This window comes from Adiantum capillus-veneris, chromosome 6, assembly GCF_014529385.1.
Source record: "Adiantum capillus-veneris isolate H3 chromosome 6, ASM1452938v2, whole genome shotgun sequence".
Classification (NCBI taxonomy): domain Eukaryota; kingdom Viridiplantae; phylum Streptophyta; class Polypodiopsida; order Polypodiales; family Pteridaceae; genus Adiantum; species Adiantum capillus-veneris.
This window is the reverse complement of record NC_140936.1, coordinates 110,543,250-110,687,428: the sequence shown is the minus strand read 5'-3', so window position 1 is coordinate 110,687,428 and position 144,179 is coordinate 110,543,250. Positions and strand designations below refer to the sequence as shown.

The 144,179-nt window shown below is 41.9% G+C and overlaps 1 protein-coding gene and 3 pseudogenes across 5 annotated transcripts; 3 read left to right on the top strand and 1 right to left on the bottom strand.

Annotated features, from left to right (window-relative positions):
• Positions 1-74,485: 74,485 nt before the first annotated feature.
• On the top strand, positions 74,486-114,241 carry LOC147456082 (aluminum-activated malate transporter 14-like). 5 transcript variants are annotated; one of them, XM_086515397.1, is made up of 8 exons: positions 74,486-75,319; positions 75,605-75,711; positions 75,989-76,219; positions 76,874-77,014; positions 77,702-77,974; positions 78,437-78,576; positions 78,675-78,818; positions 113,263-114,241. In XM_086515397.1, the coding sequence occupies exons 2-8, from the start codon at positions 75,633-75,635 to the stop codon at positions 113,980-113,982; spliced, it is 1,728 nt and encodes a 575-aa protein (XP_086371523.1). In that variant the 5' UTR covers positions 74,486-75,319; positions 75,605-75,632; the 3' UTR covers positions 113,983-114,241. The 5 variants fall into 5 exon arrangements, with proteins under 5 accessions (XP_086371523.1, XP_086371524.1, XP_086371522.1 ...); XM_086515398.1 differs by lacking the exon at positions 75,605-75,711; XM_086515396.1 differs by having other exon boundaries at positions 74,487-75,711.
• A 7,566-nt stretch (positions 114,242-121,807) lies between these two features.
• On the top strand, positions 121,808-122,534 carry LOC147456081 (uncharacterized; annotated as a pseudogene).
• A 12,092-nt stretch (positions 122,535-134,626) lies between these two features.
• LOC147456080 (large ribosomal subunit protein eL43z pseudogene) lies at positions 134,627-134,906 on the bottom strand (annotated as a pseudogene).
• A 6,185-nt stretch (positions 134,907-141,091) lies between these two features.
• LOC147456079 (uncharacterized) lies at positions 141,092-141,816 on the top strand (annotated as a pseudogene).
• Positions 141,817-144,179: the final 2,363 nt, after the last annotated feature.

Genomic DNA, 144,179 nt, shown 5'->3' with positions numbered 1-144,179 from the left:
AATTTGAGACCATTCTAGGGGTTCGAGCTTCTCTTCAGGAAAAGGTTCTCGTATATAGGCATCGTCTTCCAAGACCCTCTCCAGTGTCCTTTCATTGTTTTCAAATTCACTACATTGAGATGCCCCGCACATCCATATCTCCTTTTTCTTACAAAGCCACGCTGGGACTTCTGATCCACTAATGGTGGCTGAGTCAAATTCTTCCACAGGGGTTCTCGTGACATCATCGTAGCTATGATTTTTCATGTTTATGCGTGTAGTAGTTTCAGCATGTCTTAGATACAAATAATCATACCCCCAGTCCTGCACCATTTTGAGTTGCCTCATGAACGGCCTACCAAGGATAATTTCATAGTTGTTCTTCTTGCCGAAATCTACTATGGCAAAGGTATGTTTGTACTCTATGCCACAGGAAGATACCACAATTGCCTCAAGCAATCCTATAGGCCTTTCTATGTGCCCATCCGCTAGTTGCAATTTCATTCTAGTTGTTCGTATTGCTGGTTTTCCCCATTTTTCCCATAGCATTTTGGTCGCAATGGCAATGCCAGCTCCACTATCAAGTATTGCCTTAGTCTCTATGCCGTTATACTCAACTGGTAGGGTTGTGTTGCCGTCTTCACCTTCACAATACTCTCCTACCTTGTTGAGTGGCACTGGTCTAGTGTTCACTTTCTTCGGTTCTGTGTCATTAAGCTCGGTTTCGAAGAACTTAAGAGGCGTCCTTATGCCAAATTTTTCAAGACATTTGCCCACTTCCGTCCACATGCTTGGCCTAATTTTTAACAATTCTGCCAATGTGATTGTACACTTGACTGGAGTGGTCAACAAGTCTGTCAGGATTTTAGTGTCCAATTGATTTGACCCGCCTATTCTTTGAGAAGGTACTCTTCGAATTTCTGACCTTGCTTCATAGTCCCCCATATATGATGGCAAAGTTCTGAGTGATTGTGGTCTGCTATCTTCGGATGCAACTGAACCATTATCCCCTTGAAATGATTTAACGTCTAAATCCCATGGAGGCTTATTCAAGTTCAACTCCGAGAAAGGCGCTGACTTGACTGTTTTTGTCTCATATTTTTCTTGAGCTTTTCGCGCTGTTTCCCATAGCTCTTCAGGCCAATTTTCTTCCACAATAGGGGAATATGGTGGAAAATCTTTCAGTGATTCATAAGTGCTATTAGGTACGTCTTTTGAATCCTCTACATCCGGCAAGGATTTAATGTTTTCTATCTTGTCGGGTATCCTTTGTTCGGTTTTGTGAGGTGTTTCATTGTTTGGTGGTTTGATTACTCTATCTCCTGCTTCCATAGGTGGAGGCTCCAGTAAAGCTTGTGCAGTTTCAATCAGCTGTTTCACATCTCTAGTCTCTGTTTTTCTATCTCTGGATATGGATATGTCATCCATCTTTACTCTAGAGTCTGTCTGTTCTTCAATCTTGCTTCATATGCTTGCAAGATTGCATCTAAGGGTTCATTGATCTTATCTACCAATACCGACCCTCCTGAGCTTGCACTTCTTGGTCCTTCCGTTGATTTTAGAGAGTCGGACTCTCTTTGCTGTTTAAGTTGCTCTCGAGCTATCGTTAGCTCAGCTTCTACATCTTTTTGTTTTCGCTCACGTCTAGCTTTCATTTTCGCTCTTCGTTCTTTCCAAGGATTATCACGACTGACGCTAGACTTGTCAGTCTTGATTTCTTCTTGATTTTCATCGTTACTCTTGGGATGATTGTCATTTTTCCTTGCTTGGGCTCTCGTGAGGACCTTAACAGGAATCGGAGTTTTGTTTTCTGACCCTCCAGTGGAAGGTAGCGCTCCTAGCATATTCAAGGTAGTTTTTGCTCCTTTGCTCGGGTTTTTAGGGCAATCAGGGATCAAGTGAGTAATTCCACACTCCGTGCAATATGCGTTGACCCTAATGATTTCGTCATGAGGGCAGTCCCTCAGACAATGGTCTCCACCACACTTGTAGCATGGTCCTTTAGGCTGTTGAGGTGCTCCTGGAGCTCCTCTTTGTTGGTGTGCAATTCTTTGCCCGCTCATGCCTCCATTGGCTATGAACAACAGTGTTCTTTCATCCAGGCTATATCGTCCTTTCCCCACTGCCTGTGCAACAGTTGGTGGTCCTGTATTTCCTATCATGCTCCATGGTTCTGGTGTAGAGGGTTCGTCCGGTGGATAATAGACAGAGTTTTCCGCATATCCATTGGGCTCGTCGTAGTATGCATGCATAGGTACCAAAGCCTTCTCATCCGACTCAGTTACTGTGGGTGTGTATCTTATGCCGACTGGTCGTAATGCTGGTAGGGGTGGTTGTTGTCCCAACACTGGTTGTGGTCTTTCTGCACCTCCAGGTCCTGGTAGATTGCCAGTCTGATATCTAGGCATCGGTGGGATTTAAGGAGATGTCGCCTGAGCTTGCGGAGCATATGGTCGTTCTCTCACATATCCCTTGTTATAATAACACTCCTCCGTCCCATGGTTTGTGCATTTTTGTTCAATCGCACACCATTTTGGTTGTTTAGCTTGTAGTTTTGGAATACAAGTTAATCTTTTTAAGCACTTCCTCTACAAGCTTCTCTTGGCTTACCGCTACTTCTCCTTTCAGTGTTGTCTTAGCAGATTTGCTTCCGCTCTGTTGCGAGGAAGAATCATCATCAAGATCCTTGAACTCACCCTCTTTGTAGACCGCACAATTGTCCACAAGGTATAGAGCTTCCTTGGTTAAATCATTCAACGTCGTGCTCCTTTTCATATGTAAGTCTTTTTGAAGATCTGCATTCCTTAGTCCTTGGATAAATATAAGCATAAGTCTCGACTGAGTTGGCAGTTCTTCCACGGGGCAGAACTTAACATATCTTTTTAATCGGAGGGCTTCCTTTTGCACAGACTCTCCATCTTTTTGTTTGAATTTATGGATTTGCGAGACTATATTATGAGCTATCCCCCTTCGTGAGAATTCCTCGATAAACTCGTCAAACACTTCCTCCATAGACTCAAAGTCTCTTCGCTCCATCGAGTCAAACCATGTAGCAGCATCATCCTCTAAGGTTAAACCGAATCCTGCAAATTGGGTAGGAAAGTCTAACACCTCTTTAGCTCTAATTACACGCACAAAGGTTGCTACATGATCTCTTGGATCCCTGCTTCCCGTATATTTCTTGTTTACCCATTTTTGCACTTGAGAAGGTCTAATTCTACGATGGTCTACAAATCTCATTATGGGATCTCCCCGTCCTAGTCGATATACCTCCTCTGGTCTTCTGTAGTGGCCAGGTTCCTCTCGCAGTGGTGCTCCTAATCCATAATTTCTAACAGTTCTCGTGAGAGATAGTTCATCTCTCCGAACTCGTTCTCAGGGTGTTCTTCCAAGCTCAGTTGACCCCTGAGTCTTTGGCTTACTCTCTCCTTGATATTGTGCATAGAGTGGTGGTTCTTGTAGATCCCTTAATCCTCGTGCGGTTTGATAACCCTCTCGAGTTCGGTCTTGTTCTAATGTAGCACTCTGTCAAAGCCATGCCTGCAATGATGGCTGAGTAGCTGGTTGGTCCTGATAGTTGGACGTCAGTGGTCGGGTAGAATGTGAGGTAGCTTCATACTCTTCTGAAAAGGGATTAGTCGACTTGCTAGGGGTGTAGGTGGCTCTTGGTACTTCGTTGGGGCCATAGGTCGATGCTCCTAGAACTGTTGCCCTTTCAACCTCTTCTGAGAGAATACGTTTGTATTCTCGCCCGTATCTATCAACAAAAACAACATCATTCCCCATAGCAGTTTCATAAGAAAATAAGTAAAGAACCTTGTCTTTGCTTAATTCATTTGGGTAGGGTTCCTTGCATCGAAAGTAAGAGACTATTCCCTCGCTTTCATGCTTGTAAATCCCTACATTCTCATTATAGGTTGGGACCCTGGTTGTTTTCTTATCATACATAAAAAGCGCTCCAGGTCGATCGATGTTAGGAGGCGGTTCTTGGGTTTCTGAAACCATTTTCCCTTTTGCCACGTTATCCCCATATCTGTTGTAATCCTCAGGGTTACTCACTATCAGATCGTGGTTCCCCTTTTCGTCTCGGAATCTGTCACCATCATCATAGACTCGAATAACAATTTCCTTGGTCTATCGCGATAGACTAGGCACTTTCTCCAATTTTAGCATTTTTCTCAAGTTTTCACCACAGTTGGTTCAGCCTCCCCTTGTGTAGTGCATTGACCAATTTTGGCACTGTTTGGACATTTGGTCAAAGACTTCTTGCCCTTGTCTCTGAATTCAGACTCTAAACACCAGTTTTGAAGTTTTGTGGTCAAAATGGTGTTCAAATTCACTCAATTTTTGTGAGTACCCTTGTATTGATGTGTTAAACCTGTGGTGTAAAGGTTTTTTGCTTGTTGCTAGTCAATCACCACCTTCATCAGTCTATCGCGATAGACCAGGCAGAGAGCAAAGGGGATTTAATTTTTTGTCTGTTTTTGCATAGTCTTGTTCCCTGTGCCCATATAAATCTATCCCCCAAGTTTTATGAAGTTTGGACTTATTTTGACCTTAAACTCAAGCATTTCACAAATTCTCACTTTTCTCTTACAATTCACAACTCCATTGCACTTGAAGTGATGCAAATTTGATGACACTTCATCTTAAACTTGTGAACATCAGTCATACCCCATGACACAGTCAGTTTACCCTTGGCTAATGGTTATATCTCTTCTTGGCCTCTTTAGGTTCACTTAGTGTTTCCTTATGACAATCACCTGTTTCTTTTTTTGTTGGTTTTGGTTGCAGTTTTAATGTTTTCTCGAGTGTTGGATCATAAATTTCAATGTCGACTCTTTTCACCCCTTTCAAGGGTATATGGGGTGGGTTTTGCTTTCAAGGCAAGAAACTGCCTTATTGTTTCTTCTTTTTGTTTGTTTTTTGCGGTTTTACAGCGTTTTTCTACTCTATTTCTTCACAAGTATAACAAGCACTCAAAACCAAAAACCATAACTCCACATTATCCTACTTAACTAAATCTAACTAGTCGCAGACCCTCGGCAAGACACAGGCTTCCTGGCTATTCACTAGACCTCAGAATACTCTATCCTGGATCTTGTTCTAAAAGTTCAAGCTCTCTCTAGTCAAAACTAAAGTAAGCTAACCATCACACGAGTGACGTAGATCTCCCTACTTAAGGTCTTGTGTCCCCGGTAACGGCGCCAATGTTTTAGGGCAAAACTACTCCCCTGTTCATACTCACGAGCACGAACAGACAACATACTTATCATCCGATGACACGACTAACCCGTAGGTGCACGTAGGCAATCTCGTTAGCTTGTCAGGCTGAGACCAATCTACACATACGCACTTTTATGATGCATCAATCACTAACCCTGGTAGAATGCAACCCACTGTATCCCTAAACGCTCACAACATAGTTTACACGTCCAATGAACTCGGAATCGCATCAAACTTACTTGGCACCATCCTCTCACTAGGATATACTTACCTATAAGTCTAATCTCACCAGATTTGAACCTAGTTATCTCAAATACAGTCGCGATAGACTAACATGTCATAATCCAAAAGTGGGCGAAACTTAAGTTTATGAGTATCTATGTGTAGCTAATCTCTTTCTCATTCCATAAATCACTTGATTATTGAAAACAGACACCGTTTGTGCTACTTACAAGCAAAACAAGCTCGAGGACGGATCGATCGCGATCAACTCGAAACGGTGAATGCGTAGCGTGGGCGCGTAGCTCTCGGAGAGACTACCACGATGGTGTGGTCACGTCGTGAATCCGGTGAGGGAGAAGCACGTAGCGAAGAGGATAAGACACACTCACTCTTTCTCTCTCTCTCCCTCTCAGACTCGTACGACACAGGATTAATATTCAAATGTTATTCAAAAATGGTTCTAAGGTGACTTTTATACTTTAGTCACTTTAGCTGAAAATGTACATGGGGTTCTCTTACTCATTATTACAAAGTGGGAACAAATCTGAGTCCTGACTAACTGATTAATCTTTACATAACCCAGACGAATGGATCAAAATGATAAGACGTCTTTGACATAAAATGGGAATTTGATATGCTTCACAAGATGGGCTCATTACAACAGTTGGACCAATGGGGCTCCAACAGTGCAGGTCCAGCTAGCCAAAGGGTTGACAGCCTGGCAGGTGGAAGAGCAATGTCATGTGGTTCTGTAGGTCAAACTACGGGCAATACTCAAGGAAACAAAACAAGGGGCTTCAACCTGCAGCAAAGAGACTTTGTGAGGATAGTTGGGCACTTCAGCGGGTTGTAGATGGTGGGCGAGGATGACTTAAAATGTTGCAGCCAAAATTGCCAGGCCGAATTGCATCCATCAAGCGGATGATAACATGGCCTGCTAGGTTTGAGAGGCTTGGCCATGGTGGCCATGGGTAGAATGAGCAAGAGCAGGGCAAACAAGCTAGCAAATATTGGGTGCATTTCCAGTTGCGTAATCAAAGCAAAGGAGTGCGCTCATTAGGGATAGGCCTTTGTCCTTCGGGTAGTGCGTAGCTAGGATGAGTTGGCAGCTAGTGAGGACCTGCTTTCTTATGCACCATAATTTTCCCCTCTCTAAAGTTCGCCTCACGCAAAATTGGGGATGACCCTTGTGGTCTTTGACCTCCTTTTGAGTGTGGTCCCACCACTTAAACACACACAAACAAGACTCTTAACACCTAAAAATAGGGGGGCAATTAAAAGAAGTTAATGGTCTTGATTTTTAGAAATTGTGTCATAAAATCTAATATCTAACCAACCCAAATGATTTTCTCATATTAAACTGATCATTTAATGTGGGATAATAAACGAGAACAAGGGTTAGAATATAGACATGTGCTTACAGATCTATCTCAACACGGGGCCAATGGTAAAGGGGTCCAAATGAGAGATGGTCTGTCAAAGAGCAAGGCTAGCTAATGGAGCTTAAAAGAACTTAGGGTTAGCTTCATTAAAGACCTCCAATGGTTAGTGTTAAAAGTCCTTTGACCTTAGGCAAGCTAGGGCTGAGCTTGAGGTGGGAACCCGACCTAAGCTTGAGGTGCTTGTCGTGCTTTCTGACTAAGGTGCTTGTCGTGCTTGCTGATTAAGGTGCTTGAGGTGCTTGTCGTGCTTGATGACTAAGGTGCTTGAGGTGCTTGTCATGCTTGATGAGGAAGGTGCTTGAGAAGCTTCCCATGCATGGGGGGTAAGGTGCTTGAGTAAAAAAGAGACCCTACAAAGGAGGGGGAAAGCCCCAAAGTTAGGGGAATCTTTGACTTAACCTCCCACTCACCCAAAGGGCACCCCCTTTCTCAAGGGGCACATAGAAACATGTCAAACTCTCCCTATGCTTAGCCACATGGTGTGCTTGAATCCTATTGGCTCGGCTAAAGAGGGGTTTAATGAGCTTCTAGTTCAATTCAACAAATATCTATATATTTTCAAGCTCTCTCTCTCAAAGGTGTAAGGAGGACACTTGTCCAAGGACTACCCATGTTCTTGACATGCATGGTGCATGTGATTGGATAGGGGGAGAGGGGTCTAATAAGCTTCAAGCTTGAGGAAAAAGGGGGGACTCTCCCAAAGCAAGCAAGGGGTATGCTTGGGGGGTATACACCTCTCACACACTCATTTTTTTAAAGAAGCTCACAATGATCTATCTTCTATGATAGATGCTTATGCTATTGACTCTGACTTTAAAGCGATAATGTCAGCCCTTGCATTGGGGAAAAAAGAGAAACCATTCACCTTGCAGGATGGTTATCTTCTCCATGACAATAGGCTATGTGTTACCCACTCCCTTTGTGAGAAAGTCATGTACAAATCCCATGCTCCTCCCTATGCGGGACATAGAGGCATTCAACCTAATCTTTGAGGAGTAGAGACATACTTTTATTGGCCTACCATGAAAGCACACATACAAAAGTATGTTTCAAAATGTGTGGTATGCCAAAAGACTAAGTATGATAGAGGGAAGCAACTTGGATTACTCCAACCATTCCCAATCCCTAATTCATCACCATGGGAGAGTATATCCATGGATTTTATCTTTGGATTACCCAAGTCTATCCATGGAAATATGGGAATATAGACAATAGTCGACAGGTTTAGCAAGCAAGCAGTTTATTCCTATCAAAATGGACTATTAAGGCACACCAAATGGAAACTCTCTTCATATCCCAGATTTTCAAACACCATGGATTGCCAACATCCATTGTGTCAGATAGAGATCCTAGAATGACTAGTAATTTTTGGAAAGGTCTCTTTGAAAATGTAAATACAAGATTGAATTTCTCTTCGGCCTATCACCCACAAATGGATGGCCAAAGTGAGATAGCCAATCTTATGGTTCTTGATCTACTAAAGACCTACCTTATAGAAGTAGATCAACGCTCACAATGGGAAAAGTACTTGCCTCTTGTAGAGCATGCATAGAATAATATTGTCCATACTTCTGTGGGAAAAGCATCTTTTGAAATCATGGAGGGAAGAACTAAAAGTACCTTGCTACTTAAAGTACATGGGAAGATCTTTGCTGCTGATGAGTATAGCCGTGACCTACAAGAATCTTTTCAGAAGATTAAGGAGGCTATATCCATCTCTCAACAAAGGAAGACAGTTGGTGCTGCTGACAAGCACAAAAGGGCCTTAACATTCAAAGAAAATAGTTGGGTCTTACTTAAGTTTCCCAAGGCTCGATTGAGGCAAATGACGGGAAAAAATCCTACGGGACATTAAAAGCATTATGCTAAACTAGCAAAAAGATACTATGGTCCTTTTCAAATTTTGAAGCAAATCAATGAGGTGCTTATCAACTCAAGCTGCCCAACCATTGGCTCATACACAATGCTTTTCATGTGAGCCTACTTAAGCCCTACAAAGGACAACCACCAAGTGAACCAATTATTGAAGACCCTCCCGAAATCTAAGACCAAGAAGAGGTGCTACAACTTGAAGCTATCCTTTGGCATGAAGACAAGGTACTACGACATGGTAAGATTATCTGACGATATCTTATTATTTGAAGATACTAGATGGATGCAAGGAATCCAGCTTAAGGATAGTATGAACCTTGTCAATGCTTACACTGCTACATTAGAGTAAGCAAAGGTACTTGTTTCTTTTAAATGATCAATGTTTTTGTCTTATAAGACTAATTCTCTTTTTATTGTGCACAAATTTAAGTAGTATGCATACTTAGAATCATGTTTGTGATGAGGATAGCTCTCAAACACGAAGTAGAATCTGTCACTCTATTTGGGAGAATGAAATTGACTAAAGAGCAGACATGCTTGTGGAAGCTATGTCTCCAAAGCACCAAATGGATTAGTCATCCATCTTGGAATGATGTCATAGGGTAAAAAGGTATCCTCTATCCACTAAGAAAAATTGATCGATGATTAAGGCTTTATATGTTCTACCTCATCGTCGAGTATGACTATGATTTCAAGAGAAAGGTAATGTCATAAAATCTAATCTCTAACAAACCCAAATAAGTTTCTTATATTAAACTGATCATTGAATGTGGGATAGTAAACGAGAACAAGGGTTAGAATATAGACATGTGCTTATGGATCTATCTCAACACGGGGCCAATGTTAAAGGGGTCCAAATAAGAGAAGGTCTGTCAAAGAGCAAGGCTAGCTAATGGAGCTTAAAAGACCTTAGGGTTAGCTTCATTAAAGACCTCCAAGGGTTAGTGTTAAAAGTCCTTTGATTTTAGGTAAGCTAGGGATTAGCTTGAGGTGGGAACCTGACCTAAGCTTGAGGTGCTTGTCATGCTTTCTCACTAAGGTGCTTGAGATGATTGTTGTGCTTGCTAACTAAGGTGCTTGAGGTGCTTGTCGTGCTTGATGACTAGAGTGCTTGTCATGCTTGATGAAGAAGGTGCTTGAGAAGATTCCCATGCATGGGGGGTAAGGTGCTTCATTAAAAAAGAGACCCTACAAAGGAAGGGGAAAGCCTCAAAGTTAGGGGAATCTTTGACTTATCCTCCCACTCACCCAAAGGGAACCCCCTTTCTCAAGGGGCACATGGACACATGTCAGACTCTCCGTATGCCTAGCCACATGGTGTGCTTGAATCCTATTGGCTGGGCTAAAGAGGGATCCAATGAGCTTCTAGGTCAATTCAACAAATATCTAGATATTTTCAAGCTCTCTCTCTCAAAGGGGTAAGGAGGACACTTGTCCAAAGACTACCCATGTGCTTGAAATTCATGGTGCATGTGATTGGCTAGGGGGAGAGGGGTCCAATAAGCTTCAAGATTGAGCAAAAAGGGGTGCTTGCCCAAAGCAAGCAAGGGGTATGCTTGGGGGGTATACACCTCTCACACACTCATTTTTTTCAAGTATTCTCACTTGGTGAAAGTAGAGGAACTCCACCTCCTTCTCCAAGGTTGTTGAGAAATTGAGTGCCTACACCAACACTCTTTGCTATGGAATGAAAATCTAAGCAAGATCCATGCTTCAATGCTTAAGCTTGCCATCTTCTCCACTTTTATTACTATGCTATTATGTATGCTAGCAAGAAGAGTGATCATAAGTGAGGAACTATTTCTTTCTGCTATGGAATGTTTCTTCTTCCTCTTCCCTACCCTCATCCCCGCTAGATCTCTCCACCTTCGAAGGTGTTTGAGGCCTTGAGACTGAGGCTTGGGATAGTTAATGCTTTCTATAAAGTTTATGTTATGCTTGTGATGCATGAAACTTTCCATCTTCATTGCATCACCTAGGTCACAAGGAACACAAAGATTGTATTGTACCAAGTCTCTCTTGATGAAGAAACTATAATACAAATGCCTATTGGAGGGGGGACCGACTCCGCATGAATCCTATCCTCAACTGTTGTCATGTTCTCTAAACTCTGTCTCTTACAAAAGTATTGTTCATGCCAGGTTTACTAAATACCATGTTTATGTTTCTACTATCAATTAAGCTCACCCGCTATGCTTACAAAGTAATGTCACAAAAGTACTTTATCTAATTTCCTAATTTCGCTACGCTGAAAGTTCATAAGCCATTTCGATTACAAATTGAGCAGTCTGTAGAAGGTTGAAAAAAGAAGGGATTGTGAGAGCTTAATAGAATAGCAAAACGTGGTGCAATTGAAGCATGAGACAGCTCTACTGGTGGAGTCGATGAGCACTTTCCACACACATAAATTGCAATAGCCAATGATGGCTCTAACGAGAGAATATTTTCAATGAAGTAAGCTAAAAACGAGCACAAAAACACACAGAAAAGAATAAGATATTAATCCTCTCCCTAATCAAGCCTACCTAGCCATGGAGGGTAGCTGCCTCTTGGGTGTGCCAAGGACATGACCACACATAGCTAGATTAGGGCTTAATGAGTGATAGATGCAACTAGTTACAGAGAATGTGAATCACTAATACAAAAAATGCATAACAAACCTAGCTAGCAAACCATGGTGCTATGATACCACTTGATGGGAATGGATCATGCTAGCTATGGTGGATGAAAGGGAAAAATCATACAAAATAGAGTTCTGTTGATTCATTCATGAAATGAGCTTTAAGTAGCTCTACAACCTTGCACCACTGCATGTGTGATATATCCACCTTTCCTTTTCTTGACTCATACTCTAGGACACTAGAGTATGAGTCAAGTTTCTTTAGTGTCTCTAGACACTAGAGACACTTTAAGTAGCTCTACAACCTTGCACCACTGCATGTGGGATAAATCCACCTTTCCTCTTCTTGAGTCATACTCTAGGGCACTGGGACAAAGCTCACACTTTACAATGATCACAATGGAGAGAGAGACATAGCCTTGCGACCAACAACACCTCCCTGAACACCCGCTTCTTCTCATCTTTGTCACATCACCTGCTTCACGGAGTCCTCCAAGCTACACCATGTAGCTATGATCAATGGTGGGCTAGCCTTTGTGGAAACGACAAAGCACCAAAGACATGGAAAACTCTACTAGTTTCCATCATGAAGCAATTCCGTGCAAGCGATGCAAAGGACAAAGTGCTCACCAAATGGTGTAGTTTGAAGCTTCTCTCTCATGACTCTATCCACAAATACGTAGACAAGTTTTATGACTTACATCTCAAGGCTATTGTCTTCCAAAAGATAGACTTTGCTGAGCAAAAGCAACAGTTTTGTGCAGGATTACCCAAAGAGATGGCAGAGTATGCCAACTCTCAATGGCCTAGTTCTATCACCAAAGTAATCCACCACACCATGATTGATTCGTGCATCAATTTCCAACAAGGGGCTAGACGGAATGTCAAGCCTATGGAAAATAAAGACAAAAGTGATGTCAAGGGGAAAACCAATGCCCAAAATTCTCCCCAAGGCCATTCCAACAACAACAACAAAAATCGGTCCAAGGAGAAGGGAGTTTACAAAGGGAAAAAAAACTCTCATGAAGAGCTTAAAGCTTTTTGCAAGGACCATAAGTGTTTTAAGTGTGAAGAGCAAGGACATGGCTATCGTTCTTGCCCCAAGAGAAATGCCCGCAATGAGACTCCTAGAGCTTCCACCATCAAAGCTCCAAAAGAGGATGCTCATTGCAAAGGATCACCTCTCTCCTATGCTTGCGTAAAGGTGAGGGAGCATGATGCCTTCATTTTGTTTGACCCTGGCTCTACTCACAATTTCATATCAATGGAGTTAGCCACCAAGTTGGGCATTCAAACTTTTGAGATGGGAGATACTGTAACGGCCGACACATCTTTCAAGGGACAAAGCCTCCATTACTTCATTAATTGGGAATTTGAGGCTTCATATCCAAAGCTATGTCGACAAAGAAGACTTCTTTATCTGTCCTCTCCAACATGAGGATGCTATCCTAGGGGCACCATGGTTCAATCCCATGGCTGCCAACATGAAGTTTCCTGAAAGTAGAATCTACTTCACCTACAGGGGGAAAGAATATGTATATAGATGCTAGTGATTCTGGTCATTCTATACCACTTGTAAATCCTCTTGCTCTTGATAAATCAATGAAGAGCTACATGATTTTGTCAAAGAGTGCCTAAAAGGTCCCAATGTGTCATCAAATGTAAATGGTAGGAATCAGGAAGAGTTAGACTTGTCTAATTTTATAAAAGGATTCCAAGATGTGTTCATCAATAATATCCCTATGGACTTACCTTCAAAAAACGAGGCGATGATGACCATCAAATTGAGCTCCTACCGGGAAGCTCACCACCTAACAAGCCTCCTTATTGAGTTTCTCAAGCTCAACAAGAGGAGATCATGAGGCAAGTACAACAATTGGTAGACAAAGGGATGGTGAGACCTAGCTCCTCTCCCTTTTGTTCTCCAGTCCTTTTAATGCAAAAGAAAGATGGAACATACCGTATGTGTGTGGACTATTGAGCATTAAACCATATCACTATCAAAAACAAATTTCTTGTGCCTCGAGTAGAAGATCTATTTGATAAGCTACAAGGATCTACCTACTTCAGTAGGATTGACCTTAAAAGTGGCTATCATCAAATAAGGATATTGAATGAAGATATCCTAAAGACCATGTTTTGTACAACGTTCAGCCTTTATGAATATCTAGTCATGCCTTTTGGCTTGACTAATGCACCAGCCACATTCAATTGATTAATGGAGAAAATTTTTAGACCCTACCACAAATTCACTGGATTCACTGGTGATAATATCATTATCTACTCCAAGTCCTTGGAGAAACACAAGCAACATCTCCGAGTGTTGTTTCAAGCATTCAGGGAGAACAAGCTTTTTTTCAATCAAAAGAAAAGCAATTTTTTCCTTCAAGAGATTCAATATTTAGGCTATATTATCTCTCAAGATGGTATCCATATGGATCCATCAAAGCTAGAGGTAATAAAAGCATGGTCTAATCCAAGGAATCTACATGAGCTAAGAAGATTTATTGGTATGTGTGCATACTATAGACGCTTCATAGCAAAATTCTCTTAAATAGTAAGACCATTACATGACATAACAAAGAAGAACATAAACTATTCATGGACTACTAAGGAGCAAAATGCTTTTGACAAGCTCAAAGAGAAGCTCACCTCCCAACTAGTCCTAATGCTTTTGGATCTCTCAAGGCCATTTGGGGTCCAATGTGATGCTTGTGGTGATTGCCTTGGGGCAGTCTTGCTTCAAAAAGGGCATGCCATAGCATATGAGAGCTGAAGGATCAATATGGATGAACGGACCTTGGACATTTATAAGAAAGAGCTTTTAGACGTTCTATATGCCCTAGACACATGGAAGCACTATCTATTGGGGACTCGATTCATCTTGTGAACTGACCACCAAATTCTCAAGTACTTCCTGATGCAAACCAAGCTTTCTGACAAACAAATGAGGTGGGAAAATTTTCTTTCACAATTTTACTTTGATATTGCTCACATTGCTGGTGAGCACAATCAAGTGGCCGATGCACTTTCACAATGAACAAAAGTTGATGCCATGTCTATAGCAACTCAATGATCTATCTTCTATTATAGATGTGTATGCTTATGACCCTCACTTTAAAGATATAATGTCAGCCCTTGCATCGGGGAAAAATGAGAAACCATTCACGTTGCAGGATGGTTATCTTCTCCATGGAAATAGGCTATGTGTTACTCACTCCCTTCGTGAGAAAGTCATGTACAAATCCCACGCTCCTCCCTATATGGGGCATAGAGGCATTCAAATTACTCTTTGAGGAGTAGAGACATACTTTTTTATTGGCCTACCATGAAAGCGGACATACAAGAGTATGTTTCAAAATGTGTGGTATGCCAAAAGACTAAGTATGATAGAGGGAAGCAACCTGGATTACTCCAACCATTGCCAATCCCTAATTCACCACCATGGGAGAGTATATCCATGGATTTTATCTTTGGATTACCCAAGTCTATCCATGGGAATACGGGAATATGGACAATAGTCTACAAGTTTAGCAAGCAAGCACATTTTATTCCTATCAAAATGAACTATTAAGGCACACCAAATGGAAACTCTCTTCATATTCCTTTTAAAATTTTGAAGCGAATCAATGAGGTGGCTTATCCACTCAAGTTGCCCAACCATTGGCTCATACACAATGATTTTCATGTGAGCCTACTTAAGCACTACAAAGGAGAACCACCAAGTGAACCAACTATTGAAGACCCTCCCGAAATCTAAGACCAACAAGAGGTGATACAACTCGAAGCTATCCTTTGGCATGAAGACAAGGTACTACGACATGGTAAGATTATCTGATGATATCTTATTATTTGAAGATGCTAGATGGATGCAAGGAATCCAGCTTAAGGATAGTATGAACCTTGTCAATGTTTACACTGCTACATTAGAGTTAGCAAATGTACATGTTTCTTTTAAATGATCAATGTTTTTGTCTTATAAGACTATTTCTCTTTTTATTGTGCTCAAATTTAAGTAGTATGCATACTTAGAATCATGTTTGTGATGACAACGTCTGTCAAAAACCAAGAAAAATTTGTCACTCTATTTGGGAGAATGAAATGGACTAAAGAGTAGGCATGCTTGTGGCAGCTATGTCTCCCAAGCACCATATGGATTAGTCATCTATCTTGGAATGATGTCTTAGGGTAAAAAGGGATTCTCTACTTGCTAAGAAAAATTGACGAATGATTAAGGCTTTATCTGTTCTACCTCATAGTCGAGGATGACTATGATTTCAAGAGAGAGAGGTAATGTCATAAAATCTAATATCTAACCAACCCAAATGATTTTCTCATATTAAACTGATCATTAAATGTGGGATACTAAATGGGAACAAGGGTTAGAATATAGACATGTGCTTATGTATCTATCTCAACACGGGGCCAATGGTAAAGGGGTCCAAATGAGAGATGGTCTGTCAAAGAGAAAGGCTAGCTAATAGAGCTTAAAAGACCTTAGGGTTAGCTTCATTAAAGACCTCTAATGGTTAGTGTTAAAAGTCCTTTGACCTTAGGCAAGCTAGGGCTGAGCTTGAGGTGGGAACCGACCTAAGCTTGAGGTGCTTGTCGTGCTCGCTCACTAAGGTGCTTGAGGTGATTGGCGTTTGCTGACTAAGGTGTTTGAGGTGCTTATCGCTCTTGATGAGTGTGTTTGAGGTGTATACTCTCCCTAATCAAGCCTACCTAGCCATGGAGGGTAGCTGCCTCTTGGGTGTGCCAAGGACATGACCACACATAGCTAGATTAGGGCTTAATTAGTGAGTGATGCAATAAGTTACGGAGAATGTAAATCACTAATACAAAAAATGCATAACAAACCTAGCTAGCAAACCATGGTGCTATGATACCACTTGATGGGAATGGATTGTTCTAGCTATGGTGGATGAAAGAGAAAAATCATACACACAAGTGAGTGTGTGTTGGGTAGATTATCACTCAAGTGAATTAGGTTCCAAAACCAATTAAGTGGGACTCATAAACACGATCTTGAGTTGCTGCTAAGACATCATAAGCTCACCATAAACAAGAGAGATGTAATGCAAAATAGACTTCTGTTTATTCATTCATGAAATGAGCTTTAAGTAGCTCTACAACCTTGCACCACTGCATCTGGGATTAATCCACCTTTCCTCTTCTTGAGTTATACTCTAGGACACTAGGAAAAAGCTCACACTTTACAATGATCACAATGGAGAGAGAGACATAGCCTCGCGACCAAAAACACCTCCCTGAACACCTGCTTCTTCTTATCTTCATTATCACCCTCTCTGCTCTTGTCTCTTTGTTACAAAGTCTTAGAGGATCAATTTGCCCACTCTTGTGTGGTCCTTCCTCCTCTCTGCTTCATGCCGTCCCAGTACTCCCCTACGCTTCTTCGCATGTGTGTGCTTCTCTCTGTATCCACCAATACACTCAAATATGCCTCCTTTTAGCTTGTTTGTTGATTATTTCTCACCCAATGCACAAAGAGATGCAACACACTTTTGTTGCCCATCCCCCCCTTCACCCCCCCCATGGGTTGCTCCATGCCCATGCCTCTACCCTCTTGATTTCTATTGACGCTGGTTTTGCTGCCAGCAAAGAGACGTTGTGATGTGTTTTGGCGGAATGGTGTAGGCCACCCAAATAATTTGAGAAGTGGTTTTTTGTGCTTTTGGGACACTTGGATGTAAATAAATCATTCTTGTACAAAGTGTACAAAGGCGGTGCATGCCATCTATCTCTAGTATGCGGGCCAGTTGTGTGGGGTACATAGTTTTTCTGTTTTTGTACATGGAAGTGTCGTGACTTTAAAGAGTGAGTAAGTGCTTTAATAATATGAAGAAAAAATTAACTTTTATCGGCTTGGGTTTGTGAGTGGCTTGGGGTTTTCAACTATGAAGAAGAAAGCCTCTGTTACTGCAGTCTATTGTGGTGCATGGGAGGAGTTGTGTAGTCGAGGTGCCCATGTGTGTGTGCAAGGGCCTGGAGCCTTGATTGGAGAGTGTGTCTCTCATCAAGAAGGCCATGAACATGGGTGTTGACCCCTCTTCTATTTTTTTGGTGATGGAAGCTGCATGAAGCGGGGCTCTCTTGAATGCGTGTGCCTGCTACTCAGGTTTGGTACTGAAAGCCCCTTGTTATTGTTGTGAATGGGAGGGTTTTTCCCCATGTTTTCCATGATTTTCTCTAAGTTTTTTGGCTGAACATCATGAGTTTTTTTATAGCTCATGATTGATATGGTTTTGATCGGTTTGTATGCATGGTTGAGAGCGATTATGGAGCTCCATCTCGCATATGCAAGGGCTGTTGAGATGGTGTGATAATATGGTGTTTATGAACAAAAGTTCAGAGAATTTCCTTGGTTTTTTGTTGGTCATTTCCCCAAAATTTATTGGTTTTTTTTCTTCCTTTAGTGCAATGCAATTGATCATAGCTGGGGCTATGGCAATGTAGAGGGAAGCTAGTCGAGTGTAGGCAGGGTTTTGTGTGTGCAAGGGTGAGTGAATTTGTGGATGGATATTGGATCCTGTCCTCTTTTGAGAGCTACTTTACTTTTCCTCATATATCTTGTGAAAATGGAGGTGTTATAGAGGCCACCCCTGAATCCTTCACATGTTTTGGTGCCCCCTTACTACTGAGGATCTATTTTGGCTCTCCAGTTGCCTAGAGTCTTTCCTAGAGTCAAGCTCAACCTTCTACTTGTAAGTTATTCTCATGAATTATGCAAGGTTTACATGTGAAGATGGCAAGGACCCAAGAAGGTTCTTGAGACAAGTACAATAGCTTATAGTGTAGATTAGAATGGCATGATTGCAAAACAAGATATAATTATTTCTTAAAAAAAGGTAAATCAAGCTCTACAATACAATTCATAATGCTTGTGGCTTTGAAAAAGAAGACAAATTGCTTACATAAATGTAAGAATGAATTTCAAATTTATATCTCATTACTCCAAGCTTCAAAATTGATATCTTGTTTGGGTGCTCACGTTACATGATGTTTCTTATTAGAATTGATCACTCTAACCTTGATGCATAGATAACAAAGAGTGCCCCCATTTGTGAAGCACTCAAAAAGCAAGGACCAGGGTCCAAGAGCACAAATTGCATTGATCAGGAGGACCTCACACAACTTGTCATGATTTTTCCCTTCAAGTTGAAGTTTTAGATTACATCCTTCATAGAAATATAAGGAAAGACATTTTGAATGCACATACGAACTTTTAATTTTTAATGCTTTTTATTTATAAACTTTTTAGACCAAAGTGGACACAATTATGAAGTACACAATCTTCTACATGATGTTGCCTACATATTTATCTCGTCAGGGCATTTTCAAGGTTTTCCCTTCATAGTGAAGTCTTATTTTTATTGTACCTGTCCAATGGGAAGGGACCTCTATCCACCTTGCCCTTTGCAGGGAAGGCCAACCAAAAAAAATCCATGCATATGCAGGGCTAGACCCCTAAGGAAGGGCGAGAAGGGTTGCAACTTTCAGCACTACGCGAGGAACAACAATCAATAGCCTAACCACTACAAACAATCTCCTTCATTGATTTCAGAGTTAAAAAGAAACATCTCGATTCCTCTCTGGCTACATGCAATGTGAAAAGAGCCTAAGCTCTAATAGTATAAAAAAAGGCACACTTAAAACTTTTTCCATTTTTAAGTCATTTTTTGAGGCATTTTCTAGTATCTCGCTATTATTTATGCTAAAACTTCTACAATTTTGATGGTTTTCTTCAAGGCAAGCCAGGATTTTGCAATTTTAACTTGTTAAAAATACATTAGTATGCGTACATTTCGCAATAGTTTTAGACTCATTTGTTTTAAGTGGAATCTTTGGTAGATCCCTTCAAGCATAAAATAAGAAAAAGGGAAAGGCATGCACGCAGCTTTTCATACGCAAATGGGAAGGTCAGATGAGTTTCTTGCCATCAAGGTGTTGTGGCAAAAGAGAGCAAGGCAAGGGGTGCATGGACAGTTGGAAAGATGTACATGGTGCTTGTGGATGCCAAGCAGAGTATAGGATGAGATGCACACAAAATGTGATGGCTACTACCACCAATAGCCATCAATGCACGACTCCTTTTTGTTTTTTATTTTAAGGGCAACGCATGGCACAATGAAGTGTTGTTGTTTGAGTGGATTATGTGAAGCATCCTATAGAAAAATTGTGTGGGTTTGATTCCTAAACTTGCAATCATGTTGTGCTGCAAATTTTTAAGCTTTCTAAACAAGGAAAGGAATCTCACAAGGGTATCTCATGAGATTGTGGTTAACACCCCCTATTTTTAAGGTGTGCCTTCATCTATACTCTATATAAGGGAGAAGGGAACATTCCAATAGCCCCCTCCCCCCATGTTGGCGCAACTAAAGTGGGTATGTGCTAGAAAGGCCACAATGTAGAATCTTTTAAGCTAATTAAATTTCTAGCTTGCTTGCATCCTCATGTTCAAGAGAAATTGGATTATGAAGATCCAAAAAGTTACAATGAAGCTGTCAGAATCAACAAAGCAAATAGTCAAAAAATGAAGAATAAAATGAAGACGAGATTGTTGCAATCTATAATTTTGATTGGTGTATATAAGCCAAAATAGATAGACTAGTTCTAAGAGGTAAAGGCTTTTAATGTGCATTTGATAAAAGCTGGTAGAATTGATGCCAGGCCAAAGGAGATGCACCATGTTCCTATGAGGTCTCAAAAAGTGGAGAGGGGCATGTTCAAGGTGCCACCCAATTTACTTGCGCAAGAGGATGAGATGGTGAAAGATCTTGAAGAGAAAATATATGTTCCAGAACAGGCAACGAAGAAGGTAGCCAAGATGCCATCATCGATGAGTTCAAAGGAGGAAGCTGAAAGATTGTCAAGATTCAACGGTGATTTAAACACAAATGTCACATGGGATGCACAATCCATGTCCTCAAGGTATGATACTTATGATGTTTTGCATGTGGATGAAGTAGTAAAAGGCGTATGCAAGTTGCATGTAAGCCGATGGAAGGTCAAAGAGGATCATAATGCAGATGCAGAGCTTGGGGGGTTCACCCCTTATACATGTAAGTTACCACATGAGTTCAAATGAATGGGTTTTTTAATTACCAAAATTTTAAAATTTTAACAGGATTATATTAACATAAGGGGTTTTTAAATTAATTCTAGGGAAAAGCCCGTAGGTTTTTGAAGAAAAAGTAGTCATTAAAAAAAAACCCCTTTGAACGCATGTTATATGAATAGTTTCTTAAAGGTGCCCCCCCCCCCCCCCCCCCCCCCCCCCCCCCAAAGATGTAGAGGTACCTTGTGTGAACCAGTCGATTGAGAAACCCTCTCTTGTGTCTTGTGATGGTGATTCCCTGCTAGAATAAGAGATATGGTTTGTTGTACATTTGACTTGATTGAAGAACAGGTTCTTGAGAATGATATGCAAGAGCTAGAGACAATAACAGAGGTATGTCAAAGTGGTTTGCCTATGCAGGGGGTTGGGAAACCTTGCCTTGATGAGTTGGTGTGTGGCCATGGAGAAGTGGCTCTAGCAGTTGACTCTATGGAGACTGGTATAGGTGCAACCTATGAGAGCGAGGATACCTGCAAAGAAGAAGGTGCTACCAAACTTATAGGTGATGAAGTATTTGGTCAGTTTTTTTCTTGCTTATCCAATGATGTGGTGATTACGTAGGTATTTGAAGAGCATGTAGAGGTGGAGTGTGAGAGTAAAGAAGCACTTACAGTGCTGGTAGTTGAGTGGCTTAATCTAGTCTGTAATGAATAGTTTGAAGTACTAGTAGGTCATACTCTTGGGGCTAAAGAGTTGGGTATGGGGTCATTTTTTGAGCTAGTTATATACCTTTTGGATAGAGGTTTGGAGGGAGAGTGTCTGCTTGGCTATGCAGCCAATTGAGACAAAATGGAAAGATACTATAGATCTATGCTATGCTATTGATAGATATTTTATTGAAGGTTGCTTTACTTGAAACTCTATGCTGGAGGCTTTCTTGAAGTGGACTATGCTATGGAGTTCTCTCTAGCAGGTGGTAGGACAATTGCTTATGGTGTAGGTGCTTCAAGTGATAGTATACATGCTCACAATGTTTATGAAAGTTTATGGATGCATGGTGGTAAAAAGCTATGCTATGAAGAGCTACTAGGGTGGCCTATTTTTGGGTTGCAGAAGCAAGTAGAGGATTGAATATGCATGCTTTGCAAGTGGATGGTTATGGTTAGTGATCTTGGAGATGGTGGCTATTAGCTATGGAGAGCGGATCTCCTTTAGCTTCCCGGTCTCCTTGATGAGTTCTTGTAGCCTAGCCCCCAGGTCTATAATTCTTGCTTCTTTTTGAGTGGCAGAGTCCCTCCTTGGTGCACTTGTTGCCACCAAAAGAAAGCTCCTGCTTGTGCAAGAGATTGGAGTACCATTCGACATCCCGACTGTGTGATCAAAGTCTAAGGACCCCTTAAAATTGACCTACCCTTGCCACTAACATAGATTTCTCTCATGAAGATGCTGTGACAGAGTCGTTGATGAATGGACTACATTTGTATTGGCCACCGATTGAGAGCAACTGAGACTTGACCTCACCACTGACGCAACCCTAAATGCTGCCAATAGAGTGTACTGGTGGAGTTGTAAAGGGAACCGTTGCAGGGTGCCTACGTATTGTGTTGTTGTCTGAGCGCAAACTACCCTATTGAGAGCACTGGTAAGCGCCAACTGCTGAGTTGCAAGCCGTTGGATGTGAGCACGAGTTGCTAAGTGCTCGAGTATGAAATGCACTAATGTTGCAGGGCATATCTTAGATATTAACACCTCCCCACAGGCTGCCCATCACCCGGGGGAGACCCCCCCCCCCCCCCCCCCCCCCCACACACACACACACACATAGAGAGAGAGAGAGAGAGAGAGAGAGAGAGAGAGAGAGAGAGAGAGAGAGAGAGAGAGAGAGAGAGAGAGAGAGAGAGAGAGAGAGAGAGAGAGAGAGTGGGAAGGAGAGAGAGGATAGAGAGTGATATATATATATATATAGTGTGTGTGAGAGAGAGACAGAGAGCGAGAGAGAGAGAGAGAGAGAGAGAGAGAGAGAGAGAGAGAGAGAGAGAGAGAGAGATAGATAGATAGATAGATAGATAGTTCTATTATCGTCCTGGGAGGTCAAATATGACCTATGGGACCAAATGAACATGTCACGTGGTGTGAGTGGAGTTCATAAGTGACTCTCGATGCTCAAAAATGGCTGAAATGAGCGTCGCAATAGAGAGTCCACATCGTGGTTGGGAGAGGAAGGTATGTAGGGAGAGCTCATGGCTGAATATATGGGGAAAAGAGGACCTAATGTGGTCAAAAGCTGAGCACTCAAGTAGTGTGTGGTACTCACTCTCTCGCACTTGACGAGGGCATAAGGTGCAAAGTCGATGACACTCCTCGCCAGTGCCCCAACGTCCTGTCTCGCAGCGTAGAGAATGGGAGCTAAGACGAATGGAGGCAATGGTGCGGATCGCACTCAACGGGATGGGCTCAAGGATGTAGGAATGGGTTCGGTTACCTCGTTCCGAGAAGAAGAGAGATTTGTAGTTTGGGGCAACGTGTGTGGTGTAATGGCTGAAGCGAGAACCTCCAGATTTCTCCCAAGCCATGATACATTGGCGTTGTAAGAAGGCCTCATTAACTTGGGAGTCGATCGACGCATCCTTGACCAAGTGACATGCATCCCATCTTCCAAACCATTTCTTGATATCAAGCATCCACCCCGAACTTAGTATTTTGCTCTTGCATGTCTTTTGAACCTTTTGACTTGCTTCATATGCGATTCTAGGAAGTCGATGCAAAGGGCTACGTTGTGTCTTACGCATGTACTCCACAACCCTTTCCATGCCCAAGACCTCAATGGGAAGCGATCCGGACTCAAGAAGTAAGAGCATGTAGGGTGTTTGTGTCTTGACTTGGAGAAAGTTGGTGAGAAAACGCTTTTGGACATTCTCAAACTCTTTCCAAGTAGACTTCCCGATGCTTCCACCCCACACCTCCACTCCATAAAGAAGCACCGGTGTCACCAATGTGTCAAAGAGGTACTTTTTGAGAGCCCAACACTTGATCTCTCCTGCATTGCACATGTTCTCAAATGCATAATAAGCCCTCTTTCCGGCTTCCAAGCGACGCATTGCACAATCCTTCCATTTATGATTGGATGGAACCTCAAGGCCAAGGTACTTGAAGTGATCTACCACTTCAAGTTTCTCATTGTTGTATACAATGCATGGATTTTCGTCATTGAGGGTCTTTACAAGCATAACCTTGGTTTTGGATCCATTCACGATCAGCCCGCTATGTAGGCAAAAGCGTTCCAAGACACTCATAAGCTTTTGTGCATAGAGAGAGAGAGAGAGAGAGAGAGAGAGAGAGAGAGAGAGAGAGAGAGAGAGAGAGAGAGAGAGAGAGAGATTGAATTATCACCCATGGAGGTCAAATATAACCCATGGGACCAAAAACAAAACATAACAATCGCTCCAAGTATGTGAGGGCGTTTGATACATATCAATTAAGGACTGAGGGTCCATCAAAAGGGTAGAGAAAAATAACAAAAATCTAAGGGGGGTCAGGTGAAGAGATAGCTGGTTTGGGAGTTTTGAATTCTTGGATGATGGTTTTACCACCTTGATAGACTACCCATTTACCTTGCTTGCGTACTTCGTGCATCCTCTTGAGTTCGTTTGATTTCATCTTGAGTTGCGTCGCGGTTAATTCTTCAACAATCCAAAGCTTTGTTCCCTTTAAGAGTCAGGATTGGCGTAGCAACTTGATGCACTCCTATTTGTCCTTGAAAGTGAGAATACAATGCTTGGGTGGCACATGCTTATATGTGTCGTTGATCCAAGAAACGATTTCTGTTTTGATCTGAACTGGTTGAAGAATGTCATTAAGTTTGGTGATTTCTTCTTTGAGGGTGTCCACGTCAGTGCACCATGTTGGGTTGAGCCCCCCAATTCTAACCTTGAGGCTAAGAGATTCTTGTAGTCGGCACTCTTGTAGGGCCGATTGTATCTTTGTATCAATCTTTTTATGTGTTGCCTCTTGAGCTTTCGTTTGGACCACCATGACACTCTCGGCAAGGGAGGATTTGACTTCCTGTGCTTTTGCAAGCAAAGCCTTGCTCTCTACTTCTTTCCCATCCATTAGTTTTTTGTTCTCCTCAATGAGTTCTTGAACCTTAGCCTCTAGATCTATAATCCTTGCTTCTAATCGAATGATGGGGTTTTTCCTTGGCGCAAATGGCATCGCAAGAAAACTCTTGCGTGTGCGAGAGATTGGAGTACCAAAAGACACGCTCGGCACCACATTGGCCTTGACTTCTGTGTAAACACAATCTAAGAAAGACCTAAATCTCAAAAATAAATGTTGAAGCCAACTTCAACCTTAGCCTTCACCTTTGCTCTGTTGAAACGTACAACCTGATACCGACAGCTCTCTGTTCGCACCACTGTCAATAGATTCACAAAGGCAATAGACTTGATTTGGGAGAAAGGCCAACTGGGAGGCCAAATGTGCTGCCAAATAAAGGCTACTACTGTGAGTAACGGTGCTGCACAGCAGATAGGACTATCAACCAATGGAGCCGCTACTGATGAAGGTTAATGGGCTTGCTGACAGACGAATGATGCGTGTGTACTAAGCTTGAGCGCAAACTACTGAATGCCTACTGACTTTTGTGGGATGTTGTCAGCGTGAGCTATTGAACACTGTTGTAGTAGGGCATAACTTAGGTACTAATGCCCCCATAGGCTGCCCATCGCCTGGGGGAGACTTTGGATCTAGGGTTTGCAAAACGAAAGAGAGAGAGAGAGAGAGAGAGAGAGAGAGAGAGAGAGAGAGAGAGAGAGAGAGAGAGAGATACCGGGGCGTCCACTAGAAAATATGTAAGATAACACGTGCAAACAAAATAAAATATTTATAATTAGGTACATTTACATAGAAATGTACTTACATATAGGGTTTTTTAATTGAGAAAGTGAAAATTTTCATACATAAGGGCTAGTTTTTTTACAAAAAATTCTAAGGAGTATATACATGTAAGGGATTATTTAAATACCTCTTGTTCGCATGTGCTACATGCAATTTTAACATAGTGGAGAGAGGGAGAGAGAGAGAGAGAGAGAGAGAGAGAGAGAGAGAGAGAGAGAGGTGTGGAAGGAAGAGATAGAGAGAGAATAGGGGTTAGAGAGAGAGGGAGAGAGGTATGGATTGGTATTGATATATATAAAACATATCATCCGCATACAACAAAAACATGATTACCACATTGCAAATAGTGACCTCTTCAATGACTTCTTCTTGAATAAATTCAAGTACCATTTGTTTCAATTGATCAATGCATAGACTAAAGAGAGTTGATGACAACGGACATCCTTGTTTAAGCTCAATAGTGCTTACAAAAATTTCTGAAATTCCTCTTCCCATGCGCAATTGACACATCACCTTCCCATAGATTTGAGAAATTGCAAGCATAAACTCACTTGGCACTTGGAGTTCTTCCATCCTTCTTCCCAAATTGTTACGTGGAATCATATCAAAGGCTTTCTTAAAGTCCACAAAACAACAATACAATCGCTTGCCTTTCAACCAACTTTCCTCCATGAGAACATGAAGAGTGACAAGATGATCAATGGTGCTATGGCATCGACAAAAACCCGCTTGTCCTTTTGCACGCTTGTCATTCTCTTCATCCCAATCACTCAATTTCATCTCCATTATGCATGCAAACAACTTCTTCATAAGGGACCCAATCATTATAGTCCGGTAGTTGTTTACATTCTTCACATCCCCTCCTTTATACAAAGGCTTGACCCAATTAGTGTAATCATAAGACATACCATATTGAAGTGCAAGGTTGAACATATCACACAACATGGGTAAAATCTCCCATCCATTTGATCATCTCCAGCTTTATACCTTGAAGATCTCCCGCTTTGCAAGTGGCCAACTTTTCAGGTCCACCGCATACATCCTCAATAGTAAAAAAAGAGGGCATACATGGGAGTGAACCATAAAATGACATTTTTTCATTCTTTGGTTTCTCATATATTTGCCTACAAAGTGTGTATATATCTACAAGACTCAAGTTACCAAAATTCTCAACCTGCTTGCCCCTCAAGTTTCTCCAAAATCTTCCACATGCACGTGTCGTTTCTTGGACTTGAAAAAGCTGCTTTACTTTCCATCTTCTTCTCTTGGAATCAATGTCTTGTATGTATGCAAATGACTTTGATAGTTGTCTTTGTCCATAGTTGCAAGCTAAGTTGCATTGTACGCTATACAGTGTACGTAGAATACACTTTAAATGGGCGTATTATATGACACCTATTTCTATTTGGCCGTATTATACGGTGCCACATCAGCAAAAACACCGTATCATAAAACTTCTTAGAATTTTTATCAAAATATTATTTTGATTGAAATATAACCCTATATATACCGTGGAAACGGACCGTTTTTCTTATTGTATTGATCTCTCTTCCCCTTTTTCTCATATATAGGTGAGCTTTACAATGTCAAAAAAAACATAAAAAAACCATTTTAAATTTATTTATATAATCTTTTTAGTAAAAATTGAGAGCTTGGGATAAAAAGTTACATTAGTTAAATGTAGTTTTTTTTAGGCTTTGGAGTTTTGAGTTTAGTCTTTATCTGCTCTGTGTGAAGTATATCTTACACTTGGAGGTAAATTAAGTAAAGTAGTTAGTGATTACTTGCCTTGTGTAGAGGAAACTCACACTTGGAAGTGATTTAAGATAGTTAAAGTTAGCAGTTATTTGCTTTGTGTTGAACTATTTCACACTTAGAAGTAACTTAAGTTAGATAGTTAAAGTTAGGAGTTACTTGTTGTGTGTTGAACTATGTTCACACCTGGAACTTACTTAAGTTAGATTTATCTAATGATTGTCTGTCATGTGTAGAGTAATACTCACACTACAGAAAATTTAGATAGATTAAATAATAATCTCTTGCTTTGTGTAGAGGTATTCTTACACCTAGAAGAGATTTAGGTAAGTAGTGAATTTTGATTGCTTGCCATGTGCTGAGTTACACTTGGAGGTAATTTAGGTAGGTTTTTTAAAGATATCTTGCTTTATGTAAGTTTACTCACACTTGGAAGTTATTGAGATAGATCAAGTAATTTATTTATCATGATTCAGGTATAGAGTAAAAGCTCACACTTGAATTTTTTTTTGGTATTTATAATTTAAAGAGGTTAAAAATTTATGGTTTTTTTTTAAAACATTGACGGATAAAGTAATTTAAATGGTATTAGAGTTTGATTTTAGATGTGTATTTAGTAATTAGTCCCGTTTGAGTTTGCAGATCTTAAGAAGATGGTGAAAGGATATGAGTGGAACTACGTAGATGAATTGGTCAGTGGAAAGACTACATCAAAGTTGAGGTGTAAGACCTGCGGCCATAATTTTAGCGGAAATTCTCACAGGATAAAATAACATGTGTTCAAAATTCTTGGAAACGTGACAACTTGCAAAACCCCCCCAAGAGGTATTGAAGCAAAATTTCTTGAGTGGGCGCTTAGGGCAAAGAGAGTACATCTTGAGGGAAAAAAAAGGGAGGTCCCAAAATGATGGCTCCATCTATGGCTAGGGACATGGAGATGACACTTGAGAATGATCAAAACCCTTCCTCGACCCCTGCTCAAGGTCAAGGAGGGTGTCATTCATCCTTTGTTGGGGCTTGTAGCTCTAATCCTACCGCAAGATCTGATAACATAAGCCGAAGTAAGGTATGCATTGGAGGAGTACCTGCACCAAGTGGTCCTACTTTGCATCAGGCATTTGATAAACAATGGCTGCTTGAACTCCATCTTAAGTGGATGCAAGCATTTGTTGCATGTGGAATTCCTTTTAATGTCATTCAAAATCCTATCTTCAAAAATGCTTTAATGAGCACAACGAAGAAGGGTTTTGTGGTACCTAATTATAATAAGATGCATACAGAATATTTAGATAAAGTAAAAACTACATCAGAGAATATTTTAAAGCACACAACTCTTGATCATGTGCCACAAAATGGATGCACAATTGCTCTAGATGGTTGGAAAAATTGTCAAAAGAAACCATTCATTAATGTGACATTGATTTGTACAAGAGGTTCTATCTTTCTTGAAGCGATCAACACATCCCTGAAAGAGAAAACTAGTGGATATCTTGCTGGTGTATATAAATGTTCGATCAGAAGAGCAGGGGGACCTAAAAATGTGACATCCATTGTCACAGATAATGTATCTAACTACAAAGCAGCTGGAAGAGCAATTGAAGCAAAGTATCCAGAGATTACATGGGTTCCATGTGCTGCTTACACTTTGAATCTGCTCTTAAAGGACTTTGGAAAAGTTCCTTCTATTAAGAAAAATCTTATAGATGCAAACCACTTGGTGAAGTTTATAAGAGAGCATTCATTTTCTTACGCTTTGTTTAGAACAAAGTCCCCAACAAAAAATTTACAGATTTTTTGTGTGACCCATTTTGCAACAGCATATTACGTTCTCTCTACACTGCAGCAGCAGGTTAAAGTAGCCCTTGTTGAAATAGTGGCACATGGAAGATGGGACATTTGGCTTGATAAATATCCCAAGTATGAACCTGCTGCTTCCAAATGCTATTAGCTTGTAAACTCTCCTGTTTTTTGGAGAAATGTAGACAAAATTGTTACTGTCACAGAACCCTTCACTCATCTGATACGATTAGTAGACAAAGAAGCCTCTATCTTTGGACGGGTTTACTGGTACATGCATGAGGACTCTTGCAACTTAAAAGACTGTACATCTTATGCAGGAAAAGAGAAAGCCATGATGATGTCGCTTGTCAAAAGACGATGGGAGTAGCTGCATACTCCTTTACATGGAGCGGGGTTTGTCTTAGATCCCAAGTTCCAAATGCACGAGCAATCTTCAAACAATGAAGTGATCAATGATTTCAAGAAAGTGTGTGCCCAACTATTAGGCAATGTGGATGGACAATTGGCATACACACAAAAGACGGCATATACTAGCGGAGAAGGAATGTTTGGGGATCCTTGGAATATAGATGCTATCAAGATGATGAGCGCACCAATTTGGTGGAAAGAGTACGTGGAGAAAAAGTGAAACTTCAATATGTGGCTGTGAGAGTATTTTCTGTTGCCGCCTCAAGTGGTAGCTGTGAAAGAAATTGGTTTTTGTTTGCTTTCGTGCATACTAAAAACGAAATCGATTAAATCTTAAACGAGCTACGGACTTGGTGTATGTATTTTGTAACATGCGACTTATGCATAAGCCAACAAAGTTAGCCACACGTGCCACAGAAGAAAGCAAGAAATCTTCGGGCACTATGTACAAAGTGATTTGGGCATAGTTGTCTGTATTGCCTGTAATTCAGTGGCTCCCCTTGAAGTTCTAATTCGCCTTCTGGGGACGTAGCCAAAGCGCTAAGATCTCCTTGAGCCACCCGAATCTCTTTCTCTTTGTATTTTGTTGTGCCAATGCATGATTAAGCAAAGGATCATTAGAATGCTGTGCATTCTGGTCGAGAGGAATATCTTCCATACCTGAAGTGCAAAACAATAAGCTTTAATGAGACAAGTCTTAGAACTTAGAAAAGAGAGATGGTTTAGAGGATTTCAATGATCCAACTTGAAATACTTTAAAACCTTAACTTGAAGAACTTTAAAGACATAACTAAAAATATGATTAAAGATCTAGTTTGAAATATTACAACACATTGCACACCATTAATGACAAAAAATATTCTTACTGGTCTAATCATCAACATGCCTCAAGCCAGATTCAGTTACAACATGATAGCCAACATTATGGGCTCCATTCAAACAAAGGCTTAAATCCCATATTTTAGGCCTATTTAAGGGTTTGGAGAATTTTCCATTGGCAAAATATTTGTTTACATGTTGCAAAAGTTTGCGCTTGAGAACCTCAGAGGGCTCTAGAATACACAGAGCCACGCGTCTAAGAATATATAAGAGACTATATATATCAGATGCTTTGGTGAAAGGAGGAGGATTGGTGCTGATAATTTCAGGGGCAGTCCATGGATAATCTCTGTGTGCATATGTCGCACGTGTCAATGCAAGGAACTTGCCGATACACCACGTGCGAGCCACAAATGGCTCCAAGCACACAACAAGCCTAAACTAGTAAGCTCAAAGATGGCGATGGTGTGTCACTCACCGCTTTACTCTTGCTTTCATGGAGGATTCCTCACCGCGAAGAAGAGGGAGACGCCGCTACACTGCGCTCAACCGCCTCGCCGCCGTCGTGCCGCTGCAATGCTTGATCGCACTCTCTCTCTCTCTCTCACGCATACACACATACACAAGGAGATGAACAAGAAGAAGATGGAGATGGAGCAAGAGCACTCTTCAATTGCACAAATGAGAGAATAAATGAATTTTAGGTTTAGTTGACTTTTATATGAGCTTGTCCCATTCACACTTGGGCGCCCATGCTTAGCCAACTAATCCCTTGAATGGTCCAGTTAGAGTGCGCCTCTCATTGGCGATCACTCTTACCCTTTTCCTATTGGACCGACAAGCCCGGTACCCGACTCTACCAAATAAGTAATACAATGTCCGTCGTAGGTGATAGGAATGTGCGTGAGGGTTAACATGCCCCCCTTCCTGATGTAGATTCCATCCTCGGAAGCTATTGAGTTGAAGCTCGTTCATCGAGGTGGAAGATATTTTGAGATGAATGTCCTTAGCCTCCTTCAGTTACTACAAAATCAAACAACATTGGCACAATAATTGCATTCTCATAAGCAATTAAAAAGCATATGCAGTTGTAGGCAGACAATTTGATTGGTAACATAATTTTAAACCATTTGCATTGGCACAATGATTGCATTCTCATAAGCAATTAAAAAGCATATGCAGTTGTAGGCAGACAATTTGATTGGTAACATAATTTTAAACCATTTGTCAGCAATAAATATTAAATTGCAATATAATCAAACACATAAACAGTTTGTAAAGATAAAAAATTAAACAAGTCCGGAGTCGCTAATTTAACGAAGATAGAAAGGCACGACAGATTGACTATTAATACCATGGATAAGCTTCTTAATTTTCTCTGGTCAATTAAGTTGTTTAATCGCGAGAGCCAAGTATTTCATGTTCGAGGGCTGACTAGAGGCTATACCTAGAAGACCTTGTAGTTAAGCTATGATAAAAGGAGTTTCTCATGAAATCATCGCCTGACTGATTACTTTTTCTTTGACCCCCCAAAGTCTTTTCACAGTGATTCAATTTTGATGTGTGTGCTTATTTTGTATGCCTTGGGGTTTTTGCTTTTCAAGGAAAAGCGCCCACACTGGGAACCTCTAGGGCTCTAGTACCATAGGCGATACATGTGAGGAAGTACCACATCAAGCTGGGATTTCTCTTCCAGCTTAAGATTTTACATTGTGGCACTTTGATTTTTTTTTTGGTTCGTTTTCAGCATTTTAATTTTGTAACTTTGGGGGGTCATATAACACTGTTACACCTCCCCAGGCTCAACACACTAGTAAACTCCCTTTATAATACTTAAGCTAAAGGTCAATAGGGACTAAGCCCACTAGAAAGCCCTAGTACATTTCACACAATGCTGCCTAAGTCGGATTAAGAACCTAACTAGCCACCATTGATTATTAGGAAGGCATTCCCCATGGTATTAAGAGAAGATCTCTAACACCTAGCTTGGTCAAACTAGCTTAGTCGGACTGCTTGATTTTTAAACCTAGACAAGTGATTATGACAAAAAATTACATTGAATTTAATGTTTTATACTAAGCAAATGTGTTGGATATTATGCTACCAATCACAATTAAACCAGACAAACATGGATGAAAAAAGATAAGGGGAAATGCTAATGGACAAGAAACACCTATTTGTGTTGATGGTTGCGCTTGATGTGAAGTGTGAATGAGAGAAAGATTCCATGAAGGTCCAGATCTTAACAACATCAACACGCTCATGTACACACTAGGAAACACAAAGAATACCTCTACAAGGCACATCAGTGGAAAAAGGTACCAACACTTATTGAACACAATTAAAAAACATAAGGAACCCTACCTAATTATTTGCACTCCCCCTAGAGAGTCAAGGGAATAGGATATTGTAGAGATTGGGGGAAAACCCTAAGGCTAAACCCCTATCCTTGTTGTCGAGATAAACAAAGTCATCATCCATGAGACCATATGTGCCATCCGTGTAGTCATGTAAATCATCTTCTTCATCATAGGTACCCATGTTTACTAATAAGGTCACTAGACGCCTATAGTCATCTTGGTCAAAAGGGTAGGCTTGTGCAATGGGAGAAACGCTCTCTACTAAGTATGGGTCAGTCGTGGTCAAGAGACATATTAGCCATTCTAACTTCTCGAAATTCCTCTCACATGCTAGCGTACCTACCAAATCCCATTCACATGCAAGCACCGGAAAGACCATGTGAAACATTTGTGAAAAGTAACGAGCGTACCTCTCACCCAAGGCAGGAGTGGATGACTCTAGCGTACTAGCCATATCTGTACATGCAAATAGATGATGGTTAGAGTGCAAATATTACAAGGGTTGTGTTCTTGTGCATAATGTGTTTTTATGATTTTGTGTTATGGCTCTTGCTCTTTTACTTTTTTATCTTGTTTTTGTGGGTATAAGCCTTTATATATACATTCCCTAAGATTGGAGATTGAGAGGTTAAGGAGGAAGGTTGAAAGGGAAGCAAGTGAATGATGGATGTCAGCATTCCTTGGGTAGATCACACCTTTTGGAATGATGTCGTCACCCTTTGAAACCAATTGTTCCAAGTTGTTATAGGTGAAGGCTTTAACCAATAGTTTTCGATCGCCCTATGCATTTCATCTAGTTGCAAGGGTGGTAAGGTACTCTCCCATGATTTTATTTGCAACATTGTTGTAGGTGGTGAATTTACAACGGGAGGTGCAAACTCTTTCTTGCTTGTATGGATATGTACAATGGTAGGTGGAGGTTGTGTCGAAGCTTCTATTTCCGTATAGGAACTACATGAAGAGCAAGAAGCTTCATTTGATTTCGATGTCCTTGAGCTAGGTGGAACAAATCATTCTTTCTTTGGTACCCAAACTAGCTCGGGAGCAGGTGTGTAACATTCCGTGAGTTTTTTCTTTCCGCGATCTTCAATTTGTTTTGTAACCACAGGATTGAGCTCACATGGGCCCGATGACAAGTAAAAGCACAATTTACGTTTTGGCACCCAGATTTGAGCATTTCCTTCATAGTAGCCTTGGGCTTCCAATAGTTTTTTAGGAATCCAATGCAACGTTTCGTTACATTTCTTGGGGCGAATGGGACGTCTCTTACTAGGCACCTGTCTTTTAGCACTGGCTATGGTTGCTAAAGAAGCTTTGGGGACCCACTTGTATGTTTTCTTTGTTATATTGGGATGGGTTTTCTGTGTCTCAAGCTTTATTTCAACTACATCAGTTGAAGTTCTAGAGAGTTGGGTTACGGGAAGATATGGTTCAACCTCTTGGACATGCAATGTTTTGGGTTTTATTTCCTTAAAAGGCAATATCTCAGGGACTATGGCTTGCATGGCAGGGCTAAGAGTTGGTTTCTGTGTTGTGACACCCCCTGTCCCCCAATCAATAGTGCATTTGGTCGCTATCATCCACGTGCGTCCTAGATTTATATTACCCTCCATAGTTCCAACAGGCATGACCAAAAAATCTTGAGCTACAACCGCATTGTCATAACTGACAGAAGTGTGTCAGATTCCAAAAACCGAAGTTTTTTTCTTGTTGACACCCTTGACTTGGATAATACTCTCAGATAGAGGTGGCTTCCCTAACTGACACCACACCCCATATGATAGCAGATTATATTTAGCACCCGTGTCCAATAAGGTGTTATATAGGACTTTTCCATAAGTGCTGTTTAGCTCAATAGGGTATCGTAGAGGTGTGTCAGAGTCCAACCAATCCTCGTCGGTTTCAACGTGGAATGCATGTGTGACTCCAAGGTTAGCCTCTTGTTTTCGTCTTATGCGTTGTTGTCGCTCCTTAGCCTCAGCTTGAGCTTGTATCTTCTTCAATTCTATTTGTGCCTTGGCTGCCTTTTTTGTATGGATGGCACATAGCTCCTCTTGGCTTAAAGGATCATAGTATCTTTTAAATTTTCTCCCATTGAGGAATCCAATGGTTTCAACTCCATCAAGAGTCTCCACACGAATGGTTCCTTGTGGGGTGATCTCACATACTCTATATGGTCCTTTTCCCGCATATTTCAACTTTTTCTTTTCGTTATGAACTCCATACATAAGGACTTTATCACCAACATTGATATCTTTGTTCTTTAGATGACGGTCAAACCATTTCTTCCTCCTATCTTTCTCCACAAGTGCATTTTGCACAGCTAATTGCCTCTCTTCATCTAGCCTTTCAAGGATATATAATCGCTCAACTAAGGGGTTACCATCCCAACCTTCTTGAGAAGCTACTCGAAGACTAGGAACGACAAACTCCCATGGCATAACCGCTTCTTGGCCATACACCATCTTGAATGGTGTGCAGATAATGGCAACTTTGTACGCAGTACGATAAGCCCATAGAGCTGATGTAAGCTTTAAATCCCAATCTGTGCGATGAGCTTCCACCGTTTTGGTTAAGATAGAGATTTAAGGTCTTATTGGTGCTCTCAGCTTGGCCATTTGCTTGTGGATAATAAGGTGTGGACTTATGGTGAGCTATCATAAATTTGGTAGTGAGTTCTTTTATTACTCCATTTATAAAATGAGTACCATTGTCACTAATAATCTCAAAGGGACAACCAAATCTTGTAATAATGTTCTCAAAGAGAAACTTGGCAGTTGATTTTACATCGGCCTTACGTGTCGCCGTGGCTTCCGCCCACTTTGTCACATAGTCAGTGGCAACGATAATATATCGAGATTGAGTGCTACGAGCTGCCGTAATAATTGGGCCTACAAAGTCCAAACCCCATTTTTCAAATGGTTGAGTCACTTTAATAGGATGTAAGGGCATCCTATCCTTTCATTGTGTAATCTTGTAACGTTGGCATTCATCACATCCTTTTGCAAAAAGTGATGCATCCTTGAATAAGGTAGGCCACCAATAGCCTAATTGCAACACCTTTCTAGCTGTTAGTTACCCTGAGAAATTCCCTCCGGCTATACCCATGTGGGCTTCTTGCAGTATGTATAAATACTCATCCTCACGGGCACAATGTCTAAGAATATCATCCTTCCCTAGCCTGTAGAGAGTTCCTGCAATGAGAGAGTAAGGTTCACATTCTTTTAACAGTTTTCGAGCTTTGTCTTTACGAAGCTCTTTGGGTGAAAAACCATTAACTAGAAAGTTCACAATATTCTCACTCCATTCAGGTATGGTTTTGACTAGGAATAGAGAAGTATCGGGCAACTCATCATCGACTCCAGTAGGGGCTTCACCATTGGGTATGCAAGACAAATGATCAGCCATGACATGTCTTTTACCAGGTCTCACCACAATGGTAAAATCAAACTCAAGGAGAATTAACAACCATCGTGTAATCCTTCCCGTGGAACAAGGTTTATTTACTAGATACAACAAGGCTTGATGATCAACATAGAACACAAACTTGTTGGCCAGAAAGTAGTAGCGAAATTTCTTCACTGCATAAATTATACCTAAACCTTCTCGCTCTGTAGTGGTGTAGTTTCTCTCGGCATCATTCAACTGACGGCTTGCAAAGCTAATGGGGTAGTCCAATTTATGTTCTCCTGGTTGAGCTAAAACACACCCAATAGCAAAGTTCGATGCATCAATATGCACATGAAAAATTACATTCCAATCGGGCACTCATAGAATAGGAGCGCTAGTCAAGGTCTTTTTCAATGACTCATAAGCAAAGTCACACTCCGCAGTCCATTGGAACTCAATAAGAAGCTTGTACAAAGGACGAGCTATCTCGGCAAAGTTCAAAATAAACCGTCGGTAATAACCAACATGGCCCATGAACCTTTGAACTCCTTTATAGTTTGTAGGTGGTGGAAATTCTGCAATGGCTTTAATTTTGCTCTCATCTGTGGAAATCCCATTTTTGGACACTATATGCCCTAAAATGACTCCATGTTTAACCCAAAATTGGCATTTGAAAGGGTTTAAGGAGATGCGATACAATCTACACTTCTCAAACACTTTTCGTAATTATGATAGATGTTCTTTCCAAGAGGAATAAACAAAAGGGTCATCTAAGAAAGCTTCACAAAACTCCCTCAAATATTCTCTAAAAGCAGTGTTTATTAATCTTTGAAAGGTAGCAGGGGCATTGGTTAAGCCAAAAGCCATAACACAAAAGGCAAACACTCCAAATTCGGTTATAAAGGCTGTTTTAGCTTGGTCCTCCAACGCAATTGTGATTTGATTGTAGCCAGAGTACCCATCTAAAAAGCTATAAGCTTCCTTTACTGCAACTCTTTCAAGCACATGTTCTGAATATGGCAAGGGGTAATGGTCCCTCCTAGAGGTGGCATTCACCTTCTTGAGATCCACGCACACTCTGAGTTTCCCATTCTTCTTTGGCACAATCACTATTGGAGACACCCATTCTGAGTGCTCAATAGGGTATACGAATCCGCATTCCACAAGCTTTTCAATCTCTTCTTGAATGATTTTTGCATATTTAGGATTCATTGGGTAGGGTTGTTGCTGAACTGGTTTAGCCATGCTATTCATGGGGATTGTGTGTTGTACCACGGAAGGTGGAACACCTTTCATATCATGATATGTCCAGGAAAATATATCCCTGAATTCCTTGAGAAGTTCTTTAAGTACACACTCCTCAGTCTCTATCAAATCTTGGGCAATGAAAACAGGTTTGGACTCTTCTCCTGGGTCTGCTAACTCTATTTCCTTAACTATCGATGGACCGTCATAGACTCCATTGCTCCCATCGATAGGTTTTCTTTGAGCCTTTGTATACACAACCTTACATTCCTCTGTGGTATAGGATTTGAAATGTTCAGGTGCCGGGTGTAAGTCTGTGGAGTCCTGTTGTTCTGTGGACTGTGATTTCACTTCCGATTCCTTTTGTTGTTGAGCTAACTCTCGATTTTGTCGTCTCCTTACAGTATGGCTCAACTTTGGCTTCTCTGTAGCCTCTAGTTGTGCGATGTCAATGGGTCGTGGGCTACACCACATAACGCTTTGAAGGTATTCACCCCAGTTATCTACCAACTTCCGATGAGCATCACATGTCCCTATATAATCAAGCCATTCTACGATAGATTTCTTTTCATTTATTGTAGCACGCACATTTGGTCGATATGTCGCCTCTTATATCTCTTACTCTTCTTGTTTAATTCTTGATTACGGCCGATCTCTAGTGAAGAGTCACGAGATGAATCGCTTCTTGTGTCTTCTGCTCCCTTGGATAGATTGTCATCTGGGGTACCACTGGCCCCTGAATGTTTTGCCCCACATTTTCACTAATATTTAACTCAGATTCTTCGTCCTCAAAGTCAATTTCAATTGATGATTCTGACCCCAAATCGTGTGGGCTATAGTCTTGTGAGGCGCTACTGGTTCCAATGCCAGTCAAACTATCATCTTGTAGATCATTAGAAGCTATATGCATTGCTCTAGCATATTTAAGGGTACAAGTGGTGGTATTTCATCCCTCTCAGGTGTTACCTAGGTTGTCCTCCGATTTCCCCAAGTGTCTATGGTTGCTGCTAGGTGGACCCAATCCACATTGTCCGACTCAGTCATCCCAGGTAGTACATCCATATAAGGAGAATCTTCCCCAACATCAGTGTCTGCTTTACACGTGTAACAATACTGTAATGGGGCCGAGTGACTTGTTGTGTCAGATCTATGATCAATTATAAACCTGTTTCCTAGAGGATGTGCTCGACCAGTTACAAGATCCACTCAAATGACAGAATCTTGGAACTCCAAGTAAACATGGTTTTTAGACCAGTCATGCACCATTTTTGCTTCCCTCATGAAAGGACATCCTAAGATCATCTCAGATGCCATAGTGTGTTTGGAGAAATCCATAACAATGAAGGTAATCCTTATTTTATGTCCAAAGACCTTGATCTTGAGATCTTCTAGCATCCCAATAGGTTTAACAATAGACCCATTGGCCATCTTCACTACTATGGTTGTGGTGGCAAGGTGAGGTCTTTCCATAATTTCCCAACAATTTTTAGTCACAATGCTAACCCCAGCGCCACCATCAAGGATTCCCTTCACATTTAATCTGGTTGCATTGGATTCATCACCCTCAAAGTATTGTCCCAACTTGTTAACATGTATTTCTATAACAAGGTTCTCATGTAGGTTGGGTTGTGGATCTAAGTGTTCCTCCTCTATTGGCATCTCCCCAGCTCCATCCATATGTGCAAATTGTGGTAGCCCAAACTTTAGTTCTCCATTGAGGAAGGCTCGAAGAGCTGAGACTAGCTCAGGATCTTTATATAGTTTGGACATGATGGTGGTTCTAACTTCTGAAGACAAGAAATCCATCAATTTGGCAATGTTTAACGGAAGCTTTTGGACTTCAGTCCCTTGACGTGGAGAAGATGGGATCTCCATTTCTTCGATAGGATCAAATAGTCCCTCTATAAACATTCTTTCCATCAAGAAGTGAGTACGCCCACTTTCCCATGACTTTAAGTCACTTTCTTCTTGGATGACACTAGGTATGGCTAAGGGTCTTTAGACTTGGTGAGGTTGTTGTTGTGTAGGAAACACGGTGTCTGTAATCTGGATCTGCCTAGGTGCTGGTTCTAGATCCCTTTGGGTATCTTTTACCAAACTCCTTAATTGCTTGACTCACTCAATCTCCTCTGTAGGGTTTGGATAAGTTCCTATCTTCTTCTTGGATCCCTGCCATTGTGGCTCATGAAGATCTTCCTTGTTGGTTTCTATCTTAGTGGTCGTTTTGGTCTCCATGGTTTCACCCGAATCATAATCCTCTTCAGCGTCATTCATATATACGGGGTCGTCACCAGTCCCTATGTTGGTCTTTGAACTAGGGTTTGACTTCGTTGCTTTTTGCGATCTCTTCCTTTGTGTTTTCTTCTTTTTCTGAGATTGGGCAATTGATGCCGTGTCTCTTTCCTCAAGAATATATATATTTTTTTGGAGCATCGATCGTGTGAGTACGTTTACTGGTACCACATGTGTACTTTGTGATGGCTCCTCGGTAAATTCAATCACGTTTAACGGAGTGATTTTCGGTGCATTTGGATTATTTGGACATTGGGCAATCAAATGATCTATGCCACATTGATTACACATGAGTATCTGCATTGTAGACGTGCTCGCTTGACTGGTTTGCATTAGTGTGGCGTTCTTTTGTAGCTTAATAGGACACTTGGCTACACGATGTGGACCTCCACACTCATAGCATTGAAGAGGTGGTCTCTTAGTAGTGTAATTGATATTTTGGCCTCTTGCCGCAAGAGCAGCTACTTGATATATAGGTTTGACTTGTCCCCAATAGTCCTCCATGTAGTATTGTGGACTTTCTTCAAGCACATCCAACCCATAGGCAATATTAGGATCTATATCTTCGTCACAGCCTTCCAAACAAGCAATAGATGACTCACAACCCACTTGATTCACTGAAGTGATTCTCGGATGTGGTGGTTGCGGTCCTAGCACTGGAGGTGGTAAAGGTGTTGTTTGAACAACATTTTGGGCCCTAGGGACCATGTGTTGTACTGTTTGTTCAAGAGGTGGGGCCGGCATCAATGCAGGCACTCGAGGTGTGTCTGTCCATGCTAAGGTTGGTCTATTGGACATCGCGCGCTTAAATACTATGCAATCCTTAGCTTGATGACCATACCTTCCACAGGCATTGCAATTCCCATTGAATTTTACTCTAAAAGTAGGACATTCACTAGTACTATGCCGTCCATAGCATACTGAGAACCATTGTTGCTCCCTTCTTGGATACATATGATTGTTTTGCGGAGCACGATTGTCTCTAAGACTCTCTTGAATAGCCTTGGTGAGAGCTGCTAAAGTCATCTCAGATATCTTTGGCTCTTTAGCAGTAGGCTTTAGGGTCATTGCTTGATGCCCTGATGCTTGCGAGCTAATAGATTTAGGCTCAACAGACACTCGTTCTCCTTGAATCATTAAATTATCCTCCAATTGGATCGCATTGGTGGTGACTGCTTCCCGAGTGGTGATACCTCTAATGACTAGGCCATTGTAGATATCCTCATGTCGTAACCCCCTAATGAATCTATCAAGCAATTGGTTATTATTGAAGCGCTCATTTGGATTACAATGAGAATTCAAATGCTTCAAGCGACTAATAAACTCTCTGACCGACTCTCCTTCCTCTCGTTGGGCTTTCTGGAGCTGAGAGGCTACACCCCAAAGTACTCCCTCTCATATGTATTCTTTCAAGAACAGTATCCTAAGGGTACGGTAAATCGTTTTTTCTTCCACCCTTAGGGTTCTATACCAATCCCCTGCCTTCCCACTTAAGGTTAGGCTTAAAGCATTGCTATTATGTAGGTCATTGTGTTCTCCTAGAGAATCACATATTTGTTCAAACACTTCGATATGCTTTCTCACATCCCCGTCTCCACTAAATTTTTGTGTGAGCTTGGCTATTTGTACTGCCTTACTTCTAGGCTCTCTATCAGGCCTGTTACGCATATTCTCAGCAATAGATCAACCAATAGCTTGAGAAAATGTTGCCAAGTCACCTAAGTGAGCAGGCACCGTGGGTGAAGGCGCTCCAGAGACTACATGTGGAGTAGGTATTGGCATTGGGCTTGGCGCATAGGAAGCCCTTGGGTTCCACGTTGGGTACGATGTTGTGACATGTGATGGTCCAAAGTTCATATGTATGGCCCTAGGAATAGCAGACATCGGATGTGACATGCTAATGCTAGCCGGTATGGTCCCATTGAAATAAGAGCTTGGGTGTTGTGGTTGTGGAGCATAGGTAGTTGAAACAATGGGAGGAGTAGGGACTACATGAGTACGAGGACCCATGGGTGTATATGATTGGTACACACTTGTAGGTACTATTGCAGGCATTGAGCTACCATGTAGCGGTGCTTTACTAAAAAATGAGGTCCATGGCGTGTTTCTCGACATGCCCATCATTGGGTTAGGCATGGTCTCTGTGGTGTCATCAAGGGAAAGATGAGCTAGACTTGGAAAGGTGAAGCTATCAATCGTGGGCTCAGATTTCACTGAGACCCTTGGAGAAACAACATATGGAGGATCCATCGGACTTACCGAGGGAGTCTCCATTTGCGATAAGGTCGTTTGTTTAGCCTTTCTTGTATCTAAGAATCTCATGAGACCCGTTAAAGGCATGTTGATCCCCTTGTTCTGTCTCTCTAACTCAATGACCCTATGGATGACCTCACAAACTCTTTGTTGTTGATCCCACACTAGTAGCACCCATTGTGGATTGTAGGACATCTAACCAATCCACGTGATAGGTGTGACCTGTGTAAAGGTCGGTCAGAGTTTCCGTTTGTAGTTCGTACGCCCAGTTCTCATTTAAGAACACTCCATCTAGGATTGAGGTGCTAGGGGCGTCCTTTGAGCTAGATGCAATTTTGCTTTCTAGGGGTTGGCCCTTAGCGGTTGCTAAGTCAGGAGCACTTGATTGCTCTCTCAACAAGGATATTGACATAGGGGCTTTCGCTTTTAACTCTCTTCGTTGCTCCGCCTTGCGTAAGCTCTCGACTTCCTTTTCCCTCGCTGCAAGGATATACCGCTCAACCTCTTGCACTTCGGCAAGGCTTCTACCATCGGGTAATATGACCTCGGAGGGAAATAACTCTAAAGAGTCAGGAGGTGCAGTGAATGAAGTATTCACGTGCACATTCTCTAATGGTATAGGGTCTATGTTGGTCACGAATGGAGAATTTACTTCCCCACCCCCCTCATTTACATCATTAGCTCCATGTTCAGAACAAGTGTCTCTACTAAAGGTTTCCTTCAGGCGGCTAAGCACGCTCGGCCCAGACCGCGGACACATGGCATGCATGTCTTGGCTTGAGCTATCGGGATTAGGCATTGGGAAACCCTCCATGACGTCCTAGTCAGAGGAAGAGTCACTAGCCACTATGTTCGGGTCTTGGTTTGTACTACCTCGGGTCCCCGCCGAGGGCCCGAAACCTAAAGTAGGTGGATATTGAGAACTCGCGTAAGTCAAAATTCTCTCTAGTTGCTCCGTCTCTAGCACACGACCAGAGTGCAGATGCATGTGCCTTTGGCACCCTACAAGCGTCGGTGAATAACCTCGAAGGTTAACCGCTTACTTTTTTAGGCATCTGTTTTCACTCGTTTTTTTATTATATGTTTTTATATGTTTTTTAATGATCATTTTTTTTAATTAAAGTGTGTGATAGCTCGAAACGAGCGTATCACGTAGAGGGTCGCTGTGTGCTTTACAGCACAATTTTCGGGCATCTGAAGTTTCGTTGGTCCTCAAAAAATCGATTTTTAGCTACGTGTGAAGCTAAAATTCGTAATTTTAAAAGGCGATAGATGCCTAAGCCTGAGTGTGAGCTTGGGCTTGGGTCTGGGAGATATTCTCGATCCCGGTCCTACTTTTAAATTATTTTATTTTGTTTTAAAAAAATTTATTTTTTTTTAAAAAAAAAGGATAAGGTCGTCGCGGCCTGCGCAAGAGCACACACACACTCTACCTACCTACTTCCAAGTAATACACCTACTGTTACACACTAACACACTCTATTAGCTCTCACAGATCTACTTCCTACTTACTGTACATTACACACAGAACTAACAACCTTAATACTAACACCTTACACAGAGAAAAAAACACAGTACCTTTGAAAACTCCATTAACAAAAAAAATACACAGTACAACACAAAATCCTTCTTCTCAACACACACACCCTCCTTCCTTACCTTTCCTACAATTGAAATTGCACCACAAAAGAAGCACAGAGTGCCATTCAAGCTTAGTGTATGGCATTCCCCGACAGCGGCGCCAAAAATGTGCGCATATGTCGCACGTGTCAATGCAAGGAACTTGCCGATACACCGTGTGCGAGCCACAAATGGCTCCAAGCACACAACAAGCCTAAACTAGTAAGCTCAAAGATGGCGATGGTGTGTCACTCACCGCTCTACGCTTGCTTTCGTGAAGGATTCCTCGCCGTGAAGAAGAGAGAGACGCCGCTACGCCGCGCTCAACCGCCTCGCCACCGTTGTGCTGCCGCAATGCTCGATCTCACACACTCTCTCTCTCTCTCTCTCACACACACACACACACACACACACACACACACACACACAAGGAGATGAAGAAGAAGAAGATGGAGATGGAGCAAGAGCACTCTTCAATTGCACAAATGAGATAATAAATGAATTTTAGGTTTAGTTGACTTTTATATGAGCTCGCCCCATTCACACTTGGGCGCACATGCTTAGCCAAATAATCCCTTGAATGTTCCAGTTAGAGTGCGCCTCTCATCGGCGATCACTCTTACCCTTTTCTTATTGGACCGACAAGCCCGGTACCTGACTCTACCAAATAAGTAATACAATGTCCATCGTAGGTGATAGAAATGTGCGTGAGGGTTAACAATCTCGCTTGAATTGAGCTCTAGTTTGCGGGGTGAGATTTGGAAGCTTGGGAAATGTTGCCAAAGTGTTTGATGGTGTACTTTGTTCCCAGTCCGCGATTCCAGCATACACTCCTTGCTCGCCAAATGTAGTAGAATATTTCTAGTGTATAGATCATGTTGAATGAAGTCGTGACTATGCACAAATTTCATATATTCTGATCAAAATATTTTTCGATCGAAATAATGTTTATTAAGAGATACACATATAATACTGGTGTACAATGTATATTACCAAAATATACGTACAATTTTTGTTATACAGGCGTATAAATGCAACTTAGGTTGCAAGGACTTTTGAGCATCTTGACATTCTTTATTAAACCACCTTTTGCGTGATCTATCTTTGTTGATATCATGGAGATGCTTTATGGAAAAGCATTCTTCGGCACAAGAACAAATAACTTTCTTGAAAGCTTCCCATTTAGTTTCCAGTGGTGTGTCATATTGAAGCTTTGTCATCCATAACTTTTGCTCAACCATTTCAATGTACATTGATGCCCGTTTGAAATCTTAGTTGCTTGCAAGGTCAATATATAAGGTCCAATGTTTTGATTCCAAGATCTATTGGCCAAACATAAAACTCTTTATGTGATATATGATGGCTTTGGAGAGTAGCATATAGTCAATCACACTATCCCCATTATGTTTTCTACATGTAAATCTATTGGTTCCACTCCACAAAGATACGCCATTGGCAATGAGCATACTCATGCTATTACACATGTGTAAAAGTAAATTCCATAGTGATTCGGCTCTTTCTCATCCATTGAAGTACGTTCATACAAGTGAACTTCCTCCAACTCCCATGAAATATATGGCATATCAAATTGTTGAGTATTATATTGCAATGTTTTTGTTCGAGCATTTATATCCCCAAATACAAGAACATCACCTTTGCCTTTGAAATAAGCAATGTCCTCTTCTAAATAAAAAATGGTTGATCTCGATCCATGCAAGCATAAAAGGGGGAATGATATCAAGGAATGTAGCAACCGGCTACAAAAATGAGTGCTCTTTTTGGTGTCATAATTTTATCCATACATAACGTTTGTACTTGTCATCTTTCACAATTGATACAAAATCTTCCAATCCTTTCTTAACCATACATGCTACCTCTCCTTGCCCTCTTCGTTGCTTGAGATTCTTTGACCACATCAATGAATGTACATTGTAATCCTCCAAGCCATTAATCCTTTGTGTATCATGCTCCCAAGTTTCAACAAAAGTACAACATTGGTTTTGCTTGTTAGTTCATCAATGCCAATCCCTGTATTCCATGGGTATCCATTGCAATTTCAAAAGCATATTTTCAATTGTAACTCAGCCTCATAGGTCGGACATCCCTTTTTGCTCGATTGAATTGCCTCCTCCTTGGGCACATTTTGAGAGAGAGAGAGAGAGAGAGAGAGAGAGAGAGAGAGGGATAGATTGAGATAGAGAGAGAGATAGAGGTATGTATAGAGATATAGAAAGAGAGAGATAAGGAATGGAGAGAAAGTGAGTGGGAGGTGGAGAGAAGATAGAGAGAGATAGAGATACTGGTATAGATAGAGAGATAGGAGATATCAAGAGAGAGGATGGGAGGTATAGAGAGAGATAGCAAGAGAGATAGTGGTATAGATAAAGTGATTGGGAGGTGGAGAGAAGAGAGAGGGGGTGGGAGGGCTAATATAGACCTCATAGGATATATTTGATGCTATATACGGTGACATAACAAGAGCTTTGATGTTTGGATTTGAGTGTGTTCTTTGTTTATAAATACAAGCCTGGGTGTCAAATAAATTATATCTAGCCACTAAGGTTGAGAAGTTTCTCCTAGCGATGGCTTCCTCTTTATCCTGCAAGGTGAGTTTGTTCTTGAACACTTTTTGTGGTGAACCTTCCTTGCTTGATTACCCTGCAAGATTTGCCATGGTCAATCTTAGAGATTATGGAGGTAGTTGTAAGAGCGAGATGTTTGCCATCATTTCCACTTTTGATGGCAACATTCAGACTCAGGTGAAAGATGGTGTAACATTAGGTGATCAATTTCAATTTATATTGGATTCAACCTTGATTACAAAATTTGTTTTGTTCACCAACATGGGTGTGGATATGTCCTCAAGATCAAATGTAGCAATGGTTGAGTTATTTGACAGCTCCTTAGAAGAAGAAGAAGGGTTGTTACTGGAACCTCAACCAAGAAACTTCATGATACCTTTTTTGTGTGCCAAGAATCAGTGCGAGATGTTTGGATTGAAGAAGAGAAGAAATAAAAGAACATATCTTGGGTTCACACTAGGGAGAGAAAACACAGAGTACACTGGAGCACATTGTGCTAAATAGTCACAAGTACCCCAAGCTTAGCCAATCGATTTCTAGGAGTTTGGCTAAGAATAAGGTTGTTAAAGTTTTCCGCGTGTACAATGGGGATTGCGTTTATGAGTTGGATCTTTTGCCAGATGGTGTTCCTAAAATGTTAGGATGGATTGAAAGTATGACATCCACGATTGGGTTAAGCCTGACAGTGCATTCCAGAATGAGGTATCCAGCTATAATGAAGAGAAGTAAATGTGGTGGATATCTTTTCTGCAGAAATAGTTTGTGCTCAATCAATGTGATAAACGGACGGCCAAACAAGACTTCTTGGACATGGAAGTTGCTTACATCAATTATGTCAGTCGGTATGCTGCCAGCTTAGAAAACGAAACACTAAGGTGTTTCCACTATGGTCAAAGCCTAGTGCTGCTTTGAGTGTGCTCCTATACTGTGTACTAATTACTAGCCAAGAACAACTGCACCATGTTGTTTATCCACATTGAAAGCCATAATCACCCCGTCGCAAAGGGAGTCTTACGGTTAGCAATACAACAGACGAGAGAGCTTGTGTCTTCTGTGGTGTCCGAATCTCCAACAACAGGACCTATGCATTTGCAATTAAATCTTCCAAAGTAGATGGTAATGGGAGCAATGGTTTGAGAAAATGGAGATCAACTGAACAACAATGAGCTTCTCTCTATACTAGAGGAGATGTCACATTGATCCATACACAAAGGTGTCATTTTGACTTCTTGACTAAGAATGTGTTAATCGTTCTTCTGATTTACATCCTTGTATCCACTTTTAATCTCAGGTTTAAACATTGGATGAGAGAATCAACTACTACATCGATTGGGTTTGGGACAGAGTCTCAATTGCTTAGACTGAAAAACAATTGCAGGTATAATTTTTTCTACGGCATGCTATTTCCAAGACAAAAGATGTCACATATTCAAAATATCAATCAATGGATCCAAACCTGGTGTCGAGATGGTCAATAGAATGCTACAAGACAGGAATGGGGACTTGTGTAGAAGCTAGGTACGTTCTGACCACATGCATATTGTAGTGGGGTAGACAACAATGGTAGCACATGTCTATGATCCTGCATAAGGACTACAAAGACATCTTATACCCTTCTATTTTTCCTCTATATCATGGATTAATCTTTTGTCTTTGTAGGATTCAAGAGATGCAAACAATTGCCATTCGTGGGATGATAGAAGAAGACACGTAGACACAAATCATGGTCTGGGAAATGATGAATACGGTGTTGTTAGACAATAGACATCGTCTAGCTAATTCTAGAGGATTCATGACAGATGAGGCTCAAGCAAATTGGAAAGCTATTCAAATTGTATACAATAGAGGACCTGACAATGTTATGGAAGGAAGACAATGCTCGTGCTTCTTTCATTGGGAGTAGAGCTTGCGCATTCACATCATGCAATATGTTCATAAAAATTTCCAAGACGAGAACAAACGTATATGTGAATTATGGCATTGTGCCAAGAGCGAGGAAGAGGCAACCAGCTTGTACATGACTATATGAGATTGGTGGGCTTCTGAAAAAGTGTCTGAATCTAACTTGTCGCAAATGGATTGTTGGCTGAGTTGGTGGCATGTACGATAACCTTGCTCAAGAAAACACTTTGTTGGGGTAAACAATTGCAAGAAATATTTTAGGCTATCATTTAATCTAGTGTTCAAATGCTATCTTTAAATAAAAATGTGTTGTAGGAAGTGGAAGATCTATCATACATTCCTACTACAAACCTTGTTGAAACAAAGCATGCTAGTTGGCTTGCTGGCAAGGGAAACAAAGAATTGTTGAGCTTGTACGATGCATGCATCTCTGATCTGTCAAATGCTTTGCTTCAAAGCATGAAGATGATTTCTTTTGTGGAGGGTAGATATCATGAGGCACAACAAGACCGAGCACCATGCCCAACTTCTATTGCTAGAGAGATTGAGGATGAGCTTGGAGGTACATTACTCTATCAAAGACCAGGAGTGGAGGAGGACAAAATTACAGTAGCCATAATGAAAAAAGAGGTTGGGAAAGTAAGTTGAAGAGGAGAATGCTTCACGTAGACAAGCGTACCTCACACAAAATGTCTTGTGCAATTGAACATTCATAAGACAATGTAGGCAATCCACCGTATACCAAAGGGAAGTAGGGCTCAAGATCAAGGGTGGTTAGGACCTAGAGTCACGTAAATGTAAGAAAAATATAAAGAACACAGGTGCAGGTGCAGGTGCTGCTGCACCATCCTTTTGGGGTATTCAAACATGGTTAAGAGGGGATGATAGTGCTCAAGATTGCGGTTCGAAGATAAAATTCATGTGGTTCTACAATGACAATGTGGATCACACATGGCAGATTTGTAACACAATGACTCAATGCCCTACTAGAGTCCCTGTTTGACGGTTGGGTCAACAACATGGCTTAACTCAACAAAGCCTTATTCTCTGAGACTTATGGAATGCTAAGGATTATGGTCATAAACATCATTTGTAATAAGTAAGTAGCCTAGCTACAGAAGCCGGGGTGTAATGGCACTTCCAGATTGTAAATACAAAGCCATTTGACCCCTCAAACTCTATTTTATGGTTAACCTAAGGTGACCTTAGTATATAAGGTACCTAGGTCATTTTTGTAAAGGACAAAACTTTTATCATAATAATAAGTTTGAAGCTACCATTGACTGTGTGTGAGAGAGGAAGAGAGAGAGAGCGTGAGCTTCATCTTGGTGCTACTCCCCGCTCATTCATCACATTGTAGATCCGACTACACCATTGTACTAGCCTCGACAAGAGCTATGCGACAATGCCAAGCATTCCTAACGGAACGGAGCATACGTGCTCGCGCATCTACGAGCTATTTGCGGCTGTAAGTATATCAAACGATGTCTATTTTTTGCGTGCAAGTAGTCATTAGAATCGTGGCAACATAAGCTACCCATAGGTAGTCAGATTTCAGTTTCGGACACTTTCAGAATTCCATTGTCTTCATATGCATTTTTTGCAAATGGGTCTAGAGCTAGGATTTTGGGTGTAGAGGCTTAGGGACAGGTGATCCTAGTGAGGGGATGGTGTTCCTTGAGTTTTGTACGATTCTGGTATGATTTGGTGAGTTTCCCTCCGTTGTGTGTATGTGGCTAGGTGGTGTAGTTTAGAGTAGTTCGACTCTAGATTGTGGTTTAGTTGGCCTTCCAGAGTGTTGTATGTGTAGGATGGTCTCAGCCTAACAAGCTAACAAGATTTCCTCTGTGTGCCTATCGTGTCATCTGTGTTCTCGATTGACATTATGTTGATCTAGGTTGTGTTGCATGCACTTTATGGGTGGTGTAATTCACTCCCGCAACATTGGCGCCACTGTCGGGGACATAAACACTTAGATAGGTATTCCAAATAACACTCGTGTGATGGTTGCTTGCTTTAGTTTTGGCTAAAGAAAGCATTTTTCTTAAGTGGATCCGGAAGAGGTTATTCCGAGCTCAAGTGGATAGCCAGGAAGCGTGTGTCTTGCCGAGGGTCTGCGACTAGGTAGATTTTGTTAGGATTTGTAGATTAGAAGTAGTTGTTGTGGTGGTCGAGTGGTTTGTGAGGTGATAGAAGTGTTTGCTAGTCCGTGTGTGGTATTGAAGCATTTTTCTACTCATAGATGCAAAACCCCATATGATTTGTAGGAGTAGCTTTAGGTAAGTTATTTGATTTTGATCTAGAGCTATTCATCACTGATTTATTTGTTAAAGTGTTTGGTTGCATTCAAAATCACTGAAAAGTCTGCTTTTGAGGAAAAAATGCAATAAAAAGCTCTCTGTTGATAATTTTCCATGGCTAATTGATGTGGGTTCTCTGCTCAAAAATTGTAATTTTGTAAACTTGGACTTTCTACGCGTATAAAGTCTCAAGAGGCATTTGGAGACAAAAATTTGAAAATTTGACTGCAACAGTGTGTTCAGAAGGGGGGTTTTACCTCAAGTATACATTGAGACTAGAGTTTTGACCAACTCTTGACACCCAAAGACAAAAGATGGAGTTTCTGAAACGGGAAAAAGAAAAACTTGTGATTTTGAGCACATTACAGAGTGTCTGAAACGCGAAAAAGGAAAACTTGTGATTTTGAGCACATTTTTGCATGAAAACTGGTAGAAGTGCTTGAAAACCAGTGATAGAGATGCCTGTGATTGAGTTCTGTCCAAACATTCATAAGTATACATCATACGCGTATGATGTCTCAAGGGTGATTTTGGCAAGAAATTTGAACTTTTGACATTATACCCATCTTCAGCACATTGTGTTGAGCACATATACCAGATTTCATGTCATTTGGACGTATAGATTGAAAACTGAGGGGATTTTACTCTTTCAGGGGATTTCCTTGTAAAATTGATAATTTTGTGTAATTTTGACATCCAAAATTTGATGTGAGCACATATTCCTGTTGTACACACAAGGGGCACCTCTGGTAGAAATAGAACTAAAATATGAGCAAAAGACTTCATACGCGTATGAAGTCTCATAGGCCAGATCTGAGGTCAAAAGTTACAACTGAGTGTACCTTGGTGATCTACAACATTTAGGGAGCATATAGGCCAAATTTCATCAAATTTGGATCACTTTTAGGCTTGCAAAGACCAGAAGACAGATTTGGATAGATTCATGCTTGTAGTGGCCATAACTTGCACAAAAAGTGTCAAAAATCAATTTTGAAACTTGCTGTGAGTTGCCAGTAGAGTGAGGAACCTCTAGAGTGAAACTCACTTCATTCTGACCAGTTAGACTTCATACGCGTATGAAGTCTAAAGGGCACTTTTAGAGTCCAAAATTGAGATCTGAGCATACCAAGGGGTTGAGCACAACAAGAAAATCTCAGAGACCAAATTTTGTGCGATTCTGAGCACATAGACTTCATACGCGTATGATGTTTCTAGGACAGATCCGAAAGTCAAATTTCACTTTTGACCACATAGGAGGGTTGGAAATGATGTGTTAAGCTTGCTTGCAAAATTTCATCTCATTTGGACACATACCTTTGCATGTACAGAGGCTTTGCAGATACAAGACTGAAAAGGTGAAAAAGAGGTGATTTTGAGCAATTTTGACATCCAAAATTTGTTGTAATCACATATACATGTTGCTAATGATAAGGGGAACTTAGAATAGAAACAGATATGAAATCTGAGACAATAGACTTTATATGCGTATAAAGTCTCCAACACCATCCCAAGACAAAATTTTGAAAATCTGACTGTACCAGTGTGTTCAGAAGGGGGGTTTTACCTCAAGTATACATTAAGACTTTGCAGATACAAGACTGAAAAGGTGAAAAAGAGGTGATTTTGAGCAATTTTGACATAAAAATTTTTCTGTAATCACATATTCTTGTTGTATGCATCAAGGAGTACCTTGGATCGAAATACAAGTGAATCCTGAGCCAGTAGACTTTATACGCATATAAAGTCTCATAGGTCATATTTGGGTCATAACAGACATTTGACTATACCTCAATGTCCTAGAGCATAAAAGAAGTCCCTAGCCAAAATTTCATAGAATTTGGAGCTCATTTGGGCTTGCAAAGAGCAAAAGACAGAAATTGCAGATTCAAGCTGGTATTAGTCTTAACTTTCTCAAAAAATGTCCAAATTGAATTCTGAAACTTGCTGAGACTTGCTTGAGTGATAAAGAACGAGTAGAACAAAACTCGCCTCATTCTGTCACAAAAGACTTTATACACGTATAATGTCTCAAGTGTCAAAATAGAGGTCAAATTCACAAACTAAGCATACTAGTGGGTAGAGGACATCAAGGAGAATTCACATACCAAATTTTGTCAAATTTTGAGCAAAAAGACATCATACACGTATAATGTCTCTAGCCCTATTTTGGAGGTGAAAACTCACAGTGAGCTTCTAGAAGTGTTAAGCACTCTAAAGTAGGCCTAGTGACCAAGTTTCAATAAATTTGGGTCACATTTGGTCAAGATACAAGCAAAAATCCTTGATCTTGAAATTGTTTTGAGTGCTGTTTCAAGTGCAGTTCACCAAAACAGCTCTAACGTTTGATAGAAATCTCCAAATTGAGTCAGGTATAGCTAGGAAGAAAGCTTGCGGGCAATAGCACACACCTGAAGCTGATTATTTTCAGGTTTCCTAAATCCAAACTTTTAGGGTACCCAGAACTAGTTTCCAGAGACCAAAAGAGTCACAAATTCCTGGCTTCTGAGACCTGATCAAAGGCCAAAGGTGCTTATTAAGGACTATCTTGAGAGTATTGAGTGGGCCTAACATTAAGAAATCTAAGAGCATCAGGATGGAAAGCCAATCTACCAATCCTTTTGTAGATATGACTAGAGGTATGACAAGCCAAGCTAGAAGTGCTGAAATGCCAATCTATCCACATTTTGACACAAATCCACACAATGCATTAGAAAAAGGTGGACAATTGGTCAATGAAGGACCACATATATCTCCACCAAGAACGAGAATTCCTCCGAGAATTCCAAAAAGGGAGCCACCCGGATTCCCTTCTAGAGTGATAACAAGAGATGAAATGATCACAGAGATGGCAGACATGCCTCCTCAAGTGAATCTGCCTAACGAACCATGGTTGTACCCAGATGCAACCATATAACATGACTTTTATAAAGGTGGAATTACGGTCACAACAGAACCATATGTACCATCACCACCCCCTATAAACTACTCCTATCCTAATCAGAGTAGAACCTTGAGAAGATATGATATTAAGAGTGAGAGTGAGACATCTTCTTAGAGGAGTGATTTACCAAGAATCCAACCCACAATAAAGCCAAAGATATCTAGTGAGCAAATGAAGCTTATAGAAGGATTAGCTCAGAGACTTGCTCCTCTAGTTAAATCTAATCTCCAAGAACCTCTATGGTGCGAGATTGAGAGAAAATGGACAAACCTTTCAAGAGAAGATTGTTACTATGGCATGGAATATGCTAGGGAAAGGTATGTACAACCTATTCCAATAGCACCTACTCCACCCAGATACACTATGAAAAATGCATCGAGACCAGTAGGAGTTTCAAGGCCGCCGCATGTCTTAGGACAACAACCTCCACTGCCGCGTGCCAGAATGCCTATAGACATGAGATACACTGCGCCAATGATGGAAGTATGTAACAAACAAGCGCCATTACCAAATGGAGTGTATTATGACAACCAAAGTAGGTACTACCCTTCAAAGCAACGGAAGATGAGAGAAACACATGGAGTGATGAGGTCGGTACAACCTCCACCTCTTACGTTTCAACCTGAAGAAAGAAGATACGAGATGGACAAAAGGACATTGTGGTTCATTGCTAATAGAGGCTTAGCTAGTTCAGAGCTTGTTTACAACCAAGAGGAATTGGAAGAAGAAGCTCCTCAGTCGTGACAACCACTGGGTGAAACAATGTCCTTAAACAGAGATCACCCAAGTGAATGCCTATTGTCTTGACTGTGGTGTCATTCACTTGATCCCCAACTATCCAAAAAACCCAAACCGAGTCATCAAGATCGCAACGAATGTCTCAGGAATCTTTTAGCTACCCAATAGCTCAGAAAATGAAAACATTGTACCAGTTTAAGTAGTTACGAGAGTGCAAGCTCAAAAGGAAGCTGGTGAGAACCTAGAGACAAAGAAAACAGAAACTGACATGAGTCAAGAGATGGGTGATCAGCCAAAGACAGATGCACCTAGTCAGAGAACCAAGACCAAATGAAACAGCTGGAAAGCTAGAAAGGCTAGGATGAGAGCACATAGGGAACGAGATCAAAAATCCCTAGCTAAGAAGCTTACCCAAGCTGAAGAGAAGATAAGACAACATGAGGAAAGGGTTGCATCTTGTCTTGCGGAGGCATCTCAACCTCCAATAGAACCATCAACGGAAAGTGAGCCAAAAAGTGCTAGTTCGGGAGGATCACTGTTAGTCAAAAAGGTTAATGAGCATTTCGATGACCTCTCAAAAGACTATGAAACACGGCTCAAAAACAACCAAACCCAAGAACAAATATGGATGACATATCCATATGCAAAACTAGAAAAGGACAGGCTTGAAATGTGCAAGAAAATGATTCAAAAGCCCCAAACTTTACTAGAACCACAAGTTGGAAAACCTGAGGGTGTGATCCCAGTCCCACCTACACTAGTAATCCCACCAAACCGAGAAGAACGGAAAGAGCTAGATTCCAGTCATGAGCACGGATCAAAGTTCAAGGAATCCACATTAGAGCCAAGAATAGTGTTGAATACCACGGGTAACTCTTCCAAGGGATTTCACACAGACATACCTGAGAGTTGTAAAGACGTAGACGGTCTCAACAAAATGTGGAAACAAGTCAGAGAGGCCAATGAAGCGAGTGATATAAGTAGACGAGTAAACCAAACGATTGATGGAAGAGGAGTGTCTCTTCCAGAAATTGAGGTTCGATCTCAAATGAACCTAGAAGTGGAATTGTATTGGGGAGACAAAGGATCTGTATAGTCTATGGACAATCGACCCCATTTGCTAAGAACACTACCATCCTATATGGGAGAGCACGAGGCGAAGTCAGATGTTATTACAGTCCCATCACAGAGACTATCTCCTAACAAGCTCATTGTTCAAAAGGGCTGATAGACATTCTGTCGACACCAGTCACCTGTACGATAATGTTAGCCGAGTTGCTCAAAATACGACCAAACATGTGGGCTACTGTGGGAAAATACCTAGAGAAATTTGGTGTTAAAAAACCAATGACTCAAATTGAGGAAGGGACCAGAGAGCTTGAAATACCTCAGCTAAACACTAAGTCAGTGCCTTTAAACAAGGTAGGCCAGTATTATGAGGGAGAAAATGGGAACACCACTCTTCCTGTGGAATTCAAGGTGTGAAAACCATGGCAATCCTTGACAGTGAAGCTAGCATTTCCATTGCAACAAAAGAGGTCTGGAAAAAATGGGGAAAACCAGCAGTGAGGGCTACAAGAATGAAACTGCAGCTTGCAGACGGACACATGGAAAGGCCCATCGGACTGCTAGAAAAAGAATTTGTTACTTCTTGTGGAATTGAACATGCGCAAACCTTTGCTATTGTTGACTTTGGCAAGAAGAACAACTATGACATCATTCTAGGAAGACCATTCATGTGACAACTGAAAATGGTCCAAGACTGGGGATATGACCATGTCTACCTGAGACATATGGAAACCACAATAAGGGTATATTTGAAGGACCATAGTTACATGGATGTGATAAGACCTATGGAAGAGTTTGATTCTGCTACTGTAGGAGGATCAGAACTTCCAGCATGGTTGGGAAAGCCTAAAGAACTGTGGATATGTGGAGCTTCCCAAAACCCTTTCTTGAGGAAGAATTATAGCCACATGGATGGGAACACATCTTGGCTACTCTGGATGTGTGTGCTATTCAAGAAAGTCCAACAACGAAGTTTTGTGATGAAGATGGCTTTGATGTTGTTCCTTACTTTGTAGTGAGTGTGATCCAGAAGAACAAAGATGTAAAAGAAGACGAGTTCTACAACTCTGTAGGACACTTCAAGCTTCAAGAAGATGTCGACATTGGGAATCTCAACAACCAAGAAGGTGACATAAAAAAAACTTTAACAAATGCATGGTTTTATGGTTGTCCAGATCAAAAACCTAGGAACCAATGTCACCGCTACAAAAATAGAGTGCATCAGAAGTGGATTCCAAAATCTTTGGTGGAAATGCAACCGCAGCAAGCACCCTCATACGTGGCTCCTATCCATGAGAAAAAGACTCAGCCAAAAAGAACATATCCATGTCAATGAGCTAACATCTCTCTAATCAAGTGGATCACAAAGTCATCCCAAAAACAACAACCCAAGAGAAAACAGACAGTAAATTTCCATAACCAGCCAAACCACAAAGGAAAAGTGCTAGAACACAACCATGTGGAGGATAGCAGTGATAGTGATGATTCTTATGACATACCTTACAAAAAACACAGGTCATCACCATCACTAGCAACTTCAAGGACGGCCAAAAGAAAAGAAAAACGAGTTGGAACCAAAAAGTTTGACAAATCTGGATACCAAAGAGCCAGATTGGCCAAAAACAGGTATGGATCAAGAAATCGCAGATCTTTTGATGAAAAATCACAAGATCCACTGCCATCAGAAAAACAGTCGGAGCCTACAAGAAAATCTAGGAAAAACACAAAGTCGCAAGCTTCCGCAACTCACATTTGGGTTTCAAAGAAGTGGATTCAAGCACAAATAGGTCAGGAGCTCATTTGGATTCCAAAATAGTTAAAGTATCAACTCCCAAAGTCTGAATCTCGTCCTCAACCAAGAATACAAGAGTTGAAGCAAAGATTGCTGAGGACTCACACAAAGACAAGGTGGATCCCAAAGAAGTATTTTCAAACACAAACGAAGCAGGGACAAGTACGGGTTCCCAAATGAGTAGCATCAATGAAGCAGCCAGTAATCATGAAAAAGTGGGTCCCAAAGGAAACCAAAAACACTACTGTTACTGCACCTTCACGTGAATTCTTTCAATTCCTCCTACATTTACAATATAGTTAGAAGAGAGCACTTCGCTTAGTTCAAGCAAACCCACTCTGAGGAACAATGCCAAATACGACAGCCAACAATAAGGCTAATTGGATTCCAAAGAAGCATCAAATAGATAAGTAAGCCTTCAAAAAATTTCTACAACCTTCCATCAAGCAAACGACACAGGAGCTTCAACGAAAATCACATTGCTTCGAAAAGGAAGCCTAGCCATCAAATGCCAATAAGAAAATTTCTTATATCCACATCTTGCACATCATAAATACTTTCCATGCATTGACTGTGTATGCATAATAGGGCTACATTACGAGGCCTGCATAGGCACAATTTTTGATTGCCCAAGCACAACACATACCCTTGGTGATACCTCATCAAGGAGGACTCCAAATAGGAGGGCAGGGGGGGGGGGGGGGGGGAGGGGGAGGCATTCTAAATGCGAATCTAATATATGAATATTAGAGGGCAATGTTTTGAGAGTTATATCAAATTTTTGCATTTGATTGTGATAATTTTTTGACAAAATTCAGAGTTTATGCCCTCATAGTAGAGTTACAAGAGGAGTATGGGGACAAAATCCATATATGAGCCCCTAGGGACATGCGTACAATGTACATAGCATTTAGATTCCTATTCAAATAATTTTCCTTTTTTGTTGAGTTGATTTTTGGTTTTATTTTGTTATTTTTGAGATTTTAAAAAAACAGTAAAAAAAATCCATAATCCAGATGAAGAAAAGACTGAAGAGATGTCGAGCAGTACAAAGCAAAGGAAGTTTAAGAAAATGACGAACTTCACGAAGCATGTCTCAAAAGCCATATGCACAAGGCTAGAAGTCAGAGGTCAGAAAGAATGTTGATCAACCTTCGACAACAACATGAGGTCAAAAATGATTGAGAATGGTCATAAAAATCCGGGATGGACTACAAGGACAACGGAAGTTGGAGATGCGACTAAATGAAAGCACCCATCAAGTGTCGTATACAAGAAGTAGATCTTTATACTGTAAATCTTCTATCTTGTATGTGACTTAATGAAGCCTAATAAACAAAAGGGACTAACAATACTGACAAGAACAGAAGATGCTAGAGATGTCCATCAATCATTCTTGAGACTAAAATCCAAAAATTTAGCTTGTATGCCAAATACAAGCCCAAATGAAGCCACACTATGTCAGGAGACTATGCATAGAGAGTACAAGCTAAGGGTTTATTATTTTAAAAAAAAACCCTAGCTAGCCAAAGCTGCAATTTTTTCAAACCTGAAGAAATGATAGCCATCTATATACCATCTACATACCGTGTACATCATTTACATGAATTTTGGGGACAAATGGACGATGATAGCTCATAGATGGTCATCTATCATGAATGATGTCAGATAAAGCCCTTTTAAAGCAAGTTACTAACTTGGGAAACTAACTGGGGTTTGTCGGGTTAAAATTAAGTCATGTATCAAGTAGAAGCAATATAATGATTTACAAAACACACAAAAGCTAACAATGGTAAATACGGCTTTGATCACTGTTGGGGGTCCCATCGTTGCATAGCTCGAATGACCAACAAAATTATCAATACAGAGGGATGAGCTACCCGGCTAGGGCATGGAAACACTCACACGGTTAGTGAGTTAATCGTGGCAACACAAATGGTTAACTCTACGAGGTGAGCTTCTCGGTCTATGGAGGAGCTAAGCCACAATGAAGGGAATCTCCACATCCACTTCTCTTCACCTCTAATCAACCCAATCACACACACTAATGATTGCAAGACGCACACAACACTAATCATATCATGCAACACACTAATTGCAAGCACACACACATAGATCTATCGAGCACCACACTCCAATCAGGCCTACATTCACACACAAACAAGAGAGGGCAATCACACAAGATTAGAGAGGGATTAACCACTAATTAGTTAAGATCTAGTTAATCTAAGCATCATAGGCAATCATAAGAAGCATGAGAGAGGCATAGTGAAAGAGAATGAATCATTGATTAGTGTTAATCAAGTCTCATGAGCAAGGAGAATCTCAAGGACTCCATAGCAATACACCTCAAGAGCTCTCACCAAAGTGCTCTCAACAAATGAGCTTGAGAACCCTAATTTCCTTTACACACTGCCTTATATACCTAGGGTAAAAATGTGCAATGTCCGAGCGCCCAAGCCCTTTAGGACTCCACCACTTACTAAATCTGCTACCTAGGCACAGTAATTGACCTATTCTTTACAGCTTGGAACTCCCGCTGAGCCCGTACCACATGAAAATATTACAATGGCTTGAAATAAATCGGGAATTTACGATACGTGACCATTTTGGGTAAACATGGAAAATGTGTAACTCCAATCTTTATTGCTTCTTTGTATTCATCCTCAATGTGCATCCGTACGTATTTGGTCTTTAGCAGCTTCTGTTAACTGACGTTGACGCAGTTAACATTCCCCCCTTTCGATTTTAGTGTTCGTCCTCGGGCACTGTTGAAAAGTGTCCATGGAGGATGTGGAGGGTTTTGATTGGTTGTTGATGGGCTGATTGTCTTCATTTGTCGTTGAATTTGTTGACGAGGTTCAATTTTTTGCAACATCTTCATTGGTCCTAATATGTCTGATGTGAGAGATGATGTTGCATTTGTCCGTTGTAATAGCATAATGATGAGGATGATGTTTATTTATGAAAAGTATGTATAAGAGAAGTAGAATGATGAGGTTCTAAAATAGGGTCAAATACGTGAATGACCAAAGGGAAAAAACCTAGTGGAAAAAAAGTGCCTTTGGGATACGCACATTATTGGAGTACTTATTAGCATGGAAAATATTAATAAAGTATTGAAGGGATTATTTGCTGATAGATATGGAATTAAAAAGGCAGCAAATATGAGAGGGTAGCATGATGGAACATTGGTTTGCCTGTTGTAGTCCACTCAAGATGCATAGGTGGAAGCAAAAAAGAGTGTCTAATGTATATGTCCAATGATGGGACATCCTATTTATGCATACACAAAAATGCATGGTAGAGAATATGCTGTGCAAGAAGGATTTTGAGGGGTAATTCAGAAAGATGGTGTAGCTATAAATGCATATGACATGGCTTTGCAAGCTGGCACCCCGTTAAGAATGGTTTTCATTTACGAGGATATGTGCTCTCAGCTTACTGTGCACTGTACTTGAGTGTTGGACTCTACGACACTCCACCAGTTGTAAGTTAATAGACTTTGACTCTTATGCTCATCTCATCATCCAGCATGAGCGACACAACTTAGATATTCTCAACTCATCCAGCTTGAGCGTAAGCCTAATAACTATGACTCTTAGCACAAAGTTAATATGACTTGAAGCTTTGGTAGTAATGCTTTGCTCATTTGATGGCTCAGCAGCCCGACTCTGACTATGCCAATGAGTGATTTTTGCACCGTGGCGACTTGAATTTTACATTCTTGTGCTGACTACAAACATTTCTTGAGGTAAAAGTAAGCTTGAATCCTCAAAAAGGGATTAGTGAAGGACCAAGTTGGTATTGAAGGTTTCTTTTGCCATATCTGTTTTATCTTCTTTGAATCTGCATTCACATTGGTTGGGTGGTCCTTCTTTGATTGTGAAGACTCCATTATCTGTTTGATTCTCCAATTAGGCCTGTTGATAGGAGTGTTTGATGTTGTTGTAGGCCTATGTTCATTGTCAGCATCTGGCTTTTGACTAGGAGCACTGTAGGACTTAGGAATCCAAATATCTTGATGACCTTTGTATCTCCATTGTTGACTTTGCTTTGCTCTAGGTCTTGTTGAGCTCTTGAGATCTTCATGCAGGTTTGGTGTAGTTGCAATTGGCTTGTGGTTGACTCATAGCCAAATCTTTGTATAACCTGTGTAGAATCCTTGTCTAAGAGAAAGATTCTTTAAGATCCATCTTTGTTCTGCGTCCTCTTGTGAACTGTGGTAGAGTTCAACATCTTTCAATTTTGTTTTGTTGTATACCTGCTTCTTAGGTATCCTAGGATATTGTCGAGGTTGATATCTTGTGGGCCTTCTTTCTTGGGAGGGACTTGACGTTGCTTCCTATGCTCTAACTTGTGGTTTTGGTACCCATATCTGTCTGTTACCTCCATAGTATTCCTGTTATTTTAAGCTCCATTGTGATGTTATCCATCCCATGTGTTTGTCTTTCTGTGTTGATTTCTCGTCTTTAATCCAAATTGGATCATTGACTTTGACTAACTGCTCAGAACAAACACTTGCTTGACTTCCTTGGCTTTCTTGAGTACTTTGGCTGATATATGTTTGCTTTTTTGGTTTCAGTTGGGTCAGCAATTGACTTGAAGTTTTGAAAGCTTGACTTGCTTGAAAAAGCTGATCCATGAGGGTTCTTTGATGTAGAGGCATATGATGTCACACCTTCTTTGCTAATCGGTGGAGGTTCCACTTTAGCTTTACCTTTGTCTACAAAATTTGTCTTCGATTCTTGTGACTTTTGCAACTCTGAATCTAGCAGTAACGGTTCCTGTAAATCTTGCTTGCTACCTCTTGGAAAAGAGAGTATTAGCATGGTATCTTCTTTGTAGGCCTTGTGTTGGTCTAACCACTAATGTCCAAGGATGACATATGCATGTATTTCCCTTGAAGGCTTCACCTAAAGCTTTACCTGATCTTCATGATGTTGGATGCTAAGGGTAGCAACCATTTCTTTTTGACTTGTAGTGAGGCGGTCCGGGGCGGGCAACAAGAAGAGAAACCTCTAGACACCCTTCAAGGCTCCCGTGCTGCTCAATGGGGCTGGGGCACAACACAACACAAACCAAAACAACAAACCCACAGCCAAATCCCAACTACACAAGGGGCACCACCTAGTTTAAGAGCGAACTAGGACGCAAAAGAGGAGAATCGTTAGAGCAACCCACAAACAAGCAAGGAATTTACACTAACCCTAACACCAATGGAACACTCTCACACACTAAAACACGAGAGAGAGAGAGAGAGAGAGAGAGAGAGAGAGAGAGAGAGAGAGAGAGAGAGAGAGATAGTGCTCGGGCTGCTTTGAAACGTATCGGCAATGATCAAGCAAACACAACTATATATTTAAGAAAGAGAGAGAAAGGGGGAGGGGGTGCTTGTTGCATTAATACCTTCTTACAAATCTGTCATGACAAATCAAAGTGAAATTAGTATTTGTTCAACATAGCTTGCGTAAATTTCACCACAACACATCACAAGAAAAGCCACCCCAATCACTGTTTTAAAGCCAGGGGAGTCCTCTCCACCCTGTCGCCCTCTTACAGTATGTGGGATTTATGGCTAGATTGATGACAACACCAGAGACAAGCTATCAAGAACTTAACAAAAAACACCAAGACACTTACGCATCATTGTTGTCCATTACTTCACGTTGGAAGGGAGACAAAATATCCAAGCTTAATCCAAATCCACCCTCCTTGATTCAGCAAATGTTGGGCTTACACTAGTAGGAGAAATGATAGATTTCCTACTCTCGATTGAATGATCACTCTCTCTCTTACAATGGCATAGAGTTCCCTTGCTAATCCCCTATTACAACAAATGCACATGCATAAGACAATGAGCTTCCACTCAAGAGCTCCTTCTAGAGAGGTTGAGTTTGGCTTCTCAAGCTATAGCATAGTGCTCTTGCTTATGGCTCCCCCCTTTTTGTGCTAGCTACACCCTCCTTTTATAGCAATTTTGAAGGCTAGGGTTACTCCTCTAACCATGGTTGGGTTAGATTTTCAGCAATTTATCTAATTTCTTTTGCTTGGAATTATCGAGAAGTTGGTGGGGAAAGAGAGAGGAGAGAAATGGAGGTGATAGGACTTTTCATAGTGGGTTAGTGTTAGTAGAGTTAGTATTAATTTACAAATGGAATTGGATATTTACAATGGGAGTATCCATGTAGGATACAAATAAGGAAGAAAAACTCTTAAGAGGTAAGAAAAGGTGGATTTCTTACAAGGTTGATGCTCCAAGTGTCTTGAGTAGGGCCAATTTTTACGCTTGTTGACGGTCCACTAGCTTTGACGGTACATTTTTTCTCCACTCTTGACCTTCCTTGAGAGACAAGGTAATTGAAGCTGAGTAATCAACCACCATGATGCTGTCTTTTAAGAGAAGAGGCTGAATTTTTTGGTTTTTTTGATAGATATGGGTAATTTGGAGGAGGAAAAATGAGACTAGGTGGTCAATTTTGGAATGGAATTGTGTGTGGGAGGTATGAGTTCACCATGGTTTCTCTTATTCTTCAAGGTTGAGGAGAAGGTGAGTAGGGTGCAGAGAGGAGTGGTGAGAGAGGTGGGGATGATGAGTGGAGAAGTGTGTGTGAAAGAGGAAAATGATAAAGTGGAAGAGAGAGTGTGGCTGCATAACATGGGAAAATTGGGGTCCACTAATAAAATCATAGCTCACAGCTCGTAGCTCAAAAAAATATGAAAAAATTTGAGGCAAAAGTTCAGCCCACGAGCTACAACTTTTGTTTGTATCACCTTTTCAAATTTGGAGAGCAAGTGAACTTTAAAAATTCAGCAAAACCGACCGTTTTTTTCCATTGCACAAGGTCCTTGTGGGGTCCTTCTTTGGATGATTCTTTTGAATACCTCCAAGAGTGAGCCCTCCATAGTGCATGTATGCATGCCACCTACCCTTGACCTTATTTGGTAGGTCTATAATTGAAGATATTGTTGAGATTATGATATAAGTGAATAGTACAACTAAGAAAATCAAATATTGAGGGGTCTAAAAAATATGTACATATCAAATATAAATAATATAAGTGGAAAAAATATAAAGGGGTCAAAAGAAATCTCTCTCATTATGAGGCTACCATAAAAAGATAAATATTTTTGGTGTTCTAATTTTTTAGAAAAAAACAAAATAGATATAGGAAGGGAAAAATCACAATAGTGAAAAAATATACACATAAATAAAACTAGTTTTTTTGGATTTTTGTTGGGGTGGAGTTACACCAAATATAAGAGAAGCTTACATGAAAATATTTCTATATGGAATAAAGAGTATGAAGAATGGTAAGAAAAATTGTGGTAATGGTGAGGCAATGTACACAGCATAATTAACACACACCTAGGTAAAAATATTTAAATAAATACCAAAATAATTATGAAAAAATATTTTATTTAGGCCCTATATACAAAGAAATATTTACATACGCATGGGCCATAATATACTTATATTTTTTATTGTTTTGGCTCAACTAGCCCAATGCCTAGCTAATTGAGGGTTTTTTATTTCAGTAAGGAGATATGGGAAAAGTCCCGTGACTCACGCACGCCTATGTACAGTGAAATGGTAGGGATAGCCACAGTGTTTGGGTGATTTTGGTAGGGTGAGGTAACTCACTGTGACAATTATAAAGAGCCGAAAAACGGCTATCAATAGCCTTACACATGATTTCCATATTACCTGGCTTGCTCTAAGTAGTCTCAAGAATGCTCTGAATGTTGTCTGCAACCATATTGCCCTTTGCTTCTTTATCCATTAGAGAATTGCATCTGACACTCTCTCCTTTTGCAATGCTGAGAACTATAGCTATTCTCGTTGCCTCTATTGAAGATCTTTGTCCTGCTTTTGTCATGGTCTCATCTTGATCTAATTGTGTCTCTATGGAGAGTGGCTTGAGACCTTGTGTTCCACTTTGACTTACATAGGTTGATTCGACTGGCAATGCCTGGATCTTTGGAATTTCTATTGCTTCCTGGTTGTTTGCAACCCTGTTCTTTTAACTTCTGGCTTTGGTGGCATTCTCTGCTCAATAGCTATTGTCGTTGCTCTTTTCTCTGTTTGATCTGCACTTGCTATTGCTTGATTTGCTTTAAGCTCTTTTGAAGTTCTGTTCGATGGAGATAAATCATCTTCAATAAGATCTGCTTTAATATGAATCTCCATTCTCAATGTGCTAGAGGACTTTGTGCTGTCGTCCACCAGTGACCAGTCTTGGTCATCATTCTTTGTTTGCTCTGAAAACTGCATCTTGTTTGCATTCTGTATCTCTATCTTCATGGCCATTGGCATTCCCATTATGATGTCATCTGGCATATCTTTTGTTGTGATCACATGGAATTGTGTGATGATCTGTGGACTTACTTCAATGGTGATGGAGATGATTCCCCAGCATTCTGCTTGTTTGTCTCTTGATATGCCCACAAATTCAGGAGCATCTTCTAGCTGTGGTTGGCCACATCTTTTCCAAGTGCAAAAAGACATGAGGTTCTTGTCTAACTAAAAATCTAGCTTTAGTTCTCTTGACAACTTTTCTTCGTTTTCACCAACAATGTTGCACTTGACCGTCTTAGGATTTCTTTCTGTATTGACTGCTTTTGTTGTGGCCGTGTCCTTTGGTTTAGCTTTGTCTGCATTTTCTTTGCTTTGATCACTTGCTTCAATTGATGTTGACCCGTATGACTGTGATATTGCACTTTTTTGCAATTGTTGAGCATTACCCTCCTGCATTTGAGTAACCTTTGATCTGAGAAGATCCATTGTACTTTCTGGCAAAATTTGTCTCCTCGGAGGAGATTTTGGTAATGACCTTTGTGTAGCTTTTTGAACTTTCGCTTTCGTTCATTTTGACTTTTCTGTCACCTGTTCTGGCAGCTTGAGACTCTGCATCATCTTCAGATAGTCTTTGACTTCAGTCGGGCCATCCATACGGGTTTGTACAAGGTTTTGATCTTGCTGATATTCATTACCATGTGCATCTTGATATGCATATGTGAGCTTGGTCACATGTAACTGTTTGAACACTATTGGATTTGTCGGCTTTTGACTTTGATTTGTGGAGATCAGTTGAAACTTTTGTCCTTGATGATCTTCATAGAGGTATTTATCTGTAGATTATGAGGGAATCTGGGTCAATTAGAAACTTCCAACAACCATATGGTCTTTCAATGGTTTCTGCTTTGAAGAGGTATGTTGGCTAGAAGCCCTAGGGCTTCTAACTGGCATTACAGTTCCTGGTACATAAGCTGAGCTTGATGGATTTGCAGCTCCCCCCTTCCTAGGGTGATCACTATAGCTTGCTTCATTGTAAGAGTTCAAAATTATTTGGCTCTGGTTTAGTCTCACCTTTTGGGACTGTGAAGGCACACTTGGGATAGCACTGTTGATGTTTGGCATCTGTGAACTTTCTGCATAGTTTCCTATGTATCTCCTTGAAACATGACAAATTATTTCCCAAGTCAAGCTGTAGATAGCATTATCTTTGCCCTGATATTGTCTATCCCATGGGTCTCCTATGATATAAGCTTCTGTGGTTTCAGGGCCCGAGGCATCATAGATGCTAGACTCTCGTCTTCTATGATTTATCTGTGAGTGTTTTTTATTTTCTAAAATGATTTTCTGTGTTTTTATGATTTTTTGATTTTATGGTGATTTTTTTAATCAAATTTTGATTTTTTTATAATTTTTAAGAGGTTTTTCTATTTATTTCTTTTTTGTAATTCTTTAATCCCTTTTAGAGTTTTTTTAGTATTTTTTGATTTTTTATTGTTTTTTTTTAAATATAAACTAAATTAAAATAAAAAAACTAAAAATAAAATAAATTATAAACAAAAGATTTACCTTCTTACCTGGCCTATGACACGGTAGTAGCGTCGACAGTTGACTGGAAGCAGTGATTTTGACGGCGCGCACGCGTGATAGCAGTGAGAGAGAGAGAGGTGATGGCGGGCCTGGCACGCAGAGAGAGAACGCATGCGCGCGTGGGCTGCAACCTCCAAATAAAGACAAATGGCGGGTAGGGCAAAGAGAGAGACAAGATGGCCGGTTGGCGTGTAGCGAGGAGAGAGAGTGAGAGGGGCACGCTAGAGAGAGAAGGAGAGAAGAGAGAGAGTTAGTGAGAGAGATAGAGAGGGTGCGTTCTCACGGAAGGAGAGAGCAAGGGCTAGAAAAATACATTCTTTCTAACCGTAGACAATAAGGGCAAACTTGAAATTCTACTAGTTTTTAAGTCAAAATTTGAAGCTTTTGTGGATATTTACACAAAAACTTGTGTAAATTTGCCGGTTTTCTTCAAGGCAAGCTCAAAATCTAATCGGGATTTTATGATTTTCGTCGGTTAAAATACACTCTACCCCGGTTTTTTTTCTAACACTGGAGAGAGGGGAAGTTAGAGAAAAGAGAGAGGGTGGGAAAAAGTTAGACAGAGAGTGAGGGTGAGAGTGAGAATGGGTGTGTGTCTCTGTGTGTGTGTGTGTGTGTGTGTGTGTGTGTGATGGGTGGTGTTCACCCGGAGTGAGAAGAAGAAGAAGAGTTGTCGGCCAGTGGGAGAAAGAAGAAGAAGAAGAGTATTTTATTGTCAATAAAAATTATCGCAAGAGATCGTAAAGATCTATCCGCAAAGGGAATTTATGCACCGCAAGGCACGGGCATCGAGTTCGGAACCGGCCTTTTTTATTATTGTTTTTTTTTTCAAATTTCCAAAAATGCCAAAAATAGGTCGAAAATTAGCCGAAAACGCTAAAATTCTTCCGAAAATCCCAAAAATCGCCAGAAAATTCTAGAAACCTTAGAAAATCATCGTCATTCACAACCGAGCATTTCCGATATAAAAATGCACACCAACAATAGCACTTTTACCGAAAAAGCCAACTTTGACAAAATTATCAACCCAATCCCTGGAAATAGCAAAACTCTCAAAACTCGACCACGGAGGGCAGAAATGCAAACAAAATGATACCGAAAATACGCACACACAAAATAGCTCGTAAAGATCGTAAAATAAAATTCTTATGGAATTAAGCGAATATTAATGCAAAAATTAGCAAAAAATTATCAAAAATTACAAAAATTATCCGAAAAATACCCAAAAATTTTCTAAAATTCTCCACACATAGAGGAACAGTGCAGCCAAATAAAATTGCAAAAATCACATCAATTCAATTGCCAATTAATTTCATCTATAAAATTAAGAGTAGGCAATTAAACCAACAAAATTAACAACAAAATTAGGTCAAAAATTGACGCAATTGGAGTGTGTAAATCCCTGTTTTGAGCACAAAAACACAGCAATTAACCATTACAACTTCAATCATGCAATCAAAGATTGAATCAATTATACAAACTTAACACTTTTTAAGCACACACACACACACACTATTAATTGGCAGTTTTTACCAATCTTTAGGTGCGCACACAAAAGGGAAAATTTTGTCGAAATTGCAATGTGACTTCAGAAATCATTAGTTGGGCATGAGAACAACACAAATCAATCATCACAAATGAAAAAACATTAAGCACACGTTAATATTTAGGTGCATAAATATGGGCAAAATAGTGCACACACTTAAAATTAGGCATACACACACTCAATTAGAATGCACACACACTTGATTTTAGTGCACACACATTTGCAATTGACCATCCAAGCATGGCGCAATTAACTCAATTAGGCAAACTTGTCAAATTCATACGCTACAAAATCTTAAAAATTTCGGCATTGCGACGGCATGAAAATGAATAATTAAAAAAAATTCAATCCATAACGTCAACATTGCATTGCATCAATATTACATTGCATCATGGTGGGATTTCTACACAATTCTACACATCCTTAGATTCTAGGGAGGTTGAGAATACCACCTTAATTACCTTTCCATTGAAGATCAATTGAATGGTCGAATGCTCCAATTCTTCATAGCAAATTAGTAAGTTAGCAAAAATGAGTGAAATTAGCAAGGGGTTAGTGTGAAATTAAAGTGTGTAAACACACAATTGGCAAGATACGGTGACACATTAGGGAATTATGAACACTTTGCTTCATGCACACACATCCAAAATCCACAAAAACATAAACACACAAGTGAAATTTATAGTAGTGAAATTAGTGAGGAAACCCATTCGATTATGCCACAATTACACTAGCGTAGGCCATCGTCCTCGGCAACGGCGCCAAATGTTGGGGGTCCCATAGTTGCATAGCTCCAACAACCAACAAAATTATCAATAGGGAGGATGAGCTACCCGGCTAGGGCATGGAAACACTCACACGGTTAGTGAGCTAATCGTGGCAACACAAATGGTTAACTCTACGAGGTGAGCTTCTCGGCCTATGGAGGAGCTAAGCCACAATGAAGGGCAATCTCCACATCCACTTCTCTTCACCTCTAATCAACCCAATCACACACACTAACGATAGCAAGACTCACACAACACTAATCCTATCATGCAATACACTAATCGCAAGCACACACACATAGATCTATCGAGCACCACACTCCAATCAAACCTACATGTACACACAAGCAAAGGAGGTCAATCACATAAGATTAGAGAGGGATTAACCACTAATTAGTTAAGATCTAGTTAATCTAAGCATTATAGGCAATCATAAGAAGCATGAGAGAGGCATAGTGAAAGAGAATGAATTATTAATTAGTGCTAACCAAGTCTCATGAGCAAGAAGAAGCTCAAGGACTCCATAGCCACACACCTCAAGAGCTCTCACCAAAGAGTGCTCTCAACAAATGAGCTTGAGAACCCTAATTTCTATTACACACTACCTTATATACCTAGGGTAAAAATATGCAATGTCCGAGCGCCCAAGGCCTTAGGACTCCACCACTTACTGAATCTGCTACCTAGGCACAGTAACTGACCTGTTCTTTACAGCTTGGAACTCCCATTGAACCCATAACACATTACAATATTACAATGGCTTGAAATGAATCGGGAATTTACAATACGTGACCATTTTGGGAAAAAGTGAAAAATGTGTAACTCCAATCTTTACTGCTTCTTCGTATTCATCCTTGATGTGCATCCGTATGTCTTCGGTCTTTAGTAGCTTCTGTTAACTGGCGTTGACTTAGTTAACAATCACCTTGATGCAGGAACAAGGAAGTCACCAATGAAGAAAAGCAGACACAAATGGTAGACAAAACCAACCTTGACAGGGTTACATATCTTGTCCTTGATGAGGCAGATCGAATGCTGAACATGGGTTTGGACCCTCAAATCATAAAAATTATCTCCCTGATTCGGCCTGACAGACAGACTTTGCATTGAAGTGAACCTTGGCCTGAAGAAGTTGAAGGTTTAGCCATACAAATTCTACAGAATCCTCACAAAGTTGTCATTGGCTCACAAGATCTGAAAGCCAATCACTCAATTCTATAGATTGTAGAAGTTGTTTCTGCAAATCACAAATACTCAGAATTGACAGATTTGCTGGAGCAAGTGATGGATGGAGCTTTCTCTATCCATGATAATAAGAGTCAAGATGAACCAGATTGGATTCTTTTTTAATTTAGATCTGGCAATAGACGTACGATGATAGAAACAGATGCTTCATCTAAGCATGGTATGAAGGACATGAAGTTCGTCATCAATTATGATTTTCATGTGAACACTATGTACTTTGGATTGGATAAACATTACAAGCTCATGCAAAGGCTACAGCCTATACTTTCTTCACGACAACAAAACGACAACCGAGACCACTTCGATATCAGCAACCAGGTCATGTCAGGGACGGCATGATCATGGAGTGGAGGAGTGTTGACAACTCGGTCAACAACACGGCTTAACTCAACAAAGCCTTATTCTCTGAGAGTTATGGAATGCTGCGGATTATGGTCATAAACATCATTTGTAATAAGTAAGTAGTCTAGCTACAGAAGCCAGGGTGCAATGGCACTTCCAGATTGTAAATACAAAGCCATTTGACCCCTCAAACTATATTTTTGGTTAACCTAAGGTGACCTTAGTATATAAGGTACCTAGGTCATTTTTGTAAAGGACAAAACTTTTATTATAATAATAAGTTTGAAGCTACCGTCGACTGTGTGTAATAGAGGAAGAGAGAGAGCGTGAGCTTCGTCTTGGCGCTACTCCCCGCTCATTCATCACATTGTAGATCCGATTGCACCATTGCGCTAGCCTCGGCAAGAGCTATGCGACAACGACAAGCATTCCTCGCGGAACGGAGCATACGCGCTCGTGCATCTACGAGCTATTAATTTGTGGCTGTAAGTATATCAAATGATGTTTGTTTTCTGCGTGCAAGTAGTCATTAGAATCATGGCAACATAAGCTATGCATAGGTACTCATAGATTTCAGTTTCGGACACTTTCAGAATTTTGCTCTGTCTTCATACGCATTTTTTGTAGATTGGTCTAGAGCTAGGATTTTGGGTGTAGAGGCTTAGGGATAGGTGATCCTAGTGAGGGGATGGTGTTTCTTGAGTTTCGTACGATTCTGGTATGATTTGGTGAGTTTCCCTTCGTTGTGTGTATGTGGCTAGGTGGTGTAGTTGAGAGTAGTGAGACTCTAGATTGTGGTTTAGTTGGCCTTCCAGAGTGTTGTATGTGTAGGATGCATGGTCTCAGCCTGACAAGCTAACAAGATTTCCTATGTGTGCCTATCATGTCATTTGTGTCCTCGATTGACATTATGTTGATCTAGGTTGTGTTGCATGCACTTTATGGGTGGTGTGATTCGCTCCCGTAACAGTCCCCAATATATGGCAAGTGGAAAAAGGAACAAACATGACTGCTTCAGAGTTGCTAGAATTGGAGACATGAGGCTTCACAATAAAGAAAAATGCAGTTAAGTAAACCAAGACTATCAATTCAAGCCGCCAAGAGAATTGAATCGGAAATAACCATGGAAGGCCGAATTGTGCAGCACACTGTCGTGAAGACGAGCATGCATGAAACATTCATGGTGGAAACATCTTCTTCACAAGTGTGGGGTGAGAGGTATGAAGTTCATATTGTAAGTAGCCCGATGTGTACATGTGGGGACTTCGCAGAACGAGTGGCACAAAGCAAACCCTACATGGCATGCAAGCATATTTAGTTCATCTTCCTTCACTACTTTGGTTTGGATTCAAACCACAATATGTTTATACATCAAAGCAAGCTAACAAATGAGAATATACTCCGTGTGTTCAGCTCTCATCATACGACATAAAAAAGAAGTGGAATTCAATTGTATCAATAACATCTCCTATTCCTTATATGTAATTGTATTACTCGATCTGTAACTGCTATTTTGATATTATAATTCTTTTTGGAAATTTAGTACATGATGGTGGCTTGTGTCTTTTTGTTCTTCTCTTTTGTCAGGAGCATAATTTTTTCAAACGCACATATTTGTTTGAAGGTTCTATTGGAATCTGAAATAACAAAAAAAAGCTCCCTCCAAAAAGCTCTTTGCAATGAAGACGTGGAGAGCTTTTTTTTTGCAAACACTCCTTCAGTGAAAAGTTTAGAAAAAGCTTCCTCAAAATCTCTCTCAAAAAGCTCCCTCCATTCCCACCCCCAATTTCAAGTTCTATTTGTTTTTCTGCCTCTAAATTCTCATTTGCAAAATATTTCTCTGTTGTGCAAAGCAAAGTACTTTGACAGACTTACCGCAAAGCAAGGCTTCTATTCCGAGCCAAAGTACTATCCATTGATTTAAGATCAAGGATAATGGCACATAGGTTTATAAAATTGATAATAATAGGATATAAGCTCACAATTATATTTGGCGATGATGAACTCTGATGTATCCATGCTAGTACACATCGTGAAAGGTACGCATGGCATCGGCTCACATTGTTGACACCATCATTGAATCCAAGGGCTTATCACTTTATTTTTCTAATTTGCATGCCATGCATGTGAGTATGGTGGGATTCATTCCATTGAATCATTGTTTACGCTTCCTCTATACCATCAGCTACTCTATTCAAAAAGAACTGAGACCGGTAGATTGGCTTGTGACTATTGTATGTGTCTACAACATCAACCACTTTACATATTCATTGGCTTTGCAACCACTATGCATGATGTTTTTTGCAGATAGCAAGTAGGCATGGCCTTGCTATCCAACAAGTAATTCATGGAAAGACACAAATAGACTAGGAGAGTATCCCAGTATAGCAGGTATTCTCTTATTTGAACACCCAATAAAATTTAGTATGACTATCTTCTTTGGGATGTTCGACAGCTATCTCTTCTATTCATAGCGAGATAAGATTATTTCAAGATCCAATTGTGAATAAGATTCCAACTTGAGAAGATCTGTTGCTTAATTGCAACACTGATTGTGTCTCTAAGAGTGGTAATTTTAGGGGTATGACCCATGTATTACACAATCACAACATAGGCATTGAGGATCACGATTTGATCTCATCCCAGTTGTACTTTACGTGCACAATCTGCCAAGGGATAGGGGACAAGTCAAAGTTCGGTAGACTGTGTTGGTCACTGTTGGCTGTTAGTTTCAGCAGTTTTCATGCAGAATTTAAGCAAGGGGTTTGAAATTGCACAATCTAACCAAGGAGTTTGGATTGCCAAGGCACTCAGGGTTATCAATTCAATATTGCTTATTGTTCAGTAATCTCTAATTTGGTGTTTCATAGGTTATAGACATACAAGGTCTTTTCAGGCATGATTTTTTGTCATATGCACTTGACTATGGGTTAAAAAACGCTATGTTCAAACTCCAGGTACACATTGGATGTATAAGCTCAAATGCTTTCATCTATTTCGCTCTTCAAAGACATGACAAGGTCATGTAGGACCACAAAATGTTTTGATCGTAGTGTCATTGATATATGTTTCTGTGTTATGCAGTTATGTTTGTACATGGTAGGGTTTCGTTTACTGATGAAGAATGATAGTAAGTCAATGACTTAATTTTTTACGATGGGTTATGTCAGCATGCTACTTTCATGGAAAGTGAGAAGAGATATTCTTTTAGACATCTCTTAGTAGTTGTGGTAACACGTTTATCACACTCTAGTGAGTTATAATTAGAGTTTACACAATATGTTGGTATAAGCCGGTTTCACAAAACGGTTGCAAAGGGACAACAATGTGAAAAATCAAAATGTTCTTCTTGATTTCATTGAATCTCCTTCTGAATCGTGTTCTGGTCAAATGGACAGCTAGATCCATGAAGGATGCCAGTGTGAAAAACGCTAGTGTCCTTATGAGGATATCACCACTTTTATTTTTGAGGACGAACACATTTCTCCAAGGGGGGAGTAATGTTATGCATAAGGTACGACCGACAGGCCATGATGGACATGCAGTAAAGGGGGTTCTATAATAGCATGGCTAAGGGCTATATAGGGCATGGTTGGGTGGTTATTTGCATGTGTCACTCTCCTCTGTCTTAGACTGCCTTGAGGACTAGGGATAAGGAATCTTCAAATATGCACTTGCGTGCACTTGAGAGTGTACTCTCTCTCTCTCTCTCTCTCTCTCTCTCTCTCTCTCTCTCTCTCTCTCTCTCTCTCTCTCTCTCTCTCTCTCTCTCTCTCTTTCTCTGGCTTAATCTGTGCCCGAGCTTCCCGAGCTTCCTCCGTAGTTAACTATGTGTGAACCTTGCAAAGAGTGCACTGCATTATAGTGATGTGAATTGGTCATAAACTCGAAATGAACTTAGTATGTCAAACTAGTATGTCGTACACATTTTAAAAAAAACGCTTAATAAGCCGAATCATAGGAGATGCCTTTATTGGAAGGAGGCGTTGCTGCAGGTAGCGGGAACATCCAAGAAAACACATGTGTGAAAGAGGGAGTTGGGGGGCGGGGGGGGGGGGGGGGGCATATGTATTGGAGCAAGAGGAACAGGGCAGGTCACGGCTGGGAAGGCCACATCATCTGTTTTTTTTTTTTAATTATTTAGAGATGCGCAAGTCACATAGGGTACTTGCCCGGTTGGTTTACAGCAGCTCTAGTACATACCGAACTAAGATCTTTCTGCGATCGAGTCTTATGACAATGCTCCCTTCTTTTATTGGAGGAGAATACCATCATGGAAATAGAAGAGATGGTGCTCGAGAGCAGATGGAATATTCCTAATGATTGAATACTATTTAATATAATGCTACCGTATCCCTTGTATAACAAAATGCATGCACAAACATAGTTATAAAACATTTGCCTCATAATTTTCTCCCAAATGAATCGAACGATCCACAATCAATAACGAGGTGGCATCGTAGATTTCCTCGAAAAAAAGAAGTGCCAAATAGTGACGTGGCTGGCAGGAGGCATCTGCATCTGTCTGCGGAGTAGTGATGCAGGGCAGCGTAGTAGGTTTTTGAGCACCGTGCGTTGAGGAGGGATAAGGAATCTTCAAGTATGCAACAGCCTGCACCCGGCAGTGTAACGTCGCTGCTTGGCGCGCAGTCTCTCTCTCTCTCTCTCTCTCTCTCTCTCTCTCTCCTCTGATCTCTCTCTCCTCCTGTGTGTGCGCGCGCGCCGAGGTTTGACAGCGCATATGGCCATAGTTATTATCTCCAGCCTGGATCGACCAAGGCGCCCAATCTGCCTGCATGCACGATATCTTCTCTACACACGCATTTCTGCAAGCACGACCAAGCTCATGGATAAGATGGTAGATGCGACATGCTCATCCTCTGTATTTTGCAGCGTTGGTCTTGATTAAGAGGATACTATACGAGGTCAAGGGTGGGGTTTGCAAGCATCTCTCTCTCTCTCTCTCTCTCTCTCTCTCTCTCTCTCTCTGCAGTTTTTATTTCCGCGTCAGTTAATCTTCACAGAGGGTAGTAGTTAGGCAGTGGTCTCACGGACCTAGGGTGTCTTACCATGGTCGCACTTGCAATAGTTATATGTCTTTTATCTAACTACGCAAGTCTTCTTGTAACTTTGCCAATTTTGGCATAGTTGCACCACTTACATATTGCTGATAACTAGTGCATTGTACGTGTGACCACATCCTTCTTGTTCATGTAGTGGAAAGGGCGAGAAGTTATTGTAGGGAATGGGGAGAAAAGACGCCGCTACGTCTGTTGACCAACATCTCGCGAAGGAGGAGATACTAGCTGGTGATGGTGGTGGTGGTAATCACAAGAAGTTTTGGACAAATTCTCACAATAATTCCCACATTGTGACTTTCCTCAACATCATGAGCTTATGCTCGAGAGACATCATGTACCTAGCTAGGTACGATTGGGGGCAGGGGACCGTCGGCCCGGTGGGGGGGTCGGGGGTCCCCTGCCCCCAATCGTACTTAGCTAGGTATGAGGTGCCTCTCAAGCATAAGCTCAAGATGTTATGCATTGTATGAAAAACAATTTTCCTACATTATAAAATTTCTAAATCTTCTTGTGAATGTAGTTGGAGCATCACATCTCAAAGTGACGGGGTGCTTGTTGCAAAGGATGGGATGGTGGTGGAACAAAATTAAGGTAGCAGTCGATTGGCGCAGTGTGGCGCATGCGAGCAAGGTGGGGCTCACGCTTGCCTTGGTGTCGCTATCGGTGTTGTTGCAAGATGTCTTCGACAAGCTGGGTCCCAACTCAGTTTGGGCCATCCTCACCGTTGTCATCATCTTTGAGTATACTGTGGGTAAGTAAAACTACATGGGCTTTCAAATTACATAGGCTTGTTTTACTACATGGGCTTTCAAATTACATAGGCTTGCACTTTCTTGCATTGAAACTTTAAGGAGAAAGAAAGGTTAGAAAGGAATTACAAAGAGAAGCTGAAAAAGTGTAGAAATGAATTATGTCAACAACAAACATGTTTATATAGAAAACATAAAGTCTTTTCAATTTCCAAGCTGCTTTGCATTCACAAGAAGTTTTGGACAAATTCTCACAATATTTCCCACATTGTGACTTACCTCAACATCATGAGCTTCTTTGAGGGAGGCATCGCATACCTAGCTAGGTACGATTGGGGGCATGGGATCGCCGGCCCGGTGGGGGGGCCGATGGTCCCCTGCCCCCAATCGTACCTAGCTAGGTATGTGGTGCCTCTCGAGCAGGAGCTCATGATGTTATGCATTGTATGAAAAACATTGAGAAAGGGGGGGCCGGTGGTCCCTTGCCCCCAATCGTACCTAGCTAGGTATGCAGTGCCTCTCAAGCAACAGAAGCTCATGATGTTATGCATTGTATGAAAAACATTGAGAAAGACTCCGTTTTCCTAAATGAGAAAATTTCTAAATCCTATTATGATTTTGAAAGAGAGAGAGCCATACTTTTGATTGGATCGCAGGAGCCACACTCAGCAAAGGGTTGAACCGAGGATTGGGAACAATCTTGGCCACCTCCCTTGGTTTATTTGTGGACTACATGGCCAACTACATCGGAGCTTCCTTAGAGCCCTTCTTTGTTGGTTTCTCTGTCTTCGTTGTAGGTATACTCTCACTTAATTTATGCTTGCATCGGTCGTATTACTATGCATCGCCACATTTCGTATAAGCTTAGCCCATTTGAATGTCTGGGGGGACTCCACGTAATCCACGTTGGCATACCATGTGAGCTCATCATCATAAGGAGCAAAATTGTTTTGAAAAGTAAAATTTTTGCATCTTCAAGAGGGATTATTTTAATCAACTTTGAAAAAAAATAATGAAGAAAAAGGTGGCATTTTATTCAAAATGTCATGTAAAGAGGAGGGATTTTTCAAATATCTCTTCAAGGTACGTTATACCAAACATCTCTAAAAGATGAAGCTTCTCGGGTTATTTATGCCATAATTCTGAATTTTATGCACATGCAAGCGTATGAGCTTATATTATACGATACATACAAAGTACACGGCCCTATGTATTTCGTCGCTAAAAATGTCACAAGTGCACACAACCCTCTTGTAATGACATTCACTTTATTTTGGGTAACGGTCCGGGAATTCCCGTTCGGGTAGATACAAGAGTGCATCTTCAAACATCACCTAGTCGCAATCAAATCCATGACTCGAGTCACGGAGTTCGAATGCTCAACCAACTGGGCTAGCTCCCATCAACCACATTCACTTAGTCTCAAACTCTTGTAACTAAACATTTTATGGTTTACTCTTTGAAAGCTCCTCTTGATGCCACAGGGATGATGACCACATATATACGCTTCGTGCCATCCATGAAGGCAAAATACGACTACGGGGTTGTCGTATTTTTGTTAACCTTTTGCTTGGTGGTGATATCGGGCTACAAAGTCTCGGACAACATTGATGTTGTATTTGATCGGATTGTCACAGTTATGGTGGGAGTCACTATTTGCTTGCTTGTTAGCATTTTCATCTTTCCTATTTGGGCTGGTGATGACCTGCAAGACTTGGTCACAAAAAATTTTGAAGGCTTAGCCGACTCTCTTGAAGGTTGGTCATTTGTTGCTATCATTTTCATCTATCTGCTCATAAAAAGAGAGAATGCGTGAGTGTGCATACTCATATATCACAAGAAGATTTAGAAATTTTCTTATGTAGGAAAACGGAGTCTTTTCCAGTGTTTTTCTTACAATGAATAACATCACGAGCTTCTGCTAGGGAGGCGCTGCTTACCTAGCTAGGTACGATTGGGGGCAGGGGACCGCCGACCCGGTGGGGGGGCCGGGGTAAGTCACAATGTAAGAATTATTGTGAGAATTTGTCCAAAACTTCTTGTGTATAGACTCACACGCACTGAATAACAAGAGTTCAAAGGGGTTTGTTTTGATACGATACCCTTTGAACGCACGTAATATAGATGATTTCCTATAGGTGGACCCAAGAGACTTTTACTAGCTTTGAGTTATAGTACATAAATAGTTTCTTACGATCTTCCACATGATGTTGTCACAGAGTGCTTGAAGGAGTACTTTGGAGGAGTGCGAAAATCATGCAGTGTACCATCCAAGATATGCAAGGATCAACCTTTTGATGACAAGATTTATAAGGGTTACAGAGGAGTCCTTATTTCCAAGCAAACTGAGGAGTCTCTAGTATGGCATTTATTACATTATTCAAGGCCCCATGTCTAGTAATGGCAATAAGCAATGGATTATTGTAACACACATGCTCTTTTGGTCTTGGCATGCAGGCAATATTTGCTAGTTGGGAGCCAAGAAGAGGGCGTTGTGGATGCACGTACCCATGGAAAGCTTTGGTAGAATTGGGTGCAGTATTGCGACATTGTGCGTATGCGGTGTCTGCATTACATGGTTGCGTACTTTCGGAAATTCAGGTTCATTTCATGTACTCCCCATAGTGATTTTGAATAAAGCTAGAGGGTTAGAAGGCGTTATTATGTAACATAAGCATCCCTATTAATCTACACATATACTTTCTAGCTTTTTTTTTTGCCATATAATTGTAAATGGAAGCTATATTGACTATAAAAAGAATATACAATCAACCTCAAGCACTAAGTGTGCCTTGAGGGGGCATCATTCTAAAAAGGGCTTGCACAAAAACATAGCAGGAGACTCACAAAGAGCTCAGTGCTAAGTATTACCACCCAAGTTGTTGATGCAACTAAGTGAAGTGGATGTTTCCATTCTTTAGCATTAGCAACTATCCCTCTCTTTTATCCTACAACATTAAAGAGCTCAATGCTCTCACTCACTCACAACATCATTTAATTGAGCCACAACATATTTTCTCTCAAATACACTAATGTTCCTAGATTTCCATATCTGTTTCAGATAACACTAGTCTGTAATTTGGGTGAAAACAATAATGCTTGATTTTACAATCCACTCCCTCCCAAGATTATGTCGTTTGTATAGAAACGAATCTTCCAGGTTTATCGTACCCATTTGAAGATTTTTGCAGCCAGACCTTGCATGGCAAGGCAAAAGGCAACTTTTGAGTAGATGTAGGGGATCCTTCAAAACTAATTTTGTAATGAGAGTAACTATCAAAGATGATCCCTCTAGCAAGAATCTTATTCCGAGTTGGGATGGCTTCCCGTAGCATCTTCCATGTAAACATCTTCATGGAGTTTGGCCATTTTTTATCTCCTAGATAATATTTTGTCATAAAATCTGATATCTTACCAACCCAAATGATTTTCTCATATTAAACTGATCATTTAATGTGGGAGAATAAACAAGAACAAGGGTTAGAATATAGACATGTGCTTACAGATCTCTCTCAACACAAGGCCAATGATAAAGGGGTCCAAATGAGAGATGGTTTGTCAAAGAGCAAGGCTAGCTAATGGAGCTTAAAGACCTTAGGGTTAGCTTCATTAAAGACCTCCAAACGTTAGTGTTAAAAGTCTTTTGACCTTAGGTAAGCTAGGACTGTGCTTGAGATGGGAACCCGGCCCAAGCTTGAGGTGCTTGCCGTGCTTGTGAGACTAAGGTGCTTGAGGTGCTTGTTGTGCTTGCTGACTAAGGTGCTTGCCGTGCTTGCTGTGCTTGTGAGACTAAGGTGCTTCTCGTGCTTGCTGACTAATGTGCTTGAGGTGCTTAATGACTAAGGTGCTAAGGTTCTCCATGACTAAGGTGCTAAGGTGCTCCATGACTAAGATGCTTGAGGGGGTAAGGTATTCAAAAGTCAATGCATATTCCACACAAGGAGGGGTGAGCCCTCATTGCAGGGGCTAGAGAGAGAACACATACACCCTCAGTACACACAAGGAAAGCTTGGGTACAAAGAAAGCAAACATGACACTTGTCAAGATCCTCTTCATGTTGTCCTCATGGTGTGCCTAAAGCATATTGGTTGGCCTCCCAAGGGATCCAATGATAATTTAGTTAATTTAATTAATTATTTATGCAATTATCTAGTCCTCTCTCTCAAAGGGAAAAAGGGGACACTTATCTCAAGGCTACCCTTGTTGCTTGATATGCACTAAGCTTGTGATTGGCCAGGCTTGAGGAGGCCCAATCATGTGCAAGATAGTGCTAGAAGAGGGGGTCGACCAAAGCAAGGAGGGGTCTAGCTTGGGGAGTACTCTCTCTCTCTCTCTCTCTCTCTCTCTCTCTCATTGTGTGGGTTGCAAGTGCAAGAGCTCCGTCTCCTTCTCCAAGCTAGCAGAGAAGTTGAGAGCCTACACCAACACTCTTGGCTATGGAATGCAAATCCAACCAAGAGCCATGCTCCAATGCTTAAGCTTGCCATCTTCTCCATCTCCATTACTATGCTATTATGTATGCTAGCAAGAAGAGTGATGATAAGTGAGGAATTATTTCTTTCTCATGAATGTTTCTTCTTCCTCTTCCCTACCCTCATTCCCCGCTAGCTCTCTCCACCTTTGGTGTTTAAGGGACTGAGGCTGGGGATGGTTAATGCTTTTTACAAAGTCTATGTTATGCTCATGATGCATGAATATTTCCATCTTCATTGCATCACTTAGGTCACAAGGAACACAAAGATTGTATTGTACCAAGTCTCTCTTGATGGAAGAATATATAATACAAAAGCCTATTGGAGGGGGGACCGACTCCACATAAATCCAGTCCTCAATTGTTAAGTTCTCTAAACTCTCTCTTGCAAAAGTATTGTTTGCTAAGTTAATTAAGTATTATGGTTATGTTGCTACCGCTAAATAAGTTCACCCTCTATGTTCTCAAAGTAGTCTCACAAAAATGCTCTCTTTAATTCCCTTAATTCAGCTATTCTCAAAATTCATAGGCCATTTCCATCACATATTTACACTCTTCTACCATCACTCTTCTAACCAATCTTCCTTCCATGACTTAATGAGCGGAGTGAACCAACCTACTTTGTTTATTAACTTGCTATACATATCTTGGGTCTTGGGGAGTACAAACACTCTATCTTTTGGCTAATGCAAGGCTTTTCAATCTAGCTCTGTCTCCTAGTCATAGGCATAAGACTTTAGTGCAAAACTTCCAAGACTCTACTAGTCAGAAGCCTTTCGTAGATACTCAAATTATGCTAAATTACTAATTGCTCTGCTTTCTTCCAATTGAGTTTTCTGTAATTTTAAAGTTGTGAGACTTTGGAGCTCCCTTTATTACTCACCTTTTGTGCTACTTCCCTTCAAAAAGGATTCAAAGAACCACTTCCACCCCAAGGGTACCAATGTAGAATGGAGCACCCAAATTATCTGAAAATCTCCTTCCATTCCAAAGCCGGTGCTACTTTGTTGCACTTTCGTGCTATTTCCCCTATGCAACCCCCAAGCATAAGGAAAGTCTAGATAGGCACCAGGTTTTTATCGTGCACTTTAGCCTCCTTCCATTTGCCTCTATGAGAGACAAGCTTTGCTTTGTTGATCATGTCATCCCAGGCCATGACCTCCCATTTCTGCCTTTGATTAGTTAACAAGATGATATTTTAGCACACATGGCTTTTGCATGAAACACAGGGTCCAAAATCCCAATGCCAACTTGGTTCGTGGATCTTGCCACCCATTCCCATTTTTTTCATCGCCAAGGAGTCGTGTCTTAAGTGTTGTTCTTCCATAAGAACATTTGCTAGGTTTCATTTTTTTTTCCAAATGGCATTTGCCTATTTTTGGAATCGATGAGATGTATGGGATCATGAAAGCATTAATCACAGTGATTTTGTAGTGGAAGGGGAGGAGCGCTTACTCCCACATTCTCATAACACAATTGATCTTATTCAAGACCCAATCAAATCTTTTCTTATCCGAAATTTCCATCCCAAGTGAAGCGTTGAGGTGTCTGAACAAATTGCCTTTTGTGAGAAAACTTCTCTTGACTATTCGACGGGGTCAAACGAGTCGCTTTCAAAACAAAATCAATCTTCTTAATATTGCACTTTGAGCTGGAAGCAGTAGCAAATAATTGGACTATCTTGAGATCTCTTCTTAGCATTTATGACTTGGCTTTTATAAAGCACAGTGAATTATCTGCAATAATTTTCCAAGAAATTGTTTTTCCCCTAGCACTAAAAAACCTTCAATTTTTCCTTTCACAACATTGTCCTCGAGTGAGGCTACCGGAGGATGTGAGCCAATTGCAAATAAGAATAGCACGGAAGGGGGTGTTAGCAACAAGCTAACCCATGTAACATTTTTTGGAAGCTTCATTGTAAAAACACTTATTCTTTTGATAAATCGGGAATATTATAACTCCTATTTAACGAGTGGATATTGTAATCTATGATCCAGAGCTATAAGCTTCCAGATTGTATCAGTTAATTCCTGGTTAGAGCTCCCAGATGATTATTTTTTGACCTACGAAATATTGGCTAAGGTATAAAAGCCAACTTTGTAAAGTTTTCTATTAAGTTTTGGATAATGAAATACACAGCGTGAGCTTACGACGCTCTCCTCTCCCCTTCTCCTGCTTCTATCTCTCTTGTCGGTTGTCACATTGCAATGCCGTCTGTTGCGTTGCAACCACAGGTAAGAGCTATACACATTGACGTAACCATATCATGATAAATTGTAGCATTTGACATCGTTGACCTGGGGCCTAAATTCACCACAAGTAGGAATTTAAACTAGAAAATCACAAAGTAAGTCTAGGCGGGGTATTGGGACGTCATTGCTAAGCATTTAGATGTATTCGAGGTCAAAAATGAATAGATAAAAATCTCACTGTCACTCATTGAAAGTGAGATTTGAGACCATAAGTATGTGTGCTTAGGTCTTATATACTTGTCCTAGAAGTTTTATAGCATTTGGATGTCGTTTGATAATGTAACGATCATGGTTTGCTTGCCGAATAGCGACTAGCTTTTAATGACTTAGGTCATTTGAGTGTAGTTTGAGTTAAATACGAGTTGTCTCTTGTTTTCAAGAGATTGACATCCTTTTGTAGCCTCCATGCACTAGTCGTGTCAGCTTCGTCCCATGGATTGACAATTATATTCGTAGTTCTCGCTATGTCTGCAAAGAGTGAGGTTAGGAAACCCATTCACATTTGGCGTCGTTGCCGAGGATGTGAGCCAATTGCAAAGAATAGCACGGAAGGGGGCAGCCTTGCTTAATAGATCTTTTGACTTCAAACATTCCCACAATCCTATTCTTGAAGAGTAGCTTAGAGTAGCTTCCCTTCCCAAGTGTGTGAACTATCCTGCACATTTTGGGTCCAAAGCCCGATGCCTTCATAACATTGACCATGTATGAGGATAAGTAGTTGCTTTGTGAGATTAGCATACTCAATGCCGACCATTGCTACCAAAATATTGTCATAATAAATAGATCTTTCTTTGATGAATCCATGTTGATAAGGGGGGGTGATTACTTTGTTCAACATTGGAGTCAGTCTCATAATGATAACATTAGCACATACCTTGTAAGCTACTATCATCATGAAAAAATGTCGCCACTATTTTAAGAGGGAGCAACAAACTAATTTGGGAATAGTCTCTATCAGCCCTTTTTTCAAATGACATCTACTTGTCCCTCTACTCCAATTCTCATTATCTAGAATCTTCATAAGATGCTCAAAATATCCATCCACTCCATTTCAAAGGCCACAACAAAAAGACCGCTCTCAAGTGTTCGACGATCTGTGATTTGACAAGCAAGATCTTCAAATGGGTCCAAAAAACCTGAAAAATATGATTCTTCAAGAGTGATCTCTTCTTGAGAAGGAAGACGTTAAAAGAAAAGCACTGCTCATTACACAAATCGTGAAATATTGCTACTTTAAAACACATTTGGAAGACAAGGAATTACTATCAGATCTTTGAGAACTCCTTAGAAGTAGCTAAGTTCACAGAGATAGTCCAAGAAAGCAAGGTACCGATCATCGCCATTGGAAAGCAAAAGAACTCAAAGGAGTGAATAGGACCATGAGCACCGCAACAATGGACGTGCAAAGGTGAAAGTAGGGGTGCACTCATGGTCGTGGGGTGGCACACCCATCAACAAATGTATCTATGATCAAGTGGCCATGGTTCGTCACGAGCATGGCAGGAATATGTAATTTTTTGGATTTATCCATATTATCCCCTCACCATTGTGAGTTTTGCACACAAAAAAATTTACAATGCAAGCCATGCTCTCACAATAGTGAGTGGGTAATGTATTAAAGAAAGAAGGGCACCACCCTGAAACTAGGAAAAACAATGGGCCGAGATGGCTTGGAGTTGCCACCTAAGGGGAAGCCCTACCACAACAATCTCCTTGCCCACCAAACCAATCCGAAGGGACAAACCTTTAGCATATGAAGCCCTGGCATCAACAACAAAAACCCATACTGGCTATAACACCAAGATATTACATTTTTCTTTTTTTCTTCTTCTAGGCTTGCACTGGTCGTAGAACTCGAGATATTCACATTATGACTAATGGGGTCAGGGTTATGGTCATGAACAACCTCGCACGTAATACTACGCTCGAGGTCTGCCATTCGAAGGTGTAGTCTCCTGCATCTCAACTGTTGGGCAGTCAGTCTCTTTGACCACCTCGTCTCAAGACATATCATGGTCGACATCCGAGATAATAGTCTCTTTTACCACCTCCTCTCTATTCATCTCCTCGTCGCTGGTCACATCGATCGTTTTGCTGTTACTCTCATGAGGCTTGGTATCTCTAGTGACAAGGCTCCAGGTTGTCCTGACCACCTAACTACAAGCAATGTCTGCCTCGGGGCAGTTCCAAGCATAATGACCAATTTTGTGACATTAATTTGTAATAGGCATTGGGAAACGATGTAAACGCCAACTCGTTCCAAAGGGAGCCCAATCTACCCATATAAAGATCCAAATATTTCGGGATGGGCATGCTCAAGTTCCACAGTAAGCACACCTTTACATCCAAGCCTACTCTAACCCGCTATCGCTTCGGGATGAACAACACTCGACCCAACATAGCATAGAAGCAATGGAGTCCACATGATCCTAGAACCAAATAGGGAGGTTCTTGAGTGTAACCCATACCGGGTAGTAGTCCATAAACTCTTCACTTGGGAAGAACTCGGGCCTCCAAAGCATCACATAAGCAAAATGGGACGCTCCCTAGATGCCTCCTCTGATAACCAAATCTTGAACAGTTTGCTGAGCGACACAGTCTGCCACATAGAATCCACCGCGAACTAGCAAATCACATCTCTGCTATTCGTTCACTGCTGCGGCCCACTTGGGTGGGCATGCCACGGCCCATAAAGTACATGATAACCAAGTGGGCACAACAGGCCTCAGAGCTTTGAAGCGCTACTTTCGGACGAAACTTGGCATGTATCACGTACCCCTCCTCCACCTTATTCTGACTATAATTGAGCACGCTATGCAGCGTTGCCTCAGCCAATGAACGAGGCCCAAAGAAAGAGGGTTCACATCAGGGGAGGAACATACGCTAAGCAGGCTCAAGACCTACCTTGGCTTCAAGGGGAAAATCACACTGATTACATGTAGAAGCGAGCTTATGATGTCCACAGAAGGAAGCGCGCTAAAGGGTGCAAAATACAAAATCACGCTTACTACGTAAAGTAATAATTAGCGTGCTGGGTGGGGCGACCCACTCTCGGCCTTGGCTTGCATTGCACTCACTGGGTCATCCCCCAGCTCCTGCTCAGTGACGTCAGCGACCCACCACCTCTTGAGCGCAGGCCGAGCGCTCTGGAGATTTGGCAGAACTTAACAACAGCAATAGGGTCCTGGCCAGCCAACTCATCTCCACGACCACTCGATCTCCTCTGCTCATGCACTCCCCACCGCACCATGGCTTCATCTAGAGCCTCAGAGCTTATAACTTTTGCTGCACACCACGTCCTGACCTCCTCTTTGGCAAAGATTGATATGTCTTAAACAAGTATGTCTGCTTTTTTAAAAAATCGTAAGTTATAAGCATCTCTGGAGATGCTAGCACTCTCAGGAGGGTAAAGGGGCCGTGCTGCGTCGGGCAAGGGGCGCAGAGGTAAGGGCGAAACGAAGGCGGGGCAGAGCATGAAGGGCTCCGGGCGTGGAGGGTAGGACAGGCGCAGGTATTTTTTTTAAATATATGTGAGGCTTCAATTGTGCAGCGTCGAGCAGCTCTGGCTTCAAAGTAGTGTCGCCTCCATGGTTCGAATCCTCACAATGTGGAGGGCTTTTGCTCCACATGAGGAGAATCGAATGGATTTCAAAGGGATCTGTGAAAGATTGGGGGGCAATATAATAACGAAGTCACCAGTATGTCACAAGCACTATAAACGTTAAATACTATAACTAGCTTGTCCAAAAATAAAGAATGGTACGGTTAGATAGAGAGCGCACATGCGCTCAATCCGGTGAAGAAGTGGTCACTGCTTTCTGCCGGCGGCCATGGTTGCTAAGGAAGAGAGAGAGAGAGAGAGAGCGCTCTAACACAGTGCAGGAAAGAGCTCACCAATGAAGGACCCTCCCTCCAAGCAAACGGTGCTTCACCGCCATGATCGTTAGGACCAAGGGTAATCAGTCCCGATGGCAACGATCAACTGTCGATGGCTTTGCGATTGAACTGGACAAGTGCGTGTGCTGCTGGCAGTGGGCCCAGGGTGATTTTATACCGTTTTCGAGGCCGACGGCACTGCATGTGCGTGCCCTAAGAGCCCCGTCCCGCCTGGCGCTTGGGGGGTAGAAAGCTCCAGAAGAGCTAGCATGTGTGGTCACGCGGGCTACTTGCAGCGCAAACAATGCCTAGACATAACCGCTGTAACCCCTGCAAAAATCCATTCCAAACCAAATATTTGCAGAGCATTCGAGGTGTTGAAGCCAAAAAAGGCATAAAGCAAATAAAGTCGTGCAGACTCATGCGGGGATGATGGTGTAAACGAATCAGACGCTGCCATGGAAAAAGCTCCTCGCGCAAACTACGAAGGTGTTTTCGCTGCGTGACCACACAGAGAGGTTGTGGAGCATGACAGGAAAACTTCCTCTAGCCCCTCGTTGCGTTATGCGGGACAGGGCTCTTAAATATGTGTGTGTGTGTGTGTGTGTGTGTGTGTGTGTGTGTGTGTGTGTGTGTGTGTGTGTGTGTGTGTGTGTGTGTGTGTGTGTGTGTGTGTGTGTGTGTGTGTGAGAGAGAGAGAGAGAGAGAGAGAGAGAGAGAGAGAATGGGGGGCTCAAGAAACGAATGCACAAAGTAGAGAGAATTGCAATTCTCAATACTTAGCATTAGAAACAAGGTGAGAATAGGTTTTTTCCCCCCCCAAACTCACAAATCATGAGTGATAAATGTATTAAAAAACTTGGGGATCCATGCTCCATCCGAGCCATGGCATCTACCAACATCCATACCACACACCATCAGATACATCGGTTGATAAAGGGCGCCACCCTGAGATCATTAACAATAGAAGGGAACAAAGGTTGACTCGGGGTTGCTACCAAGGAGTTAGCCCTGCCATAACACCCCTCAACTACCAAGCTAGTGCATATGAAACATAATACTGATATGAAAAGCCACTAGAGCCTTAATTTTATTTTTCTTTTTCTTTCGTTTAAGTAAACTAAACATATTTGCCATGGTGCTCGAAACATGAACAACATGGCTAATGAGATCAATCTGAGTCAAGGTGGCTTGAATCGATCGTCGTCTCTTCACCGGGAATGATGAGCGATTATGGGTTATCTTGCACCTCTGCCTCCAAACACTCATGACTCTTTGCTAACTTTCCATCATACGGTCTAATAGGCGTGATTGGTTCCTCTTGCATCTCAACTAGTGGGCAACCCTTCTCTTCAGACACCTCTATGAGAGACATGTCCTGTTCTCTGGCCTTGTGACACCCGTGGAGGGCTTGAGCTCTCTAGTAATGCATCTCCAAGTTGTCTCTTGACCGTCTTGTTCTGGACGACTTCTACCTCGTGGCCCATCCTTAGCAAAATGATCAGTTCTGTGGCACTTATAGTAGGCATTTGGAAATGAGTGAAAGGTTATCTCTTGTCGAAAATTGCCAAAACTACCCATTCTCAAATCCGAATACTTGGGAATCGGATTACCCATGTTCCACAGAATGCATACCTTTATGTCCAAGCCTGATCTTACCTGCTACATTTTCGAAATGAAAAGTACCCTGCCCAACATAGCAGCAATGGAGTCCATATAGTCATCAACGAGAGAGGATAGCCCTTGAACTGTCCAAGGGAGGTTGGTGGATGATGCTCTTTGGGTGCTCCCAGACTTGGTGGAGTGTCTGCTATTGGGGGAGGGATCTGCTCGCAGAAGGCTAGGGATGGCTTGAGGGGAAGTATCTTGTTGGCTTGTGCCCTCCGTTGTCGGGGGATATGTGTGCGAAACGTGAGCTGGGAAGGCGTCGGGCCTCTGGCTACGGGAGGTGTCAAAGAAAGAAAACAAAAGCTACTGAAATATATGGTAACCAGTGTAATTATCAATTAATTGATTAATGCTTTGAGTACAACTTAATCCTTAGCCCAGGCCGACTGTTAGTAGCACTGTCACTAAGATCATTTGAAAATTAGGAGTTTAAGCTCCCTTTTTACAAGATTAACCGGGCCGTTTTAACGACACCGGGACTTATAAGGATTAATCAATCTCTAGCTGATGATAGTGATGGAAATTTTCTTCAATTGCCCTTGGATTCTGCAACCTTTAAGTCTGAAAGCGGCCTCTTCTTTCAACTCCATGCTTATCTAAGAACGAGAGAGAGAGAGAGAGAGAGAGAGAGAGAGAGAGAGAGAGAGAGAGAGAGAGAGAGAGAGAGAGAGAGAGAGAGAGAGAGAGAGAGAGAGAGAGAGAGAGCGTGGCTAACCCATCCACATGCACACACGTTTTCCTTCTTCTCTGCCAAAAAAACTATGTCTCCCTTCACTGTCCCCGAAAACTCCTTCTTAAGGAGCATCCGATACCCCTATTTTTTTAGTCCTCCCTCCATCTTTATTTAGCTTCTGTATGGTGTGTTTAATCCTCGATTTTCTCTATTTTTCGCCCCTTTAGATGCTATTCTTAGCTTGCCTTAAGCTCCACGGCTCAATACTTGAATACTGGTATTGGTCTCAGATTTTCAATGTTGTACCGTTAATACTGGTCTCGCTGGTACTAGTGCAACTAGTACTGACTAGGAACAAAGCCCATCGGCTCGGCCGCCCTACTAGTCTCACTGGTATTGGTCTCATTGGTGAGTGGGAACAAAGCCCATCAACTCAGTCGTGCCCACTAGTCTCACTGGTACTGCCCTCACTGTTGTCCGGGAACAAAGCCTGTAGGCTCGGCCGCGCCATTGGTCTCACTGGTACTCGTATCACTGGTGATCGATACAAAACCCATCGGCTCGCCCATTGGTCTCACTGTTACTGGCGCATTTGGTATTATTGGCTCTCGAGATATTGACGCTCGACACACTGGACACTGGCTCTCGAGATACTGACATTGGAACTCGACATTGGCTCTCGATACACCGACGCTCGACACTCTAATATTGAATACTAGAAACACTGGTCAAGGTAGTACTGGAGATACTGGCTCGCTCTCGAGACACTGATGCTCGAGAATGGAGATACTGAAACTCGAGATACAAGCTCCCGAGATACTTTAACTAGTACTACTAGAATTGGTTGGCACTGGTGCAGCTATACTGCTATACTGGTGGCCAAGCCAGCACAAAATTGGCCCTGCAAAACTTCAACTACTGATAACTGGATAACTTGGCCTTCGGTACTGGTCTCCCTGGTACTGGTGTTGGACATTGGACTCTGGCTTGCTAAAGCCACATTTGGCATACATCAACCGTACAAATAGCTTGTTAACAAGCCTTGAACATTGATCAAGGATCAGGTAAGCTTCTATTAAGCTCAATGTGCATCTTCCTGGTATCTTTCTTAGCATGGGAGCGGAGCTGCACGACATCCACCCCCTCTGAACCTGCACAGCCTCTGATCTATGCCAACTGTACTTAAATTTGTATCTTTAAGAGCATTATGAGACTCATCGTCTGATGCATACATATCATTATCTTCAAGAGGTTGATCTGTGTTGAAATATTCAATATTGATTTCACCTTCTTGTTGCTTAAACAACTTAACTCTTTTTCTCGCAATAGGCACTTTAAGCTCAGTGCCATCAAGCTCACATAACTTATAGGTCGCATTGTCATAAACATGAAGTACTACATATGGTCCAAACCATCGTTTAACCATCTTCTGCATATTAGTGTACTGATTCTCCAAGCTACTGTCATATACAAGGACCCAATCCCCATCTTTAATAGCATGAGGTCGTAGTCTGTGCTTACCATCCTTCCTTAAGCTTCACTTTGGCCCGTTCAATATCTCCTTGACGCCTTTCAAGTTGGCGAGTGCGCAAAGCAAGCAAAGTTTTTGTAGCCATACCTTCTTCCCATGGCATTATGGTCCAAGAAATAACCACTTCTTATGTAGGCATAATGGGTTTTTGCCCATACATGAGCTCAAATGGCATAAAACCTGTAACAAAACTATGTGTAGTTCGATCAGCCCATAAAGCAAATGGTAGGAGTTTAGGCCAATCACCAATATGTCCCCGGTATGCCTTTTCTAAAGCTTTAACAATAGGCAAGTGCCCTCTTTAACTTTTTCCATTCCCTTCTGGATTGTATGTTGTAGTGAGAGCTAGTTTAATGCCCATCCGAGCAAAGAAATCACGAGCTTCATCTGCATCCAACTCTCCTCTGTCAGCAGTAATTTTATCAACACATCCATACTTGGAAATAAGATCCTCAAGCAAGAACTTGCATACAGAACTGATAGCTTTGGTACGCAAAGCTCTGCCTTCAACCTGGTTAGTAAGATCTTCTCTGGCAAGAACAATATACCTCATCTTCCACACTCCTACTGGCATTGTAATAAAGTCCACCACCCACTTGTAGTGCATAGCCAGTGGATAAGTGGGATGCAATCCATCTCGATGTGGCACGTTAGAATACTGTTGGCATACTAGGCATGTCTCCACAAACTGAGACACATCTTTATACATACCTTTCCACCAGTATCGATCCTTAATCTTGACAAAGTTACCTAGACTCCTCTGTGTCCATCCCATAAAATTTCATGAAATTTTTTGATAACCTGATGTTGAGTTGCTTGAGTCACAAACAACCCATTGCGGTACCCCTCCTGGGCGCTTTGGTTGCTTCCATAAATGTCCATCCTTTAGAAAATAGTAGTAAACCTTCTTCCTGATCCTTTTATACTCTTGATCCGTCCACCCTTCATGCTTAGTAAGAGTGCTAAGGTAGCGATCAATCAAAAGCCATTCTCCATCATAGAACTCCTCAGAAAATACCTCAAAAATATGAGCAATATTACCGCAATTTGCATGTAGATAAGAAGATCTGTAGAACTTCAAGCCAACATCTCTTCTTCATCTTCAAATCTAGCCCTTGAAAGCATATCTGCAATATGATTATCTCTACCTGCAATATGACAAAACTCAGGGTTAAGAGACTTAATATGATTATCTCGTGTAAGCATCTCTTCTTCATCTTCAAATCTATGTTGGAATTAGGGTTGCAGAGAAACACACACAGCTTGGAGAAGACGAAGGAAGCTCAAGGCACACAATAGAGAGTGTGTTACTTAGTGTGCAATGGAAAGATAGATAGCCCTAGAGTGATGGGCGTATATACAATGCACGGGGGAAAAAACCTCCTAAAGAGGGAAAAAATGCCCCGGCGGTCCTAGTGTGTTCACACACATCACTACCACATGTATATGGTAACAAATCCCCCCTGGAGTGATGCGGTGAACGAGAGCTGGCACATGAGTAAAGGGAAGTGCCATGCCCTGAGGACAGGATCAGTCCACAAAGGGGAGTAAGCCCAAAGCTTTGCGGAAAGCTTCAAGCTTCTCACGAGACAATGCCTTTGTGAAAAGATCTGCAAGGTTGTCCTGTGTTGGCACATAAGCCAAGCTGATCTCTCCTGCTAAGAGCCTCTCCCTGACATAGTGGTAATGCACCTCAATGTGCTTTGTGCGAGCATGAAAAACTGGGTTCCTCGCAACTGCCAATGCGCTCTGACTGTCAGTGTAGATAGTGTTGGCAGTGTCCTGTCCAACACCCAAGTCAGCCATAAGGCGTCTGAGCCATACACACTCAACCGTAGCTGTGAAGACTGCCCTGTACTCAGCCTCACAACTCGAAGTGGCCACAGTAGGTTGCTTCTTGCTCAACCATGATATACATGAGCTGCCAAGCATGAAACAAAAACCACTTGTGGACACTCGCGTGTCAAAACAACCAGCCCAATCTGAGTCCGAAAAAGCATGTAAGTCTGGCGGCAATGATCCCCCCTTGGGATAAAACAAGCCAAGATGTAAAGTGCCACTAAGGTAGCGGAAAATCCTCTTGACAGCCTGCCAATGCTTAGACCCTGGGCTATGCATAAATCTGTTGACCTGTGAGACTGCAAACTGAATATCCGGCCTCGTGTTGCATACATAAATGAGGCAGCCAACAGCAGTTTGGTAAAGAGTGACATCAGCAGGATCGCCAGCATCATGTAGACTCAACTTCAAACCTGTTACCATGGGAGTGGCAATAGGTTTGCAATCCTCAAGTCCAAACTTACATAGCAATGTCTCTATGTAACTTTTCTGACACAAGGCAATACCACCATCACACTGCTTAAACTGTATACCCAAGTAATGATGCAATAGCCCCAAATCTTTCATCTTGAAAGTAGCATTCAAATCAGCCTTAAATTCAGCAATATGTCTCTCATTTGGTCGAGTGATCAGCAAATCATCAACATAAAGAACCACAATGAGAAATACATCATCCTCACGCTTTACATACAATGTGCTTTCTGTTGGATTGTTACGAAAGCCTCGTTTAACCAAATGAGTGTCAGCTTTCTCATACCAAGCACGAGGAGATTGCTTCAGCCCATACAAAGCCTTTTTACATTTGCACACTTTGTCCTCTTGTCCTTTTATGACAAAACCGCGAGGCTGCGTTACATAAACTTCCTCAAATATGTCACCATTCAAGAAAGCAGTAACAATGTCTAATTGATGTACATCCCAACCAAAATGAGCTGCCAATGCACATAGAAAACGCACAGTAGTCATACGACAAGTGGGAGCAAAAGTCTCTTCATAATCTATGCCTTTTTGTTGTGCATAACCCTTTGCAACAAGTCCGGCTTGCGTTTCAACTTGTAAACCCACTTCGTACCAATGGCCTTTTTGCCAGGAGGCAAATCACATAAAGTCCATGTGTCATTCTCTATAAGTGTATCATATTCTGATTTCATGGCAGCAATCCAATTTTCTGAATTTTGTACTTCATCAAAAGACAGAGGCTCCTCAACATCATGTAAACTAGACACAGCCAAAGCATAACAATCTGATGCATAAGATGCATGGCGAGAGCCTGAACGAGTACGACTAGATAAAGGTGCATCCAATTTACTGTCACGCAAAGTGTGCACCAGCCATTTTGGCATACCTCTAGCCTGCTCATTTTCTGCCCTTTCCTCATCAAGTACATCATGTACATCTGCATCAGTGATAGGCTGTTCTAAAACATTTTCAGAAACCCCCATAGGCTGTACATTTGCCTCATTGGAACTTACATTCGTATTTCCACCACTGAAAAGAGGCAACAAAGTGTCATAAATGTCGTGTGAGCTTACATTACTGTCTCTAGTACATGACAGCAAGGGCTGAACAGAGTCTTCCACAAACACTACATCCCGTGAAACCAGAATACGTTTTGTTTGCGGATGATACAACCTGTAACCTTTGCTTTCAGCACTATAACCAACAAAAATACATTTGACAGTCTTATCATCCAATTTTCTACGCTGCACTTGTGGCACCAAAGCATATGCCAAACAGCCAAAAACACGCATGTGCTCAATAGAAGGTTTTCTATCATGCCATGCTTCATATGGAGTAATAGACTGCAAAGCTTTCGTAGGACACCTGTTAAGTACATAAGTGGCACACATGATGGCCTCAAGCCAAAAAGAATGCGGCAAATCTTGACTTTTGACCATACATCGTGCCATTTCCGTTAGTGACCTGTTTTTCCTCTCAGCAACACCATTTTGCTGAGGTGTATAAGGCACTGTACATTGGCGTTTTATCCCACGACTAGCCAGAAATGCATTAAATTCATGAGACATATACTCCCCCCCTCGATCGGAACGGAGGGTGCCCATAGTACATTTTGAGACATTTTCAGCCATAGCCAAAAATTGTTTGAAGCACATAAAAACTTCGGACTTTGCTTTAAGCGGAAATACCCATGCATGCGTGGAGTAATCATCAATGAAAGTCACGAAGTACAGGTAATTGCCCAAGGACGGAGTTTGCATGGGCCCACAAACATCACTATGCACAAGCTGCAACCTGCATGTGGCCCTAACTGAACCATCCTTTGGAAACTTAGAACGCTGCATTTTACCCAGAATACAGCCTTCACAAACATGTTTGACAGGTGCTTCAAGAGGCGGCAAAGAAGCAACCATATCAGATTTCTGCAAACGCAGCAAACTGGCAAAATTCAAATGACCAAAACGTGCATGCCAAAGTTTTGCATCTGAAATAGCCCTTGAATCTGCAACAGCATTTGCAAAATTTTGTCCACACTTGTCATACAAAGTGAGCTTATACAGCCCACGGCACAAAAGCCCAGATGCAACAATTTCATCACCAAAACTGAGATCATGAACTGTACATCTGTCATCCACAAATTTGACTACAAGTCCAAGTCTAGCAAGTGCGGATACAGACAAGAGATTCTTCTTGATCCCAGGTACATAAAGTGCATCAACAAGTGTGAAGGAACTGCCATTAGCAGCAGTGAGCACAATCTTTCCAACTCCCTGAACTGGATAAGAGGCGTTGTTGGCACAAGTGACTGAATTCCCATGAGGGACAGACTTGAGAGAGGTAAACAATTCACGATGTGAGGTAATGTGCTTTGTAGCACCACTGTCGAAATACCACACATGTGAATCTGCAACAACTGACAAGCATGCATCATGGACAGCAGGATTGTAAGTGCACTCTGCGCTAAAAGCCCATTCTGCATCAACATCAGCATCACAATCTCCTTTCACAGAAGACTCAACAATGGCTGCATTTGTAGTGGAACCAGCATTTGCAGTGGAACCACCCTCTTTCTTCTTAGCCTCTTTGGCCTTCAACTTAGGACACGACTTGATCAAGTGATCATTGGCTTTACAATAATGGCAATGCATCTTCTTTTTGCCCTTATCGCCAGAATTGCCAGACGAAGTGCTGCCAGCAGAAGCATTAGGAACAGAATTTTTGCCACTCGCAGCAGAACCATAAGAAGTGGCTGCATTACTGTTACCACCCTTTCTTTGAGAAGCAATAAAAGCCTGTTCAACTGCACGCTGCCTAGTCCTGTTTTTTCTAGAAAGTGACTCTTGCAACAGCAATGTGCATAATGCATCAAACTTGACAACTTCAGGATTTCCTTGGGTCATCAGTCTCCAAGTACTAGCAAAAGTCTGGTAGGAATCTGGTAAGGCATCAAGAACAGTCTGCACAAGGGAACTGTCCGAAATGACTTCACCTGCAGAAATGAGTTGCTCATTGATATCCTTGACACTAGCAAGGAAAGTGTCCATATCATCTTCCTCATGCATAATCTTCGACTCTAGCTCTTTACGCAGCAAAGCAATTTTAGCCTCATTGCGGCTTGCATAAAGACCTGCTAGAATATCCCAAGCCTGTTTTGCAGATTTTGCTGAACAGATGTGAGGAATAATGGTGCGCTTCACAGACAACGCAATCAATGCATGAGCCTGTGCATCCTTAACATCCCAACGAGCTTGTTCTGCCGTAGGCAAAACAACTCTAACAGCTGCAATCCTTGCAGCAAGACCTGCAACATCCTCAATATCGCCTACATCTTCAGAACCAGGACGTACATCAATGCCCTGCACAATGTTCCAGACACCTTTTGACACAAGAACATGTTGCATCATATAAGCCCACATAGGGTAGTTGTCCCCATCCAACCTGTCCTCAGCAGCAAACATCTTGAACACATCTGTGTTGTTGTTGTCAGCCATGGTAAATGCTGCACCTGATGTGAAAACTACCCGAAAATAGGAGAAATGGAGCGGGAACAACTTGTGCTATATAGCACAAACCGTAGAAGACTATAAGGCACCTGTTATGCAGAAAACGGCACTGACAGAAAATCTGCACAAAATGACGAAATAGCCTGTGTAGTACTGCCCGTAGTGGAAACGGAGGCCGAAATGATCCCAAATCAAAATTCTGAGCAGACCGAACTCTTTGAGCTTTCCCAAAATATTTGTCGACCTGCGAACGCTCGCCAAAGCTCACTGAAATCGGAGAAAGTGAGCAGGCGTGTGCTGGAGCAGCTGGCGACTAAGCCCGGGAGGACGTGACCTGCTCTGATACCAATTGTTGGAATTAGGGTTGCAGAGAAACACACACAGCTTGGAGAAGACGAAGGAAGCTCAAGGCACACAATAGAGAGTGTGTTACTTAGTGTGCAATGGAAAGATAGATAGCCCTAGAGTGATGGGCGTATATACAATGCACGGGGGAAAAAACCTCCTAAAGAGGGAAAAAATGCCCCGGCGGTCCTAGTGTGTTCACACACATCACTACCACATGTATATGGTAACAATCTAGCCCTTGAAAGCATATCTGCAATATGATTATCTCTACCTACAATATGACAAAACTCAGGGTTAAGAGACTTAATATAAGCTATCCATCATAGCATGGCAATGTTTGAAGTAGAGCAGTTGGCAATCATCCCTATCAATGGCAAGCAATCTATCTCTACCACGACTGAAGCTCCAATAAAATACTCTTTATTAGACCTTAGAGCAGTAGCAACACCCCAAAGTTCTCTCTTAGCCTGTGGGTAACCTCGTTGACGAGCATTGAGCACCTTTGCTCCAAATCAAATTGCATACTTCATCATCATCTTGACCTATAGTCCACCCAATACCTGTCGTGCTAGTGTCGACTGTTAAGATTACTGGCCTTCCACATTTGTAATCAACCTCAAGGTAGGAGCCTCGAGAAGCATTTGCTTTAGCTTCTTGATAGCCTTCGTATGGACTTCTTCCCAAACAAACCTCTTTCCTTTCCTTAGCAATTGATAAAGCACTTCTACAACATGAGCAAAATGTGGTAGCCAAATAAGATTGAATACACATGCACCTAGAAACCAACGAACTTCAATAACCGAAGAGCATGTTTCCTTCATCTTTTGAATAGCTTCAACTTTAGCTAGACTCAACCTTCTACCTTTTGGACTGCACATATGCTCCACAATTAGAACCTCTTTAGCAACAAAAGTTGATTTTTGCACTGAAATTGTTAACTTCTTCAAGCGTGGATAAAATAACATCACAGTCAGCAATATGTTGAGCAACAAGCCGTCGACACCCCCTCTGATCTTTTACCTCGTCTTTGGATCCTTCTTCACATCCTTTAATTGGTAGATCATCAATGAAAGGCATAGTAACATGAGGGATAAAGTCCCTTAATACCTTATTCATACCAATCATCATATGAGCTACAAAATTAGTAGCACCTTGTGGCAGAGTGCACATCCTTACCAACCCGAGAGGTGTGCGCATTGTAGTAAGATCCCTGCTCTCCAAAGCTAACTAAAGTTGATCATATCCATAGTAAAGATCACCCATAGAGTAGATTGATCTACCTGAAAAGGCCTCAACAAATTCATCCACGATTGGGCCAGTACCCACATTGCAGATTGTTACCTTGTTAACCGGCTGCATGTCCTGTATGAACCTTAAAGTACCATTTTCCTTTGGAACAGTGAACCATCAATTGGAGTATGGCATACATGATGGTTCCAAAATTCCCATTTGTATCTTCTCATTAAGAAATTCAATAAGTTTTGGCAAGTGAGCTTTAGGAACTGAATGGGGCGTAAGCTCCACGGCATGTGAGGAACAGTGAATATAACCTTAGGTGAAACAACACTTGGGTCACACACCCAATCTCACTTGGCTCAAAAGCAAAAGATTTACCGTATTTTTTGAGCATACCCTGAAAGCACTTGATTTCCTCTTTGTTGAAAAAACCATCTTCTCCAACCTTCAGCTATTGCTGCAATGTCTCCTTAGCAAATTTATGCCCAATATTCTTTGGATCCCTGAGCATAGGTTGTCGAGAAGCTTCTTTGATCACCCTTTCACTTCCTTCTGGTAGAGGTGTAGCCACTGGTCCAACTTTCTTTGCAACTGTCTTGTACTTCATCTCTACTTGTGCTTCAACTACTTTACCCAAGTCATCTTCAATATGCATAAGTGCCTCGCATATGTCCTACTCTTCATATATGTCCATTGAGTGCACTTTAACAACTTCAGTTCCACTTTGTAACCTTTATTGCGAGATATCCTCAAGCTCTGACATAGTGTCAACATAAGAAATCTCTTCGAAGATTCCTGAAATCGCATCATCTGGTTCAAGCACATCACATTCCTGCAATTCACTTCGAATACTTGAAACATATTGTTTCTCCCACTTAGATAAATCATTCAATTTTCTATAAGATACTGAACCCTTAGATGTCAATCCCGAAAATCCTGAAGAGAAGGTTGATCTTTGCGAGAACTTCTCCTCACTTGTACCATCATAGTCCCGCTTTATAGTGGCATCCCACGAAAATCCCGAGCAAATCTTTCTTTGAACTCTTTGCATATCTTTGGCGTTGGACGATCACGTAAATTGTCTTTCTTCCTATCATGGTCAACACATACAATCAAAAATTTGAACCTCGAATCCTAGGATAAGTCAAGCCATCATCAAGCACCTTGGTTTCCATCCCCACAGCCGTAATGTAGGGCTATCCTAAAATCAGTGGGTAGGAGGAATGCTTCTGTATAAAGAAGTTTTTCTTATCACAGACATCCCCAATAGTTACCTTGACATTTGCACATGCACCATAAAGATTTCCTGGAAGCATGTTGGCAGCTTGAATCCACCACCCATGGTCCACATCAATAGGCCACTTCCCCTTTTGGTGCAAATTCTTTGCCATCAGATTGATTTTTGAACCATGGTCTATAAGGGCTAAGACCCGCTTCTAAATGTCGCCAAGCTTTACCACAGTTTCTATCATTGCTCTTGCCCAATGAGTCCTTGAAAAGTGACTCTTGGGTATAGTTTCTTGTCTTCCCCGTCATTAAAAATGCATGTTTCTTACCTTGGGTACAATCGGGTTTGAAACCACCATAGACTTCGACTCATCTTCTTCAAGATCTGCCAAATATTCTTCATAATCATCCATAATTTTTTTCAATGTATTGAACCACTTGGCTCTTAACTGATTCTGGCTCTTGCTCACTTGGTATCTGTCGCTTCTTTTTTATAATATCAATGATCTCATCATGGAACTCGAGCTTGGAAATTCCCAAAATATCCCCCAATGTGAGATCCACTTTGCTATTCACGATTCGCTCTTCAAAAACCTTCTTCCAAACTGTAGCCAATTCAATATTAGATTTAAGCTTATACGAAGGCCCCTTAGACTTACCTTGCTTTTTTTCCTTTGGAGCCTCCTCCATCACCACTTTAGGAGCGGGCTTAGGAGCAGGCCCAAGCCCTTCCTCTTTCTTACTGTTGGATCTTGTTGGCCTTTTTGATGTCCCAGCAACCTCTTCATCCCTTTTTTGCTTCTCTTACACCTTAGCTTCATTGGCTTGAGCTTTAGCAATATATGCATATACTGAAAAAGAATCTATTGGATCAGTCCACCCAGTAGCTTCCCAAATTGAATTCCCTACCTGTCATAACTTCCCATATGCTACCTTACCTGCTTCTGTTGTCTTTAAAGCATACGGCCACAATTGGCCCTTTACACCTATGCCCTTTGCCCATATGCAGCTGCTTACACAAGAGCAACATTATGTTGTATTTCGTCCCCACTAGCTTCTTCATGCCACCCTTGCCAAAGTTTAAATGGAGCATCTCTTCTGTTGCCCTGAGATGAATCTTCCTGTCTTTCCAAAAAACCACATTCTTCTTGTAAGCTTCATCAAACTCATCAAACTCTTTCACATACCTATGGTCTTCACTATCACACCACATGCATCGATTATCCCAACCTTTGCGTGGTGGTTGTTGTTTAGGCTCTGAAGTAGACCCCTTTGCAGCTAATCCTTCCAGTTTAATAGCCTTTAAATTCAGTTCTCAAATTTAGTTCAAATTCGAGAACTGGCTCCTCCACCTTAGGTATTGCAGAGGATGGCTTCTCCTTAGTTTCTTCTTACACAACGTCCATGATGTCTGCCAGAATCATCTTATCAACTCTCTTTTGCCGTTTCACTATCATGTTTATTGCTTTAGTGACTATCTTCCAATCAGACGTTAATCCCAGTTCACCTGTTGGATCCTTCAGCAATTGTACCAAACCTTTTTGAAGTCGTTGATCAGCAGCTTGAATAACCAATTCCACCTTTTGGTCCTTCATCGAACGCTGCTCCGCTGTAGATAGATGGTCAAATTTCTTTTCAAATTCCTATAACAGCTCTCGTGCAGACAGGTCCTTATTCTTTTTCTGCACCCACTTCACGAAGCTTTGTCTGGTCACCCTCTGAGAATCTTCAAGGTATTACTCCTCCTGCAACGCCTTCTTAAACTCCTGCCAATCCGGCATGTGAACCGTCCGAAGGTCTTTAATCATGGCCCTCAGTTCAGGTACCACTATCAAATGAAACCCATCTATTGCATTTTGGTTATCAATTCCGTTATCTTCCATAGATTTCTCGTAGAGGTAAAGAATTTTGAAATATCTCGACCTTCAAAGCGCTGCAATTTATTTGTAGCCGCCTGTCGAGCTTTATGAATCCTCTCTTGCAAATTATACTGCTACTGGGCAGCGTGCTGTTGTTGCATGTACACTGCAAATTGTTGTATCATCTACTGCATGGCTGCCTGTTGTGGTGTAGACATATCCGTTAGTCTAAATCTCCCACCCTGGCTCGGCTCGCGTCGTGTTCACCAAGTATGTCTGGGGATATGTGTTCAAAATGTGAGGCGAAAATGTATCGGGCCTCTAGCTGTGGGAGGTGTGAAAGAAAGAAAACAGCAGCTACTGAAAGATCTAGTAACCATCGTAATTATCAATTAATTGACTAATGCTTTGAGTAAAACTTAATCCTTAGCCAAGGCAGACTATTAGCAGCACCGTCACTTAGATCAACTAAAACTTAGGAGTTTAAGCTTCCTTTTTACAAGATTAACTAGGCTGTTAACGACACCGGGACTTATCAGGATGATTAATCGATCTCTAGCTGATGACGATGATGGAAATTTTCTTCAATTGCCCTTGGATTCTGCAACTTTTAAGTCTGAAAGCAGCCTCTCCTTCAACTCCATGCTTGTTCGAGAGAGAGAGAGAGAGAGAGAGAGAGAGAGAGAGAGAGAGAGAGAGAGAGAGAGAGAGAGAGAGAGAGAGAGAGAGAGAGTGGCTACCCCTTGCTCATGCACACACGTTTTCCTTCTTCTCTACAAAAAAAAAAACCCCTTCACTATCCTCGAAAACTCCTTTTTAAGGCGCATCCGACTTCCCTATTGTTTTAGCCCCCCCCCCCCCTAAATCTTTATTTAGCTTTTGTATGGTGTGTGTAATCCTCGCTTTTCCCTATTTTTTGCCCCTTTAAATGCTATTTGTAGCTTGCCTTAAGCTCCATGGCTCAATACTTGAATACTGATATTGGTCTCAGATTTTCAATGTTGTACTGATAAACTAGTCTCGTTGGTACTACTGCAGCTGGTACTGACTAGGAACAAAGCCATCGGCTCGACCGCCCTACAGGTACTGGCCTCACCGGTGACCGTGAACAAAGCCCATCGGCTTGGCTGCGCCAACTTGTCTCACTGGTACTGGCCTCACTGTTGTTCGAGAACAAAGCCCGACCGCACCACTGGTCTCTCTAGTACTGGCCTCACTGGTGAAAGGGAACAAAGCCCATCGGCTCGCCCACTGGTCTCACTGGTACTGGCGCATTTGGAATTACTAGCTCTTGAGATACTAACCCTCGACACATTGGACACTGGCTCTCGAGATACTGACACTAGCCCTCGAGATACTGACACTAGTGCTGGAGACTCGAACTCGACACTGGCTCTCGATACACTGACGCTCGAGACACTCTAATATTGGACACTGGAAACACTGGCCATGGTAGTACTAGAGATTGTGGCTCGCTCTCCAGACACTGGCGCTCGAGACTGGAGATATTGGAACTCGAGATACAAGCTCCCAAGATACTCTAACTGGTAGTACTGGCATTGACTGGCACTGGTGCGGCCAACCCAACACAAAACTGGCCCTGTGAAACTTCCAATGTTGATAACTTGATAACTTGGCATCCAATACTGGTCTCCCTAGTACTGGTGCTGGACACTGGACACTGGCTCACTAAAGCCGCATCTGGCATACATGAACCGTACAAATAGCTTGTTAACAAGCCCTGAACACTGATCAAGGATTAGGTAAGCTTCTATTAAGCTCAATGTTCATCTTTGTGACATCTTTCTTAGCATGGAAGCAAAGCTGCATGACGCCGCCTTTGGCAAGGTTGTCGACCATCCTTTTTTTTCACATTTGGTGGAGGTCACCCTCTTGGGCCCGCATGGATTGGAATAGCGACCTGAGCTTTGGGTTTGACTCAGCAACAGGATCTATAGGGGTGAGAGACGTACATATCCTAGTGGTAGCACATGGTCATCCGCTTGATGGGGCTTGGCTCCCCTTCAAAATCTTGGACCTAGTTGTGTGTTCGTTAGCCTTGCTAATGTTTTTAGCACATTCATGTTGTTTCCTATGTGAAATTTTTTGGTTTGTATGGTTGAGGCTCCGTTTAAAAGCTTGGCTATTTGACAGGTGCTGCAACATGTTTTGAGGTCCCTTGCGTTGGTTTTGCGTGGCATGGCCCAACGTGAGCATGGCCTGTAATGTAATTTTTTGGTTCCAGATGTTCTTCGTGACCTCCACCCATCTAGCCTCCATCCATTGCTTCCCTGAGGAGTCCACTATGTAAAAATTGCATATAGCACGTGCGAACGAGAGGTGTTTAAATAATCCCTTACCTGTATATTTTCAAGTACTATATGTACCCCTTATGTATGAATTTTTCGTAAAAAAACTAGCCCTTATGTATGAAAATTCTCACTTTCTCAATTGAAAAACCCTTTATGTAAGTACATTTTTCTGTAAGTGTACCTAATTGTAAATCCCTTATTTTGTTTGCATGTGTTATCTTACATATTTCCTAGTGGATGCCTTGGGATTGCTTCCCTTCTTCCACTGCTTGTTCAATGGGGCGAACCAATCCGCCTCATGTATTAACATTTGGTAGATGCCCTTGGTATGAGGTTTAAAGAAATGGCTATTGAAGGCCATTTTGAAGCTTTCCACTCCAAAGTAGATTCACAAATCGACATCACAACACTCGCCATGCCTTCTACTAACAAAGAGCTTCTCAATGTCGTTGAGTTGAAACTAGGCTGCCACTTGGTCAACAGATTTTCAGCACTTGCTATTCCTATCCCAAAAGTGGCTTAACCACTGGATTCCTTTATTGTTGATCTTTCTTGCAAATTCTCTCCAATAAGGGTTTAGGATTACACCAGTAGCTTTAGATAGCCAAGGGGACCAATGAAAAATGAAGTTCTAGAAGTATTTGGTTAATTCACCCCATTCTAGTACCCTTGATGCTCAATTTCACTTTTGCACCAGCTCTCCCGTGATGCCACCCAAACTTAGACTAGACCCTGTCAGGGATAATAGTTTGTCATGTACCTAGATCCCTTTCCACTGACCACCATCAGAGCAAAGTCTTGCATAATCTACCACATCCTTGATCATGACAGCCGAAGATTGGTCTTGTTTTGCAATTGAGACCACAAACTTGGTGTAGAAGGCCTCAACATGAACCGTAGGGTTGAGAATTCCAAGGCCACCTTGGACCAAGAGTCAAGCAATACCTTGCCACTTTGCCCATTTCCACGACCTCGAGTCTTTAGTGTTGTTCCTCAATAAGAATCTTTAAACAGGTTTCAAGAACTCCTTCCAGCTACATTTGGCTATTTTGAGGAGCGGGTTGGTGAAGCAAATATAGGGGAGAATAAATGAGTTGATCACTCTAAACCGACTCTGGAAGGGAAGCAACACAAACTCCCATCTTCTCAAGTTTTTTGGATCTTCTCCAGTACCCACTGGAACCTTTGCTTGTGAGTAATATCCACCCCTAAGGGGGTGCCCAGATGCCGAAATATCCTTCCTTTAGATACGGTCTCCCCTAACCAGCCCGATGGATCAAATGTATCATTTTTCGTCAAGGAGATCAATCTAGAGTTCTCAATACTACACTTCAATCCCAAATCCAAAGAAAATAGCTCCACAATCTCAAGGGACTTTGTGAGAACTTGAGGGCAGGCTTTCAAAAACAGGGGGGAGTCATCTGCAAACATCTTGGCCAGAAGCTGGTCATTGCCGGGCTAAGTTACCCCTTGGATTTCCCCTCGCTCAGCAGCAGATTCGAGCATCAGAATTAGAGGATGCAACCCAATAGAAAATAGAAGAGCTGAAGCTAGGGACACCCTTTCTTGATAGAACTTTTGGTTTCAAAGGAGCCCACAATTCTATCATTGAATAAGAGCTCTGATTGGCTGCCAACCCCCAGAGTGTGTATAAGTCGACAAAGGCAAGGCCCAAAGCCTAGTGCTTTCATAACACCTTCAATAAAGGACCTAATCCTATCATAAGCCTTGTCTAGGTCTAGCTCAATCAAAATACACTCTTTCTTCATGAAGGTTGCGTACTCAATGCCCACCATTGCCGTCAAGATGTTGTCATATATTCATCTCCCTTTGATAAACCCGTGCTGATGAGGAGAGATGACTTTGTCTAGGAGGGGGCCAATTCTAAGAGCAATTGCCTTGGCAATGATTTTTTATTCCACAGACATCATGATTATGTGTCGCCAGTGCTTAAGATGCGAGCAACAAACCTGTTTTGGGATAGGCTTGATAAGGCCTCTTTTCACACTGGAATCCAACGACCCATTGACAAAAGCTTGGTTTGCCATAAACGTGACCGGGACTTTGAGGTCCTCCCAGAATTCCCTTAAGAATTCTATGGTCAAGCCATCCCACCCAGGGGACTTCTCCTTGCAAAGAGCTTGCAATGCAAGCGAGCATTCCTCTTCGGAACGGGCCCTCTCAAGAAGTGGAATAGAAATAGAGAAGAAAGCTCTTAGCACGAGAGCACACTTGCCTTTAAAAACTCTTTAGAAAAACTTCAAGAACTTTGACATTGTTCTTTTTTATATGCATCAAACCATAGATGATAGGGGTAAGTGTGCAACCTTGGTGCATATTTTGAGCAGTTGGATCAAACCAAGCTAGTGTACACACATGTGAATTTGACTCCTTTCATTTGAGAACTCATATGGCTATATTTCATTGAATTGTTTTATTATTTTCTATACTATATGGTGATTGGATTTCCTTTTTGGCCTGCTCAAAAAGGCCTTAGAGAACAAGAGGTTAAGGAGTGCATTCTTAAGAGTTTGATCCCGTCATCCAGGTGTACGGCCTTGGTTTGCAGTTTTAGGAAATGTTGGGTAAGAAATGGCCAGAATCAAGATGGAGGTTAATTGTGAAAAAAATTTGGAACCCACAATGGCCACTAGGGATGAAGATTTTTTTGTGAAAGGTCCTTTGGGGAGCCTTAGCTACTGGTGTGAAGATCCTAGTTAGAGGTATTGGTCCAGATAGGTGCTCACAATGCAGAACGATCGGGAAGGACCTACCTCACTTGTTCAAAGAGTGCCCGCCTATCTGCGGCCTGGAAGGAAAGGTATGCAAGTGGGTTCAAAAGTCCTAGAAGCTAGGGTAATTTAAGAACGATCTATTCCTAGGTGGGAAGGTATTCAACATGCAAGCATTACTTATTGAAACACATATTGTTAGATACTACTACTTCAAACATGTGTGGAAGGCCAAAAATTGTCGAATCTTTGAGAAAGCCCTGAAAACAGCTATTTTCTCAGAGACTACTCAAGAAAGCATGGAAGCAATTGTTGCCATTGGGAAAAGCCAAAACTTTCTGGAATATAATAGGAAGATTGATGCCGCAACTACTAGTTAGTACTAGTTAGTTGATGAGTCCTCATTGATGCTCAACTTAGACTCTCATTGATGCATATACCGGTGTCCTTGGGTGGCCCCCCTATCAACCAATGTATCTGTGGTAGCTAGGAGAATTCATGGCTCGTGAGCACGACTAAAATTTGTAATTTATTAGTTTTGCTAATATAATCCACTCACCATTGTGGGTTTTCCAACAAAAAAAAAAAGTGTTTGATCGGATCATGAGTCAATGAGAATTTTCTTAATATTTTACCTTGTAATAGAGTCCTTTCCTTTAAAGGCCTCATATAAAAGTCTATTTCATTAAATTGGGTTTTTATTTCGTGTACTTATTGTTTTCTTACGAAAGTATTTTGTTTTCATTTTTTTTATTAAAAAAGTGTCAATGTGCATCTTTCACATTGTTGTTTAAGTGGGACCCTTCATAAGGTCTAAGGCATTTGTGATTATCTATACTATTATAAAAGGGGGAGGGATTTCGGTCCCCCCTCAGCCACGTGGCGGTAGCTCCTTGCTCCGGCCAATGGTCTCTATAGCCCGACAACACAGGTGAGATAGATAGATAGAGAGAGAGAGAGAGAGAGAGAGAGAGAGAGAGAGAGAGGGTCTTACTCTCTTCATTGACTACCTAGAATGCCGTAGGTTGATAGGCACTACCCTCTCTCTCTCTCTCTCTCTCTCTCTCTCTCTCTCTCTCTCTCACACACACACACACACACACACGCGCACGCGTGCCCCTCCCCCACTCAAACACAAAGACCCACTCTTTGTACCCATCACTCAAAAGAGGGCATTTCAACTCCCTTCATCGTCGAAAAAGGGCCCATTCAGGGACATGAACCTGAGACAAAGCAGCTCAAGCACTATGATGAAAAAACTCAATAATCAAGCCTTAATCTCTTGCATCTTTTACTTGCGTGCACAGAGGAAGTTCGAAAGACAACTTTGAGGTTGCAACTATCTTGCTCTCGTGTTGCACTCCTTTGCAAAGATTGGATTGGCACTTCAAAGCTAGTCTCATGCCCTCTTCCAAAGAGGAGCTGTTCTAGTCTCTAATTAGGATGCCTTCTGTGTATTCTACAATGTGAAGCCGATAAGGAGGTTCTGCCATCTAGCTCTTAACCGGCTAATACTAGATAACACATTATCAGATACATCATCTCACATCATTGATCTGCATATAGGCTATGTCATGCAATGGGCAGGTTTTCTTTATGCACTCGCATTGAGGCCATGTGGGCCTCCCAAATTGAGATCGATAGGAATAGGGCCTTTGAAGGAGCCATTGATAAGTGCAGGGAAGAAGCTGATGGATGTGGTGAATTCCTTGCAGGTTGACTTTTCTTTGACCTTTGAAGCAATGCAGGAGGCTTCTCTTCATCCTTTTCCTCCTCTTCTCTTTCTTCATTTTTCAACCCTATTGCTAGCCAAAGGTTTTTTTCTGGAGCTCGTGGCAGACTGGCCCTTGGAAGGATGACGTGCGGTTCACTTACCATTGTCTCCAATCCACCCAATCAGCCTCCAGGCTTGACAGACTCTATTTTTCTTACAGTGGCAATTGGGTGCCTTCCTCATTACTTATGCAAGTCCTCGTCCCAATGAAAATATCACAGATCATTTCCCTCTTCTTGGAACCTTGATATTTTCTTCACATGAATGTCACTTTTTTTTTTCTTCTTAGTAATCTTTGGTGACATCTTAGCTTGGCAAGTGATCACACCTATCTTTTCTCTCTCTCTCTCTCTCTCTCTCTCTCTCTCTCTCTCTCTCTCTCTCTCTCTCTCTCGGGTCTACCACCCATCCTAGAGTCTCTGGGTCCCAAGGTTTGGCAGCCATGATATTGGAGGCCCACAACATTAAATTTCAAGTGCTAGTGCTTGCATGGCAATGCCCTTGATGTTCTTGATCTTGGAATTTTGAGAGGCAAGCACTAGTGCTCAAAAAATTTCATCGTCCATTGGGGGCACTCCCTCAAGCCTTCACGCTTGCACAATTGTCTATTTTGAGTTTCACACGGGTGCCACGATGATCTCTTGACTCTCCTTCCATCTTGAATGATGGCTTGCAGCCTAAAGATGTGCATGATGATCTCCTTCTTGAATCCCCTTCATGAAGAGCCCGAGTTGGTGGCTACCCTCTTCCATAGGAGGAGCACCCCTCCGCATGTGTCCATTGTTATTCTCTTTGTTTCCGCTAGCTTCTTGGCCTCAACCTATGTCAAAGCCCCAAGATAGAGAGACTTTCAACCTTCATGCTATGTATGTGTGTGTGTGTGTGTGTGTGTGTGTGTGTGTGTGTGTGTGTGTGTGTGGGGGGGGGGGGGGGGGGGGGGTGAGCCTATTTTGGCATATTGTAGCAGATAGGTGTATTTTTTAAGGAACGGCTTAGCTGTAGGTGCAGTAGCATGGAGGACCACAAAACTCTTGCTTATAAACTGCTGGCCAAGGCCAAATATACAAGGCTCTTGCAAAGTTCTGCTTCTATATCCTTATAGGTCTCAATAAGATGATTTTTTTATTTTATTTTTTTGACATGAAGCACACAAAAGCCTCTCAATATGGAATCAATGTGATCTTTTTGCAAGGCCACAAGGGTAATAGCTTACAATTTTGATTTTGGATGGGTTGTGAGAATGAGTGAATTCTCTCCATATCATTTTCCCTTGGGCAACCTTCATGCCCTTTGGGTCCCCGGAGAGAGTGCCGACAGCTTGGGGGGAGAGAGAGAGAGAGAGAGAGAGAGAGAGAGAGAGAGAGAGAGAGAGAGATTATTATTGTCCTTGGAGGTCAAATATGACCTATGGGACCAAAGTTACATGTGATGTAGTATGTATGCAGTTGATGAGAAATTCCCGATGCTCCAAAATTATGGTGATGAGAGTTGCAATGGAGAGCCCACACTATGGCTGGGAGAGGAAAGTGTGTAGAACTAAGTCATGGCTAAAAATGTGAGGAAAGCAAGTTGGTATGTGACCAAAAGTTGAGCACTCTAGTAGTGTGTGGTATTCAAACTCTCAAACTTGCAATGAGCATGATGTGCACAAATTGACTTGAATCATCTTTATTGCTCCAACACCCTGTCTCAAATCGAGGGGAGTGGGAGATTAGCTGTCTGTGATAGTGCATATCTCTGACAAGGGGATAGGTTCAAGCATATAAGGGTGAGTACAGTTTCCTCTTTCAGCAAAGAACATGGTTTTGTAGTTGAGGGAAATATGGGGATGTAATGTATGAAGCATGACCCACCGGATTCCTCCCAAGTTGCAATACATTGGCATTGTAAAAAAGTTCATTCACTTGGGGGTCTATTGAGGCATTATATAGCAAGTGTAATGCATCCCATCTCCCACACTACTTCTTTATATCTTGCGTCCATCCCATGCTCAAGATCTTGTTTTTATGCATCTTTTGAACTTTTTTGCTTGCTTCCCATGTAATTGTAGGAAGTTGATGTGAGGGGTTTTGATGCATCTTTATCATGTACTCCACAACCCTTTCCATGTCCGTAACCTAAATTGGAAGAGATCCTACTCAAGAAGTAGGAACATATATGGTGTTTGTTTCTTAACTTGGAGAAAGTTTGTAAGAAAACGCTTTTGGACATTTCCAACTCTTTCCGAGTAGACTTTGAGATGCTCTCATCCCACACTTCAACTCCATAAAGAAGAACCGATGTCACCAATGTGTTAAAAAGGTACTTCTTGAAAACCCAACGGTTCATGTTTCCCACATTACACATGCATGGTACGCTCTTTTCATGACTTCCAAATGACACGTAGCACATTCACGCCACTTGTGTTTGGTTGGAACCTCAAGGCCAAGGTACTTAAAGCTCTCAATAACTTCAAGTGTCTCATTGTTGTACATAATGCATGGCTTCTCCTGATGGTTGGTTTTCACAAGCATAACCTTTGTTTTGGATTCATTCACAATCAGACCACTATGCAAGCAAAAGTTCTCAAGGACAACCATAAGCTTTTGTGCATCCTCTAAAGTGTGTGTTAGAAGCACTACATCACCTGCATGCAACAAAAGCATGATTACCACATTGAAAATAGTGAACTCTTCAATGTCTTTTTCTTGCATAAAGTGAACTACCATTTGTTCCAACTGGTCAATGCATAGACCAAAGAGAGTTGGTGACAACGGACATCCTTGTTTAAACCCAATAACACTTGCAAAAAATTTTGAAACTCCTCTTTGTGTGCGCAACTGACACATCACTTTCTCATAGATTGGGAAACCGCAAGCATAACTCACTTGGCACTTGGAGTTCTTCCATCCCTCTCCACAAATTGTTATGTGGAACCATATCAAAAGCTTTCTTGAAGTCCACAAAGCAACAATACAAACACTTGTCTTTCAACCGACTTTCCTCCATGAGAACAGAAAGAGTGACAAGAAAATGAATAGTGCTATGGCATCAATAAAAACCTGCTTGTTCTCTTGCATGCTTGCCATTCTATTTAGCCCAATCACTCAATTTTATCTCCATTATGCAGCCAAATAACTTTTCCTTAAAAGACCTAATCATTATAGTCTGATAGTTAAGCCTTGACCCAATTAGTGCTCCAATCATGAGACATACAATGTTGAAGTACAAGGTTGAACATATCACACATCCAATCATGTGTAAAATCTCTCATCCATTCAATCATTTTTGGCTTGATACCTTAAAGATCTCCCGCTTTGCGAGTGGCCAACTTTTTGAACCTGCCTCACACATCCTTAATAGTAAACAAAGAGGGTATACGTGGGAGTGAACCATAAAGTGGCATCTTTATAGGATTTGGTTGCTCATATAGTCGCCTACAATGTGTGCACATATCTATAAGACTCGAGTTACAAAAGCTATCAGCCTGCTTGCCTTTCAAGTTTCTCCAAAATCTTCCACTACCTAGGTTCATCATTAAAGCAAGATGTCTTTATGAAAAGTAAGAGGCCTTTTGGCCGTGGTATAACAACTTATTGAATAATGTCTAAAACATTTAATTTGGATAGCCTCCTTGTTTGGTGACCATTAGGATGTCGACAAATATAAACCTACAATGGGAAGCTCTCTCTCTCTCTCTCTCTCTCTCTCTCTCTCTCTCTCTCTCTCTCTCTCTCTCTCACACACACACACACACACACACACATATACCAGCCACCCCCGTTTTTCCCTTTTAGTTGTTCAATCTTTATTTCAGTACACTATCTTTTTTATTTTGTATTTGACACTTGAGACACCTGATGAGGATGTGATGTATTGGTCTCATACGCCTTTTAGGCCTTTTGCAGATGTTAATAAACATTTCATTTCATTTCTCTCTCTCTCTCTCTCTCTCTCTCTCTCTCTCTCTCTCTCTCACACACACACACACACACACATCTATCTTTTGTATTGAACACTTCACTGATGAGGATGTGATGTATTGGTCTCATACGTCGTTTAGGCCTTTTGCAGATGTTAATAAACATTTCATTTAATCTCTCTCTCTCCCTCTCCCCCCCCCCAAACCACCACCACCACCAATTGGGAAGCCTCTTTGGGCACTAGGCAACCTTCCAAGCACAATAGCCCAGTTCTAGTTGTTAAAATTGTTAAAACCTAGAAAGCAACAACATCACCAGGGCTTTACCAACAAGAATGATTCTATGAGGTCATTGTGGAAACTAACATTGGGCGTTTAAATGTGTTGATGAGCTTGATCTAGAAGGGGGTAGTGAACTTGATGTTGTAGGGAAAGGTCTTTGACTAACCTTTCCCTGGAATGAGGGTGACCACCTAGCAAGCGACCGATGGAGGCTAGGAGCTAGTTGTGGGAGCCTTTATTCCAAGGGAAAGGTTAGTCAAAGACCTTTCCCTACATTGTCAAGCATCCCGGGGAGGGGGGACTAGACTTAAACATTGTCACTCATAGGCAAAGGCTAGAACTGTACTTCGAGACTATAGTACAGGCAAGCAGTTATACAATATAGGCTGTATGTTTAGGTGTCACAGGCAAGATTAGGATGACTGTGATGGCAAAACCTAGGTGAATTCCACCCACTAATTTGTGGCACCATTTCATTGGAGAGGGCGGAAGTTGCATTCTGGCTGCTAACGTGCAATAAGGCAATTTAAATGCTTCTTAATGTAGGCCCGTAGTGAACTTTGACTTTGTTTGAAGAGGCTAATGCCCTGCAAATTTGTGGCGTTTTCCTCCTTTTTCCTTGGTTCAAACTAAGGTTCAGGGAAAGTGAAAAAAGAAAAAAGGGAAACTTTTAAGTGTAGGTGATAAGGGTTCTTGTCATTACAAGGAAAAAGGGAAAGTTGATAGATTCCACCATTTTAAGGCTTTCGTGTTATTAAGGTTCCCATGGGGGAATTGCACTAGAAGGGAGAGAGAGAGAGAGAGAGAGATTGTTTGATGTACCTACAAAATTAATACAAAGTCAAAATTTGTTGGTAGATTTGGTTTTATTTTTGTGCGAAAGAAGTGCTACTAGAATTTCTAGAGGGAGATAATTGAAGAAGAAGAAGATAATTTTATATAGTTGCAAAAAAAAAACCATAATTTTATATAGTAGATGTATCTTGAGCTCAAGACTTGTGTGTGTGTGTGTGTGTGTGTGTGTGTGTGTGTGTAGAGAGAGAGAGAGAGAGAGAGAGAGAGAGAGAGAGAGCTTGAAGGTGGTGTTTAATTGTTATTACAGGCACCAGACTCATGGAGAAAGGTGTTTGCAAGTGTGTGCATGGAGGTGGGGAAGGAGGTGGCAACAGTGTTGAGAAGTGTGGCATGTAGCCTACGTAACAAGTGCACATGTGCACCCAAGCTCGCTCTCCTCCACCCTCTACACCGTGCTGTTGAAGCCCTCCATTCTGTTGCTTGCATTTATCCCCAGTTTCTCATTGCCTCCTCCTCCCACCCTCACCCCTACCACAATCATAACCATAACCATGACCATAACTATGATCCTAATTCTATCTCTAGTGCCAATGTTGAACCTAAATGCCCTCCCCATTCGCCACCCACTAATTTGAGCACCACCTCAAGCCCTTTGTCAGATTTCAACTCCATTTTGAATGAACCCTTCCATAGCCCTAACTTACGTAACTCTAGCTCTAACCCTAAAGCTCTCTTTGATATTGAAGCCCCCAAAGCTACCTTGATTGACCTCTCCAACGGGGACACGGCAACACCTACCTTGATGGCGCCCGAGAGTATGGCATTCGCAGAAACCCTCTCATTGGCATGCTTGATAGCTCTCCTTATTGAGATTGTGGCAAGGGTTGAACACCTGATTGATGCTAATGCAGAGTTCCAAGAGAAAGCTGGCTTTTTTCAAGATGATGATGGAAGCAATGCTTCCCATAAGAGTGTGGATATGCAGGACACAGGTAATGTCCACCGCATCCTTAACCAACCATGCTGAATAAAAGCAAGAGATGGATGGGAAGAACCAAAAGGGTCAAGCATAAAATAAGATTGAAATGAAATTTAGAAGTTGGCTATTTTACCTTAAATTTACCATAGTACCCACCACCTACTTGTTCTTTAGTGCAGTGCTACCTTTCCTAATCCATGAGATTTTCCCCACTCCACTGCGTTCTGCCTCAGTTTGTCGATAACACAAGCAACTAAAATTTTGTAAACAAATTTGTGTGGACCTTTGAAAAAAATGTGAAGCATCAATTTCCCATGCAGATAGTGAGAGAGCTTCATTCATATCTTATAGCTATGTGGCTTGAAGGATTTTCAAGCATATGTTGAAGACATCTATCACTTTAGTATCTTATATCTTATCAATACTATCTATTAAGCGGACAAGGATTCCGGCCCACCACGTGGGGAAAGAAGAGGTCCTGCAAAGGACTTGGCCGGCAAATGAACAGGCATTCATCTATCACTTTAGTATCTTATATCTTATCGATACTATCTACTAACATAATATGGCGGAAGGGCTCCCCTTTACACGTGTCGCAATCTGTGACCTGAAAGCTAAAGTCCAAAAAGAAAAAAAGCCAAGTTGCACGCAATAAAGAGGGAGAGAGGGGGAGAGAGAGAGGCCGCCGAAGGCGGCTGGCCATACTAGTCTATTAAGCGGACAAGGATTCCTGCCCACCACATGGCAAAAGAAGAGGTCCTGCAAAGGACTTGGCCGGCAAATGAACAAGCATTCTGGTGAGTGGGGAAAGAAGAGGCATCCGATGAGGGTACCAGCTTCTGCATCTGGCATGTGTGCCCTACAACGAGGCAAAATAGTGCACAGACTGGCAAAGAAGCCTCTCTCTCTCTCTCTCTCTCTCTCTCTCTCTCTCTCTCTCTCTCTCTCTCTCTCTCTCTCTCTCTCAATCTGAGCCGGCGACTGTCACAGTGTCCAGGTGTTTGACACACAGCGGCTTTTGTTGCATTCAAAAAGAGAGAGAGAATGTGTCTTGCTTTGTGTGGGTTTGTCACAGTATCCCCCGGACCCCCAGGACCCCCACCTCCCCCTTGAGAACATGCCACCATAGCATGCCCCGCCCCCCCTCTTTACATTGCCCGTCCATAGTGGCGCTGCCTCAACCGAATCCGAGAGAGAGAGAGAGAGAGAGAGAGAGAGAGACGACGTATCTGCCTCTGCTCTTGCCCTGTTGCCTTGGCGACTTCTGCCTCACTGAACGTGCTGGCCTACGTGCTCAACCTTTGGTCGCATGCACACACATGAGCGACAAGTTGCGAGCACGTGCGCACAACCTGCAGGCCCATTAAATCTCTCTCTTTTTCTCTCTTTACTCCCTTTAACCTTTTAACCCAAAAACTTAAAAGAATTACTCTTTTGGAGACTCTACTGAAAAGTCTTCTAAGTTCTCTCTCTTTGAGAGAGAGAGAGAGAGAGAAGAAGAAGAGAATTTTAATGTCGTAGGGAACTATCCCAAGAGAGCTTAAAGATCTATCCGACTTCTTTGCTGGCGGCTTTCTCCGTGTCTAGATTTAGGCATTGAAATTTGAGGCCGAATAGGCGTGGTGTGTGTGTGTGTGTGTGTGTGTGTGTGTGTGTGTGTGTGTGTGTGTGTGTGTGTGTGTGTGTGTGTGAGAGAGAGAGAGAGAGAGAGAGAGAGAGAGAGAAAGAGAGAGAGGCAACATGTACGCGGGCATACATGGGTTTGATCATGTAGCAGAATATACAAGGGCTCAAAACCATGATCATGCAGTAGGCGCAGGGTTCGGCAATGTGCAACTTAGAAAGGGGAGGATTAAAAGAGGAGGCAGAAGTATTGATTGGCGCAGGGGTGGCTACTACATAGCATAGAAAGAGGAGGATGAAGGCAAGAGGCAAAAGGTAAGGTGGTGAGTAGTGAGTAGCAGTGTTCAAAAAAAATCATTTTCAGAACCATACACAACTCCTATTTATGGATTTTCAAGAGGAAATATTGAAAAATAGAGTAAATTTTTACTAATTTTACACTATTTTCCTCAAAATCTGAGGAGGTTTCTTCTTTTCCCTCTTCCAAGAATTTTTTAATTTCAAAGTGGTACAATTGTAGGCAGCAATCCTTCGTAGGCCTTATTAGATGAGAGTCAAGTCACCAAAAAAGGAAGCAAATCCTTCTCTCTTAACGGCTATGGTGCTCCTCGCATTTACCTCCTTCTGCAGCAGAATGCCGCTTCCTCACTTCTTTCCCTCCCACAGGCAATACCATACCCCACAGAGGAGCGCCCTCGCCCCCTTGGCATTCGGAGGTGCAGGTCCTGGAGACCAGCTAGGCTGCAGGTCATGATCAATTCATGGGCCAGATGGGATTGTCGTCCATCTGCGTGCCCTACCTCAAACCGAAGGAGAAGATACCCAGAAGCAAGAGAACAGCAAGAAGCAGGTCAAGCATCTCTCCGAGAATTAGGTCACGAATCTGGTAGACCCAGGCTTTGAAGTCGTGGATGTGCTTGCCTTCAAATATTGGTTTTGTCTACCTGCCTCGTGGGGACGCCTCGGACCAAGGCCTTTTCATCTACGTGATCTTAACCCAGGCAAATCGGTTCCGGTCTTGTCACTCTCTACATAGATGAGACAAGATTTCCAGCTTTTAATTGCTTTGTCGTAGGACGAAGCCTAATACAATGCGGAGATGTTGATGTGCATCTCGATCTCGAGGGTAAGACCAGCTAGCAATCAAGGTCTCAGGGTTTGGCTTTCCCATGGGTTACTAAGTAATCCCTTGAACTTGGCTTTCCCAGTAAAAGCAAAGCTTTCAACACGAGCTCCAGAACATGGAGAATGTTGGCACGCTTCATAATGTACTCTCATCCATATGTGCCTGAGAAAGCAGGAGTTTACCATACACTTGAGAAAACTTTATCGAGCAAATGGTAAAACCGAGCAAGACCCACCATAAAGAGCATCAAATTCCACCTTATGAGCCACCTTATCGGATTCCTAGCTTTGTAATCACGTCTCCTAGCATAAGGTGGAATCAGATTCCTAACTTTGTGATCACGTCTCCTGAGCGAGACCCCCCATCTTTACTCTTGTGTGCAGGTTTTGGATCGCCTCGTTGCCTGCCAAGATCTCTCTCTCTCTCTCTCTCTCTCTCTCTCTCTCTCTCTCTCTCTCTCTCAACCTTCACGCAAGTTCATGAGCTGTTGTGCACAAGGGCCTACAATGAAAGACGATGATTGAAATCCCATGCAACACAAGCCTATCGAGAATCCAATAAGATTCCTTTTAAGGAACTTTGTGAAATTCCAAAGTTTGGTTGTTGCCTGACAATTTTCTTCGAAAGGAATCTCATCATGAATAGAGACTTTTGGTAGTGAAAAATAGGAGTATTATTTCTACTTGTGTTTAAAAATAGAATAAATGACGTGGAATCTTGAAAGATTCCTTCTCTCTCTCTCTCTCTCTCTCTCTCTCTCTCTCTCTCTCTCTCTCTCTCTCTCTCTCTCTCTCTCTCTCTCTCTCAACCAAAGACATTCAAGTGGTTTTCATATAAACAAAATTTGCAGCGGGGCTGCAATTACAGTTCCAATATGCCTACATGCACTCAAATCAACAGTGCTCCCTCAATCGTGTGATGGTACTACACACGGTATCATTACTAGTAGTATGCATTGTATTGGAACTACCGCTTGTTGCAGTCCTTGTAGGACCAGATTCCATTGGCTTTCCTCTTCACCGAAAACTTCCCACAAAATTCACACAAGTACTTTGCATGTTGGCTAACCTGCGTCTTCTTGATTTGCTTCCTCAAACTAGCACCACAACAAGTTTTGTTCTCTTCATCATGGTTGCTATAGATATTGATTTTTTCTAAAATCGCAAGTAAGTCACCAGGATTTTGAAATTTCTTAATTTCAGTGGAATCAAAAGAGATTGTTGCCAGGATATGTGATCACAAAGCTAGGAAAGGGTGTTGGATGCATGCATGCAGCTCTCTCTCTCTCTCTCTCTCTCTCTCTCTCTCTCTCTCTCTCTCTCTCTCTCTCTCTCTCTCTCTCTCTCTCTCTCTCTCAAAGGAACAAAGGTTTGGATTGCTGAGGAGCTGACCATGAATCAACTCAAGGTTAAAAAGTGCAAACTCGAGAAGGTTGACGAAGCCCAAAAGGAAGGCAAATGGGCAGTCTACCGAGGGGGGAAGGCCATCATTCAAGAGTTTCGAACTCCCAAAGGGTCTCCCCTTACCCAACCCTACTAAGCTTTAGGTCTTGTTTCCTTTATTTTCTTATCTTCTACCCTGCTGACGCACCCCCAGTCATTAAGTGATATGTATCCAATGCCTTCACTTAAAAGGCTGCGTTGTAATGTTTTTTGTCTCCGCTCCCATGGGTCATATATGACCTCCGTGGAAAATAATGCAATCTCTCCCTCTCTCTCTCTCTCTCTCTCTCTCTCTCTCTCTCTCTCTATGCAAGCATTGTCTCTTTCAAGTCTCCTCTCTGTAGCATGTCCTGACTCCTATCGTCCATGTATCCCCAATGTTCGTCAGGAAAGAGTGATGGAGTCTTATTATAGATGGATGCAGCTCTCTCTCTCTCTCTCTCTCTCTCTCTCTATGCAAGCATTGTCTCTTTCAAGTCTCCTCTCTGCAGCCTATCTTGACTCTATCCTCCATGTATCCCCAGTGTTCGTTAGGAAAGGGTGATGGACTCTTATTATAGATGGATGCAACTCTCTCTCTCTCTCTCTCTCTCTCTCTCTCTCTCTCTCTCTCTCTCTCTCTCTCTCTCTCTCTCGATTTTATGCAACAAGAAGGCATAGAAGAGGTTAAGATCGGAAATGCGGTGATCATGCTTTTGCTTTATGCCGATGATGTAGTGCTCCTGGCACATACCTTAGAAGCTGCACAAAAGCTTATGAGTGTCTTGGAACGCTTTTGCCTACATAGTGGGCTGATCGTGAATGGATCCAAAACCAAGGTTATGCTTGTAAAGACCCTCAATGGTGAAAATCCATGCATTGTATACAACAATGAGCAACTTGAAGTGGTAGATAGCTTCAAGTACCTTGGCCTTGAGGTTCCATCCAATCATAGATGGAAGGATTGCCCAATGCGTTGCTTGGAAGCCGGAAAGAGGGCTTATTATGCATTTGAGAATATGTGCAATTCCGGAGAGATCAAGTGTTGGGCTCTCAAAAAGTACCTCTTTGACACATTGGTGAACACCGGTGCTTCTTTATGGAGTGGAGGTGTGGGGTGGTAGCATCGGGAAGTCTACTTGGAAAGTGTTTGAGAATGTCCAAAAGCATTTTCTCACCAACTTTCTCCAAGTCAAGACACAAACACCCTACATGCTCTTACTTCTCGAGTCCGGATCGCTTCCCATTGAGGTCTTGGGCATGCAAAGGGTTGTGGAGTACATTGTTAAGACACAACGTAGCCCTTTGTATCGACTTCCTAGAATCGCATATGAAGCAAGTCAAAAGGTCCAAAAGACATGCAAGAGCAAAATACTAAGTTCGGGGTGGATGTTGACATCAAGAAATGGTTTGGAAGATGGGATGCATGTCACTTGTTCAAGGATGCATCGATCGACTCCCAAGTTAATGAGGCCTTCTTACAACGCCAATGTATCACGGCTTGGGAGAAATCCGGAGGTTCTCGCTTCAGCCATTACATACACCACACACATTGCCCCAAACTACAAATCTCTCTTCTTCTCCAAATGCGGTAACCGAACCCATCCCTACATCCTTGAGCCCATCCCATTGAGTGCAATCCACACCATTGCCTCCATTCGTCTTAGCTCCCATTCTCTACACTGCGAGACAGGACGTTAGGGCACTAGCGAGGAGTCTCATCGACTTTGCACCTTATGCCCTCGTCACGTGCAAGAGAGTGAGTACCACACACTACTTGAGTGCTCAGCTTTTGACCACATTAGGTCCTCTTTTCCCCATATATTCAGCCATGAGCTCTCCCTACATACCCAACCACGATGTGGACTCTCTATTCCGACACTCATTTCAGCCATTTTGGAGCATCGAGAGTCACTTATGACCTCCACTCACACCACGTGACATGTTCGTTCGTTGCCATAGGTCATATTTGACCTCCGAGGACGATAATAGAACTATCTAACTATCTCTCTCTCTCTCTCTCTCTCTCTCTCTCTCTCTCTCTCTCTCTCTCTCTCTCTCTCTCTCTCTCTCTCTATCTATCTATCTATTTCTATCTATCTATCTCTATATATATATATATATATATTCTCATAGCCGAGCATCCCGTCTTTGACCTGCTTCTATCATCTCTCATTGCCGTCAAATTCATATAGCCCTGTCGTCTGTCGCTATTTTCCATCGCAATTGCCAGGGCTATATCATGGTCGGCCAACATTGTAGTCGATGGTGTAACTGACAAGCTAGTATAGGCAATGCAAGCCTAATACGAATATGTAGGGAAATTAATGGGTTTTATATAGAGAAGAGCCAGTAACTATGTCTACATCACGAGTATAATGTATAAGAGTTTTTGTGAGCTAAGTCTCTAGTCATCGATCTATCTCGAGGCCCGTCATAGTCACTTGGTACCATTACACACCTACTGGCCTTCAAGTCAGAAGGCCTTGAGGGCCCTTGGCCACGTGGGAAGACCTGCTTGTGGAAACATGTCTCGAAGGGAACTTAGGGAATGTGGACTGGGAATGGACTCTTCACCCTTGGGAGGTGGTTAATTGAGGTTCGTGGAAAGGCCAAGTATGAAGCAGATTTGGGACCACATGCGGGTTTGAAGACAACGAGTAAGTTTTGGGCAAAAAAAAACATAAGCAGCGGCAGCGCATGCTCAGACCAGTGCGCGTCACAAAGTCATAGCCATCCCGTTCTTAGACTGTAATCGAGCATTTGAAAACTCTTTAAAATAGTCGACGGCGCCGCAGACTGTTTGCGGGAGTTTTTGGAGCTCTTCAAGGCGAAGAGAGAGAGAGAGAGAGAGAGAGAGAGAGAGAGAGAGAGAGAGAGAGAGAGAGAGAGAGAGAGAGAGAGAGAGGGAGGGAGGGAGGGAGAGGGAGAGAAGGAGTCATCTCAAGGCCGCCCAACTTGGTTTGTGCGGACTCCTCCTCTGTAGGAGAGATTCTCTACAATTTGGCAATCCATCACATGGAATGCAGTCATTGCCTTCAGTTGGGGCAAGTAGGGGCGACAACTTGAGAGAGAGAGAGAGAGAGAGAGAGAGAGAGAGAGAGAGAGAGAGAGAGAGAGAGAGAGAGAGAGAGAGAGAGAGAGAGAGTGATAAGTTGTATCTTTTGCATTGCTTGGAAACATCTCACGTGTATTGCACACCCTTCAGATATTGAGGTTTGTGACTTATCAAGAGCTTTTTTTTGTTGTAGCTAGAGGTTTGAGAGGGAGAGAGATAGCATAGCTGAAGGTGACAATGTGTGTGTGTGTGTGTGTGTGTGTGTGTGTGTGTGTGTGTGTGTGTGTGTGTGTGTGTGTGTGTGTGTGTGTGTGTGTGTGTGTGTGTGTGTGTGTGTGTGTGTGTGTGTGATGTGAGAGAGAGAGAGAGAGAGAGAGAGAGAGAGCGACCAAGCTATAGGCAAAGAATAATTGTGTTGCACAATGCATACATAAGGATAAGATTATTTAAGCATTTCATAATTCTTGGAAACAATCCACGACAACGTGAACTATTTTTAAGAGTTTTTGGACCTCTTTTAACAAGGGGGGGGGGGGGGGGGAGGGGGGGGGGGGGAGAGAGAGAGAGAGAGAGAGAGAGAGAGGAGAGAGAGGAGAGAGAGAGAGAGAGAGAGAGAGAGAGAGAGAGAGAGAGAGAGGTGCAACCATGACGTTTCTCTGTAGGTCCTCTCCTCTTTTGCACTTTGCGCTACCTCGCTTTCAACTCCAAGAGCCAAGCCGTTTGCTTGTTCACCAACAACTCCACATTGGATTCCTTCTCAAGAGCCTCTTACCCTCCTTTGGAGATCACTTCATGTGCTCTGTTCCTTCCACCAAGCTCTTCGTTGGAGGTTTGGCATGGGGAATGGATGTAAATGCTCTAAGGGGTGCTTTTGTTAGATATGGAGAAGTGGTTGAGGCCAAGTGGTTCTTGCTCAGGATTTTGGAAGATCCAAAGGTTTTGGATTTATCAACTTTATGTGTACAGACCATGCACAAGCAGCCAAGGACAATATGGATGGAAAATTGCTCAATGGAAGGACACTGCGCGTGAATTTTTCCAATCGAAAACAACATGGCTTTGGAATTTTGGATGATATGGAGGTGGGGGTTTTGGAGGCAAAGGATCTAGCTCATCGTTTGAAAACTCTAGTTTTAGCACCGGGAAACCTCTGAGTAATAGCAGCTTTGGTGACTCTACCAACCAAGGAAATGACAACTATTTTAGCAACAACACATTCAGCCATGAAACACTAAACAGTGTTGGTGGCAGCAATGAGAGTGGTGATGCATCAAACAAGAAAGATGAATTTTTTTTTGGCGATGATGCATTTGATGAGGTTGGGATTATGTGTTTGGAAAAGGTGGTGATAAATGAGGACCCACAAGGATGAGAGGCTCTGACAAAAAGACCATACGAAATTTTTGTTGTAAATGACATGAAAAACTAGCTAGAGCCAAGCAAGTTTTTGTTATGATCCAGTGTGAAAAGAAGTTGTTGTAGTTTTCCACCAGGTTCTTACAAAACTGCTTACATGATAGGGGATATGAAACTAGGGTTGCTCTTACAAGCTGATTTGTTAGACCTTACAAAAGAAGCTCTTCTAGAGAGAGAGAGAGAGAGAGAGAGAGAGAGAGAGAGAGAGAGAGAGAGTTCAAGGATCCCAACCTTTATAAGCAGCGAGAGAGACCACTTTCCATTTTTCATCATCCTTCTTCCTATGGATCCCCATTCTTTATTTCATCTTCTTTTGCACCCTCTTTTTTGCATGCCTTCTTTGGAATGATGACAAAGTAATTCAACAGAGAGAAGATCTTGAAGTTCAAAGGAAGCTTTCGGTCTAGGAGATGATCAATGAAGTGGATGCAAATGACAATGGAATGATCAATTTTCTTGGGTTCTTGAATCTCATGGCTCTCAAGATGAAGTAAGGAGTTGAAAGAAGCATTCAAGGTTTTCAATAAGAACGAGAATAGGTTTCATTCTGCTACAGAGCTTCGCCATGTGATGACAAATCTGGGAAAGAAGTTAACATATAAAGAGGTTGACAAAATGATTCAAAAGCCAAACGTTGGTGGTAATGAGCAGATGAATTACAAGGCATTTGTGAGGATGATGCTCTCAAAGTAGTTCTTTTGACAAGTGTAAAAGCTAAACAATGCTAAATTCAAACCTCGGTGTCGCGTTGGAGTGGCACTATTCTGCTCGTTGTCATAATCCACCATCATATAGAGCACTGGTAATTTAATTGTTTGTACACTTCAAATATGACATTTATTCATTGTTGCATCATGCATGGTTTTATTCCGAGAGAGAGAGAGAGAGAGAGAGAGAGAGAGAGAGAGAGAGAGAGTGAGAGAGGAGAGAGAGAGAGAGAGAGAGAGAGAGAGAGAGAGAGGAGAGGAAGAGAGAGAGAGAGAGAGGAGAGAGAAGAGAGAGGAGAGAGAGAGAGAGGCAGCTGATGCAAGGTTAAGAAGAGCTTGCATATTGGTAGAGCATCTCTAGCTTTGCAAGAAGACCTAGGACGCACGTATTGAAGCTCGCAGTATATCTTTTTAAAGGGAAAAGGAAGAACACCATAGAATTTGGAACTATTGGATGAGTCTAGGTAAGAACCTGGCACGCACACACACACACACACACACACACACAGAGACCCTACATAAAGAGCCTAGCATGCCGTGAGTGGATTTGATTTAGCCATCTTTGGCCACTGTCTGTCTAAGCCATCAATGGTCCCACTCGGATAGCTTTTAACCTAGGCCTGTCGATTTATCTCCACTAGTGGCTTCAAATCTCAAAAGCTAGCATCTTGCTCTCTCTCTCTCTCTCTCTCTCTCTCTCTCTCTCTCTCTCTCTCTCTCTCCTCTCTCTCTCTCTCTCTCTCCCCCCCCCCCCCCCAAGTTCTTCTCAAAATCTTGCTAAATTATGAAAAACATAGACAAAGGTAAAGTAGGCATCCTGGAGGGGAGGCAACATCTGCAACAAGGACAAGTTGGCACACTATAGCTACTGTGAACACAAGAGACTAGCATAGACAAAGGCTAAGCGGTACAAGCAACCACTAGCACAAAGAGGTGACAATTATATGTGTTCGGCCTATAGCCTGCTCGTGCTCTATCCTTGTCCTTGTCCGTGTCATCCCAAAAAATGTCTGTCAAGCTAGCCTTCTTGTGCCTCTCTTTGTTGGTAACATTCATGTGTCTTGTAGTGTCATAATAACTAACATCTAATTCTCCTAAATGATTTTCTCATGTTAACTGATCATTTAATATGGAAAGTACCACGGGAGAAAAACCTAGGCTGGTAGACCGATCACAGTAGGAATCCAAAGGAGGGAAAATAGGGATCCAAAGGGGGGCCCATCTGCAAAAGAGCAATGTGCATCAATGGGCTTCAAAGACCCTAAGGTTCAGCCCATTAAGACTTCCAAAATGCTAAGGTTCCAAAATTAAATCAATACCCAATGGTCAAGCTTTAGGGAAAAATGAGATGCTTGTGGGAAGACTCAAAAGTCTTCCCACATCCCTATCTAGGAGGGGTTTGAGTCTTCCCACATCCCTATCTAGGAGGGGCCAAGCCTTTTATGTAGGGGATGAGAGAGAAACACACGCACACTCTTGCAAGCTCTGGACACATGTCAGCTCCCTAGCCTAGTTGCCCCCAAGGTGCATTCAAATCCTATTGGATGGCCATAGAGGTGGACCAATGAGAATTAGGCTAGACTTAATTTAGTTTAATTCATTTAAAAACACTTGATAAGAGAACCAATAGAAATTAAGCTCTCTAGAAGACAATTGCAGAGTCTCCCAAGGCGTCCAATGAGCATTCAGCAGCCCAATGGCTAGCTTGATTCCTATTGGCCAAAAGACTAAGAGGTCCAATGAGAGTTTAATTTCATTATGTTAATATATAAAGCTCTCACAAAAGGGGAAAGTGAGACACATGTCACAAGGCTATCACTTATGCTTCTTAATTGTCATTGGCTAAGCTTTGCAGGGGCCAATAGGATGCCAGTATGAGCAAATGGCAAGAGGGGTCGACCAAGAGAGAGAGGGGGCTCACACACACACTCACACAATCTCATGTGTGAAGTAAAGAAGACTATCTCCTTCTCAAGCTTTAATAGAAAGCTCATCATCTACTCCAAGCTTGTGAGAAGGGAGGCCTACACCAACAACTCTTGGCTTTGTGATGCAAATCCAACCAAGAGCCAAGCTTCAATGCATGCTCATCTCCTCTACCATGCTAATTACTAAGGTATGCTAAGCTATTAAGAGTGATTATGTGAGGAGACATACTTCTTTCTCGTAAGAATACTCCTTCTTCCTCTTGATCTACTCTCATACCCCGCTAGCTCTCATCATCTCCGAAGGTGTGTGAGGTCTTGGGTCTGAGACCGTGAGGGAAATGATGTTGTGTTTTCAAGTGTAAGCTTGGTGCTTGAAGCTTCCATCTTCATTGCACCAGCAAGTTATTGAAGGAACACAAAGTATTGTATTGCAAAATGCTTTCCTTGATGGGGGGAACCTATAATACAAAGCCTTTTGGAGGCGGGACCGGCTCAATGTAAATTCCGTTCCAACTGTTGTCAATAGCTTAATTTCTCTCTCTTTTTGAAGTATTGTTCATGCCTATCTAACTAGGTGTTATGCTTTTGTAGCTCTCTCCATCGAAGCACTCTTGCTATGCTCATTAGGAATCTATTCTTAATGAAATGCTCACTATGTCTATGTTATTTTTCGCTACACAAAAGTTACTAAACCATTAAATGTTACATTGGTATCAGAGCACAAGGTTTCTCTTTTCTTGCTCAAGAAGAGAGGTCCTCAAGCTGACTATAAATGGTTGGTATTATTAATTGCAACTTTGTAATTAGAATAGGGATTTTTCAGCCTTGCAGTGCAGCTGCTTCGTGCAGATAATGAGGCATCACCGTCGAGAGCTATGGTCTTAATAGTGGAATCCTACGGGGCTTGCCTACGGCTTAACCACTATTGATCTATTAGAAGCTTGAAAAGAGCCGGTATTGTTTTGGTGGTGAAAGACCCTCTCTTCTACTCCTTGCAATTAATGTTATTTGAGCCACCGGTACAGGAGCTTGAGTGCTTTTCTAAGGGGTTAAGAGGAGTAGCAACTAGGGCTTGAAGTGCCAAAGTACACTTAAAAATTTTACACCTAAAAGTTTTTAGAATGGCTAACAATAGTAAAGAGAGTGAGATTAATGTTCCTAACTTTGATTTTGCTAATGAGCAGGCTACTAATGATGCCCCTATGCTTGTTAATTACCTTGTTACTAGGCTTCAAGAAGCCATGGGAAATCCATCCCTCCAAAGTGAAGTGCAACGGCAGCTACGTGCTCATGGGATTCTCCAAACTCCCCACCAAGAAGAGAGAGTACCTAGGAAGCCTCCCTGTGAGACTTCTAAAAGAGGCCTCTCTCCGATAAGGGAAGAAGAAGAGGATCCGTACAAAGGGCTCAAAAATCTACTACTTGACGATGCATCTCCTTCCCAAAGGAGAACTCAAGTTTCAATGGTAGAGCCCCCATTTAAAGAACAAGAAAGAAGTGAATCTCCTGCCACCTCGGCGGAGATGGCTCCATGAAGACGGTGGGAAAAACGTTCACCAACACCCCCCTAAACGGAGAAGACCATCGCACACTTCTCTACACCATAATTCAAAGAGGGATGACAGAAAACAAGAGAATAAAAAGGCGAGAAAGAGGTCACCCTCTTCTCCATCTTCTTCATCCTCTTCCTCTTATGAAGAAAGTGATGGTGCAAACAAGGAGGAACAAGGGAAGAAAATGGCGAGAGAGAGGTCACCCTCTTCTCCATCCTCCTCAAATTCTTTCTCTTCTGAAGAAAGTGATGGTGCAGCTTTCAAACCACCAAAAACAAGAGGCCACAGGAAATCCTATGCCGCATGGAAAGGTCTTCCAAGCTCAAAAAAATCAAAGAGGGAGGAAAGAACATCTCTTTCCTTACCTACGATTGCACCTTTGGTGCTACGGACAAAGTTTTGGCCTTCATCCAACAATTCGATGCAGCGTTTGGAGATGAGGGCTTCACGAAGTCCTCTAAGCTACACCATGTACCTATGCATTTTCAAAAGTCCGCCAGGCAATGATGGTCTAAACAGTGAAGCTCCACCAACATGGAAAGCTTTAAGAGCTTCCATCATGAAGTAGTTTTTAGCTATCGATGCCAAAGACAAAGTACTCACCGAATGGCAAAGCTTGAAGCTCTCTCCCTATGAATCTATTCACAAATATGTAGACAAGTTTTGGGATTTAGATCTCAAAGCCACTTTCTTCAAAAAAATGGATTTTGGAGAGCAAAAACAACAATTTTGTACGGGTTTAACTGAAGATATGGCGGAGTATGTCAACTCCCAAACGCCACGCACCATATCTGTAGTCATACACCACCATGGTGGCTTCACCACCAACAAGGGGCTAAGAGAAACCTTAAGCCCACGGACAACAAGGACCATAATAATGTGCCCAAGGGGAAGGACCATGTCCAAAAGTCTCCTAAAGGCAACGCCAACAACAATAAAGCTAATGAGAAGGGAGTTTATAAAGGCAAAATAAACTCTCTCCTAAAGAGCTTGCATATTATCATAAACATAACCATTGTTTCAAGTTCAGGGAGCAAGGGCATGCCTATCGTGCTTGTCCCCACAACAATACACAAAATGAGCCTCCTAGAGCTACCTTGGTTTAAATCCAAGAAGAGGATGCTCACCACAAAGGATCTCCTCTATGCCATACTTGGGGAAAGGTACGAGAACATGATGCTTTTATTCTCTTTGACCCTGGTTCTACTCACAATTTCATATCCACAGAGTTGGCCACCAAGCTAGACATCCAAGCCTATGGAATGGGAGATGTCCTACCCGTCGATGGTGCTTTCAAGGGGCAAGAAGCCTCAGTCACTCCCTTAATTGGGAAATTGAGGCTCCATGTCCAAAGCTATGTGGACAAGGAGGACTTCTTTATCGCTCCTCTCAAGCACGAGGATGTAATCCTAGGGGCACCATGGTTTGATTGCATGGCTGCCAATGTTAAATTCTTTGAAATGCAAATCCACTTTAGGTTCAGGGAAAACGATATGTACATAGATGCTAAGGAGTTGGGTAACACCATACCCATTGTACATACGCAAGCTTTCATTAAGTCAATAAAGAGCTCTATTTCTGTGTACATGATTTTTGTTGAAGATTCTCAAAATGAACCTAATGCTTTAGCAAAAGAAAATATAAACAATCACAAGGAATTAGAGTTATCCAATTTTCTCAAGGGATTTCAAGATGTTTTATTGATGACATCCCTTGTGAACTATCTCCTAAAGGAGGCAATGATGACCATGCCTCGCTCATCTCCATTTTGTTCACCGTATTATTAGTGCAAAAGAAAGACAGCACATATCGTATGTGTGTCGACTATAGAGCACTAAATAGGATCACTATGAAGAATAGGTTTCCCATTCCATGGTAGAAGACCTATTCAATAAGCTGCAAGGGTTGACCTACTTCAGTAGGATTGACCTAAAAAGTGGCTACCATCAAATAAGGATAGTTAATCAAGACATTGTAAAGACCACATTTTGGACTAAGTTTGTTCTTTACGAATACATTGTCATGCCTTTTGTCTTGACCAATGCACTAGCCACATTCAACCACTTGATGGAGAAGCTATTCAGGCTTATCGAACCTTTAGTAGAGTGTTCTTTGATGATAGAAGCATCTACTCTAATTCACTAGACGAACACAAGCAACATCTTTAGGTAATATTTCAAGTCTTACGAGAGAATAAACTCTATATTAATCAAAAGAAATTTCTTACAAGAGATTCAGTATTTAGGTCACATTTTCTCTCAAGGTGGCATCCAAATGGATCCATCAAAGCTAGAGGTAATAAAAGGATGGCCTAATCCGAGGAATCTACATGAACTAAGAAGCTTTATAGGTATGTGTGCATACTATAGGTGCTTCATAGAAAATTTCTCACAAATCGTGGGACCATTACATGACCTAACAAAGAAAAATGTTAGGTATACATGGTCCACCAAGGAGAACAATATTATCATAGAGATTCAGTATTTAGGTCACATTATCTCTCAAGATGGCATCCAAATGGATCCATCAAAGCTAGCGGTAATAAAAGGATGGCCTAATCCAAAGATGGCATCCAAATGGATCCATCAAAGCTAGAGGTAATAAAAGGATGGCCTAATCCAAGGAATCTACATGAACTAAGAAGCTTTATAGGTATGTGTGCATAGTATAGGTGCTTCATAGAAAAGTTCTCACAAATCGTGGGACCATTACATGACCTAACAAAGAAAAATGTTAGGTATACATGGTCCACCAAGGAGAACAATGCTTTTGAAAAGCTTAAGGAAAAGCTTATCTCTCAACTGTGCTTACATTGTTGGATCTCTCAAAGCCATTTGAGGTCCAATGCGACGCTTGTGGTGATTGCCGTGGAGCTGTTTTGCTCCAAGAAGGGCACGCCATAGCCTATGAAAGTTGAAGGCTCGACCCTGTTGAGCAGGCTCTAGGCATATATGAAAAGGAACTCCTCGTAGTTCTACATGCCTTAGACTCATGGAAGCACTATTTATATGGGACTCCTTTCATTCTGCGGCGGAAGGATCACCAAAGCCTTAAGTACTTCGTGACACAGACCAAGCTCTTCGACAAACAAATGAGGTGGGAAAATTTCCTTTCACAATTTCATTTTCATATTGCTCACATTGCTGGCAAGCATAATCAAGTAGCCAATGCACTCTCAAGACGGCAGAGAGTGAATGGGTTTCCATAGCAACTCCCAATGATCTATCTTCTATGATAGATGAGTACGATATCGATCTCGATTTTAGAGATGTGATTTCAGCCCTTGTACTAGGGAAGAAGAGGAAACATTTACCTTACAAGATGGTTATCTTCTCTATGGCAATAGACTATGCACTACTAACTCACTATGTGAGAAAATAATGTATGAGAATATGTACTAGAATATGGACGATAGTAGACAGGTGCAACAAACAAGCTCATTTTATACCTGTCAAAAAGACTATCAAAGCCCATCAAATGGCAACCCTCTTCATATCAAAAATCTTCAACTACCATGGCTTGCCGATGTCCATAGTGTTGAATAGAGATTCTAGAATGACCAATCATTTCTGGAAGGCTCTCTTTGACAATTTAGGGACAAGCCTAAACTTCTCTTTGGCCTATGACCCTCAAATGGATGGCCAAAGTGAAATAGCTAACCTAACAATTTTTATCTACTAAAATTCTATGTGACAGAAGTAGATCAAAGGTCCCAATGGGAGAAGTACTTACCGTTAGTGGAGTATGCCTACAATAACACTATACATACCTCCACTGGAAGAGCACCTTTTGAGGTGATTGAGGGAAGATCAAAAAATCCCCTGCTACTTAAGGTATATGGGAAGATCTTCGTTGCAGATGAGTATAGCCGAGACCTACAAGAATCTTTTCAAAAGATTAAGGATGCTATCTCTATCTCACAGCAAAGGCAAAAGGTTGTTGCTGATAGGCACAAAGGAGATCAAGCCTTTAAACAAAATTATTGGGTCTTGCTTAAGTTTCCCAAGGCTCGACTAAGGCACACAACGGGCAAGAATCCTATGGGACACCAAAAGTACTATGCTAAACTAGTCAAAAGGTCACATTATCTCTCAAGATGGCATCCAAATGGATCCATCAAAGCTAGAGATAATAAAAGAATGGCCTAATCCAAGCACCTACATGAACTAAGAAGCTTTATAGGTATGGGTGCATACTATAGACGTTTCATAGAAAAGTTCTCACAAATCGCAAGACCATTACATGACCTAACCAAGAAAAATGTTAGCTTTACATGGTCCACCAAGGAGAACAATGCTTTTGAAAATCTTAAAGAAAAGCTTATCTCTCAACCTGTGCTTGAACTGTTGGATCTCTCAAAGCCATTTGAGGTCCAATGTGACGCTTGTGGTGATTTCCTTGGAGTTGTTATGCTCCAAGAAGGGCACGCCATAGCCTATGAAAGTCAAAGACTCAACCCTGTTGAGCAAGCTATAGGCATATATGAAAAGGAATTCCTCGTAGTTCTACATGCCTTAGATTCATGGAAGCACTATTTATTGGGGACTCCTTTCATTCTCGGGACAGGTCACCAAAGCCTTAAGTACTTCATGATGCAGACGAACCTCTCCAACAAACAAATGAGGTGGGCAAATTTCCTTTCGCAATTTCATTTTCATATTGCTCACATTGCTGGCAAGCATAATCAAGTAGCCGATGCACTCTCAAGACAGCCGAGAGTGAATGCGGTTTCCATAGCAACTCACAATGATCTATCTTCTATGATAGATGAGTACGCTATCGATCTCAATTTTAGAGACATGATTTCAACCCTTGCACTAGGGAAGAAAGAGGAACCACTTATCTTACAAGATGGTTACCTTCTCTATGGCAATAGACTATGCGCTACTAACTCACTACGTGAGAAAGTAATGTATGAATCTCATGCTCCTCCTTATGCGGGGCATAGAGGGATTCAGTCTACCCTCAAAGGGATAGAAATATATTTCTTTTGGTCTAACATGAAAGCAAAAATACAAGAGTATGTTTCTAAATGTGTGGTATGCCAAAAAACGAAGTTTAATAGAGGGAAGCAACCTGGATTGCTTCAACTTTTATCAATCCGTAATTCACCATGGGAGAGGATATCCATGGATTTTATCTTTGGATTGCCTAAGTCTATCCATGGGAATATGGGAATATGGACGATAGTAGATAGGTTCAACAAACAAGCTCGTTTTATACCTGTCAAAAAGACTATTAAAGCCCATCAAATGGCAACCCTCTTCATATCACAAATCTTCAGGTACCGTGGCTTGCCGATGTCCATAGTGTCGGATAGAGATCCTAGAATGACCATTAATGTTTGGAAGGGTCTCTTTGAAAATTTAGGGACAAGGCTAAACTTGTCTTCAGTCTATCACCCTCAAACAGATGGCCAAAGTGAAATAGCTAACCTAAAAATTATTGATCTACTAAAAGCCTACGTAACGGAAGTAGATCAAAGGTCCCAAAGGGAGAAGTACTTACCGTCAGTGGAGTATGCCTACAATAACACTATACATACCTCGACCGGAAAAGCACCTTTTGAGGTAATTGAGGGAAGATCAAAAAGTCCCCTGCTACTTAAGCTACACGGGAAGATCTTCGTTTCAAATGCGTATAGGTGAGACCTACAAGAATCTTTTCAAAACATTAAGGATACTATCTCTATCTCATAGCAAAGGCAAAAGATTGTTCCTGATAGGCACAAAAGAGCTCAAGCCTTTATACAAAATGATTGGGTCTTGCTTAAGTTTCCCAAGGCTCGCCTAAGGCACACAACGGGCAAGAATCCTACGGGAAACTAAAAGTACTATGCTAAACTAGCAAAAAGATACTTTGGTCCCTTTTAGATTCTTAGACCAATCAATGAGATGGCCTATCAGCTCAAGTTGCCCAATCATTGGCTCATACACAATGCTTTCCATGTGAGCCTACTAAAACCTTACAAAGGAGACCCACCTCAAGAACCAACTATTGAAGACCCACCGGAGATCAAGGACCAAGAAGAGGTGTTGCAGTGTCCGAGTCCATTCTCCCCGACATGAAGACAAGGTATTGAGAGGTGGTAAGATTATTCGATGGTATCTTATTAAGTTTAAGAACTATCATTTTGAAGATGCTAGATTGATGCAAGGCATACAATAAAAGGATAACCTAAACCTTGTCAATGCTTACAATGCTTCCCTAGAGTAAGCAAATGTAAAAATGTTGAAAATGAACAAAGTTTTTGTCTTATAAGACTCTCTTTTTCTTTATTGTGCACAAATGTTAAAAATATGCATGATTAGGATCAAGTTTGTGGAGACGACGTCTTCCAAACACCAAGTAGATCTTGTCACTCTACTATGGAAGATTGATAGGACTAATGCGCAGACATGCTTGTGGCAGCTTAGGCTCTCAAGTGCCAAATGGATTAGTCATCCATTTTGGAACGGTGTAGTAGGGTAAAATAGGGATCCTCTACCCCCTAGAAAAAGGACTATCTTCTCTACCTCATAGTCAAGGATGACTATAATTTCAAGAGAGAGGTAATGTCATAATAACTAATATCTAATTCTCCTGAATGGTTTTCTCATGTTATACTGATCATTTGATATGGGGAAGTACCAAGGGAGAAAAGGCTAGAATATTGGTTAGGCTGGTAGACCATTCACAGTAAGGATCCAAAGGGGGGCCATCTACAAAAGAGCAATGTGCATCAATGGGCTTCAAAGACCTTAAGGTTCAACCCATAAAGAACTTCAAAATGCTAAGGTTCCAAAATTAAATCAATACTCAATGGTCAAGCTTTAGGCAAAAATTGGATGCTGGTGGGAAAACTCAAAAGTCTTACCACATTCCTATCTAAGAGGGGGCGAGCCTTTTATGTAGGGAATGAGAGAGAAATATACACACTCTTGCAAGCGCTCTTTACACAAAGGGAATGAGAGAGAAACACACACACACTCTTGCAAGCTCCCTTTACACAAAGGGCATAGTGGACACATGTCAGCTCCCTAGCCCAGTTTCCCCCAAGGTGCATTCAAATCCTATTGGATGCACAAAGGTGGACCAACGGGAATTAGGCTAAAGTAAATTTATTTTAATTCATTTAAAAACACTTGATAAAAGAACCAATAGAAATTAATCTCTTTAGAAGACTATTAGACAGGCTCCCAAGGGGTCCAATGAGCATTCAGCAGCCCAATGGCTAGCCTGATTCCTATTGGCCATAAGACTAAGAGGTCCAATGAGAGTTTAATTGCATTATTTAAATACCTAACGCTCTCACAAAAGGGGAAAGGGGGACACATGTCACAAGGCTATCACTTATGCTTCTCAATTGTCATTGGCTAATCTATGCAAGGGCCACTTGGATGTCAGCATGAGCAAACAGTAAGAGGGGTCGACCAAGAGAGAGAGGGGCCTGATTTTTGCAAGGCATTATCACACACACACTTACACAATCTCATGTGTGAAGTAAAGAAGACTATTTCCTTCTCACTCTTTAATGGAAAGCTCATCATCTACTCCAAGCTTGTGAGAAGGGAGGTCTACACCAACAACTCTTAGCTTTGTGATGCAAATCCAAGCAAGAGCCAAGCTCCAATGCATGCTCATCTCCTCAACCATGCTACTTACTAAGCTATGCTAAGCTATTAAGAGTGATTATGTGAGGAAACATACTTCTTTCTTGTAAGAATACTCCTTCCTCTCGATCTACTCTGATACCCCGCTAGCTCTCACCATTTTTGACGGTGTGTGAGGTCTTGGGTCTGAGACCGTGAGGGAATTGATGTTGTGTTTTCAAGGGTAATCTTGGTGCTTGAAGCGGCTGCAGTTACAGTTCCAATATGCCTACATGCACTCAAATGAGCAGTGCTCCCTCAATCGACTGATGGTACTACACACGGTACCATCACTAGTAGTATGCATTGTATTGGAACTACCGCTTGTTGCAGTCCTTGTAATACAATATTCCAATGGCTTTCCTCCTCACCGAAAACTTCCCACAAAATTCACACAAGTACTTTGCATGTTGGCTGACCTGCATCTTCTTGATTTGCATCCTCAAACTAGCACCATAACGAGTTCCATATTTGCCAGCAATGCCTGCCATATTTGTTCTCTTCATCATGGCTGCTATAGATGTGAATCACAAGTGCAACACTCCTGTCAAACTAGGAGAAGAGACCCCTCTCTCTCTCTCTCTCTCTCTCTCTCTCTCTCTCTCTCTCTCTCTCTCTCTCTCTCTCTCTCTCTCTCTCTCTCTCTCTCTCTCTCTCTCTCTCTCTCTAAATCCTTGCAAGGCCTACCAACGTTTCTTTCTATCACATTTTGACGGTCCTTCAAGGTGCAATTTAGCACTTCAACACTCTCGACATTTGTTGCCCAGCGTGCATCATCTGCAAGAGAGAGAGGAGGACTTGCTTTGAGAGAGTGGAAGAGGGAGAGGCTGAGGGACGGGGTCATAAAAGGTTCACTTCCTCAATTGTTTGGTCCGGGGAGATATTGATTTTTTTGTAAAATCGCGAGTAAGTCGCCACAATTTTGAATTTTTTTAATTTCAGTGGAATCAAAAGAGATTCTTGCAAGGATACATGATCACAAAGCTAGGAAATGGTGTTGGATGCATGCATGCAACTCTCTCTCTCTCTCTCTCTCTCTCTCTCTCTCTCTCTCTCTCTCTCTCTCTCTCTCTCTCTCTCTCTCTCTCGTCTCCTCTCCGTCGCCTGTCCTGACTCCTATCCTTCATGTATCCCCAATGTTTGTTAGGAAAGGATGATGGACTCTTATTATACATGGATGCAGCTCTCTCTCTCTCTCTCTCTCTCTCTCTCTCTCTCTCTCTCTCTCTCTCTCTATCACGGTTGCTATTGAAGAGTTTTTTGCTACATACTACTTATGGCTGAAAACACCCCACCAAATGGTCAAGTCATGTTTGTGGCCGGTTGCTACATTCCTCACTATGACTCCAACTTTTATGCTCGCTTGGATATGGAGAGAGACCAGTCCTTTGTTGAACTAGAGGAAGATATTGCTCATTACAAGGACCATGGTGAAGTCATTGTCTTTGGAGACATGAATGCTCCCACAAATATGTTACAACAAGACACGCAACAAGTCGACATGATATATGTCTCAAAAAGAAGGATGACTCATACATCTATAATTGAAGCTCTAATGATGCAAAAGAACTAGATCACTTTGAAAAGTCACTTCTACATATGTGCAATAGTACCAAAATGCTCATTGCAAATGGTGTATCTCTATAGCAAGGCACTAATGACTTTACATGTAGAAAGCACAATGGTGATAGCGTGATTGACTATATGTTGTTTTTGAAAGCCAGTCTAGAATGCATACAAAGCTTTACACTTGGTGAATGGAATCCGGAATCGGATCATAGATGTTATATATATTGACCTCAAGTGTGGTAAAAGACCCGAGCATGTAGCCTCCAGTCATGATGTGAATCATTCGTACCTACATCTAGACTTCAAACAAGCACTTATATATGCTGATATGGTAGACCAAATGTTAAGCATGGCAGAGCATCAAGAGATCCCAACATTAGAATGCAAGTGGAAAGTTTTCAAAAAAGTAATTTGTTGTTGTGTGAAGGAATGCTTTTCGGTGAGACACGTCTCTTGCAAAAGGTCTACGAAGGGTAGCACCAAGAAGAAATGGTTTGACATGGAATGTAGTCAAGCCCAAAAACACTTGCTAAGGTTGGATGCAAGCAAAGATAAGGAAGTTCACTTGGAATGTTCACACACATACAAAGCACTTGTTCAAAAAAAGAGGAGAAGGTGGGAAGTTAAAAAACAACTTCTTTTAGCGCAAGAGAAAGCACATGCATGTGGCAAGTTTTGGCAAAATCTAAAAGGTAAGCGTGTTGAGAGCTTTGGTGACTTGACTCTTGAGGATATGTATACGCATTGCAAGAACCTCTATGAGAAACCCAATGTTGATAAGATGAAGTGTTGTAGCTCCCTTTCGATTATGCCTCCCTTCTTTACCATTGAAGATGTATGTCGCGCGCTTGAGATACTTGCTACTCGCAAGGCAGGGGACCTTCAAGGTGTCAAGGCTGAAATGATTAAATGGACAAGTAAGAAAACACGATATTGGATATGCGATGTGTTTAACCTTGCACTTCAGCATGGCATGCCTCATGATTGCAGTGCAAATTGGATCAAACCTTTGCACAAAGGAGGAGATGTAAACAATGTGAACAACCAGCACAGTATAATGGTTGGCTCTTTGATGGCAAAGTTATTTGGATGTATCATGGAGATGAAGATAAGTGAATGGGCTGAAAAGAACGGAAAATGTGCGCTTGGCCAAGCAAGTTTTTGAAAGCATCATAGCACTATTGCTCACCTTGTCACTCTTCAAGATCTTATGGAAGCGTCTCGATTGAAAGGAAAAAAAGTTGTATTGTTGCTTTGTGGATTTCAAGAAATCTTTTGACATGGTACCGTGAGGAAATCTTTGGAGACGTACGCAAAGCCTTCAAGTGCCGAGAGAATTTATACATGCAGTCTTTCGCATCTACTAAAAAGTGATATGTTGACTACGTATGGGAGATGGAATTTCAAGATTTTTTGCAAGCACCATTAATGTCAAATAAGGATGCCCACTTTCCCAACCCTCTTTGGGCTACTCATTGATGAGTTGGAATGCATGGTTCTTGATTTTATGCAACAAGAAGGCATAGAAGAGGTTAAGATCAGAATGTGGTGATCATGCTTTTTCTTTATGCCGATGATGTAGTGCTCTTGGCACATACCTTAGAAGATGCACAAAAGCTTATGAGTGTCTTGAAATGCTTTTGCCTACATAGCGGGCTGATCGTGAGTAGATCCAAAACCAAGGTTATACTTGTAAAGACCCTCAATGACAAAAATCCATGCATTGTATACAACAATGAACAGCTTGAAGTGGTAGATGGCTTCAAGTACCTTGGCCTTGAGGTTCCATCCAATCATAAATGGAAGGATTGCGCAATGCGTCGCTTGGAAGCCGGAAAGAGGGCTTATTATGCATTTGAGAACATGTGCAATGCTGGAGAGATCCAGTGTTGGGCTCTCAAAAAGTACCTCTTTGACACATTGGTGAACACCGGTGCTTCTTTATGGAGTGGAGGTGTGGGGTGGTAGCATCGGGAAGTCTACTTGGAAAGTGTTTGAGAATGTCCAAAAGCCTTTTCTCACCAACTTTCTCCAAGTCAAGACACAAACACCCTACATGCTCTTACTTCTCGAGTCCGGATCGCTTCCCATTGAGGTCTTGGGCATGCAAAGGGTTGTGGAGTACATTGTTAAGACACAACGTAGCCCTTTGTATCGACTTCCTAGAATCGCATATGAAGCAAGTCAAAAGGTCCAAAAGACATGCAAGAGCAAAATACTAAGTTCGGGGTGGATGTTGACATCAAGAAATGGTTTGGAAGATGGGATGCATGTCACTTGTTCAAGGATGCATCGATCGACTCCCAAGTTAATGAGGCCTTCTTACAATGCCAATGTATCACGGCTTGGGAGAAATCCGGAGGTTCTCGCTTCAGCCATTACACCACACACATTGCCCCAAACTACAAATCTCTCTTCTTCTCCAAATGCGGTAACCGAACCCATCCCTACATCCTTGAGCCCATCCCATTGAGTGCAATCCGCACCATTGCCTCCATTCGTCTTAGCTCCCATTCTCTACACTGCGAGACAGGACATTAGGGCACTAGCGAGGAGTCTCATCGACTTTGCACCTTATGCCCTCGTCACGTGCAAGAGAGTGAGTACCACACACTACTTGAGTGCTCAGCTTTTGACCACATTAGGTCCTCTTTTCCCCATATATTCAGCCATGAGCTCTCCCTACATACCCAACCACGATGTGGACTCTCTATTCCGACACTCATTTCAGCCATTTTGGAGCATCGAGAGTCACTTATGACCTCCACTCACACCACGTGACATGTTCGTTCGTTGCCATAGGTCATATTTGACCTTTGAGGACGATAATAGAACTCTCTGTCTCTCTCTCTCTCTCTCTCTCTCTCTCTCTCTCTCTCTCTCTCTCTCTCTCTATATATATATATATATATATATATATATATATATATATATAATATATATATATATATATTGTAGGCGAGCATCCCGTCTTTGACCTGTCCCAGTCATCTCTCATTGCCCTCAAACTCTTATAGCCCTGTCGTCTCTCACTATTTTCCATTGCAATTGCCAAGGCTATACCATGATTGGTCAACAATGTAGTCGATGGTGTAACTGACATGCTAGCATAGGCAATGCAAGCCTAATTCGACTCTGTAGGGAAATTAATGGGTTTTATATAAAGAAGAGCCAGTAAGTATGTCTACAACACGAGTATAATGTATAAGAGGTTTTGTGAGTTGAGTCTCTAGTCATCGATCTGTCTCAAGACCCTTCATAGTCACTTGGTACCATTACTTGCCTACTGGCCTTGGAGTCATAAGGCCTCGAGGGCCCTTGGCCGCGTGGGAAGACCCGCTGGTGGAAACATGTCTCGAAGGGAACTTAGGCAATGCAGACTGGGAATGGACTCTTGGCCCTTGGGAGGTGGTTAATTGAGGTTCGTGGAAAGGCCAATTGTAAAGGAGATTCGGGGCTTAAGGGGTTAAAGACCCACGGACATGCGGGTTTGAAGAAAACGAGCAGTTTTGGGGCAAGAAAAATAAAATCAGCAAAGCAGTGCACGCTCAGACCAAAGCGCGTCACAGAGTCATAGCCACCCCGTTATCAGACTATATCTGAGCGTTTGAAAACTCTTCAAAACAGTCGTAACATTACCGAAGGACCAAGCTTCGTGGTGAGCTTTACCCAAAAACATTTTTAAAAGCCGGCTCGGGATGAAGGGATCGGTGTAGGTTTCAAAGGGCTTTGTGGTGAGGCTTCGACTCGGTGTGGAAATGGTGAAGTCTTTGTTTCCAAGCATCTGCCCCTCTTCGTCAAGATCCATAGGTAAGAGTGAGCTTCCGGTTTCGGTTGGAGGCGTTGTGATGATCTCTGAAAAACCATTAAGTAAATGTCTTTTTCGCTGTCGGGTTAGTGGGTCGTTTTGCAGCCGCTTTCCATTACTCTCCATGAATCATCGCATCAAATTTGGTGCATGCTAGAGCCACTCTTTTCGCTCACCCTCATCTACGTCAATAATTGCGGGCAAATTTTCCGCCAAATCACGTAGGTGGGTAATCGCAGCAGGTGGGTTTTCCTGGGCCATGGCATACAAGCGAAACCATGTGGGAAGGTCAAGAGTGGATAGGATTGTGGTATCTTCAGCCTGCTGAGAAGGGATGGCACCATCAAGTTCGAGCAGAGTGGAGTGAAAGACAGGGTCGCTAATGCAAAGGAGCAAACCCTGGACAATTACAGAGGGGGGGAAATTTTGTGCAGAGTATCCTAGAGCCATAAGGCTCTCATCCCATCCTGAGTAAGCCGCAGCTAGTTGTAAGGTATGGAAAAGAATTTAGATGATTCCAATGCTCATAAAACTTTGAGTCAGCAAATACAGCAGAGGTATAAAAGATACATAGAAAGATTTTAAAAAAGGTTTCTTGATTTTGCTAGGGGTTAGGCATAATAAGGGGAAAGATCATGCTTGCAAAAATAAACGTGCAGAGAGAGAGAGAGAGAGAGAGAGAGAGAGAGAAGAACGCCATAGTTATGGCTTTCCTGGCCTTAGGGATGCAGATACAAAAGAAGCTTAACCCAGCGGGTAAACAAGCCAGAGCAGGGTGTTCTTCCAGAGCAGAGAGAGAGAGAGAGAGAGAGAGAGAGAGAGAGAGAGAGAGAGAGAGAGAGAGAGAGAGAGAGAGAGAGAGAGAGAGAGAGAGAGAGAGAGCGAGCAATAAGTTGTATCTTTTGCATTTCTTGGAAACTTCTCACATGTATTGCACACGCTTCAGATATTGGGGTTTGTGACTTATGAAGAGTTTTTCTTGTTGTAGCTAGAGGTCTGAGAGGGAGAGAGATAGCGTAGCTGAAGGTGACGAACTGTGAGAGAGAGAGAGAGAGAGAGAGAGAGAGAGAGAGAGAGAGAGAGAGAGATTGCGACCAAGCTATAGGTAGAGAATAATTGCGTTTCACAATGCATACGTAAGGATAAGATTATTTAAGCATTTCAAAACTCTTGAAAACAGATAGCGGTGACACGGAAGGTTTTTAGGAGATTTTGGACCTCTTTTAATAAGGGGGAGAGAGAGAGAGAGAGAGAGAGAGAGAGAGAGAGAGAGAGAGAGAGAGAGAGAGAGAGAGAGAGAGAGAGAGAGGTGCAGCCATGGCATTTCTCCGTAGGTCCTCTACTCTTTTCACTTTGTGCTACCTCGGTTTCAACTCTAAGAGCCAAGCCGTTTGCTTGTTCACCAAAAACCACACAGTGGATTCCTTCTCAAGAGCCTCTTACCCTGCTTTGGATATCGCTTCATGTGCTCTGTTCCTTCCACCAAGCTCTTCGTTGGAGGTTTGGCATGGGGAATGGATGAAAATTCTCTAAGGGGTGCTTTTCTTGAATATGGAGAAGTGATTGAGGCCAAAGTGGTTCTTGGTCGGGATTTTGAAAGATCCAAAGGGTTTGGATTTATCAACTTTATGTGTACAGACCATGTACAATCATCCAAGGACAATATGGATGGAAAATTGCTCAATGGGAGGACAATGCGCGTGAAGTTTTCCATTCAAAAACAACATGGCTTTGGGAATTTTGGATGATATGGAGGTGGGGTTTTGGAGAAAAAGGCTATGGCTCATTGTTTCAAAACGCCAGTTTTAGTAGCAGGTAACCTCTAAGTAATAGCAGCTTTGGTGACTCTACCAACCAAGGAATGACAACTATTTTAGCAACAACACATTCAGCCAAGAAACACTAAACAGTGTTGGTGGTAACAATGAGAGTGGTGATGCATCAAACAAGAAAGATAATTTTCTTTTGGCGATGATGCATTTAATGAGGTTGGGATTATGTGTTTGGAAAAGGTGGGGATAAATGAGGACCCACAACGATGAGAGGCTCTGACAAAAAACCATATGAAAATTTTGTTGTAAATGACATGAAAAACTAGCTAGAGCCACGCAACAAGTTTTGCTATGATTGAGTGTGAAGGGAAGCTGTTGTAGTTTTCCACAAGGTTCTTACAACTACTTACATGATAGAGGATATGAAACTAGGGTTGCTCTTACAAGCTGATTTGTTATACCTTACAAAAGAAGCTCTTCTAGAGAGAGAGAGAGAGAGAGAGAGAGACAAACATACATTGCAAACATGTAGCAGTGCCGTTCTGAGAAGCCGTTGGACTGATCGATTATCGAGCAACCTGAGAAAACGTGCACATGCACATTGCTATAAAGAGACAGAAAGTTATGACGACATGTCAATCAATGCAGAGTGTGAACGCGAATGACACATTCTCCCGCCATTGAAATGGCTATGGTCGCAACTGATTGTGAAGGCGAGGTCAATGCAATTCCGATGCAGACGGTGAGCCAAGCTGTGGATTTTGACAGGGATATGAGAGGATTTTGGTGGGCCAATAGTTCTTTTTGGCTGCTTGAAGCATCTGAAGGTGCACGTGTGCATGAGGTGTGTGTGTGTGTGTGTGTGTGAGAGAGAGAGAGATAGATAGATAGATAGATAGTTCTATTATCGTCCTGGGAGGTCAAATATGACCTATGGGACCAAATGAACATGTCACGTGGTGTGAGTGGAGTTCATAAGTGACTCTCGATGCTCAAAAATGGCTGAAATGAGCGTCGCAATAGAGAGTCCACATCGTGGTTGGGAGAGGAAGGTATGTAGGGAGAGCTCATGGCTGAATATATGGGGAAAAGAGGACCTAATGTGGTCAAAAGCTGAGCACTCAAGTAGTGTGTGGTACTCACTCTCTCGCACTTGACGAGGGCATAAGGTGCAAAGTCGATGACACTCCTCGCCAGTGCCCCAACGTCCTGTCTCGCAGCGTAGAGAATGGGAGCTAAGACGAATGGAGGCAATGGTGCGGATCGCACTCAACAGGATGGGCTCAAGGATGTAGGAATGGGTTCGGTTACCGCATTCCGAGAAGAAGAGAGATTTGTAGTTTGGGGCAACGTGTGTGGTGTAATGGCTGAAGCGAGAACCTCCGGATTTCTCCCAAGCCATGATACATTGGCGTTGTAAGAAGGCCTCATTAACTTGGGAGTCGATCGACGCATCCTTGACCAAGTGACATGCATCCCATCTTCCAAACCATTTCTTGATATCAAGCATCCACCCCGAACTTAGTATTTTGCTCTTACATGTCTTTTGAACCTTTTGACTTGCTTCATATGCGATTCTAGGAAGTCGATGCAAAGGGCTACGTTGTGTCTTACGCATGTACTCCACAACCCTTTCCATGCCCAAGACCTCAATGGGAAGCGATCCGGACTCAAGAAGTAAGAGCATGTAGGGTGTTTGTGTCTTGACTTGGAGAAAGTTGGTGAGAAAACGCTTTTGGACATTCTCAAACTCTTTCCAAGTAGACTTCCCGATGCTTCCACCCCACACCTCCACTCCATAAAGAAGCACCGGTGTCACCAATGTGTCAAAGAGGTACTTTTTGAGAGCCCAACACTTGATCTCTCCTGCATTGCACATGTTCTCAAATGCATAATAAGCCCTCTTTCCGGCTTCCAAGCGACGCATTGCACAATCCTTCCATTTATCATTGGATGGAACCTCAAGGCCAATGTACTTGAAGTGATCTACCACTTCAAGTTTCTCATTGTTGTATACAATGCATGGATTTTCGTCATTGAGGGTCTTTACAAGCATAACCTTGGTTTTGGATCCATTCACGATCAGCCCGCTATGTAGGCAAAAGCGTTCCAGGACACTCATAAGCTTTTGTGCATCTTCTAAGGTATGTGCCAAGAGCACTACATCATCGGCATAAAGCAAAAGCATGATCACCGCATTTCCAATCTTAACCTCTTCTATGCCTTCTTGCTGCATAAAATCAAGAACCATGTATTCCAATTCATCAATGAGTAGCCCAAAGAGGGTTGGGGAAAGTGGGCATCCTTGTTTGACACCAATAGTGCTTGCAAAAAATTCTGAAATTCCATCTCCCATACGTAATCGACATATCACTTTTTGGTAGATGCGAAAGACTGCATGCATAAATTCTCTTGGCACTTGAAGGCTTTGCATACGTCTCCAAAGATTTCCTCGCGGTACCATGTCAAAAGCTTTCTTGAAATCCACAAAGCAACAATACAACTTTTTTCCTTTCAATCGAGACGCTTCCATAAGAACTCGAAGAGTGACAAGGTGATCAATAGTGCTATGATGCTTTCGAAAACCTGCTTGGCCAAGCGCACGTTTGTCATTCTTTTCAGCCCATTCACTT

Bases quoted from the DNA above. Each gene is read 5' to 3' on its own strand.
- LOC147456082 (XM_086515397.1), top strand. From the start codon at position 75,633: ATGGGGAGAAAAGACGCCGCTACGTCTGTTGACCAACATCTCGCGAAG. The intron at 75,712-75,988 runs GTAATCACAAGA...TTGTGAATGTAG, and splicing joins AGCTGGTGATGGTGGTGGTG to TTGGAGCATCACATCTCAAA. The intron at 76,220-76,873 runs GTAAGTAAAACT...ATTGGATCGCAG, and splicing joins CATCTTTGAGTATACTGTGG to GAGCCACACTCAGCAAAGGG.